At 34.0% G+C, this 141466-nt stretch overlaps 13 protein-coding genes, 1 long non-coding RNA gene and 2 other non-coding genes across 33 annotated transcripts; 7 read left to right on the forward strand and 9 right to left on the reverse strand.

Annotated features, from left to right (window-relative positions):
* The first annotated feature begins 2287 nt into the window (after positions 1-2287).
* On the forward strand, positions 2288-4178 carry LOC144564375 (GDSL esterase/lipase At1g71250-like). The gene is made up of 5 exons (XM_078313978.1): positions 2288-2573; positions 2684-2811; positions 3050-3295; positions 3373-3628; positions 3797-4178. Exons 1-5 carry the CDS (start codon positions 2303-2305, stop codon positions 4015-4017), a joined length of 1122 nt encoding a protein of 373 aa, XP_078170104.1. The 5' UTR covers positions 2288-2302; the 3' UTR covers positions 4018-4178.
* A 3185-nt stretch (positions 4179-7363) lies between these two features.
* Positions 7364-15373, reverse strand: LOC144564003 (alpha/beta-Hydrolases superfamily protein). Of its 8 annotated transcripts, none has more exons than XM_078313474.1 (15): positions 15134-15373; positions 14947-14984; positions 14617-14690; positions 14033-14140; positions 13482-13555; positions 12796-12867; positions 12681-12709; positions 12157-12231; positions 11823-11873; positions 11178-11237; positions 10566-10648; positions 9716-9863; positions 9061-9111; positions 8615-8719; positions 7364-7732 (listed from the first exon to the last, which is right to left on the reverse strand). In XM_078313474.1, the coding sequence occupies exons 1-15, from the start codon at positions 15135-15137 to the stop codon at positions 7574-7576; spliced, it is 1131 nt and encodes a 376-aa protein (XP_078169600.1). In that variant the 5' UTR covers positions 15138-15373; the 3' UTR covers positions 7364-7573. The 8 variants fall into 8 exon arrangements, with proteins under 8 accessions (XP_078169600.1, XP_078169599.1, XP_078169601.1 ...); XM_078313473.1 differs by having other exon boundaries at positions 14033-14149; XM_078313475.1 differs by having other exon boundaries at positions 12157-12207; positions 14033-14149; positions 15134-15372.
* Positions 15374-19794: 4421 nt separating this feature from the next.
* On the forward strand, positions 19795-21009 carry LOC144564006 (uncharacterized). The gene is made up of 3 exons (XR_013514526.1): positions 19795-19932; positions 20397-20443; positions 20836-21009. It is a non-coding gene; the product is annotated as an uncharacterized LOC144564006 (long non-coding RNA).
* Positions 21010-24818: 3809 nt separating this feature from the next.
* On the forward strand, positions 24819-30415 carry SR45 (arginine/serine-rich 45). Its single transcript, XM_078313470.1, has 12 exons — positions 24819-25121; positions 25364-25468; positions 26084-26172; positions 26520-26566; positions 26679-26759; positions 27127-27289; positions 27639-27891; positions 28633-28692; positions 28815-28934; positions 29329-29395; positions 29514-29551; positions 29993-30415. Exons 1-12 carry the CDS (start codon positions 24919-24921, stop codon positions 30051-30053), a joined length of 1287 nt encoding a protein of 428 aa, XP_078169596.1. The 5' UTR covers positions 24819-24918; the 3' UTR covers positions 30054-30415.
* A 404-nt stretch (positions 30416-30819) lies between these two features.
* On the reverse strand, positions 30820-42450 carry LOC144563998 (phosphatidylserine decarboxylase proenzyme 2-like). Of its 2 annotated transcripts, none has more exons than XM_078313467.1 (21): positions 42178-42450; positions 40566-40645; positions 39732-39756; positions 39551-39610; positions 39007-39075; positions 38721-38813; positions 37979-38029; positions 37785-37868; positions 37606-37697; positions 36795-36950; positions 36328-36412; positions 35751-35862; positions 34810-34910; positions 34432-34479; positions 33796-33942; positions 33326-33421; positions 32785-32859; positions 32589-32681; positions 31892-31978; positions 31539-31589; positions 30820-31114 (listed from the first exon to the last, which is right to left on the reverse strand). In XM_078313467.1, exons 1-21 carry the CDS (start codon positions 42352-42354, stop codon positions 30962-30964), a joined length of 1935 nt encoding a protein of 644 aa, XP_078169593.1. In that variant the 5' UTR covers positions 42355-42450; the 3' UTR covers positions 30820-30961. The 2 variants fall into 2 exon arrangements, with proteins under 2 accessions (XP_078169593.1, XP_078169594.1); XM_078313468.1 differs by having other exon boundaries at positions 40566-40662; positions 42178-42421.
* A 2315-nt stretch (positions 42451-44765) lies between these two features.
* Positions 44766-48733, reverse strand: LOC144563996 (cation/H(+) antiporter 15-like). The gene is made up of 5 exons (XM_078313465.1): positions 48293-48733; positions 47480-47965; positions 46831-47346; positions 45474-46384; positions 44766-45374 (listed from the first exon to the last, which is right to left on the reverse strand). Exons 1-5 carry the CDS (start codon positions 48545-48547, stop codon positions 44978-44980), a joined length of 2565 nt encoding a protein of 854 aa, XP_078169591.1. The 5' UTR covers positions 48548-48733; the 3' UTR covers positions 44766-44977.
* A 12787-nt stretch (positions 48734-61520) lies between these two features.
* Positions 61521-66620, forward strand: LOC144563997 (uncharacterized). Its single transcript, XM_078313466.1, has 4 exons — positions 61521-63084; positions 63652-63863; positions 64053-64276; positions 65211-66620. Exons 1-4 carry the CDS (start codon positions 61809-61811, stop codon positions 66028-66030), a joined length of 2532 nt encoding a protein of 843 aa, XP_078169592.1. The 5' UTR covers positions 61521-61808; the 3' UTR covers positions 66031-66620.
* A 3619-nt stretch (positions 66621-70239) lies between these two features.
* Positions 70240-78521, reverse strand: LOC144563987 (glucose-inhibited division family A protein). Of its 2 annotated transcripts, XM_078313453.1 has the most exons (13): positions 78250-78521; positions 77797-77957; positions 77453-77544; positions 76954-77067; positions 76178-76508; positions 75436-75615; positions 74948-75028; positions 74582-74800; positions 74084-74226; positions 73617-73783; positions 72001-72218; positions 71514-71606; positions 70240-70634 (listed from the first exon to the last, which is right to left on the reverse strand). In XM_078313453.1, exons 1-13 carry the CDS (start codon positions 78422-78424, stop codon positions 70431-70433), a joined length of 2178 nt encoding a protein of 725 aa, XP_078169579.1. In that variant the 5' UTR covers positions 78425-78521; the 3' UTR covers positions 70240-70430. The 2 variants fall into 2 exon arrangements, with proteins under 2 accessions (XP_078169579.1, XP_078169580.1); XM_078313454.1 differs by lacking the exon at positions 78250-78521 and having other exon boundaries at positions 77453-77531; positions 77797-77936.
* A 4318-nt stretch (positions 78522-82839) lies between these two features.
* LOC144564004 (isocitrate dehydrogenase [NAD] catalytic subunit 5, mitochondrial) lies at positions 82840-89387 on the forward strand. Of its 6 annotated transcripts, XM_078313483.1 has the most exons (9): positions 82870-83002; positions 83750-83818; positions 84015-84214; positions 85380-85700; positions 85970-86131; positions 86715-86789; positions 86985-87094; positions 88675-88747; positions 89040-89387. In XM_078313483.1, the coding sequence occupies exons 3-9, from the start codon at positions 84041-84043 to the stop codon at positions 89229-89231; spliced, it is 1107 nt and encodes a 368-aa protein (XP_078169609.1). In that variant the 5' UTR covers positions 82870-83002; positions 83750-83818; positions 84015-84040; the 3' UTR covers positions 89232-89387. The 6 variants fall into 6 exon arrangements, with proteins under 6 accessions (XP_078169608.1, XP_078169610.1, XP_078169609.1 ...); XM_078313482.1 differs by lacking the exon at positions 83750-83818 and having other exon boundaries at positions 82840-83002; XM_078313484.1 differs by lacking the exon at positions 83750-83818 and having other exon boundaries at positions 82869-82986; positions 84001-84214.
* On the reverse strand, positions 85711-96900 carry LOC144564001 (E3 ubiquitin-protein ligase RGLG3-like). Of its 3 annotated transcripts, none has more exons than XR_013514525.1 (12): positions 96412-96743; positions 95569-95653; positions 94914-95054; positions 94291-94404; positions 93580-93674; positions 93343-93419; positions 93044-93149; positions 92542-92669; positions 92098-92239; positions 91696-91752; positions 90617-90863; positions 85711-85722 (listed from the first exon to the last, which is right to left on the reverse strand). XR_013514525.1 is itself a non-coding variant. In XM_078313472.1 (12 exons), the coding sequence occupies exons 2-12, from the start codon at positions 96523-96525 to the stop codon at positions 90780-90782; spliced, it is 1143 nt and encodes a 380-aa protein (XP_078169598.1). In that variant the 5' UTR covers positions 96526-96673; positions 96799-96900; the 3' UTR covers positions 90394-90779. The 3 variants fall into 3 exon arrangements, 2 of the variants coding, with proteins under 2 accessions (XP_078169598.1, XP_078169597.1); XM_078313472.1 differs by lacking the exon at positions 85711-85722 and adding an exon at positions 96799-96900 and having other exon boundaries at positions 90394-90863; positions 96412-96673; XM_078313471.1 differs by lacking the exon at positions 85711-85722 and adding an exon at positions 96799-96882 and having other exon boundaries at positions 90394-90863; positions 96412-96667.
* Positions 96901-99199: 2299 nt separating this feature from the next.
* On the reverse strand, positions 99200-102520 carry LOC144563999 (alpha 1,4-glycosyltransferase family protein). The gene is made up of 5 exons (XM_078313469.1): positions 101228-102520; positions 101000-101149; positions 100475-100612; positions 100211-100390; positions 99200-99877 (listed from the first exon to the last, which is right to left on the reverse strand). Exons 1-5 carry the CDS (start codon positions 102361-102363, stop codon positions 99691-99693), a joined length of 1791 nt encoding a protein of 596 aa, XP_078169595.1. The 5' UTR covers positions 102364-102520; the 3' UTR covers positions 99200-99690.
* Positions 102521-104408: 1888 nt separating this feature from the next.
* On the reverse strand, positions 104409-105961 carry LOC144564242 (pre-mRNA-splicing factor SLU7-like). Its single transcript, XM_078313823.1, has 4 exons — positions 105869-105961; positions 105537-105640; positions 104771-104839; positions 104409-104597 (listed from the first exon to the last, which is right to left on the reverse strand). Exons 1-4 carry the CDS (start codon positions 105903-105905, stop codon positions 104520-104522), a joined length of 288 nt encoding a protein of 95 aa, XP_078169949.1. The 5' UTR covers positions 105906-105961; the 3' UTR covers positions 104409-104519.
* Positions 105962-107213: 1252 nt separating this feature from the next.
* On the forward strand, positions 107214-112365 carry LOC144564202 (uncharacterized). 2 transcript variants are annotated; one of them, XM_078313762.1, is made up of 8 exons: positions 107214-107524; positions 107810-108179; positions 108694-108850; positions 109076-109120; positions 109358-109514; positions 110044-110429; positions 110603-110785; positions 112052-112365. In XM_078313762.1, the coding sequence occupies exons 1-8, from the start codon at positions 107219-107221 to the stop codon at positions 112185-112187; spliced, it is 1740 nt and encodes a 579-aa protein (XP_078169888.1). In that variant the 5' UTR covers positions 107214-107218; the 3' UTR covers positions 112188-112365. The 2 variants fall into 2 exon arrangements, with proteins under 2 accessions (XP_078169888.1, XP_078169889.1); XM_078313763.1 differs by having other exon boundaries at positions 107215-107524; positions 107810-108101.
* Positions 112366-114397: 2032 nt separating this feature from the next.
* TRNAR-UCU (transfer RNA arginine (anticodon UCU)) lies at positions 114398-114470 on the reverse strand. The gene has a single exon. It is a non-coding gene; the product is annotated as a tRNA-Arg (tRNA).
* A 6879-nt stretch (positions 114471-121349) lies between these two features.
* Positions 121350-121422, reverse strand: TRNAR-UCU (transfer RNA arginine (anticodon UCU)). Its single transcript has one exon. It is a non-coding gene; the product is annotated as a tRNA-Arg (tRNA).
* A 6468-nt stretch (positions 121423-127890) lies between these two features.
* LOC144563792 (protein SIEVE ELEMENT OCCLUSION B-like) lies at positions 127891-132007 on the forward strand. Its single transcript, XM_078313251.1, has 6 exons — positions 127891-128252; positions 128917-129027; positions 129131-129555; positions 129821-129930; positions 130368-130990; positions 131162-132007. The coding sequence occupies exons 1-6, from the start codon at positions 127974-127976 to the stop codon at positions 131792-131794; spliced, it is 2181 nt and encodes a 726-aa protein (XP_078169377.1). The 5' UTR covers positions 127891-127973; the 3' UTR covers positions 131795-132007.
* Positions 132008-141466: the final 9459 nt, after the last annotated feature.

Raw genomic sequence — 141466 nt, forward strand, 5'->3', positions numbered from 1 at the left:
TGACGTGGCTTAATAGAAATTTTAAAATTAATTTCAGAGATGTGAGAGTTAGAAACTTTAGAGATCTTAATTTCTAGAAAATAGTTAACAGTTATTTAGAAACTCAATTGAGTTGCTGAGATCTTATAATTATTCAACGGAGGTTTTTTTATCCGTCGTTGATTATTTTAACTTGTAAAATTATAAATTAAGCGTATTTATACTTAAAATTTGTAATACTTTTGTACTTAATAAAAATTAATTGTGTTCAAATTTTTTAATATAAGTATTGATGCTCGAATTCAAAATTAATAACATTGACAATTAACCAAAAAATACAAAATTTAAACTTAATTTAATATGCAACTATTATCATTTCGCTAATTTATGGGCATCAAAGTCTGTGTTGATGATGAATATGTTCCATATTGGCGATAAAAAAAAAAAAACCATTTCCGTACAATGCAACCCCATATATAGAATTGCACGTTTTATTTTTTTTTATGCAGATTTTAACAGCGTATCTTTTATTTTGCGCAGCGAAGTGTAGTACAATCTGATTTTTTTTTTCTTCTTAATTCAGCACTATTTAAGCCAAAATGACGTTGTTCAAATCCACATTATGTCTGTTTTAATAATTTAATATTTTCTAACACTTACATTGTATTTCTATGGCCAATTATATTATTACGAAATACAGTTCGTATTAGACTAATTCCTTTTATCTGCATCAGCATGCGCATAAAAATACGCTGTCAGTTTATCTTTGTTAATGGAAATGTCGTTTTTAAGCTTTCAGTCATAAATTTTTTTTTGGCAAATATATTAAATCTGGAGAACATCATAATCAAGAAAATTCGCTCTAACTGTCGCTAAAAAAGAAAAGAAAAAAGTGCAGTTCTACTTTCTTCACGCCTTTCAAATGTGATAAATTCCAAATAAATACCCATGTTTTTTATAATCTTAAGTTCTTAATCCTCATTTTTTTAATTTTTTTATTTCTCTATAATGTTGAAACTACTATTTATTTATTTTCCCTGATTTGTGCAGAAAAAAGAGGGAGAGGCAATTCGGATCATTTTCTGGAGGAAATCGCCAAGTAGCACCTGCTGGCCCTGCTCATAAAATGTCAGAAGTCTATGCTATGGTTTTTATTTAATTTTATTTTGTAGAGGATCATAAATATTTCTTTCTTCTTCTTCATTTTTTTAGTTGTTGTTGCAGCAACCTAACTTTTGCTGTGGTCTTCATGATGCTTTGAGATTTGCAATGGTACACATGATTTCCAAATGAATGTAATTTTTGCCCCCTGCAGCTTGCTTTCTGACAGCTAAATTGGATAAATGCCAATGAACTTTTTCAAATAATTATGTGTATATAATCTTGCAAAGTGAGGAATGTCTATTATAAAAACTTACAATATTTAATATACAAGACCTACATATCAAATAAAATCATACAAATGAGATCTATCTACCTATTTTTTTTTTTTTTATATAAAGTTAAGAATCAAACCTTTTAACTTTAAATATTCATAAAAAAAGTCAATCATATTTCGAACAAGCAACCTCTTAATATTACTTTAGCCACAACCTCGGTAAACAAAATTGCAAATTTTGAGCTTATTTTCACGAGGAGCGTGAAAAACAGTATATATATAATAAGTATCTACGTCAATGACCATTGATAAAGGCTTATTTTCCTGAGGAGCGTCAGTTTTACATGGGAAGAGGGGTACTTTCATATGGAGGATACTTTGGGAAGCTATGAATGTTTCTCTTATTCTCTTTTTGAGGGAGGCTCAACTATATGGCGGTAATGAATTTGAAATGATTTAATTTTTTTTGTAAGAATATAAAAGTTCTCAAACTACAGTTGTTCTACATTACATATAACGGATTTGTGAATAATTAATGTCTACGAGCCGAAAATTAGTTCGCAAACAATAAATGACGACTTTCTACTTGTAAAAAATTGTAATTTCAAATTCTCTTCTTTTATTTCTTGTTGTTATATTATCAAATAAAAAGGTGATCATGTGCAGCAGCAGCAATGAAACCGAGAATCCGGTAAAACAAAACGAAACTTTATATCATGTTTCATATGAAATGCACAAGAACGTTACCAGAAAACGCCAATTGAATTGATGAAGGGAAGCCCTTTGACAAGCCTCTCAAAAAACAAGAGCAATTTCTGAAGCTCTCTTTGACCTTATCACATTCCAATCATGATCCATACATGAACTCTGTGACAGGCTATGTGCTATATATATATACAGAACAAGTCATATTACAGTAAAGCGCTCTAACAGCAAAAAATCAAGATGAGGCGAAAAATCACTCGAAACCAGTGTGGCGGCGGCAACGTGACACTTATACCGGTAATGTTAGGTTACCTGTGTCTAACAAATGGAGCTGTACTTGCCTCACCACAAATCCCAGCAATATTTGCATTTGGAGACTCCCTGATTGACAATGGAAATAATAACGGGTTGAATTCGCTTGCTAAGTCAAATTACTACCCGTATGGGATTGATTTCTACCAAGGCGCCACCGGCAGATTCTGCAATGGCAAAACTGTTGTTGATGCCCTGTGTATGCTCCCTCCCTTTCTTGTCCTTTTCACATGGCTTACCTCAATGATTGAACAGTGCTTTTATTTAATTTAATTAAAAAAAATTACAGTCCCTATGGTTTCCTTTTAGGTGATTTACTTGAGCTACCATACATACCAGCATACATAACAACTGGTCTGAATGGAACAAGGCTACTTGGTGGAGTTAACCATGCCTCTGCTGCTGGTGGCATCCTTGATGAGACTGGCCAACACCTTGTAGTCTCTCTCTCTCTCACACACACACGCACACACACACGAAAACTATTCTCGGAAACAAATGTACATACAAACTTGGACTTAAATTAATTAACAAGACATTTTAATACATAATTACTGTCTTTATGATGAAACTTTGTTCCTAGTGTAATATATAAATATATTCCTGCTGACGAACGATTAACCGATGCCCTTAATTGATGTCTGTGTATGTATATTTTTTTATGATAATTAACAGGGTGACAGGTACAGCCTGAACCAACAGGTGCTAAACTTCGAGAGCAACCTTGACAGCATAAGGGCAGTGCTGGGCACGGGGAGGAGCTACGACCAGTTCCTAGCAAGATCAATTGCAGTGATGGTGTTTGGAAGCAATGACTACATCAATAACTATCTCTTGCCTTCTCTGTACAATTCAGGCTACACCTACACACCCGAGCAATTTGCCAACCTGTTGCTTAATCACTACACCAGACAGATACTAGTAAGCATCCGAGCAAAATTCACCATTTAATTTAATAGTAGTAATTTAAGTACACATGATATATTATTTTGTCACAGGCATTGTACAGCGTAGGCCTAAGGAAGTTCTTGCTGGCTGGGGTGGGCCCCTTGGGTTGCATACCTAACCAAAGGGCCTCAGGTGCTGCTCCGCGAGACCGATGTGTTGACCAGGTAAATGGGATGGTAAGGTTCTTCAATGAAGGGCTCAGATCGCTCGTTCAACAACTAAACACCGACCACCCCGGTGCCATTTTTGTCTATGGCAACACATATGCTGCTGTAGGAGACATCCTAAACAATCCTGCGACTTATGGTACATCGATCACCGTTAAATTCTACCTTGAATTTCTTGCATTAACGCAGAAGAAAAGATAAAAGAAAAATGCTGCGACTGATTCAGTGAATTAAACACATATCTAAATTCTAAGGTTGATTTGGATCAATAATAATACAAAGAGGGTTTTTATTTTTATTTTTATAGGGTTTAATGTGCTGGACCGTGGTTGCTGTGGGATCGGGCAGAATCAGGGGCAGTTCACATGTTTACCGCTTTCGGACCCGTGCCCCAACAGGACCGACTATGTGTTCTGGGATGCTTTCCACCCGACTGAGTCAGTCAATTTGATCTTAGCTCAGAGAGCCTACACCGGGAACCAGACTGACGTCTATCCAATAAATGTCCAGCAACTTGCTCAACTTTAGTATATAGGTTCCATTTTGGTACCTGATTACATCAACCAGTTGTTTCTTTCTTTTCTTGGGACATGGTACTTGTAGGTTTTATAACGAATGGAGGTTCTATATGATGAATCATGTGCCTTCTATATTCTATAAAATGGTAAAACTGTTACATCGGATGAGTAATGTTGCCAGTAAGTCGTGTTTAAGAAAAAAAGTAGTTTCTTTTCCTCAAGTCAAGTAGAACTATAACATCATTTCAGTTTTCACAGGGCCATTGTGATTTTTTAAAATTGCTGAAATTGGGAGCAAATTGCATTGCTTTGCAAATATCACAAAAGATGTTTCATGTATAGATCATCATGTCCATCAGCATGTTCAATAAAATTGCTGAAATTGGGAGCAAATTGCATTGCTTTGCATTTATCATAATAATCACGGTTCTTTCATATTCTATTAATGACTCGATGGTTGAGTATTCTGGCTATTGCTACATAAGAAAAAAGAATAAAATATCTAAGTTAAATTACGAACAAAAATAAATATAACAACTTTTTTTATTCAGAAACAAAATTATAGAGATTAATAGAGGTACATAATCAATATAGAGAACAACCCAGAATTACAAATTGTGGGTGATCGAGGCGATAATAATCACATTTTTATAAAATTATGAATAAGAATGTCCATTTGCTTCCATTACATTAAATAAGCGAGACATGTGCAACTCGTTAAAAAAATGTTAAAGAGGAATGATGCAAGAACATTGAAGATTAAAAAAAAAATTAAAAGAATAAACTTATGAGGCTAATTTAACACATTAATGAACATACCTGGTTAGAGGGTTGATTCCTGATGTTACTTTTTTTCTCCATATATAATATTGAATAATAATGTATTTTAAACGACAAGAATGGTTATTTTGTTATTTTGTTTTTTATTCTTTTTAATTTGGTAATATGGGGCTACAATTAAGATATTTTACGTATTATATATAATACAAAACCAATAAAAATTTAATCCAGAATAAACGGAGTATGTGAGCACTGCATGTATGTGGAGGATATTGGGGCACCACTTCATAACTAAATCTATGCACGGGAACTGAGAGCACAATACTAACAGTATATGTGTATTAGTAAATAAAATACTATATATATATATATATACATATGTATGAAATTGAATTGAAATTATAATAATAGAAATTAATTTAAGTTAATTTCAAAAGCACTGTGTGAGGTCTATGACATGGAATTAAGAACAATGTTCATTGATTCCATATATTTTTTTGTGTGTTTAATTTATCTCTGATATTTTAAAATGATTTAAAATTATTCAAAATTTATTTATTAGTAAATAATATTTTCACTATTTTTAAAGTACTCTTTCCATTGTTGTCATTCTTTCTAGCATGATTACACTTTTGGTAAATAATACTTCCTTTTTTACTTAGTTTAAAATAAGGGTCCAAGATTGATACTAAGTTAGATCATATTTTATAATCATAATTTTCGTTATTTACTCACATCTTTTATTTCTATAAAATAACAAAAATGTGACCAAAACATGCATCTCAAATGATTGTTCTCCTTGCAAAATAATGAAAAATAATATTGTTTTTACCAAATGTACAACTGTGATACCATTTTCATTTAACTTTAATTAGCTTTATTAATTATTAATCACATGTTAGTGTCTGTGAACATATTTAATCAGTATCATAAATTATCGAGATAAAGAGTAATTAATTTTGATTGCTTTTAGCGTTCAAAAATTAATTTTTATTAATATCATATATAATTCACATGTTAGTGTAATTAATTTTGATTAGTATCTTATTTAATTAGTATCATATTTAATTCACATGTTAGTGTAATTAATTTTGATTGCTTATAGCGTTCAAAAATTGAAAAAGACATTCTTAGACATAGAGTCAGTGTTGTAAAAAACCCGCCTTAATCGGCCGTTTAGTCTGTGACAAACTGCTAAGAATATTTTGCGGATTTTACCGATTATTCCCAAATATTTCTATTTATTCATAATTATTTCAGTTTATTCTCGTTTAATCGGTCGTTTATTACCGTTTAGGCTATTTTTTGTGATTACAAGACCCCTAGGCTTTTTAGTCGGTTATTGATTAGGTCATGGTCTGTTATATATTGTGTTGTTTAGTCTATTAAATCGGCCGATTTGTTCGATTAATCAGTTACATGCTTTGACTTGTCTTATTGGACTTTTTCTAAATGACAGTTTCATAAAAAAATTATCAATTAACAAGCAAACTAATACGTATATTTAATAAGTTTTATATGAGTTAAACTAATAATTTGTAATTAATTATGAGTATATACACATAACTTCAATTAAAACACAAAATTATCAACAAAATTTATCAATTAATGAGTTGCATACCTTGGTGGTATTCTGTACGTTCGACGAGCGCATACTGTTTAGTGTTGTAAAAAAACGTTTGTTTAGACCGATTAGTCGTCGGCGGTGATCAAACTTTCATAGATTTTCCTGACTAATCGATCAATTATTTCTGATTAATCACTTGGCGGTACTCTTCCCATAATCTCATCCGACAAGTGCATACCGTTATTTACATCACTAACATGACATAGACATCTCATTCATTTTTAAGATGGATGAGCGGATATGATTTTTTTTAATAATTTCATTAAAATAAATCTTTTAATGCATCTCTAAAATTGCCACTTAAGACTGGGATTTGAAATTAGAATGAAATTCATGTATTTTTTTTTAGATTTTACAATTACAAGATACTTCTGACAGTGGACTGTGCAATATGGCACTGTTTATGCTAGTAAAGCAGTTAAAAGAAAGAAAAAAAAAAAGTGTCTCCCTAATGCAAACAAGTATTCACATCAAATGCATATTCTATGGCATTGTAATTTTTTTTTTTTTTTTTTTTTTGTCTTTGGAAACTTGGAATTGTATCGAATATTCAGTCAATTGCGAAAAGTCGTTTTCCCTTCCAATTGTGAATAATCGGTAAACATGCTCGTCAAGCAGTTCCCATAAACCGTCCAAAAACGGAAAAATAATTTGTCTCCTCTTTCTTGCGTTTGATTTACAACATTTGCACTTTAGTTACAACTTACAACCTAAGTTTCAGATTTGTTTTTTTTTTCTTTTTTTCGTGAGAAACTTGACAGAGGCTGGCTTCCTAAAACTTATATCTGTGAGCCGGGCTTGACTATTTTTCTTTGGACCTGCCAAAATCATTCAAGTGATATGATAATTAAAAATCAGTGTAAATGTACTAACAGGATTGGTCAAAATCAGGTGGAGTTCAAGTTAATGGGTTTCGGGTTTCTTGGTTTGCATCTAAATCTAAATGTGGTTCTATGGAAAAATAAATGAGCACCAGATAACTGGGGGTTTGACTACAAACCCTATTTTCTTTACATCCCTTCAGAAGCAATCTGCTTTAAATAAGCTCATGAATGCATCAGCTTCTTATATACTTCCAGATTTCCCCACAATAATGTCCAACATCCAAGCTTTTGATCCAATGCACGCTAATTATTTAACATTTTATTTATTTTCCCAATTAATATCTCCAGTTATTTATCTCTGCTCCTGTCTTGTTTCTTATAATATCTGCCACGTATCGGGCGACCCATACTGACCCAGCCATGGTGCAAGAGAAGCTGTGAGTCCAGCCTTCTCTCTCAACAGATAAGTCAATACCTGGTATACGCCTTGAAATCTGAAAAAGAAAATTATTAGCATAAGAGTTCTTGTTTATAATAATATATTTATCGATGTTTGATCAAGCCCCATAAATTTGCGAATACAAGCTTATATGTTTATGATTTGGATCACAATACCAGTTTATACATTGTACATACTTCTTGTTTATAATAATAATTTTCTTGATGTATGCTCAGGCCCCGTAAAATTTGCAAATACAAGCCTATATGTTTATGATTTGGATCACAACACCAGTTTATACAGTGTATACACTGCATTTAGGCAGTATATGCAGGTGTACTGTATGATTCAGGGTACATGCTCAGTTGAAGAAGATTACCCAGAAAAAGGAAATTTAAAGAAACAAAAGACTCAGATAAGAATATTAAATAAATAAACAAATAAATAAAATGAAAGCTAGAACAACGAGGAAGAAAGTTTTCATAGTTCCAGCTGATGTAGGTACTAGGTACTTCAAATTTCTAAGGAGTTATTAAGCAATAACGGATTTCAAATTATTCAGTGCACCCTTCAGAAAATTAAATGGTCAATTTTACTTTCCATATTTCCAAATATCAAATTTACTCCAAATTTCAGAACCTATTAGATCAACTATTCCATTTGCAACTTATAATAATTAATTAATGACCCTGCTCCCAATGTGTTGAGCAAAAAATAACCTACCTCCAAAATACTTCACCAGAAGAAATTTGAACCCTACAAGACCCTTCCTATTTTGTTTACAATTAGAGCTAACAGATGTCAAAATAAAAAATAAAAAAAGATGTTAAAATAAAAATGGAAGTAAGAACTCCACAGAAACCTATAAGACTTATATTTTTGCTTTTGGCTTTACTATGTCTTATGTTTTGTGCATAGAAAAAGTTGAAATATGTACCTCCTCAAAATGGGTTAGTGGGCCCCAGTGATCATCATCACCAAACAAAAATGCTATTTGATCCTTCTTCTGTCTCATGAACAGCCAATCAGGTTCTTCCGAAAGCTAATAAATGGATATAAAACACAGAAAATATATGTTGAGATATAGAAAGTGTGCATAATGTATCTGATCTGAATTTGATCCAAATAATAGTAAAAAGACAGGAAAATAGCATACGAGCCCCAAAGTATACCAAAATTCCAGGAATACAAGATAATGTTTCTAAAGGCTCAAAAAGATTAATTTCCACTTTTTCACTATTGTTTCAAACTTTCAATAAACTATTTTTCAGTTTTTCTCACCTCACTCATCCTTGGTTGCTCGTTTTACTCTTTTCTTCATAATGCAGAAGTACCCCAATTTATAGATACATAAGACTATAATTACAAAATATATTATCTAACCTCTCTGAACTCTGTCATTGCCATGTATAGGACATTGCGCATGGTATGATACTGCATTATAGGAGAAAGAAACTTTTAGAAAGAAGATCAATCGGTAGGGAATCGGATAAAAAGGAATTATGCATAAATCTGGCAGAGGCCAAAATCAGAAAAAGTGTACAATCTGTAGATAGAAAATTCCTAGGAAAAATGTTTTATAACAGGAACCTAGTGAGGATTCAACTCCAGACTCCTGCTCTAATAGCTTATAAGTAATAAACAGATAATTTCATCATTTTATTTACTAAGCTCCAAGCACAAAGACCATCAGTCGTTTAAATTTCCTTTTAATGATGGGTGATTGTCCAAACTGACAAATACATAGAGGGGAGTGTTAAGCATATAAAAGAGTTCATTTACAAACTGGCCAAATATTTTTGTTAACACAAAAATGAATCTCTCTTTTGCAACTAATACTCTACAACTGACAAGTGTTATTTACAACAAATTCAAAAACAATAGCGTTAATTGCAAATAAGAGACTGGGTAACATTTGCAATAAGAAAAGTATTTTGGTCCAATTATGGTGTAAATGACATAACTCCTTTATTTATCACCTTGAGCATTTACATGAAAATATCAGTTATAAGCACATTCAAAAGTCAAATATAGTTACCCGTAATAGATGAGTGCACGTTGCATCAATAGCCGTGAAGGACCACGAGGGGCCAAGAAGCCTTTTCACTATTCTCTCTAATATATGGGTTGGAAGTGATCCAATCAATGATACTAAAAGACTTACAGCTCGACTTAGGATAGAGTACCTACAGAATATTTTTTTTAAGGAGCACGCAAACTACGCATCATGGAGTTTTGTTTTATTTATTTATTTACTTTTGGTGGGGAGACCAGAATTTGTTTATTAAAGTATTTTACTGGTGTAGTCAAATCAAATTATTTCATAACAAAGCCCCCACCTATGAGGGAACTACAAAAAAATCCTATATTTTTGGAGAATTGATTCGGTCTATTTTGTCAGTTTTTGAAAAAGCTTGTTGAATAAGTATAATGATGTGCCAACATTAATCTATATTAAAATAGGTTGAATGTGATAGAATATTTGATGACCAATAGAGATTAGGTGAAGTATACTAATCTTTATACTCTTTATTGTAGATTCCTCTATCCAAAGCTTGTTAAAGGTTCGTACAGACATTTAATCCAATTATGACCAAGAAAAAAAAAGCATTTAGCAATTCAAGTGTTTATTCATTGGCAATTCACAATTAAGGGTTAATCCAAGAATAATTAAAATTAACTGCACAGCTAATGATTGGTTAATTAAGGTTCAAGTGCAGAATCCATTTCTTATTTTAACTTGAAATGGATTTCTTATTTTATTTTGCTCCATTGGGTGACTGCTTCCATCCTGGAATATATTTCAGTAACATGGCTATATTTGCATCATTCTCCAGATTTATTCCTCAATTGAAACAAAGAAGAACAGGTATAGACTTTAAGACTACCTTGCAACCATCCCAATTGTTGATTGTGTCGAGGAGTTCTTATTTAAAGTGAGGAAGGGATAAAGCCCTACATAAACTTTGACCTGTACATTCAAATTTCAATAATTAGACCATGATAAAAGCAATTCAAACTTAAGAGTTAGGACTAGATCGTGTAACTTAAAAAACAAAGTCACAACAAAAAAGAGAAACACAAAACATATGCATACTAATGACGCAATAGCCCCTTTCCTCCCAAAGTTTCTAATATTTAAAATCAAGCTCGAAAAAGTATTCAATGCTCCAATCATCACAAGATGAGGGCCATAAGTTCTAAATGACAAGCAGTGGAATGTACAGAAAGTCCTGATAACTTTAGTCTTCTCCAATTATAGAATTCCAATTCACGTCATGGCTAGTATTCACATCTTAAAAAAAAAAAATTATCCATTCTCTTCAGCCTTGAGAATTTTACATATCTAAATTCTTCCAACTGTAGAATTGACAGCTTGGCCCACAAAAAAAATACAAATATTTTATTCATCAACAGAAATAAATCATTCCTTGCTTACTTCTAATGTTTTTGAAAAATAATATCTAAAAGGAAGGGGGCGTAGTCTACTTATTACTGACCTTTTGTTGCACTCTTTTGAAAATTTCGAGGCCAATGTACGCACCAATGGAATGTCCAATCTATGAAAGACAACAAAAATTCTTAATAGGAAGTTTGCACTTCGATGAATTTGCTTGGGATAACAAAAATCAGGAATTGAAGTAATCCTGGCTCCATCTTGACAATCAAATCAAGATCTGTTTCTTGAAAATCATACGGCCTGATCTGCCCAAATAATTATGGTATGGGTAACATAGGCCATGGGATCTCAAGCATTTCTTTCTTGATCTCCTCTACCCAGTCTCTTTACACATTTAACATGCCAATCCTTACTAACAACATGGTAATTGTATGAAATAGAGTTAAGGTCCTGCAGCTAACCAATAATGATGTATTGTTGAAATAAGAATTGGTTAGTATTAATAATACAGGGTGGTGTCATTAGATACGATGCATTTGAGTTAAGGGCAGCTCCTGGACAGCATGAATCATGTAACACGATAATTGAAGCTTCAATTATGCAAGTGAGGAAAAGGCTTTACTTGGTAAATGTTAATTATAGTATGCTAACCAAATGATGCTTGCACAGAATCATAAATGAAACCTATTAATGCACACAGATACCTAGGATGTATGAAAAGATTCACAAGGCAATAGGAATATACCAGCACTATAGGAATTTCACTAGTCCTCATCTCTTGTTCAATGAAATCAACCTACATTGTCACAATAAATCCATATATGTTGAAAATATCCATATAAATAAAGAGGACAGTGCACCTACCAATAGGTAAAAATTAAACTAGAAGAAGACAACAAAAATTGTTACTGGAGTTAATTTAATACTAATAATTATATTTGTCATGAACCACAGTGTTTGGGCCTTAATGCATTATAGTATACTTTTGAGGAATGGAGGGTTGTTTTTTAAAATATGGAAGAAGAACAATATACTGCATCTTTTACAAAAGGCACACAAAAAGGTGATTGTAAACATACCTTATGGTCAATTTGTTCCTGTAAGGAAAAAAGCCTCCCATTTGCCACTGCCTGCACATTGAATTCCAAACAAAACTGTTACACAAAAGAACAACAACAAACAAAAATTATGTGCCCCTACGAAATCTTCGAATACAATATATAGCCCTAAGTAAAAAGGAAAATATTGCCTTCAACAATCTTCTGTAAGGCTTTAGGAGTATTCCTACCATTCCCCTCCGTTCTCTTTACAAAAAGAGAGGCAGGGAAGGAAGAGAAATGGTCTAGCTCTAGGGCTTGATACTTCCCCTCTTAGTTTTTCTCATCATCTCATGACTAGTTCCTTTTTTTAATCCTTCCTGTGAAAGGACTGGATTTTGGTATCCCTATCCAAACTTAACTTCCAAGTAAAAGTATGGGCACCATTTGTTATTTAAAAGACTGCAGTTCTCAGCTAATTTCGATATTACAATTCTTCTAAGAAAATAATAAAATTTAACTGCAAGAAATAAAGCGAAGCCCCACATTAGGTGCATAGTTCTCACCTTACGACCTTGTGCGGTATGCCCAATTACTGAAAAACAGATGCAAGTGTAAATAGCAACATACCCGAAGTACTAAAAGAATGTAAAAAGAAACAAAATCTGGCACTATTCTTGCCTGTTACAGATGCATTCCCTCCAAGGTTCTCGTACAGGGCTTCAATAAAGTCGCTATAATATGAAACAATACCTGAAAACCAGATACATATTGCATTTAAAAAAACATCACGTTACTATTGAGATATGAATTCCCCCCTTGCAAATATGAAATATCTCACATTATCCAATGTACAACGTGATTTCTTCAGTAGTACCCAAACTACCCTCCTCTCATTTATGCAGGGATAAAGAGAGTAGTACTGTTAACATCTCTAAAACTAACGAGGGTACTTGGGGGCTTGGGGGTTCAACAGATAAAGCTTCAGGTTGCAGGGGTTCGTGATTTTCTCTATGTAAATGCACTGAAAAATTATAGGTCCTTGAAAAGTCCAAATTCATAAGAGCATTCTTTAAAATAAAATAAAAAATGTTCCTTCTTTGGATAGCATCAGACATCATAGGATGAAGTATTTTAAATTGGCAATTGTGCATAAATGCAATTGCTAGATAAGTAATCATGCTGTGACATATTTGCTCAAAAACTAGGCACTTTCTAAGGTGTGTCATTTGAATGCATCATAAGGGTGCCATTAATTAATTTAAGAGAGATTGCTCACACAATTATCAATTTGGAGTTTCTTTACGAGTAAAACATATGGATCTGTGAAGCGTTGATGTGTAAAAGAGCATAAATAAGAACCAAACCTGGATTTCCTGGGATAAAAAGTACATGCATCAAAGGTTTCTTAGACAAAATCTCCAGTAAATCAACCGAAAAGCTGCATTCATGATAGTCATATTATTAAACACACCAACAAGTTGCATAAATTGATTTGTAATAAGAAGCAATGATTGAAGACCAGATTATGTCAGTCACTTACAGTCCCTAGTATGGTTTCATATCTTTCTTTTACTTTGACCCCTTATTTTAACCGACTTACATATTTTTTATCTTTTCTCTTGTCTTGCTAGTTTTTTTAAGGTCAGATGGTGGCATCCCATTTTCTTCTTTCTTAGCTTAGTTGGTGCTCCATTGTGCAAAATAGAGAGCTAATCATTGCCTCATTAAATAAGCTGAGTTTAGAACTCGTTATGGGCTGAGTTAGAATTCTACCTGGTGATACTACAAATTTGCAATTCTCGCTCAAGAAAAGAGTATGAAAATATTGCATTTGATAACTTCAGTCATAAGGGTCCAGTAAATATTTTAATGAGGTTTAACAGCTTCAACTAAGTAAATTTATCATAGCTCTAACCTGGAGATAAGGCATCTACGATTAACACACTGAATTCGCTGGAAAGATTCTGTATCAACCTTCTCCATCAAATGAGTGTTTCTCTCCTTGGTATAATCGACTCTAGTTCTGCACAAACTGAAAACTTGTTGTCAATTACGGATACAGTTGGAAATTATTGATTTAAATATGAGTCTGGTTAAGATTTTGAGAGCTGTGACCTGACAAGAGCTGGTATAGGTACCTCTATTCTAAAGCTGTGTTCAAATAAATATAAATAGTCCAAACTAGCTCATATTTTTCCACTAGAAGTTGGAAAACAGAACAAAAGCTAATATTTGGGCAAAATCCAGTATCTGCAGGAGTACAAATAATAAATTGAGAAAATATGGGACCATGCCATGAACCTTACAGGGAATCCTTTCGGATAGCATATGATTTTCTCAAAGAAAATTCAGGGACCATATCATGCTTTCTCGGTTTGTACATTAATGCTGCCATGATTTATCATAATTCTTCATTTTACAAAACTAATATTAACCAGACAGTTAAAATATGACAACTGATGCCATGAAATCCAGAAAAAATTACTAAATTCATATTACGCATGTCGGATAATGCTTCTCCAGTAATGCCCTCTAAATATTTTTCTATCTACTAGAGAAGCTCGAGCCACGGGCTAATTGAAAATTGTTAGATAGCAGGTGAACTATTGATAAGTGTCTCTCTAAACAACATCAAACTCTGAGATATATGAGAACTAAAACCATGAAATCCAGAAAAATAATTAATTAAAATCCTTTAGCCACTCTGAATAGCTATAGGATAAATTTAAAAATGGTTATATTTAGCAGATTAACTAATCATAAGTCGTCCACAAGATCATCACTTCCCGTAAAATTATAAGTCGGGTATTCACAATTTCAACAAATTACCTGAGTTCTCCAAACCTCTAATACCAATCCAGAAGCAACTGAAACATACCCAAAAAAATGCAATCTAAGAACAAAAGTAAAATTCATACAAGTATTCAAGAGTAGAGAGATAATCCTTTCAATGTGATTTACTATGTTGAATTTGAATCGCTGCCGAGAAGAAAAGTGATTTCGGATCTATACTTACTCATTTGCTGCTCGAGCCTCCGAAGAATTAGAGACGACAGTCGACAGAGACGGGGAAGATACTGAACCGAGATTCTTCCAATTCGTAGAACGAGATCAAAGACAGCTTTGGCGAAATACTGCGAGGATCGAACGGATAAGATACCATCACGATTCGTGTCTATCGAAACCTCATTAATATTCAACGGCGAGGGTGCGCGTTGTAAACTTCACAAAATTACTCCATTTATTTCCCTCCAACGGATTCCTAGTTCCTACTGTGGCAATGTCGCTGTGAGTGCGTATCCTCTGAGATATCTCAAAGTTTTGCGTGACCGACGTGTACGGTGTCTATTCGGAATTCGTATCCTCTGAGATATCTCAAACTTTGCGTGACTTTATGGAAAATCTCAACCGTTTAACTACGGTCTGCACATATCTCAAAGCACACATACTACTGACCCCTACATCACCCGGAATAGGCACCGGACACGTCGGTCACGCAAAAGTTGAGATATCTCAGAGAATTCGTACTCGAGCGGAACTTCCGAAGCTTGATAGTTGATCCACATCCTCTCCAGGCTTCCAGCGCTTGCTGCACACGCTCTGAGATCGTGCGGCTTATATCCTCGCTAGTGGATAGCGCAGAACGTATTTGAACGGTCAAAGTTTGAGATATCTCAGAGGATGCGAATTCTGTCGCTGTCGAGCGGAACTTACGAAGCTTGATAGTTAATCCACATCCTCTCCAGCGCTTGCTGCAAGCTCTGAGATCGTGCAGCTTATATTCTCGGGGGATAATAACGCGAACTCAACGTAAGTAGAACCAATGTTATCGGAACCGAATTGAATATCGACCTGATAAAATTCTGAGTTGACGGTTCACTGATCATATCGATAAATCAACTGGTTTAACTGCTAATTTTTTCGTAAGACATGATCATTATTGTCTTTTTCCTGAACGTATATTGCGCACATGATAATTTTAACTATTGCTTCCATGTGTAATAAAACAATCAGTACAATTTGCTAAAGAAAAATAATTTTCCCCTACTGTAATAAAAACACTAAGGGCAGAACTGTTCGGCCTCCAATTGAGAATGGGCATGAGCACAGGAATTGAACTGAAAAATACTGTTTTCATAGAAAAAAAAAATTCAGTTCAACTGAATTTTTTTTTCCCACAGGAACAGTAACGCGGCCGAATAGGACCTAAGTGAAACAACTTAAAACCTGTACAATTGAAAAAAAACATTACTTTTATCTACTGCAATAAAAATACAAAGGAAAATAGCTTGAAACCTGTACAATTTTTTTTTCTCTCTTTTTTTTTGGAGAAAAGCTTGTAGGCAACTTGTCATTTAAATGGAGTACAAGATTACATGTCTTGTTTAACCCGAAAAAATAAATGAAAATCTAGTGCTGAAAAAGTAAGAACTACCCTGCTAGTAAGAAAGCTCCAATAGGACCAATACAATAAAAGTAAATACCATAAAACACTAAAAACCTAATATCATTAAAGGTTAAATCATGTTTGTGTGGGGGAGCCATTTACTGATAAAGAAATCCCAATACATGAAAACATAAAACTAAGGACTTGGCTACGGTGCTATGGGTTGCATAGAGGCCTCCCATGCTACGGCTCAATATTTAACTTTTCAAAATCCAAACGGTCGATCCGAACCGTTCATCTTGTTCTTCATATTAATATGTGTTTGGAGATCAAATTTTACATTTTTTGAAATTTTTTTACTATTTTTTAGATTTATTGAAAATCGTTGTTTTTCAGACAAATCTGGACCATAAAAAACAGCGATATTCAATAAATCTAAAAAAATAGTAAAAAATTTCCAAAAAATGTAAAATTTGATCTCCAAGCACATATTAATACGGAGAACAAGATGAACGGTTCGGATCGACCGTTAGGATTTTGAAAAGTCAAATATTGAGCCGTAGCATGGGAGGCCTCTATGCAACCCATAGCATATTAGCCAAATCCTAAAACTAATTAAACTGCTAATTTTCAGCTACATGAATATTACACGCCTTCGTCTTTCAGTATATTAATTGTGTACATCTTTAGAAGATTGAGTAATTTAACTGCGTATGTCAATTTATGAGTTGAGTTGAGTCTTCACTAGAGTAGTTATTATGACAGTTATAGCTGCGACAGTGACTTGTATGAAACTAGTAGTGTAGCTATTTGATTTGAGCCTAATTCACATTGGTTTTACGTCAAGTGTGCTCTCTAACCACAAATCAATTATGATCAAAACGCTCTTTAGCTCGGGCATTTCATCAAACACCTTAAATGCATGAATCTATTCAATACAATTAACTCAAAACTTCCATAAAATTGCTTAAAGTACTTGATCTTAGTAGTTGAAATGAGAGATTTCAAACAAACTACTACTGGAGGAGATTTGAAGTCGTTACTAGTAAAGAAAAGACAAGAAATCGAATGAGAATGAGATTTGAGAAACAAATATGTTTTGAACCGGAATTTTTGTCGTTTTGATTCAACAAAATTTTAATAAAAACTGATTGGTTGAACCGGATTTGACAGGTTCAATAACTTAGACGATCCTTTAGAAGAATTGAACCTGATAGGGGTTCGGATCCCCTTTTTTTTATCAAACCAACCGGTCCGGTCCAATTCTGATAATAATGATAAATGAATTATTTGAGTTTGGTTCGACGAGGTTAAAAATTCGTAATTCGGAAATAATTTACAAAAGTTTCGTTAAATCACGATTTATTCGATCAAAGTTCAATAATCCGAATAATTCAATCTTTGATTCCCATCACTAAAAAACCAATCTTATGACTATGTAACCAATTAGCAGGGATAACACCATTTGACAGTCAATAAATCGACCATTTTATTTAGAATTTGTATTAGCGTAAAATTAGAGCTGCAAAGAGTAGAGCTTGGATTTTCGCGCCGCAAATTTCCTCGGTCCCGTCCATCTCCTTCTTCCCATCTCTCCGCCAACAAGCCTCCTCAATCCCGTCCTCGCTTCCCACTCCCCCTTGGAGGGAGAAAGGGATCCGCACTGATAACCCTCTCCTCTTCCTCCTCTTCTTCTCTACCTTCTCCATTCCATCCTCCGCCCTCTTTCACTCTCGTCCATCCCGCTTTCTCTTCAAAAAATTCTAGCCGCTAGCAAGCGCTACTCGTTCCTGCCCCTTACCCCGGCACCTATCCGTCGAGAGAAGAGAAAGTTGACGATAATAGTCATAGTTGTCATCTCTCTTGTCTATCGGCACATTCTCTTCCTTCACCATTGTTGGGAGAACTAAGGACAATTGGCAACAATAGCCCTAGTCGTCGGCTCTCATCTCTCTTTGCACTCCCACCACCGCGGCACCCTGCCTTCTCCACCCGCAACCCAAATAGAAAAAAAAAAAAAAAAAAAAAAAAATGTCTCATTTCCTTTGGTCGCTAGCCAGCCAATACTGAAGGTTATCGGTGTCTACCACTAAAGGATATGGTTTTGTTTCTTTTGTTGTTTTAATTATTTGTGTTGTTAGATGTTGATCAATGTTTAGACGTGGATGATGTTTTGAATGTAGAACGATAGATGTATTTTACGTTTTAATTAATAAAAATTATATTTGACAGCGACTGTCAATATTTCAAACAAAAAGAGTATAGCTTGAGCAGGCTTGCTTAAGTCTAAGTTAATTTAGTTCTGAGTTTAACTTAGTTAGAATTAAAAATCAATCAAGTTATCGAGTTGAGAGTTCAGACCAATTTAAATTCGTATTGATCGCTGAAGGTCTACACAAGCTCAATTATGAAAACTATTTTATATTTATTTCTGCATCATTGGTTCACTGCTATTAAATATTAGAATATCAAAATAATTAGACAGATTATACTGAATTGGATGAAAACAACTTTGTGGAAATTCTGTATGATGTGTGTTATAATTAAAGTTCGTAAGCAGCTCGTGCGGCTTGCTAGCAATCTCAATATGTTTGCTAACAATCTCAACATGTTTGCTTGTATTTTAAATTTTTTGTATATGGGATTTTCTGTGTAGTTTAGAATACAATATTACAAACATTGTAAATTTATTTCCAATAGCACCATAAAATTTTTATATGATTGATCTCCATTTACATTTGATCTTTACAGTCAGAAAGTCTGACTTCGCTCCTAAATTAGTACTAACCTTCTAACATATGCAAATTAGTCAAACTTGATGCAAACATGTCGCTGGAATGCTTTTAAATCATTTTAGCTGTAATTAATTAATAATTATTGAACACTTTATTTTTTTTAAATAATGCAGAAATAAATATAAAATAGTTTTCATAAGTGAAGTAACAAGAATATTAAAGATAAAAAAAAAATCGATGCTTAAGTTAAAAGCACCAATATAATTATTCTAACTTCATTTCGAATTACAGTTAGTACATTAAAGCGCCTTAAAGCACTTAAATGATCACTAAAACAGTTGTGGAACGCCAATATATTTCTTCTTTTAATTCTTCTGTTCACCTTTGGATTGAAATTTGATGGATAACGCTCATTGTCCCGTGTGGGTCCAAACAGGTGCCCTTTTGTGGTTCCAAATGTTCCCAGCCTGATCCTGAACATAAAACTCGTATAAAAACCATAGCTATAATTAATTTTAAATTACCTTCTCCCTCCGTTTTTTTTTTCTTCTTTTTCTGGAAATAAAAATGGCAACTGCTGCCTCTTACGGATTTCTCACGACAAATAATAATCGCTCTTTTCCATCGCAAATTATATCTATGAAATCAAGGCTCTCCACTCCTCCCAGAACTGCTCGTGCATCTCTCAAAACAGTAACAATTATCACGGATTTTTCACATATTTTATCTCTTTATTTGTGTTACACCTAATTTAATTTAGTCGGAAACTGAATTCAAAAATTTCAATTACCTTAAATTTGAAAATCGAACGTGTAATATTTTCAAACTATTTATGTTTTTGTGAGGCAACTGATATTGCATATGTAGTATATGTGTCTTCTTTTTCTAACCATTAGTTTTATTTTTCTTCTAAGGCTGCCGCGGGTTGTAAAACATGTCGTGGCAAAGGCGCGATCGAATGCCCGGGATGCAAGGTACCCTCACCTATCATCACAAACTAAACTAATGAAAAAATAATTTATAGTTGTTATTGATTTCAAGGGGAAAAATTGAACAAATATTGCAAAACATATACCTATTTAAAAGTAATTACTGAAATTTAAGCAAATTGCTCATATTATTGGATTTATTTTATTTGAATCCATCTCCTCGTGTAGGGAACTGGAAGGAATAAAAAGAACGGAAACATATTTGAAAGATGGAAGTAAGTAATTTCTTTTTTACATCTTTAAAAACCATTTTTACATCCATATTTGTGTTTGAGAACTGGATTAGTTCTTGCTATATTTTATATTTTATTTACAATTCTAGCAGTGCATTTATTAAATATCTTGAATAATATTGTTCAAACTTATACAAAATTATAAATCATCAATTTAACCGTAGAAAATTTATATTTATTTGGTTGTTCTTCAACAATTAATAGTGAAAATTTAATACTAAATTGGAAGTTACCTGATGGAAACACTAAATTGACTTTCAGATCTGTTCAAGTTTGGGGAATATGCCCTGTTTAAATAATACAGAACACATTTATAATTTTACTTTTACATTGAAAAAATATCATTCATGTTGTTTATATATATATATATATAGGTGTTTTGATTGCCAAGGCTTTGGTCTAAAAAGTTGTCCCACCTGCGGCAAAGGAGGATTAACACCGGAGCAAAGAGGCGAGAGGTAATTCATTCTCCTCAGTTCATCAACAGTGGAGTTACAAAATTCAAAATTTTAGAGGACTTGAATAAGTTACCAGTGTAATTTTCTTTTTCTTTTATAAAACATAAAGGATAAAATTGTAAATTTTAATTTATAGAGATGGTTTAACCACTCCTAACTAATGTCTAGTTCCATCCTCGAGTTCAAGCCATTGTTTTCTTTGTTATTTATAAAATGAATTGCATGACCGTATTTTATTAGTTTGAACCGTCGGATTTAAAATAAATAGACGGTTCAATTTATTCTTGTCGTGATAAATCTGATCCTAAATAATGTCAATAGATTAATTTGATATGTTCATTTTAGATCATACACTAGAACAAAGAGGTGAGAGATAATTATCCTTAGTTCATCTAGAGTGGAATTACAAATACTGTAATTTTATTTTATAAGAGAAGTTAGAAGATACAAACACTTATAAAGTTACAAAATATAAATGATAAATCTGTAAATTTTAAATTTACAGAGGCGGCTTAACCAACCTCCAACTAATGCCTAGATTCATCTTTGAGTTCAAGCCATTGTTTTCTTTGTTATTTTTGAATTGAATTGCGGGATCGCGATTTTTAAGTTTCAACTATTCAGTTTAAAATACAATGACGGTATAAAATACATGAGTTCAACCCTAAACCCTAAACCCTCTCATTCACACAGAGGAATGATCTCCATGCTCTCTGCATCCACTCCTTGACAGCATGCCCTATTTCTTCCTTGAAATTTCCTGTCCAATATAATATTGAATCAAGGAGCAAATTAGAAAAATTAAATATCTATTAGAAGACACTTAATTGTTCTCCAGTAAAACAAATATCATTGTGATGTTTTCAAAGTGACCAACACACATACGCAATTGTAATAAGAGTAGCATGTTTGATTATGTTTTGGTAAACTACGAGTAAATCAGAAAATTATCAAAGGATCCCCATGTTGAAAAGTAATTTTAAAATTGTCCCATATAAAACCATATTTTTTCTAACAAACTGACAAGATACAAATAAGTGATCAACATTCTTTTGAAGCCCACAAAAACTTTTAGTTAAATTTTTATTATATCTACTAGCCACATAAAAATCCGAATTTTGGAGGGAATCAGTAATTGCCACCAAACTTGATGTTTATCATTTAATATCCCTCTAAAATTTAAAAAGAGATATAGAAATTTGACAGAAAATTTATGCGATGTAGTCTATCTCCATGCTACCTGATCTTTAACATGAGTAAAGGTTGTTATACTAGTGCACCACTAATTGCTACAAAAATTGAAAATAAATGTAATTAGAAGTAAATAGATGAGTTTAGAGAAATTTGGCACGCAGGTGTTAATGGAGTTCGGCAAAACAAAGGCCTACGTCTCCGGAGCTTCGCAACCTCTTGTGGGTGCGCTTTTCTATTACCCAATACGAAAGGATTATAACTTATGAACCGTTGAGCCCTTACACACCAAGCGGGAAGTCACACGGCCAACTAGATATGAGAGCCGGCGAGCTCTTACAACCAAGGAAAGTCACACGAACAACTCAAAGAGATGAGAACAAGGTCTTAATATTTAGAAACTCAAGAGAAACACTTAATATACCACTCTAACCTAATCTAGATCAAGATTAGTGAAGTGAGTTTGAGGTTGTTTGAGGAATTTTGAAGTTTTAAGCTCTCACAACAATGGAGTGACTAAAGCTCTCAGAAAATCATTTTTTAGAAGATTATGGTCGGCTAAGATGCTTTGGGAAGAAAGCCCAAAACCCTATTTATAGAAACAACTCAAAAATAAGCTAATTGAGCTAAAACATTACCAACGTTTTAGTTCAAAATGGGATTTAGGATTTCAATTTTCTGACAGCTCAGCTAATCGATCAAAACATTACCAACGATTGTATAACGTTTCTATAACGTTTTGCACTGTAAAATCTTGATAAAAAAAACATAAATTTCTGAAACTCAGATTTAATTAAAACGTTACAACGTTTGTCAAACGTTACAATGCTGATTTAATTAAATCGTTGTAACTATTGACAAACGTTACAACGTTTGTAACTTGAATTTTGAATTTGATACAGCTGTACTTAACGTTCTGACATTCTTAAAATGTTACAACATTTCAAGTTGATTATGTACAGTTGTGCTTTAGCAGTTCTGACAATCCTAAAACGTTACAATGTTTATAAAAACGTTATAACGTTTTAAGTTGTTTCTGAGTTTGCTCAATCTATTGCTTCAGCATTTCTAACAGGCCTAAAACGTTACCAGCGTTTGATCACTGTTTAAACAGCCTCAAACTTACTTTAGCAAGCTTCTGATTTTACAATTTGTATTCTTGATAAATGTTTTCATGATTTATTCAGTCCAAGTATTCCATAATGCAATTTCATTTGACTTGAACCTACATATATTTCAAAAATAGAAGAAATCGTAAAATTCAATAATTGTATGTTTTTGCAAATTATTCAAATAGACGAAAAATATTATTGCTCGAACAACAAAGGTTGTATGACTAACGAGCTAAAGATTTCGGACCATTTTCTAAGTAGCAAACCATCTAAATATCTAGCACAACTAAGAGCAACACCTTGGGACCTAATTATATTATATTGTTTACAGATTGCAAACAAATGAAGGTAATTAGAAGTCAAACAACAGTTATCACCTCGAATATAAGTCAAAAAAATAAATTGCTTTTACTACCAGCTTGGTAAAAAACACTCACCTGACCAATAGGTTCTAATTTATGAATTTCCTTCTATAAGGGAGAGAATCTCATAGACCGTGAATGGTTGTAATATCCGATTCAAATTTATTGTCATTAGGTAGATTTTTTTTGAAATATTATTTTTTTTAGACACGTCTACTTCTTGTGCACAAATTATTTCTAAATTATATGTTCCCTTGACCCACTAAGGGGATCATTACTTTTTAAATTTGTAGTTTTTGTATCCAATAATGATTCGGGAGAGGTGAGATTCTCCGGCGCTTGATATAGTATTTTTTATCCTAGTTTGTGAATTGCATCAAGTAAAACAATACTATTAAAGTATTAATTTCTTTAATCATCACCATCTTAGCAATACCTTTTCATTTATTTAATAAGCTCTCCAAAAATATAATTCATGAAATTTGAAAGAGTACAAGCATAAAAGAATACATGTACGGATGTACCAAATTCCTATCAGTGCATTGGAAGTCCACATGGTAGTGTTCGACACATTCTCTTTAAAGCTCCTTAAGAGACTAAGGAGTCTTAAACTTGCTGAATACTATTCCTTTGCAAAGTTTAAAATCACTTTCTTAAAGCTTATTTTGCTTATTTTTTAAGTTTGTCTCAATTTTTAAGCCACCAATCTATGTGACTTAAGCAATTGAGTCTTTTTAAAAAAAAATTAAATACTCACTTTCTTAAATTGCTCTTGCTAAACACTTTTTCCTCAGTGAATTTTAAAATTTAAGCTTACCTAACTTGCCAAACACCCTCCAGAATCACTAAACCTCAGTGCCTGAGATCCCCTCAAGTAATCCAAATATGAATTTAGATTGGGACCGTCCGTGCTTTGACACAAACATTAAAGTAAATCTGTGCATTCCACTTCGGACCGGATAGGCCCCGATTCTGCTCGGACGGTCCGGATCTAAAATCAATTTTTGAGTTACTTTGAGGGATTCGGACCCCACATTCAGACCCAAACCAAATCTGACACGAGTCAGCATCTTCTGCATTAATGCACCGTTTGAGTTTAGATATTAACCGTCCGATCAGAATTAGGGACAATCCGGAACATGTCTGTAATGCAAGGGTTTCTGTTGATTTAAATCGGACGGTCCTTATATAAACACAAAATATGAGTTAACTCAGTGTGCACGAATTTATCCGGGACCCCAGCCCGATTCATCGCTCTTCTAGGGTTTGTATTGGGAGGCCATCCCAAAACCAAAAACCCCGCTCCTCTGCTTTCTCGCTTTTTCCGAAAGAAGATGCCGAAGCCAGGTAAAAGAGGTCGCCGGAGTGTCACGCCGTCTGGGTCTTCGTCGCGCTCCTCCTCCCGCTCTCGCTCTAGGTCGCGTTCGTTTTCCCGCTCCGACTCGGGCTCCAGGTCTCGTTCTAGGTCCTACTCTTCTTCCTCTTCTTCAAGGAGTGCCAGCTCGCGCAGTCGTTCGCCTCCTCCCCAACGAAGAAGGTATCTTACTTCTCCTCCCCTATCTCTCCCGCCAACTCCCCTTGTTGTTTTATTTTGCTTTATCGTAGTTGGTTCGAAGTTCTCGTTTGAGATTTCAGGTAAAATGACTTCAGTTTTGCTTAAAGTGCAAGAACATTACAGCTTAACTGGGCTTAGCCTTTCAGCTTGATGAAACCTGCCTTTCCAAATTCCTAGTTTATTTCCATAGGCTTCTCTGAAATCAGAATTTTTTGAATGTGCAGCCCGAATAGGAGAAGAGGCCGTTCACCGCCACCTAAAAGAGCTTCTCCTGCCAAGAAAGTGAGCTCTAAGTCCCCAGCACCAAAGAAAGCTTCTTCGCCTACAAGGTGCTTATGTTCACAAGGATTGGCCTACAAATTTGTTTTCTACTCACAAATAAATGTGATATAGTTTAGGGCCTGTAGGTACTACTAAGGGTAAATAAGTTTGGTTATCGAAATCGGCATAAACTGTGATGAAACATGCATAGCTGCTTATACATTTACTCTCTGGCTGTGGCAAAATTATCCTTATCATGAAAAGATGGTTAGAAGGCACAAAAATTTGACTTTTGAGCTTCCAACTGCAATTAAGATGTCAAGCTGATTAGCAAACTTGAAATAAGCAAAAATTAGAAGGGACAAAAATCAGTACCTTTTTACCTGGTACTGCTGCATGTCCTGTCCTGATATGTATGTTAGAGGTGCCAATTAGCAAACTTGAAATAAGAAAAAAGTGGAAGGGCGACAAAAATTGATCAGTACCTTTCCACCTTTGTACTACTGCACGTCCTTATATGTTATGGTATGTATGTTAGAGATTTTCTCTGGTAGTATGCAGGTAATATGCGAATGCTAAAAAAGTCACCTGCACTTGGATTGATGCCATTTTACTCGATGCAAGTAATTTGCTAGAACTAGTGATAGTTAATGGTAACATTTGGTTGAAAATTTTGATTTCAGGAAACCATCTCCTATCCCCGAGTCGGTTGTCCTCCACATCGATCATCTCTCTAGGAATATTAATGAGGCTCATCTTAAAGAGATATTCGGTAACTTCTAAGCAAAATTCCCCTTTCAAAGGACCGATTCTTTCTTTGGTGTTGACAGCTTTTGCTTTACATAAATTTTGTTATTCGCAGTATGAATGTATTTATATGAAGAAAAAGATGAGCAGCCAAAGTTAATGCTGTTAGGTTCATACATATTTTTGTAGTTTCACATTAGCTTTGGTGAAACCATGGATAAGCATTACAGGCTTTTTACCACAGTAATTTGGGGCTTTTGCATTTCACACAGATATAGTTGATGATGTTGGATTGTTTCAGAAGGAAGACTGTTATCTGTAATGTTGGTTGTTTGGAACATTTATTTAAGTGGTTTCGTCTCTATTTTTTAGGTAACTATGGTGAAATAGTAAATGTGGAACTGTCGATGGACCGTCTTGTAAGTCAACTCTTCTTTTCTTATGTTTCTGTCCATTATAAGAGATATATCTTATATTCTCCGTCAGAAGGTAGTTGTTGTTTACTAATTTCCTTTTGTTTACTAATTTTAGGTTAATCTTCCTCGTGGATATGGATATGTTGAGTTCAAGAGCAGAACTGATGCAGAGAAGGCTCTTCTTTATATGGATGGGGTAATAAACCCCCCTTTGGTTCATCTATTCTGTGACTTGTTTTTATGAGTTTCTCATGTTTTACCTTGGTGCACTGTGGTCCAGGGGAAGTTCTATTAATCAGGGCCGTAAAACTAGCATTTGTAAATTCATTTCTAATGCTCTGCATTATCGCGTACATTTAAATTTATTATGTTGTCTTTTGTCTTTTTGGGATCCCTCCTATGTCTCCTCCATTGCTGCTACTAGTTCCATTTAAATTACCCAATCTACCTGGACATTCAGAAATATTCGGTCAAGCTGCCAGTGGATAGTTTTTGATCAAACCTGTTTATCTTTGTTGATGACACTTATTATTAATTTCTTGTCTTATATTTAATATTTTCAGGGTCAAATTGATGGAAATGTTGTCAAGGTGAAGTTCACACTTATGCCACGCCAGAAGGCTCCTAGCTCACCGGCAAGACCAGTTCCACTGAAAAAAGATGCTCCACAAAGTGAGAAAGCTATTATTGTTGCTGACAAGGAGGCTCCACCGCGTACAAAGGATCGTAAGTTTTTTTGTCAAGCATTTAATTTTTATCATACTATTTTGTAATGTGTAAAAAAAACTATGATGGTATTTTCAGTTACAATGCTATATTTAGTTTCTAGTCTGATAAGAAATTGAAGAGGGGGGGGGGGGGGGTTGTAAAAGTGACTTCCTAAAAATGAGCAAATAAACAAGTTGTGATCAACATGCTGTATGAATTTTTTTTTCCAGTAAAGTAGACCTGTAAGAATGAACTGAAATAAGAGATAAATTTCTTGATACCTATTATCTTATAAGAAGAATTTCGGTATATTGAATGCTGCAAAGATACCTTGTTTACACAGTTCATTTTACTCTGAAAACTGTAGCATCTCCTCGTAGAAAAGCGCCGTCGCCACCCCCACGTAAACGGTCTCCTCCTGCAAACAAGAGAGCTGACTCACCTCCGTTGCTCCCTTCACCAAAACGTCCGGCAAACTCGCCGCCTCCCCGTCGCCGTCCTGACTCACCCCCAGCAAAACGTGGGGTTGGATCCCCACTGCCACCTCGTCGGAGGCCTCCATCTCCTCTCAGAAGACGCTCCCCTTCCCCTCCACCTCGGCGTAATAGGTCACCTATACGGTGAGTACACTCTTGATTCATGTGTTTCTATCATTCTTCTAGTCGGTTCTGGTTCCAGCGACTGTTATATACTTTTAACTACAGTTACTTCGTTTGTTTGGCCCTAGTTGAGTTGTGTACACATGTAGATTCAGTTCAATGGATCCTCAACTAAGGGTGTCAATTGTGATCTGAGCCGACCAGTGGTTAATGTGTTGGTATGGATGCAAATTTTCTTGACCCTAGTGGCCTGTTTGCTATTATTTAATTTTTTTTGGCGGTACTTCAATCTGATGAGCTTTTATATCCAGGAAAAAATAGCCTATGCCCCTGTAAATTTGAACTGGATATATAGAGTGCAGGCCCAAGGCACATGACCATCTCTTCTAGGATAAACATTTTGCTATTATTTAATGTTTAACATATTGATATATGTTTCCTATCTAGATGGATCATTTTGGCTAGACCTATGGCCCGTCTCGGTTGGGTGGTCTGACAGTTCCTGACCAGCAACGGGTCGGGTCACGTGCAGCTCATTTAAATATATAATTTAAAATTTTCTGACACGCACCTGACCCAGACATTGATGCCTGTAATCCTTTTGTTCATTCATGAATTCCATGATTGGTTGCTAGCAGTTGGTACTGTCTTTTTGTTGGATGAAGTAACTTCGCTAAGATTGACCTCATAAGAAATGCATTGGTTAATTTAAGATCTGTTAATGATTTGACTAATAATTCTGTGCTATATGTTTCTTTTCAGTCTTTCACCTAGAAGAGGTCGTGGCAGCCCAATTCGGAGACGTTCTCCACCTAGGAGACGGTGAGTCTCCACATTTTTTTTTGAAGTTTTGCAATTTCCAAGCCATGGCAAACCATTGATCTGCTTAGGCTCTACATGTAAAATCCTTTTTTTTGTTTTCCTTTTGTGGGGAACTCGGAAAGATCACCACCACCCAGGCGATTGAGAAGTCCTCCTAGAAGGTCACCTCCACCACGCCGCCGCAGCCGTTCCCCTCTCCGTCGTCCCCTCCATTCCCGTTCACGATCTATCTCCCCTCGGAGGTAAAACCTTCTCATCTTATTTTTGTTAGTTAAGCAAGATGGTGGTAGGCTGCTGATGGTGGCTATATTTGTAAAATATTGAAAGAGTCTTGCAGCATGTACTAATATTTAATTAAGCCTGCTTTGACTAGCATGGCAATGTTAGGCTTGCACTAACCCATCAGGATTCTATTGCCATATTTGGTACCTGTTTATAGTTACCGTGAACTTTATCCAAAATTTAAAATACCCAAGAGCCAATGTGTTGCAGGCTATTCCTACTAGTCATCTTGTATCTGAGCTGTATTGTTTTGGCTATGTGATCTGATACTCTGAACAAGTGCCCTGGGAAGTGTTTAATTTGTTCTCTGCTTTACTTTTTGTTCTTGAACGTTTTTATCAATTTGCTTGATAGGGGGAGGGGTCCACCACCAAGGCGTGGAAGGTCTATTTCGTCTTCTCCATCTCCCAGCCCTCGCAAGGTCTCTCTCTGTTCCTCTCTGTCAATAATTATTATTGTTATTTTCATTTTTGTAACTTTGATTATTTCAGAGTGCTATTGCTAAACTATGTTTTGTTTGACCTTTTCCTCTTTCTTAGGGGCCTCGGAGAGTGTCTAGAAGCCGCAGCCCTAGAAGGTAGAAATAACTCTTACTTGTTGCTCGTCTGTTTATGTCATAACACTGATGCATCATCTGTTGGCACATTTTATTTGAAAGTACCATAATATGTGCAATGAGTCCTACTCTTTTTTTTCAAATTATAGAACTAAGAAATCTCTTTTATATTAAGTGATTGCTAATGTTGGAGGAGTTAGACTTGTTATTGGTGTTCCAAATCATATATATTTGATGTTGTTTGAAGTGAAAGGTTGCAATTATGGCTAGTCAAAAGGCCTAAAGAAAATTGTAGATTGCAACTAAACCTTAGTTTGAGGTTAATGGGCAGTGAATGTGTTATTATGGTTCTTGAGTGTTGGTGCTTTGTTATATAATTCTCAATTATTGGTTATACATTTGTTTTGAATTTCTGAATTATTTGTTATTATGGTTCTCTTAATATGTTAACTAATTCTGTAGGCCACCTAGAGGAAGAAGCACCAGCAGTAGCAGCCGCTCCCCTTCCCCAAAACGCAAGTAAAGTAGTTCCATCTCTTTAACTTGTTGGTTTTTATCAGGTAAGGTCTCTCTTTCTCTGTGCTGTTGTATGTTTTGTGTTTGTGGTAGTCCCCCCCCCCAACCACCACCACCACACTCTATCACTGCTCCCTCTCTCTCTCTCTCTACTGTTTGTGTGTCTTTGAAGGATCTTCTGAGATGGAGAAGTCTGATGCTGTTATTGTTGTTGCATAGTTTAGAGAGCATTATTAGGATAGCCTTTTGTAACCTTCAGGAGATTTTATTTGGAAACATGAGATGACAGCTCCTAGAATATTTGTTTTCCATTTTATAGTGGAACGTGTTCTCAGCACCTTTTATTTATTATGCTTTTGTATACTAAAATCTTATTGTTGGGATGATTTAGTTGGTTATTATGTTTATTATATCTGATTTTTGCTTTACTGCTTTTGTCGCTTCTAGAAAAATATCCTCATTTTTAAATGTTACAAGCAAACAGGATTTGATATGTTACCATTTGATTTAGGTCAAACATTGCATCGCATCAAAATTTTCAATAACAATTACGAGTCAGGGACATGAGTCTGGATTATCTTCTGTACTGATTACTATATTTTCAATAGCAGACAAAATTATAACTTAAAAGAAAGGAGAACTGGGTTTCCTCATTTTTGTGTAGAAACTCTGTCCTCCTACAGATTATCCCGCAGGGTTCCATTGTAAGATGCTTGGTTTGGTAGGTGGTAATTTTACATTACTTCTATTGGCATTGTTGTTAGAGCTGATAACAGCACTAAAATAGACAAATTAAAGAAGGCACACATCAGGAATAATTTCCCATGTCATAAAACGTGGTACCCACTTAAAAGTGGTTCTCAGAAATAATAAATTCATGACCCCCAAATAATTTACAGGAGCATGTACTTTGACTCATCCTGTAAGTGTACATTTACCCAAATCTAATCCCCTTCTTTCATGGGCAGAGACCCGTTTGGAGATGCCTAATGACGTGCCCATGGAAACTAGGGTTTCCAATGATCTATTGCTGTTTGCAAGAAGGTCATCATCTATTTGTATCCCATCCTACGAATGATTAAAAAAAATGAACGTCAAGGAAGAAAATTAATTGTTCTTAAATTGGCTTTGTTCACAATTTTAAAGCTTTCCTTTTCATTAGTAACATCAAAGGAATTTCATCTGTACACCTGTGAGCACCACAAAAGGATTTCGTTCCTCCCCAAAAAACCTCAAAAGAGGAAAAACATATCTTTTTCTGTTTATGACCGTACCAAAATGAAATAAGCAAATTAAATGGGGATTTATTTACCGACATGAGAAAAAGAATGAATTCATTTCTTCACAAAGAATATTTCCTTGAAGATGTAAATTCTATGTACATCATTAGGCTTGATGTGTTGTTGGAAAATCTCCAGTCCATTGATCACAGTTGTCAATTTAAACCAAGGTGCTAACATATTTGAATGAAAGGTATTGATAATGCACAAACCTTTTCGAATACGCATATCACAGTGCTTCCTCCAAAGGCAAAGTATCCAAACTGTATTAGAAGGGATTAGTGAAGGCAATAAATTGAATAATCATGTGCTACATGTATCTTCCAAATAAATACACATGCAAAGCAGAAATTTTCGTGTTTACACATAAATAAAACCTAGTCCCAGCACACCATACCAATTGATGAATTTATTGAATTTGATCTATTAAAATTAAAATTATTTTAAATAATAAAACAGCCATGCTCATAAACATGAGAGACATCTATGTGGTATATACTTAGATGAATTCAAGGATATAAATGTCAAAATGCTAATAATGAATTGATGGCTAAAAAGAGATAACCTCATCTCCTTTGTTAACATAGTCTCCCTTCTCTTTTAAGAAGGTGATGCTCCCAACCATTGTAGCCCCAATTGCTACAAATGCAACCTAGGAAATTTAATTTAAAAACAAAACAAAACAGCAGCATTACAAGATAAATTGATAAACAACAAAAGATACTTTCATTTTGAAAATTAGTCCGAAAAATAAGCAACAATCATGGGTACCATTTAAATGACATGTAGGTACTGGTAAACACAAAATAGTATCAGATCTGGGTACTATTTTTGAGTTTAACCATGTACTGGGGGCTGGCACATAAGATTAACACAGCAGGAAAATGAAACCTTAACCATGTCCAGGCCAAACTCAATAAACCTGCTGATGGTTCAGGTCATGACCCCACCTGGTTGACTGTCACCTTCCCACTGAAAAATCCGAGACATTAGACCAATTGCTTTAGCTTTTTATTTTTTTGTAAAAATAGGGATTCTAAATTTCTTTTTAATCTACACTGGTCAGGATGCCCTGTGACCTGTATGGTTGGTCCATTTGAACCCACTGGCTAGGCACAGAGGGTGCACCCTATAAGGAAAGCATTATAATGATGCGAAATGAAAAATGACCTAACTAATTGCCACCCCTAATCTTGATTTACCTCTATTATGCAACTATGCCACAGTAATCTATGGGAGAGGGGTTAAGAGGGAGAGATAACCTTTCCAAATTCTTGGGTTGAAATAATGGATACAACTCTTTTGTTCTCTGTGAATACATTACAGTATTTACTATTCACAGCAATTGGGTTCACCTAATAAGAACAAAATATAAGTTCAAATGCATAGACAAGAGTGAGAGCAGAGAAAGAGAGAACTAACATAATATCCAGACAGAGAGAGAAAAAGAAAGATTACAGTGAACAAGTATCCTGGAATATCTACAAAGCTTTCTACAGTACCAGAAACAGGCACATGAAACCGGTGATAATCCTAAAAATTAAAGGAAAAGAAATAAAAAATGTATTAAGGGAGATGGTTATAGTTGCCGAGATAAACAACACGAAATTACCTGAAGTGCAGCATTATAAATTCGATAATACCTTTTGTCTACACTACCTTTTTAATGTACTATGATGTATTTTCTAATCCAGTTAGTAACTAGGAATAAGGAAAAATGAAAAAAAGAAAAAAAGAAAAAAAGAAAAGAAGCAATCATACAGAATATGATCAAATTATTTATCTTGTTCTCAAAAGTTTTGCCTGCAAAATTCCTTGGCTACTTCAAATACCTCTCCTAACAACAATTACAATTTAATTACTGCTACAGCCTTAATACAGTTAATCTGTTTTCTCATAGTTCTTTTAACGGGTTTGGATCTCTTGGGACCCTCATTGCAGATTTTTCTTTCAACTAAAGGAAACATTATAATGAAAAATGTAAAACTGTAAAACGGACCTGAGGTGCCAGTCGGAATATAACCAAAGTGCCGTTACTCAAGGAATCAGTGCATGACTCTGGCCCCAAGAGACCTGCTATAGAAAACTTGCGACCCTGGAAAGAACAAAATAAGATACAATATAATGAAAACTTAAATTGCTTAAACGGTCTGTAAAGTCTCAACTATTGTCCGACTTGATTGCTAGGGTCTCAGAATTCCCATTTAGGTACCCCAATATTGCTAGACAAGAGAATAAAAACCAGTAAAATATCCATCTACCATTTGAAGTTCACCTGTACAATACCAGTTAAATTTTGAATGACAGCAGTAATACAGATGTCCAGTTTCACTTATATATTGAAGAATGGTAGCTATTAGAGACAAATGTAAAATTTCACGCGAGCATTGAACAACTATTGAAGTACCTTGGTTTTTTATTGAACACAAAAAACATCATGAACAGCCTTTTTTCTTTAAAACACCTAACCTTAATCCAAAGCCTGGTGCTATCACTGGCAGAATCAAATGCCATAAGACGACTGTCAGCAACACAAACTGCCACATCATTTCTTTCTGAACAAGAGATAGGTCGGGCACCACTTTTAAGCTCTCTCACAAAAAAATCATTGAATGTCTGACCACCACAAGTTAAAATTCACTAAATTAGAAAGGAGGAATTCATATGTAAACCTGCAAAACTTTACTACGTAAATTAAAATCATGGAAAAGTACGAAATAAACCATCATTTTTACACCAAGGAAACAGGAATTATATCCTTTGCACTCCTTGGTTCCAAATAGCCCAAGAAAGATACTAAAACCACCTCCTACTAAGCACACAGTTCTCTATCCACAAGCAAAAAAGAGAAAAAGGGGGTAGTTTGGTCTTCTATCTAAGAAGTTGCAAAAAGATATTACACTAAATGAAAAAAAATATAGTAGGTTTGGTATTTCCAATTTATTGTGGGGGGAAACTGGATTCATAATCAAATATTGGCAAATTGCAAACCAGATTTCGGTATTCCATATCACTGAAGTTTTGCAATTTAGTCCATTAACAAATCTTAACTTTTATATACCCATTCAGATTAAGAAAAATGAGAAAGAAATGCAAAATCCATACCTTGAAGTGCTCAATAGGATATTTAACTTCATCCATGTTTATTTGACCCTGCATTTAAGTAAGGAAAATTATAAGATGAGCTGACGAAACAGAATAAAAAGAATGAAATGCTAGAGAATTTCTTATCGCCCGTTTAAAACAAAGACCAAACAATACAAAATGGTACAACCAATCCAACAATAGTAAGGAGAAATCAGATTTTCCCCATTTTTTAAGGTTTTATTCTGTCTACCCAAATGTTCTCCTTTTATTTTTTTTATCGCACCAAATGTGCTGGAAACGAAGGAGACAGGTACCCAAGACAAACTGAAAGGTAGTGCAATTCTTGCTTTAAATCAGTTCTCTCTAATAAAAAGGAGAAAGAGCATAAAAGTTTGCCTTGAACATTTCAATGAATTTGGGAATATCTTTAGCTGACTCAGGCAAATTCATCTGTTTCCCTTGCTTCTCTGAGAGGTTTTGGAGAAGTCTTTTCACACCTAATAGAAGAATATCACAAAGAATGTCACTGAGAGGTTCTACTACTGGAATTGTAACTGTCCGATAAGAGCCTAAATTTTAGCAAGAACCAGTTGATATGTCTATATTTCTGTTAAGCGTTTCTTTGCCATTACTTGATTGATGCTATTTGAGAACTCACTTTCATATTTAAAACCTAGGGGGTGTCAATGGAGCAGATTCGGAATGGATAGTGCTAACTGCTAACAATATCCATATCTTCATCTCATCAAGTATATATAGATACGAATACGAACATTAGACGGATATCACAATTCAAAACCAAATCCGCATTAAATGGATACAGGTACAGATTGGGTGATTGGCGCATATGGTTTCGAAACGATAATTAACGAATACTTTTGCTAATTTGCAAGTACAACAAAAAGTAAGCATTTTAAAATAAAAATTAATAACAAACATGCATATATTAATTGATTTTTTTTATAGTAAAAAATATACAATATGCAAGTATTTCAACAAAAAGGAAAATAAAAGAATCTGAATTTGAGATGCTGATATATATACAGATAATCCGGATATCCAGATCTTAAGGGACTATAAATTATCAGTCTCTCTCATTTTATGCAGAAATGGATACGGATACAAATAGTGTATTTACGAATATAGATAGGTTTTCTACGGATAATTATGCGGATAAGGATATTATCCTTAATGTTTACAATCATCACCAATAAGTTGAAAGCTCCAATTTCATATGATATCATACTGCTGCTGGATATTTAATAACTAGAATTTAGGATTAAAATATTAAACAGACCCTAAAATTTGTTGAAAGAAAAGACAGATAGAGGTTGAACCTGAATCAATAAGAGTAAGACCAACTCTATTTTGGTATATAGCTCTCATGGACAGTACTATCTTTCCATCAATTGTTTCTTCCACAAGCCTCTTTGTCTTTCTATCAAACACCTATCGCACAAAATAAAGCCAAGATGCAATGTATATATTAGAAATTTGGCTATTGCATAATGGTGCCAATGCCAACCAAAATGGTACCAGACAAGCATGACAGTAATGCTAGAATTTTCATTTTTTTTCTTTTTTCTTTTCTTTCTTTTCTTTTCTTTTGTTGGGGGGTGGGGGTGGTTCTGTTGTCATAGATTATTTAAGATCAGAAACAGCACCAACTGGCCTACGCTAAGCTCAGGAAGATGCATATAAGACTAGGATATGCCTTGAACTCTCAGAATGATAAAGAACTTAGAAAATTAGAATAACACTATTTATTAAAACTCAGATCCTATCTTGCTTATATTTAAATGGTGACAAATATCTTCATTTGAGCCGCTTATCTAGTGGCGGCCCACAACAGTACTGCATAGGTATGAATTTGAAAATGCATGAAAACCGTAATTAAAGGAGCACGAGACACACAAGTATATGAGAGGCACTTGATCCAGAGTTCAAACCAACATCATAACTAGAGACATGGGCCCACTCACTGAGTTTAAACATCCATCTGCAAATGGAAATACCAAGCTCAGGGTTTAGAAGTTAGATATTACAATTTAATGTTAAAGAGAAAATGATACTAAAGATAAATACCCAGAAATAAGTTCTCATCTAAGATCTAAAATCATTGATGAATTCCACAATATTCATACTATGTTCAATTGGAATTCATATACATATTTAGTGTTTGCTTGAAGTTGCCAATCCAAGTCCACTTTACAATAAATTAGGCCAAATTGAGGAAATGGAAATAAACAATGAATCTACATCAGGCAGGGCTAATATTCCAAACTTGACTGCATAAATGGTGTCTAGATGATGTCAAAGGGAAAACAAAGCAGGGCTAATTTTCCAGTGCAATTAATAAGCAAATTATATACAAAAAATACCCATAGGAAGCTTGTTTTTCAGTTAGGAACCCTCCAGTCATGATCTGATTGCCGGTGCCTTCATCAAAACATAGAGTCATGTGGATGATGTCATTCATGTTGTCATATTTGCCCAGATCCTCACCGCAAACAGGACAGTTGTTAATAAGAGTTTCTCTGCAAATCATAAATTTTATTTATTAAATACCTCTCAAAGTACAAGGGACAACATCATGCATGCGTGTGAAACTTTCCAAGGATCACGAAGCCAAAAGAGAAAAATAATGGATATCCCCAGAAACATTAAGAATGTCTTTTGACCCTTTGATTTATAAGCTTCTTTACACCGGAAAGGTCAACATGGTATTTGATTGAAAAAACTGATGGTACTAGGGCTTTGCCGAAGGCATATGCAACTTTTCTAGTGTCCTTAAGAATGCTACTAATCAGTAGCTTTTGTATTAGGGCTCAATGGAATTAAAAGTATGTGTTCAGCAAGAGTGGAATTGGGAATAAGAAACAGACGGCTTCTTTCCATCTTATTCTACTAGTGTTCGGCAAGAGTGGAATAGACCCAATTCCATATGGTAGGAATATCTCTTCTTGCAACCTATCATTTCTGTATACATAGATATTCCATCTGGCTGGAATAGAGGCGCGGCGTGGCGGGCGGGGGGGGTTAAGTTTTAGTTGCAAAATTTTCCGACCATTCCACCTTTTCTATTCCATCATGAATACTCTTTATTCCACTCTTGCTAAAAACTACCAAAGAGTAAAAAAACACAAATGGTACAGGTCAACAAAAAATGATATGCGGGAAAGCAATGAGTACTCCTGTTGTTGTTGGGCTAGAAGTACGGCAAGCTCATCTATATCTACAGTTCCATCGCTATTTTTGTCTGCCTGCTTGAATAAGTCCTCTATCTAACGAAAGAGAGATTTACATATATTATAACCTGCAAAATGTCTGACTGTTCAATTTCTGATGTAGAGCAAAGAAGGGTTACTAACCTTTGCTTTGGTTAACTGTCTACAGAAAGCATTCATCAATTCCGAAAATTCAGATAAAGAGAGCTGCCCATCTCCATTTTTGTCCTATACCAACACTATTCATTTTCAATCTTTTGAGCAACACATGATAAAATAGAAAAGGAGAAACATAAAATGAAATGAAAATTTAGTGAGCCATGGAGTAAGAAAGATACCGCTACGGAAAGCACACGCTGTGCAAAACCTCTCTGTATATCAATTGGATCCTGCACCAAAATTTGCATATCAAAACTATAATTCTTTTTTCCAGCTTTGGGGAGGGAGAGAGAGAGACTATATCCCGTTGTCAAGTTTTTCAAAAAAGAGAGGGAGACTATATCGTCCTCAGGCATGTCAATGACACTTTGGATTCAATTTAAAACCTCACCAGACATGGACAAACTCAACTAGGTGGTTAATGTAACATGTGGGCTATCCGATCATAATTAGATGGTTTGTCTTCAGAGAGAAAAATAATTAATCATCCCTTAAAAGTTCAAGGTGTAATGTTAATTTTGATTGGGCAGTCCAGATAAAAAAAATGGCAGCAGATGTGGACTCATAATTAATATATGAGCAACTTTGTATATGTAATTTCATAAGTAGAAGTGATCCATTAAGACAGACTTCTTCTTCTTCAAAGCCTTTATTCCCAAACAAGTTGGGTAGGCTAGAAATGAAACCCGACCGGAATCAGTGACACAGGACTTCCCAGGAGGTCACCCATACTAGTATTACTCCTGCCCAATTCGTGAGGGTTCTATTTCCATAAAGAGGCTGTTTTTTTTACTGCTGGCTCGCCAAGCCTATCACAAACCCTCCTCCTTTTTCCTGGTTTGGGATAGGCTGTGTAGAAACCACACAGGCGGAGATGCCATATCCAGACCTGACCCAACACATTGACATCTGTAATTGTACCTCAATGAAACAGCGAATGGAAATGGTGCCAACACTTGTGGTTGATGAAGAAGGATCAAACAACTGGAACTGATCTATATTGTCTTCTGACTCCTGCCATTAGAACAATGTTACATTAGTTTCTTTATTATGATTTCCCCATACTTCTAGCATTGTATTTTATTCACATGTCAAGATATTTATGGCAAAACCAATGTCATAATCTGGAAGCTGGTGAAACTAGGGTGAAGTAGGCAAAAAATGAGGTAAGTATTAGTTCCAATCAACAAAGGAAACAAAAGCTAACCTGGCTAAGTATTTCAGTGAGATTTAGCTCGCAATATCCAACTAGATTGTTCTTTGAAAATTTGTTCGTCTGAGAACAAAAAGCAAGTGCAGAACTAAGGATAGAACGATATCCAATTGCTTAAATTACAAAGAATTAATGAAAAATTATATGCGAATTTAACAAGAAAAATGCCCAACAAACACTAGTTAGACCGAAATTAAAAAAATTCATACAGCCAAATCCTAAGGCAGACCAAAAAGAAAGAAGACAAATTGAAATAAATTATTTAAAAAGCATACAAAATAAATAACGAAAACAACTTTCTGACTGGTAATGACTGAAATTGCATCCAGTTCATACCAGTAAAGGTACAAGGGAACTGAATAATTCAGTTCTGTAATTGCCAGTTTTAATTATTATCTCAACAGAATAAAATATTACCTTAAATGCCGAGATGTGCATAGTTCATACTGGTAATAGTACGATGGAACAAAAATGGTTTGCTACTGTGATTCTAAGTTTAAGCTAGGTAATAATTATCTTGACACAGTACAAATAGTACCTCAAATACAGAAATGCGTGCAATGGTGGGCCCATTTGCTTCCAATACAACCTTCTGTTCCTATGAGATAGCAACAAACAAAAGGACTAACTAAGGAAAAGGAAAGGAAAACTTCGATGTCTACCCCCCCCTCCCCCAACAACACACACATAATAATAAAAATAAAAAATAAAATACTCACTGATCTCCAGACTGGCTTCTCTGTTCTGTATCCAAGTCATGGTGCAATAAAGAAAATAAAAGAGAAGACAGAAATCAGATACACTGAGAAAATAATAAATACAGCATGGAGATGAAATATACAAGCCAAGATGGTATACGCTTAAATAAGCATGAGTCAATAGAATAACTCAACACCTACGTTCATAGGTACTATACTGCTAAATGTTTAAGTACCAAATGAGACCTTAAATAACCTCAAGTAACCAGTCATATCAAATTAAACAATTATTCAACAAAAAGAAACATAAAAGGTACAGGGACCAAGTGGCCGTGACAACAGTTTGGCTGGTTTGCTACAGTACCAACAGAAACTTTAAGGGCCAGCGTATCCTATAAGATCAATCTAGATCATGCTTGTGATCATAAAATCAACAAAGCTTACAGATAACATCTAACTTATGTTTGTTACATATGCATAAATTTATCCGTGCTAAATCAAATAGATAAAACATATATTATGCGTAAATTTTTGCTAGAATGGATATACAGCGCATTTGTAAATATGTCTTGATGTTTTTAATCAGTGTAGGCCACATCTGTGATCATAAAATCACCAAACTGACAAATAACCTCTAGCATATGTCTTTTACATCTGCATAAATATATTCATACTAAATTAATCAGATACGACTATCATTCTGCATAAAATTTTGCTAGAATATTTACAGTTCCAATTTACATGATCTGGAGCTTTTGTACAGTTCAGCATTTGTCTAATATATTGTGGTGCCATATGAACCAAAATTATGCCAAAATATGGTACAAGAACCCCTGATGAAAGGATAAACTCAACTGATCTGAAGTCTCTGTCCGATAAGTCCTTTCTCCCAGAGATAAACAAGCCAACCACTTATCCTTGAACTTCATCTCAGCCTAAACAAGAGAAGATTCTGGAAGAGTAAATTAATTATGTGCTAATCCATATATAAATTCACTTGTGGTCTAGCAAGAATGGAAAATATCAATTATATGCAGAAGTAGTAGTATATATGCTGATTGGCAAGAAGATTCTCGATAATAGAAATACTTGACTCTTTGGAGGTACTGAGTCTGATATTGCACCGGCATGGTATCTAGAATTTGAAAAGGTTTAATATGTAAATCAGAACTTTGCATGTTCATTCTAAGAAAAGGAAGTAGCAGGTCTAGCCTTTAATGGAAACCAGTACACAGGTGTAGCAAAGGTACTGTAGCTTAGTAAATCAAGAGCACAGAGAAATATAACAGTCCATTAAGCTATGTTGGGACTACAAACCATAGGAGGAAGAATGGTAAACATGAAAAGCAGCTTAGAATGATACAGATGCAAAAGTAATCAAGAAAATTAAGCATTGTGCAAGGGTAATTCAGAAGGTCCTTGTTTAACGTAGTGAACCAAAAAAAAAAAAAATAGAATGTGCGAAAAAGAAAATAACAAAAACTAAGTAACCACAGTCGTTGTGCAAATGCACAATTTTACTAGGATATGCATGCAAAGATGCCCAGTGAAGCACAGTTACTAAAAAAGGATAGGAGCTTAGTTTAACCTCTGCAATGTAATACCGGGCAAAACCGCACAGGGGTATAAAAATCACAAGGTAATGACACCACACCCTCCTAAATATTATAGTTGTGAGTCTTGTGACAATTACCCCTCCAAACTTTAATTCTTGCCAATAATATGACCGGATTTTAAATTTGTGATGAGCACCTGCTGTTTAATGACGAAAATAACCCAGCAATATTTATCTTTATTGAAGCCTTTTTGTTCATTTATAAATTTTTCTATTTAAATTAGGAGTACTAAATATTCATTTCTATTTTTATATTAAAATAAAACAATTACAACAATATTTTGTTGGCTTTTAAAAATAATATTTTCTAAAAGAATAATTTTTGTCATACCAAATGCAATAAAAAAAAAAAATTGTACATATATTATGCATTTGTTGCTCTTAAATTTATTTTCAATAAAACTATCTATTGTGCCTGAAAAATCAAAATTAAGAAAACATATAAACTACTAAAAATATATAGATATGTGCGTCCAAGGATATTTTGTATTTGTCATCTTAAAGCTAACGTGGATTAAATGAAATTAAATGTCAGGGATGAGGGACTCTATATTACAAATTGAAAGTTGAAGGAGTAATTGTCAAAACTAAAATTTTAGAAGGGCCGTTATCATAATTCGAAAATTCAGGAGGCTGCGTGGTCCCCAGAATTGTAACCACAGTTTACAATGTAACTTTTGCAAAAGCATCCACAGAACATATGATATGGTATATACTTATTCTAGAGAATGGGAATCCCAACAGAAAATGAGAAAAAGAAAATAAAAGCTCTTTTTAAAGGATATACGAGGGACAAAAGTTCATTTTTAGAAATTATAGGAATTTAGCAAGAGCAAGTGTAGACAGCGATACCCCAATAATTTCTATACGGGCGATACCAGAGAATTCTTCCACGACCAGGTTTTTTATGCTCCCAGATCCTGATCCATGGAACGGGTGGCGGAGCCTACGCTTGAAGCGGGTGCGGCGGGACGGTGGAGGAGGCGCATCTCCGCCACCGGTGCCTCTCTTTGAACTGGCATGACCCATTGGAAAGATGTGATGTCAGTGTTGCTTTCCCAGACACAAGGGGAAACTCTTTTTCCCTCGAAAAAAAGTAGAAACTCTTTTGTTGATTGAACAAAAGTTAAGAATTTTTGTTTGTTTAGACAAGGCTCGCGGGGAAAGGTTTGGAGGAAAGAGATGTGAAGCTGTGGGTGCGCTCGGCGTGCCTGGTAGTGGAACAAGTTGAATGTTAAAAAGCTACATGATTTTCCATATCTTTAATTTCGCTATTTTTTACAAGAAAAAAGAGAGAGAGAGAGAGAGTTAGGTTTAGGTGAATAATTAAAAGTCAATGATCAGACGCTTTCTTTGTTAGACCGGAAATAATTATTTTTTTCGTGATCATGACAGCATTACTTTAGATGAAATCTATTTTGCATTACTTTAGACTTCGTCGTAATTCAGTCTTTAGGTTTAATCCAACACCAAGTCTACTCAGAGAAGTATTCTAACCTCCCTGTTATCGTTTTATTTGTAGTTTCTTATGTAGCGATTCTCCAATACGTGGGACCCATGCCTTTTAAAAAGTGTAGTGCTGAAAAGCTCGTATTCATTCATATAATAATACTTACTTTAGTGGCTCGCTTGGTGGCTTGCTTTAGGACTTGTGTTACAGAAAGCTCAGCATTTAAAAATGGACATCTTATCTGAAGACTAGTCTCCTTCAGATTTGACGCTGAGCTCAACTCCACATCAGATTTTGCGTTATAATTTTATTCAAAATTACCATTCAATCTAACTCGATATAAAATGTACGAGACTACTTTAACATTAACATTTGTGTCAAAACCAATCTGATAGTAATTTTGAATTACTTTTTGATGATATGAACTCCCTGGATACGACCGTACAGCTTTATACGCCGAAAGTTTTAGAAAATTGACTCCACGGCACTAAAAGGCTAAATCGTCTGGTTGAACAAAACATTTGATTCTACCATTCTACCTTCCCCCATTTTTTTTTTTTTTTAGAGAATTAACCGTAAACCCCACACACTTACACCTTCTCCCCATTTTCTCCGGTCACATTTACCACAACGTTCGAAATTCGTATCACCTGAGGTAACAAAATATTTCTTTTTGGATCTGGAACGTTCAATCAGAATTCCACAACTATTAAAGTAGCTCCACCTCAACTGGATTGGTCCGGATGCCGATCGGATGGCCATGATCTAAACATATATTGTGTTACCTCAGAGGAATTGGATTCGCGTGCGAGACACTCTTTCAGTCTTTCTGGTTCTACCGTGTGCGCAAGCCGAATTTTGTATTAATAGAAAATAAATAAATAAAATATCGAAAAAGGGGATGGCTTTTGAGTTTTATCTATATATAGGTAGATCGGGATGATTTATCCCGTCTAGCTACAGTGTTCTGGACGGGATAAACCATTCCGTCCAGATTAGTGCTCTACTAATTTTGCTCAGCAAAAAAAAAAACTTTGGACGGAATAGATTATTCTGTCTGGTACTGTAGTTTTTTTTTTTTTTTTTTTTGGTTTTTGATTTCATCTTAGATAATGAAAAAAAATAAAAAAAAAAATACTACAGTACCGGACGGGATAATCTATCCCGTCCAAGATTTTTTTTTTTCTGCTAAGCGAAATTAGCAACTAATCTGGTCGGATAAATTAAAGAAAGCCAGACGGGATAATTGGTCACATCCGTTGGACGGAAAAATTCGTCCCGATCTACTTATATATATATCGATAAAATCCAAAAGTCATTCCTTTTTTGATATTTTATTTATTTATTTTCTATTAATAAAAAATTCGGTGTGCCCAGGCGCAGCGCCACGGTGGAGTCTTTTTGAAAGATCGGTTGCGGCAATATCTATTGCCTCCTTTTGCGTGTTTCCTCTTTAAACCCATTACCCAGGGAAAAGAAACTCGCTACATGATATCTCACAAAATTCATTCCGCAGAAGAAATTTGGAAAATTTGGTTAAAATTCCTAATGTGTGGAGAAATGGAGATCGTCCGTTTGTAATTAGTTTTTCTCTGTTGAATGATTGGAGCAGTCAGCAGTGTATAGAGAGAGATATGAATACAAACGGTTAATTAGTAGCCTAATTAGTTTCATGATTTATTGGACCAGTTAGGCGATGGTAAATTAATTAGTAGAGAAGATTATTAATTGTAGTTACAACTTACAAGACCGACGCCGACGCCAACGCTCTCCACATTAATATTGGACCATTAATTAATTGCCAAATAGGAAAATTATTTGTTTAATTAGCAGGCTGGACTTTACTCAGATACAATTAATACCAAAAATCCAAAACACAAATGAAAATGAAAATTGGCAACTCTGGTTAATTACTTGCTTATTTTAATTCCAACAGTTTTTAAACGCCGTATATACCATCTAAAATACTTATTTGTGTCTAGGTCTCTCACCCTCTCAACACAATCTAACCAAAATCAGCAAATAAAAAAAATTTGGAACTACTTAATTAATGATCTCATCTGTATGAGACTCTTTAATTAACAAACTGATCATGTTGTTAACACTAGATGTGATGATCACAATCCTAGCTAATCATTAACTCCCTATAGCACGCTGAGGCTCATGGTACCAGACCACGGGACCGGCCTCGTACCATTTATTTTATCGGCTAATGCCGAAAGCTGCTGGCACAGTTCTCTGATTCTCCATCCCTACAGACATCCTCTGGTTAGGCGAATTATTAGCAGTGGAGTGTCTGTGCGTCTGATGAGTGGCCGGGCTAGCAACCGACGCTTCTGTAACATATTGTTGTACCACTAGCACAGACACCGTTTTCGTGAAATCAGATGAGGCCAAGACGTCGCCAATCGGCCCAAGCTCGGGGCAGTCAGCCCAATCCCGCAACCCGGCAGTTAGTGGGTTTCCAGAAATATTCTCGTGCCCCCTTCCTACAACGTAAAGCTGGTGCAAACTCTCCATTTGGCGAATTGCTGCCATGATCTCCTCGGCATTGTTCACCACTTTCTCGACGTACGTGATGAAACTATTTCCTTCGCTCCTGGTTTAGAAAATTAAATAGTTGAACAATTAACCAGATAATCAAAGAAAATAATGATCACTATTCACTCACTCTTATTACGTTAGCTGAAAAGGTTACCTGGCACGGAATTCCTTTAGGCATTTTTCATCAAGGCTACGGTCGTTGTAGTTCTCACCAGTGACTATAGTAATCATGCTGGGAGAACTTTTTGCACTTGCATTGGGGGATCGTTGTTGGTCTTCAGGCCGAAGGAAGCGAACAATGGTGAGGGAGACTGACGGATTCTCCACCATGCGGGCGGCAAAAGCAAGGGCTTCACGGTCATCTGGACCACCGAAGAATAGTAAAGCAGTATTTTGACCGGTGGATAGTCGAGATGCAGAGGCAGAAATCCCTCGGTCAACAAGCACCGCAACCGAGCACGGGGCCGAGGAGAGGATCTTCTCATTTAGTTGTCGAATAGCAGGATTCATCGGCTGAAGACCACCATCTACTGTCTGTTGCTTGTGAAAAGGAAGCACAATTATCGTTGCGTGCTTGTCCTCTGCAATTAAACAAATGTCTTCATGCATGGTCGAATAGGGAGAGATAGTTGTCAAGGGATGTATGGACACCCCTCCCGCGTGTTGCTCATAGTTATCAAATGCCGAGAAGATGTTGGGAGATGATGACATGGACCTATTCCGCTGGTGGTGAGCGGAATTGGAGGCTGTAGAATTGTGTACGACTAGCATGTTTGAGGCGCGGCCTGTTAGTTCAATCAAATGAAGTGCATAGACAAAGATCGGTGAGCGCTTGGTGGGATTGGCGAGGTCGATGAGGGAGATGATGGATGGAACATTGCGGGGCCCATGGATGCATGCGAGCAGACGGAACTCCCCGTCAGGTTTTGACAATTCCAAATTTCTGCGCTTGTAGCCAACCAGGCGGCGGGCCGGCCGGTGCAAAGTGGTAACAACTGGGATCACCATTGCTGTCATAGCCACTGATATCAGTACCATTACAGCAAATGACTGATCATCCAAGACCTGTCAAGTAGCTTAAAATTAATTTAGTAAAAAAATTATACAAAAATAATTACGGAAATTTAGCAAATATAATCCTATATGTACTTCCCTTATTTGTACTTCCTTTATGCCCAAATTTAATGTGTCAGGGAGAAAATATAGTTTCAATGTAACGCCATGAAACAGGTTGTTAAGTTAATTCCGATAAAACTAAACGGAATAAGTCAGATTCATATGAGAAACATGAGACCAGAAAAAAGACAAGATCGATCACCCGTACTAGCAAACTCAGTGCATCGTTAAGTACAATAGCCACAGATTAATTAAGTTGATTTTATTCAATCAGAAACATTATATAACTTAAATAATTAGTTCCTTTTCATTTCGTTTTATATTACTTGTTTTAATATATAAAATCGAATGAACTAATTAAAGCAAGCCAGAAATCAGATGTCCTATCTAGCTACCTGCTTGTCACGGCCAATGTTGAGCACGATGATATCGACAAGTCCCCTAGTGTTCATCAAGAACCCAAGAGCAAGCCCCTCGCGAAACGGGATGGCATAAAAAGCAGCCACAATCATGGTCCCAACAATCTTCCCTATGCTAGCAAGCACAAACACAAGTACAAGCAATACGACTGTGGCGGGTTTTTTTATCGTGGAGATATTTGTGCGGAGGCCGCTAATGGCGAAAAAGAGCGGCAGGAACAGTCCAGTGACAAAATCCTCCAACTTATCTACCAAAGCTGAAGCTAGAGGGCCACTATTTGGTATTGCCAAACCATAGACAAATGCACCAAAAACCGAATGGATTCCTATGGCATCCGTTACCGCTCCAGCAAGCATGACCCCGGTAAGGATGAGGCAGACTTGGTAGTCACTAATACTTTCTCCATCGGGTATCCGACGGCTAACCTTCCACATGAGTGGTCGTACCAGGAAGAAGATCAAGAGCACAAAGGCCACACCAGAGAGTAGAACCTATATATAGTACCCAAGAGATTTATATATATTAATTATATATTAGATAACAGTAAGAAAAACTAGACCGTAGCGAGCTCTCACAGATGATATACAAATTTTAATTACATGTGCATGATGCGTACGTACATACCCAAAGAGAGGCGAGCACACTTTTACTCGTCTCGCAGATGGTAAGGGTGAGTGCAAGCAATATCCAGGCGCACATGTCATTAACGATGCCAGACGACAAGGCCATCCTGCCAAGGTCTGAATTAACTAACTTGATCTCTGCCAAAATGCGTGCAAGAACAGGAAAGGCGGTGACAGATAGCGAGACGGCCATGAAGAGCAAGCACGAGGACTGGTGCACATTTATGGAGATCTGGTGCCTAAATATGGAGGAGGCGACTGTGCCAATTAAGAAAGGCAGCATCATACCAGCCGCAGCTATGACCAGCGCCTTCTTGCCGCTCCGGCGGATAACGGCTACGTCCATTTCTACACCAACTAGGAATAAGAAGTATAAGAGGCCTAGGTGGGCCACTGTTTCCAGTGTTAGCAGGCTACGCCGGGGGAAGACACCGTCTGCCCAGTGCTTGATACGCCCCATCATTGATGGCCCCAGTATGATTCCGGCCTAGCAAATTCAACAATTTTAATTGTTGGTCAGGTAGTTGTAATGAAACTACGTACATGCATGCTCACATTAATTTAATCTACAAAAATAATTATTTAATAAACGAAGCTGCTTGATGAAGACTTCTGTCTGGCAGAAAGATTTACTTTTTCAAGAAAAAGTTAATTAGAAATTATGTGCACCAAAATTTCGCCTTTAATTATTTTCTTCTTTTTAATTCTTTCTTTGTTTCCTATTGTTTTTCCTCTTAATTATGTACTCCTATCTACAAACTTATTTATTGTATGAACAAAGAAAAATTGAAGAAGATAAGCATAAATATTGTACGGTAATCTCCGCAACCACCCGGGGCTGTCGAAATGGCTTGAGTAGAAAAACAAGTATACGCGTGACGACCACGATGACTGATATCTGAATGATGAACAATGGAAGCGAGAAATTGAGCGGGCTAAGACCTTGCCATATCCCGTTCGAGCTTATCATCATAGGGGAATAGCATATCACACCCTTTCCATTGGGATTACGTGTGAAATTTAGCGATGTTCCGGTGTTGTTTTTAACAATTGGGTGTCTTGTTGCCATTGTTAATTGTTCTAGCTTCCTTCCTTTTGGTTTAGATATATCCTCTCTTCTTCTTTTTTTCTACAGCTTTGCCATATCCAGAATAATTGAATGGATGTAAAGGTTATTTTGTAAATTAGATGCACACTTAACTGGAAAAACAGTGAAAAAGAAGAGAAGAAGTGCTTGGTTTAAAATTATTGCATCTTGGGCATTGTCTAAGAATAGCTACTGTTAAGGTAGTTTTGAGTTGTCAAACTTTTTATCCAAATAGCCCCGTCTTTTGAATTTTAAACCGACCACTAGTGTGTTGGTGTTGCACCATGGCACACACTCACCCACTTGCACAGATTAGGGACAGAGCAAAAGTTATTACAACATCAAAAGTTGTAGATCTGAATATACTTGTGCACGGATAAATCTAGTCTAGTTTGTTTGAAGTGGCAGGTATAGAGGCCCTCAATTAGGCCCACTGAGCGGGCTGAGTTTGGGCCTATTTTGGGCCTACTTTTAGGATTAAAAAGAAAAAACATCCGATTGTTTTGTTATGAAATTTAGTCCCCCACTCCCCATCCACAACTCTAAGTGGTCAACGGGACAAGTCAACCCTATATACAATTAAAAACAAAAAAGAAAAAAAAAAACATGTATAAGTTTCGAACAAGTGCAAATCTATACAGATTTGAATTGTAAAGTCAAAAAAATAGATGGCATTAACAAAAGTAACAACCCTCGTATCATAATAATGCAACGATGTGCAAGTTTACCTTCATGCAGTGCATCAAATTATTGACAGAGTAAGTTTACCTTCATGCAGTGCATCAAAAATTATATGTAAAATTTGATTTGCAAGCACATTTTAATATAAATTTTTTGAAAATCAACAGTGTAATTCGATGTCACTAAAAAAGATGTAATTGAATAATATAAAATGCTTCTTGAAATTAAAAAAATGATAATAGCACAAGTAGTAGTCTGGTAACGCAGCCAACCGCTCTCTTTGCTTACGTCTGATATCCGAATCATGCTTTGGTGTTGAAATTAGGATAATAATTAATTCATGGCGTCATAGGGGAATATAAGTTGCAACTTATTATTTAAACCATTTACAAACAACCAGCATCTTTTTCCGGGATTCTACTTAAAAAAAAGAAAAACATAATAAAGAAATCAACCTGTTTTAAAATGCACCCTTTTTGTACGGATGATAAGGGTTACCCTCTAAAATAAATGGAAGACATATTTTTTTACAACAAGTATACTGTACTGTAAAATAATACTTAAATTTATAATTCTTTATGTATAAAAAAAATGTGCCCTTTATGTCTGTGACGAGCTAAGAATTAATTGGTGGAGTCCAATTTAATAAGTGTAGTTGTTGGGACAGGGATAATTCAAATAAGGTTGTTTTCATTTGTTTGAGTGAGGCTATGGTACCATGAAAATAAATAGAGGAGGGTTCAAATGTCTCCACCATGCTTTCATTTTTTAAAACTTTAATAACTCAAAATTTAAAATTTAAAATTTAAAAGTCAAAATAAAACCGTTAGATGTGATCTATGTTATTTTTTTCTATGTACTCATAAAAAATATTCACATTTCAATTTTGTTTTTATGTGAATCAATACGTTCAAAAATCAACGTCTAGAAATCAACCATATTATTGCGTTTTTTACAAGCTCTTGATGACAATCAAAATAAAATTGAAATGTCATAATTTTTTACACGTGCATAAATAAAACGATGTAGATCATATCCAACGGTTTTATTTTGACTTTGAAGTTTTAAATCTTAAATTATTAAAGTTTTAAAAAATGGAGGCATAGTGGAGACACAAAAAAAGGAGGCATTTGAACCCTCAAATAAATATGATGTTATTCCAAAGGTATCAAAGGACCCTGTTATTCTGATTTCAGCCGTTGATCTTTATTGAGATTCGGACGATATGTATGACCCTGAAAATCAAACCATTTAGTTTGGAAGTCCTAATAGTCGATCCAAACCATTTAATAGCTTACTTATATTTCTGGATAATATGTCGATTTTTAATCCAAAACCAATAAATTAACTTAAAAAAATAAAATCAAAATTACGAATAAAGTTGGAAGGCTTAACTTCGATGGATCTGTATCTTAAATAAATAAAAAAAACCGATAAATTAATAAATCTGTTTTTAAACCGATCTAGTTGCATTATTGGTCTTTTAATGAACTGAATCACGACATTAATTGTCCGAATCCAATTTTTAAGTCGGGTCCGAATTTTATAACAATTGTACTTTTAAAGTACCTCATATTTTAAAAAATTCAAATTGTCGGGTCAAACAAACCCTAGTTGATATTCAGAAAACATACAGCTTTTAAACTCGTAATAAAAAATCAAAAAATCAAATAGTATTAATTAGCTGTTGTATGTATGAAATCTAGAATTGCCAACAGATCTAAGACATCATAATAGTGAGTGTCAATGTGTAGTCAGATTGATCACTACCTAAATCATTTTATCTTTTTAAGTGTGCTAAGTGTCATCATCATTTTTTTTTTTTTTTTTTTTTTTTTTTAAACTTTTGACTGGTCCCTAATCCTAGTTGGTGCGTCTCACAATGTCTGTTTATTAGGGTGCAAACGGATCCAAAACGGATTATATAGTGGTCAAATTATATTTGTATTTGTTTTTAGTTTTTATTATAAATTTCCCTATTTTTTGTGTCTTTATCGTGTCTTTATTTTTAAAAAATTTAATAGTTCAAAATGTAAAACTTAAAAGTTAAAATAAAACCGTTCAATGTGATCTGTGTTATTTTCTTTATGTGCTCATAAAAAAATTATCGTATTTTAATTTTATTTTTATGTGAATCAATAAGTTGAAAAATCAACATCACTAAATTACCCACATTAGTACATTTTTTATAGGCTCTTGATGACAACCAAAGTAAAGTTGTAATGACATAATTTTTTACACGTACATAGATAAAATGATGGAGATCATATTTAACGGTTTTATTCTAACTCTTAAGTTTTAGATTTTGAATTATTAAAACTTTTAAAAATGAAGGCATGATGAAAGCACAAAAAATGAAGACATTTGAATCCTCCTTCAGTACAAATAAGGGTTATATATTAAATAAATTATGAATATGGATGCGGATATTAAGCATATATGAATACGATTAGGGATACAATTTTGATGGCTAATTTGGATATTGTAATAAAATTAACATATCATTAACAAGTTATTTCTAATTTGAAATGGACATTTTGATAACTACGGTGAATAACATATATATATTTTTTTTATGTTAAACTTGTTATTTCTAATTTGACACTCTATATTTACAAAGTCCAAACAGTCGATCCAAACCGTTCAACTGAATGGATATGTTAAAATGTACTTGCATATCAAATTTTACATTTTTCTGAATTTTTTTTTACTATTTATCAAGATGGGTACAAAAATTCAACAATCTGAATGTAGGAACTTTGTTAAATACTTAATAAATAGTAAAAAAAATTCCAAAAAATATAAAATTTGATCTGCAAGCACATTTTAACATATTCATTATGTTGAAAGGTTTGAATCGACTATTTGAAATTTGAAATTTTTGAAAATAGAGAGTGTAATTCGGTGTCACCGAAAAAGAGTGTAATTGGATCTCTCTTCTTATAAAATACACACATATATATATGATTCTCTTAAATATATATATATATATATATATATAGAGAGAGAGAGAGAGAGAGAGAGAGATGGGCTATGGTGCATTGCAATGCATGAAGGGGTTTGTGCATTGGACCATAAATCTAAAATTAAAAATTCAAATGGCCAATCCAAACCGTTCATCTTGTTCTCCATATTAATATGTGCTTGGAGACAAAATTTTACATTTTTCTGATTTTTTTTACTATTTATTAAGTATTTTACAAAATTGTTCATCCAACGGTGGCTGCTGATTTTACTGTTTTGTTAAGCCACCGTTGGATCAACAATTTTGTAAAATACTTAATAAATAGTAAAACAAATCAGAAAAATGTAAAATTTGGTCTCCAAGCACATATTAATATGGAGAAGAAGATGAACGGTTTGGATCGGTCATTTGGATTTTGAATTTTAGATTTATAGTCCAATGCACAAAACCCTCCATGCATTGCAATGCACCATAGCTCATCTCTCTCTCTCTATATATATATATATGGTAACAAAAATTACTCATTGACTTGGTGGGTATAACTCCAAAATCTATTGAATTGGTTTCAAACTATTGAAACAGATCTACTGCAGGAATGATGTGTGAATAGTTTGAATTTGTCATTTGAAGTCAATCTGTAAGCATAATGCATGCTGGCTTTACTCTAAATGATCATAGTTTTAATTACGTATACCAAACAATACATAATAATCTCTCTAAACATACATGATTCTAAAACAAATAGATATAAAAAACATTAAAACATACGGATACATAATTATCCGTATTCATATTTGTATTTACATAAATTATATTTTTAGTTATATACGTAACCACACTATTTATATCCGAATATCGGTGAATATCTAAATCTATAAAAATTCAAATACGATTTATTAGTAAAAAAAAATGTGTATAAAAACGGATAATATCCGATCCACTTGCATCCTTGCTGTTTATTCAACTTTTTTTTTTTTTTTGAAACTCTGACAGTGGCTATCAGATTTAAATTATTCAATTAAGGAGGATCAATTGATCATCATATTGAATTGTTGACTTAAAAATTTACTTAGTTTTGAATGTTACACCTTGTTTGGATGGATTTTCCTATCGAATATTCATACTCGTTGACTTAAAAATTTACTCGGTTTTGAATGTTACCCCTTGTTTGAATGGAGAGTAGAGAAAATATAATTTTTGAATGTTACTCGGTTTTGAATGTTGCACCTTGTTTAACTTCTTTATGTTTGAATAATTAATGATATAATATAATTTTTTTATTTCTTATTTGATTAATTAAAATTTAGAAGATTAATAAAAAATTTGATGGCTGTTGTAGATTTATGACAAACAAATTTTAATGAGAATTATACAGTTAAGATATAGGGTTTGACACTTGTATCATTTTTTTTCTAAAAATATTTATAATAAAATTTCTTTCCATCTATTACACCTCAAATCGGAAAAGAAATTGATTCTATTAATTATAATCATGCAATGTTAAATATTTCACGTCTGACCAAATTTTATCAACCAAACACAATTCGAGAGAAATTTTTCTTTCCTTTTCATTCCGTCCCTTCCTCTACTCTCCATTCAAACAAGGTGTTAGTTGGCCATAAAATTCAGAAGGCGGATTCAAGCGAGTAATTTTTTTTTTTGAAAACTTGGTAGTAGCTAGCAAGGTTTGTGAGGGGGAATCGAACTCTCGACCTTTGGGTATAACAACTCTAGGACATTTTCCTAGCCAATTGTGCTACCTCCCCTTTCTCGGATTCAAGCGAGTAATTAATGACTCAAATTGCTTCTGATTATTGCTCGGATAAAATTAATATTGAAATAACGGTTGCAGTTTTTTAACGAAGTGGGACTGGTTTCACGGGTATCAAATCAAATTTAGTTTCGTATTTTAAAATTTTAAAATTGTCCATGCAAATCGGACATACAAAATAGTCCACACGATGCGAATTGGATAACTCTAACATAAATTAGACCGAATTTGATCCAATACCCATTGGACTGCCCTTGATTTCTCTTTTAACTTATCAGAGGTATCATTTTGGTTAATTGAATCATTCGCGCTTCCAACCATATTGGATCGCCATTTGACGGATATACTAGTATTATGTACGTAGTTCTCCTGATTCGCCAACGGCTGAGATTGAAAGATGAATTTTTGAATTGAATATCAACCCTCCAATAACATAATTTGTCTTCTTTTGACTAAATACATCTATTTTATGTGTAGAAGTCTAAATTTAGTTAAAATAATACTCGCCACACAAACTGTTACATAATTTATCACATTAAATTTGAATAAATTCCTAGCGATCTGTTTCCTTATTACTCTTTAAATTATTTCCTTATTTCTCTAAGAGAGTTGTTTCCTTATTTTTTCCTTACAACTATCTTCAATTATTGCAGTTAAATTATTTTCTTATTTCTTCATTTGTCAAACCAGTATGAAATTATTTCCTGTGATGGATTGTAGTTAACAACAACAACAACAACAACAACAAAAAAAGAACCCTCTGCCATCCAAAGTTTAGGTCCCATTACATATGTCTAAATTGAGCCGATCTTCACTATTATTTTTTACCACAACACATCTGGTTCATCTGTACAATCTCCACCACCACCTTGAGTTATACCGAGACTACATTTAATTTATTTTTAATTGTTAAAGCAATAAATATTTTACAAGCTGGGTTTAGAACCATAGACGATGAACTAAATATGCACAAATAAGTACATAGTAGTCAGACTCTTACAATAAATTATTTACTAATTGGTAAACAATTGTATAATTTATTTGATCCCATGAATGAAAACAATATACTATCATTTCCTAAGCCGTGATGTCCATTTAAGCAAATAATATTAGCAATTTCATTGAAAATAGAATAAATTATTCCCTTAAGTGCAATTTTAACGTATTTCATTTAATAAAGAGGGTTCTAAAATAAGGACTAAACGGGTATAGCAAGAAACATTTCTCTCAACACTCAAAATTATAAATTAGACTTCCAGAATAGAATGATACTTAAAAAAATGTTGTGTTAATAGAAAGAATGGTACTAAAAAAATATTGTGTTAATAAAAAATATTTTGGGTCTTCAGGTTGATAATTTGGGAAGGTAAATTAGTTGCTTGAGCGCCACTCTTGTATGGGTAGTTATACTGACACAAGAAATTTTTATATTAACCCAACATCTAAAATAAATTAAATGTATGAACAATATTGACCTTCTTTTTATATCCTTTCAACGATTATTTTCCGTAATGTAATAAATATTGTGATAATTAATTAATGATTTTATTTTCATAATTACCCTATACTCTTTTCTGAGTTATTCATATTTGATTTTTTTTTTCCGATTTTCATAATGCAATTAGTATTGCGCATCATAAAAAACAAATTAGGAAATAAAATTGATTTTACTTGAATGAATTCTCAATCATTTTAAGCTATGTATTAAAACTCATAAAAATATAACTACATAATTTACAAAATAGAATACACATCGATTCAAGAAATTTGATAATATGATTCACACGCTTTAATCAATAATACCATCGAAATCAAATATATTGTTTAATTTGTACATTTTTCTCTTATTTTGGTACTTATAATATATATAATCTATATGTCTATTTTAACTAAAATTGTTAGTACAAAATTTTAGTTAAGTTTTCATATTTAATTTACATTTATTAATTGCATACTTGGAAAAACAATATCCTAACCAGCAGGAAGAAAACTTGAAAAAAAAAAAACTTCTTAATTTGAAGTTTGATAATCATGATAATTCTTTTTTTTGTTCGTGAAATAATTTATTAATTTTATTAACATAATTCAGGTATTTTTTTTATTTATTAATTTATTTCTCCTTACGACTATTTTTAATTATTGCAATTAAATTATTTATTTATTTTTCCATTTCCTTCGTTTTTTTTTTCTTCTTTCTTTATAGTTTCGACAATGAAAATGAAAACAACATATCTTTCTGGATTTTGTTTAGGACTATTGTATCTTTGTGAATAGATGAATAACAAATCTCGTGTTGATAGAAACAATAATATCTTTCTGAACTTGAGAGAATTAAAAAAAATCATGTTATATTTAATCCCCTTTTTCATTTGTTGTTGTTTCTTTTATTATTATTTATTATTTGAATTTTTTTCATCTGTCTTTTATTTTCATTTATATATATATATATATATATACAGAGGAGGGTTCAAATGCACCCAAATTTTTGTGCACCCAAATACACCCTATCTTTCATATCCTTTATCTCTGTTTTCAAAGTCAAAACAGTCAATCCGAACCGTTAGATGCGATATATATATTAAGATGTGCTTGGAGACCAAATTTTACATTTTTTGGATTTTTTTTACTATTTATTAAGCCACTTTGAAAATCGCTGATCCAATGGTCCAGAAAATGTAAAATCAGCGATTTTCAAAGTGGCTTAATAAATAGTAAAAAAATTCCAAAAAATGTAAAATTTGGTCTCCAAGAACATCTTAATATATATATCGCATCTAACGGTTCGGATTGACTGTTTTGACTTTGAAAACAGAGATAAAGAATATGAAAAATAGGGTGTATTTGGATGCATTTGAACCCTCCTCTATATATATATATATTGTGAATGTCAAACAAAAAAGTCTCTTCTTATTCTATTCAATCTTATAATATGTTCCTGGTGCAACGCAAGGACACGATACTAATTTAAGTTATTCAATTAAGGAATATCAATTAATCAGCATATTGAATCGTTATGGATTGGGATAAGATTTTCCTATCGAATATTCATACTTGTTGACTTAAAAATTTACTCGGTTTTGAATGTTACACCTTGTTTGGATGGAGAGTAGAGGAAATATAATTTTTGAATGTTACTCGCTTTTGAATGTTGCACCTTGTTTGAATGTTACACTTTGTTTAACTTCTTTATGTTTGAATTATTAATGATATAATATATTTTTTTTTCTTATTTCCTATTTGATTAATTAAAATTTAGAAGATTAATAAAAAATTTGATGATTGTTGTAGATTTATGACAAACAAATTTGAATGAGAATTATACAGCTAAGATATAGGGTTGGACACTTGTATCATTTTTTTAAAAAAATGTTTACAATAAAATTTCTTTCCATCTATTACATCTCAAATCGGAAAGGAAATCAACTCTATTAATTATAATATAAATTTTAAAATTGTCCATGCAAATCGGACATACAAAATAATCCACACAATGCAAATTGGATAACTCTAACATAAATTAGAGCGAATTTGATCCAATACCCATTGAACTGCCCTTGATTTCTCTTTTAACTTATCAGAGGTATCATTTTGGTTAATTGAATCATTCGCGCTTCCAACCATATTGGATCGCCATTTGACGGATCCTTATCGGGTTTAGGGTTTACTGACTTGCTTCCCAAGTCAATTAATAACTAATTTACAAGGTTGTCAAATGTTATTTTTTTTTTAAATTGATTCCTTTACATTTTTTTTTCATCAGTTGCAAATGTTATTTTTAAAATATGTTATCTAAAAGTTCAATCCTATCTCGATGCGAGATCCATATTTTGTTACCATCGGTTGTGTCATTATCAAAATTTCATCACGAGAAAAAAAAAAATCAAACAAAAAGGATAGAACAAATATTTGTTTTTCTGCATCTGTTGAAATTAAAAGATTCATGTTAAGAAATCTGATATTTTATTCCTGACAACAATAAGAAAATTTTTACATGCATGACCCTGAAAAATTTAGAACTATTAGCGAGTTTGTCTTTGTAATTGTTTTCTTCGGTAATAAATGGATTTACTTTACCTAAAGTCTTAATTTTTGAAAAAGAAATTAACAAAATTACTAGCATTTAAAAGTTTGTGAGTACTGCATGAAATTATTTGCTAGAGTATACGAAATAGCCGATTTTTTTTTTTTACCATTTTTAAGGACGCAACTCGACTTCAATTATGGGGATAACTCAAAATTATATAACGCAAGATAGTATTGTTTCTTTACTATTTGCTTTCTTTTACATTACAATAAGAGTCTGAGATTTTTCTTTTAAACATAATTTTCCTTGAATTTAAATTATATAAAAAAATTTCAATAATCTCTTCTATAATTCCATACACAAATCATTTTTATCACAATTTATTTGTTTTTACAAAAAAATAAAAATCTAATAAACTATCTTGTATGAAAATAAAATATTAAAATTGACCTTTATCTAAAAGTTACAATAAACAACAATTTAAAAAATTTGTAAATAGTCAGATAAATAAAAAAACAAACTCCAATTTCAAAGGAAAAATATATTACGTTATTCACATCAATTTAAATTTCACCTTTATGATTTTGATTTTTTTTTCTCTGAACAAAACCTCTTAATCACTTTTTTTCTCTCTCCAATATTTTTTTTTTCCAGTAACAGTCAATTATACCTTCTAAAATGGTTAAATGGTTAAGGTGACCTCACCAAAATGCTTAATGAAGACAATATTGTAATAGGCACGGTTTCTTTCCTTTTTTTTAGTTTTTTTTTTCTTTCTGTTTTACTATTGGAAAATGTAGCAAATGAAAAAAAAAAATACCATCCTATATTCAAACCCTTTAATTATTTTGTATTATTATAGGAATGGCAAATACATATAAAATAAAAAATTTAGTTTAATTTTTATATACTTGATAAAAAAAAATTGAAAATGTTGGGGGTGGCTTAACCACTCCTTAATTAATAAGCATACCTTAGAGCATCTCCAATGGAGCAATTAAGTTTAATTGCTAAACAAATACAATTGACAAGTTTATTTTATGAATATAAAAAATTAATATGCACTGCATCCTGGACAGGGATGCATATTAAGAGAGATTTAATCTGCGTAGATTTAAAAGCAGTGATGATTTGAGGACCGGTGCACATTAAATCTGCGTCCCTAGTAATTTTCATTATTATTATTTTTATAAAACTTATTAATTGTGCTTATCTCCATTCTATTATTAAACACGTTGGGTGTCCGATCCGCCAACGGCTATGATTGAAAGGTGAAACTTTAGATTTAATCTCAGCCCTTCAATTACATAATTTGTCTTCTTTTGATTAAATGCATATGTTTTATGTATAGAAGTCTAAATTTAGTTAAGAACATACCCACCACATGTACTGCCACACGATACGTTACAATTAAAATTGAACAAATTCTGAAATTTAGCGATATATTTATCTGTTTCCTTATTTCTTTGTTTCCATATTTCTTCTCTTCAATTGAGAAGACTCCACCTTCCATTTTCTTATTTATTTGTTTCCTTACCTCTTCTTCGTTTCTCTTTCTTTGTTTCTATACATATTGGTGTGGGCAATTTAGAATATATTTCCAAAATAAAATATATCAATGTGTGTGTGTGTGTGTGTGTGTGTATTCTATAAATTGGAAACAAAGAAGAATATAAATTGGAATGTGTGCGTGAATATATATTTCTCTTATAATATGTGTGTATGTATATATCCTATACATACACACGATAACACTTTTTATTTATGTTTTTTGATATCATATTATATATTGATATTAAATTGTTGTATGATATTTAATATTATATTCGAATCGAGATATTATTTGATACCATTGATACTTAAAAATAAAGAATCATCATATCATCAAATTGTTATAAGAGGTCATGATTAAAGTTAATTAAAAATATATAATCATATAAATTTTCTATTAACATGTGTTTTAATTTTTGAATAGTTATTAGTTTTATTAATATATTTGTTTTTTATGATATGTCCCGTTGCAACGCACAGGTATGATACTAGTTTATTTAGAAGATGGTAGAGAAAAAAAAATTCGGACAAAATTGAAGTTGTAAGAACATTGCCTCTGATTCATCAAAATTTATCTTCAAAACAAGCTGAATTACAATTAAGATCTGCTCTTTCTTTCCATTTATTTAGAAAAAGAGAGAGAGAGAGAAATGCAATGTGAACACTTCATTGAAGAGAAATTCAATGCATAGTAAAAATATCTTCTTCTTTTTTTCTATTTTTATTTAAGAAATAAACGTGGGAGCGTGATACTTGCAATCCTTGTGAAAATATTTCTCATACTTTTTGTAATAGGTATAAAATATAATTTGATATTTGATAATTTTATATTGAGATATTTGACATTGCCATGTCTACGATAATTTATATATCTTTTTTATAAAACTTCTTCCTATTTTGACCGTTTTCCTAAATTAAATTATATATACAATATAAAAATCCTTTTTTAGAGAAACTTTGAGCCATTTAAGGCTATACAAAAAATGAAAAAATAGTATGAAAAGGGTTGCCATATAAGTGTTGCTGTCAACAAAGTAAAAAAAAAAAAATCTCAAATTAGAAGCAGTAAATAACTAAAATAATTAACCACTGTATTTCCAAATTCCAGAAGAGTGGGCCCCGCAGCGGTTTCACTCTGTCCGAACTGAAAAACTTAACAAACCTTTGTTTACCTACGGACGATGGAGAGAGAAAGAGACTGTTATATTCAAATGACATATGTGCCCCTACAACTGTTACTCAGAAGCTTTTCGTTATACTAAAACCTTCAATGGTAGATTTGTAAATTACACGTTTCTCGATGGTATTTTACTTTTTTTTTTTTTTTCCTCCAAATATTGGAAGAACCCGCCACGTCGGACTGAAAAGGCCATTTGCATTTCTTGAGAATCAAAGTTACACCAGGTGTTGTTCCCCTAACTTCCCATTAACCAATCTGTTTGCCTAGAAAGCTGGAACCCACTCCTCAGAACTAGAACGCGGTGTACAGTGTACGGTGTAGTACAGGTGCGGACAAATACTTTCACCGCTGCGCGCTCTCCGCGTGAGATCAGTCTGGCGTATTATTTAAATATAAATTCATAAAAGGAAATAATACAGAGTATCCCCTACTTGTCAAATTTGCTTAGAAAAAAACCCACCCCTTAAAGAACAATATTTAAATCTTAAAATGGTAACTGGACGCTTATATTTTTAATAAATTAGTATTATTAGTATTATGTTTGTTAAATAAATGTAATAATATATTTCGTCCATTAGTCATTTGACTAATTTTAAAGTTCTAAATTCGGATTATAAAAAAATATTACATGAAGTATATCTATTTTGATACAAGAACTAAAAATAAAGATGCTTTATGGGTATATCTGTAAATGTATAAAAAAAATAGAACGAAAGGTACTTCAATTTAAAATAGAATTTAAAATGGGAACTCTCTATATCTGGTCTTCGTCCAGCTCGCGCCATTCCATTAATTTCCTTCCCATCACCTTCCAAAAATGCCAACAATTTCAAAATAAGGCACTTCCAAAATTTGAAGAAATTATCGCGCAATCAAACAAAACCTTAAATTTCCGTGTTTCTCTTCCTCTCCTACCATAAACGTTACATAAACCATTTCTGAACCCACGTCTCAACAGTTTAAAAACCGAAAAAGTTTTAAGACAAAAACCCAAAATTAGAACCATGTCTCCACCGAAAGCAAAATTAACTATTAGAACATAGAAACCTCCTTGGACCTCAATGGCTGGCCATGGGATGCGGTAGCTCTTCTCACAGAATTGTTGGATTCAGTTCCCGCTCGAAACGGAACCCGATAACAGAATCAAACCCAGACCCAAACCCGAATCCAGTGTACCTGTGTCGCGACCGTGCCGAACTGATTCGCTCCGCCTGTGACCGCCGGTACGACGCCGCCGCCGCCCACGTGACATACTTCCGTTCGCTCTCCGCTCTGGGAGAGTCGCTTCGGCAGTTCGCAGCCGGCGAACTGTCCACGTCAGCTCCAGGTTCGCCCGTCTTGACCCTCCCGATTTCTTCTAAAGGGAAATCAAAGGCTGGTTCGGATTTGGGCTCGGATTCTGATTCGGATTCCTCGACCGTTACGCCTCTCTCTCATGCTCTCTCGTTTGAAGATGACGAGGAGAAGTTGAACACGAATACTTCAACAGTTACGCCATTGACGCACGATCTCTCAGTTGAAGAAAAACGAAAAGAGCAAGAACCTCAATCTAATAGTTCAAGGAAATTGGAGGAAGATTCTGGACCACCTCCTAAGAGCAATAACATGGCAGCATCTAATGGAATGCCATCTCCGACAAACATTTATCAACCGTACGACTATGACTATCCATATGGGTATGGGGATAGATACGGGTATGGATATGGGTACGAAACTACGAACTCAAACCCGAATTTTGATGACCGACCTGGTCCAAGCAAACCAGCGACCCCATCCATGCCGGTTCAAGAGAGCTCTGCTTGGGAATTCTTTGACCCTTTTTCCAATTATGATGAATTCATGGAGAGGTATGGGAATTTGAACTCAAATTCAAATTCTTATCTTAGCAGCCCTGACTTGACCAGAGTAAGGAAGCAAGAAGGCATCCCTGATTTGGAGGATGAGATTAACTTTGAAGAAAAACAAAAGGAAATAAAAATAGAAAATGAAAAACAAAGGGAAATAGAAACAGAAACAGAAAAACAAAAAGAAAATGAAAAGGAAAAGGAAAAGGAAAAAGAAAAAGATGGAAAAGATAATGGTATATTGGATCCCCCTATCAGTGTCACCATGGAAAATGTAAGTATCAGTGCTGATGGGTCAGTTGGGAAGAGTAAGGATGAAAAATCCACAAGAACACAAGATTCTGACAATGGACCTGACATGTTAGTGGCTGTTGAAATTAGAGATTTGGGGCAGGTAATGGAGGAGATTAAAGAGCAGTTTGATTCTGTAGCAGATTGTGCAAAAGAGGTGGCCGATAAGCTCGAGGTCAGTAAGGTGCAACATCGCTCGGGCGCTCTTGGAGGTATGTTCATTGGATCTAGCTTTTCTCTTGTCCATTTTATTTCTCTTTTCTAATTTAATTTGATAACTTTTGTGTCCATTTTTAGCACCATTCTTGACTCCACTGGTACCACCATCCAGTTGCAACAATTTGAAATGAACTGGGCCAATACAAAAAAAAAATGGCAAAATAAAATGGCATGTATATTCTGGGAAGCACATTATTCAGTTTCTATTTGTAGAATCATTAGCCGGTGTGGTATCAGTACTGACCATACTTGGGTGTAATAAAAATGTCTACCAGAAGATGAGAAAGAATCATATCCTTTTCTTATGACTGCTATTGTAAGTCCAAAAAATTATCTCTTTTGTGAAATTTGCCCAAATGCCCTAAACTTGTGAAGTAATTGGGAAAATGTTTCTCCCCTCTCAATGATTCGAAGATCATTTTTATTTATTAAGAAAGAGAGACCTCTGTGCAATTTGTATATATATGTGTGTGTGTGTTTTTTTAGCATTTATCTTTTTTCCTTTACATTATTACAATTAATGGTACCAATGACAATATTTCTTGTAAATGTTGGTGCAGCCATTTCTTCTAGGATCTTGGACCCTCTTCCCATATTGCCCAGCTCTTGTCTTCCTCACAAGCATCTATCCAGGGGCAAAACTGGAAAAGCAAGTGGGAATTCTATTGCAGGCACTGCCAATGGTGACATTAACGGTTTGACCCCTCTGAGCCTTTCTCTGACTTTGGATAAATTATACGTGTGGGAGAAGAGATTATACAAGGAAGTCAAGGTAGCTTTTTGTCTTTTTCCCTCCTTAATGGAAACTTTCACTAGTAACCCTAGAAATCTTAAGTTCTCATATACAGCCCCATAAAATGAGAATATAATCTCATGTACCCTCTGAAACATAGTTATTATGTATATACCATCTTTCAAACTCTTTCAAAAAAATTGAGATAGATTTAGGTTGTTATTCTAGGATGAAGAGAAGCTTCGAGCTGAATATGAGAAAAAGTATCGAAGGCTCAAGTACTTGGATGATCACGGTGCAGAACATAATGTAATCAAAACAACCAACGATGCAATCACAAGCCTGAGCAATAGGATCAGCATAGTAATGAGGTCAGCTGATACAATCTCAAGTCGGATACACCACATACGGGACGAAGAGCTACAGCCCCAGCTCATACAACTTGTGCAAAGGTATGTTTATTTTCAAATTTTTTCTCTTTTTTATCAATTAAATTGTGAGCACATATGCACCTGGGAGTATAAGATTTGTTATCCTAACAACCAGAAACTTTTGCGTGATCTATATCTCTCAACAAGTTTGTAATATTTTTTAAGAAAATAGAATAGAGGTTATCTTTCCACAGTTTCATTACTGTCGAGGTGCTTTTTGCAAACTTTTTTGTACTTTTCTTACCAATTATTTTGCATGGATGATGAGCAGTTTAAGTAGTTATAAATTATTATTTTTACCGCGAGGTCAAATGAATAGTACCATTTTAATTTCTACATGGATTGCAATCTGGAATAAACCTAATATTGACATTAAATCATACAGATATGCTCATTTAAGCAAGTAACCAACTGGTATCCTAAAATACATTACATCTCAGTGTCAGTTTGGTAGATTAAATATTAAATTGAATTGTTGGCTCTTGATACCTATAATTGTCTGGTAGTATTAAAAAAGTCTTTGATTGGATAGGCTAAGTACACCTCATCACTTTACGCCAAGGATCAACTTTGGAATAGATTAGCTTTCTATCAGAACCTCTTTGATTATGAAATACAAATTTCACTTGTACCCATAAAAAACTCAAAACTTCAGCCATGCTACTGCAAAGCAATAATTCCCATTTTATATACCACAAAAACATATGAAGCCCTATAATCACAGAACATATCATACATTTGCTTTTATTTCTTTTTTTAATGAAAAGAAGTATATTGGATCTACTGCTCTTTGGACAATGAAAATAATCTAAGTTTGGATTATTTTACCTCATAAATTAGATATGATGGGTATATACATGTAAATTTTTAAGGTACATAAAAAATTATATAATCTGAGATAAAATAAACCATCAATTGACTTGCTTTATTATTTTTTTTCCCTTTCCTGTATCAGCTTGATGAGAATGTGGAAATCCATTTTTGATTGCCACAACAAGCAGCTAAAAGCCATAAAGGGCCTAAACACCCGCAACATAAAGCCCCGAATTCGATCTGATGCAAAGCAGGTGGCAAGGTTCACCTTACGACTGGAGAAAGAAATTTCCAGATGGCACCACCATCTAGAAGATTGGATTGGGACTCAAAAGTCCTTTATCGAGGCCCTTAATGGGTATCTGATCCGGTGGATCCGTAATGAACCTGACCCTTTAGAAGAGACCGTTGATGGTGTGCCTCCTTTTTCTCCAGCAAGAATTGGGGCTCCATCTTCTTTTGTTATCTCAAATGACTGGTACCACGGGGTGAAAAAAGTTTCTGAAACAAAACTTTTGGATTGCATTGCCAATTTCAAAAGTCTAGTGAGACAATATAGGAAGCTGCAAGAGGATGAAAGCCGGTACCGCACGAAAGCAGAGTATCTCTCGATGATCTATGATAAGAGGTTGGTGAAGAGTTTTCAAGAAGACACAGGAGTCAGAATTGGGATTGCAAATTCAGAAATTGTTTCTTTAAATGGAAAAGAAAAACTGGAGAGTACAGAAACAGGTAACCATGTGCATGACCACGACCACGACCGCCATGTGACACAACTAGAGGCATTGGAGAGGAGAAGAGATGAAGAAAGAGAAAAACAAATGGTGGCTTTAGAAAAACTGAATAAAATGGGATCAGTTGTTTTGATAACTGGATTGGTCCCGATTTTTGAGGAGTTTGATAATTTCGTGTCAAATTATTTGAAGTCTTATGAGACTGTTAGAATGCCAGTTCAAGGTTAAAGCTTCCAATCAATTGGTTGTTGGGGGTGATACAGTAGTAACTAACACACAAATTTTTGTTTATTAATTTCTATCATTATTTCAAGGGTCATGTCCCTTATTTACTGGAGCATTTGAGAATTGTCTCATTTTTTATGGGTCTATATGATCTTTCAATGTTTAGCAAGGGTGGCATGAATGAGGTCATTTCTTTTAGATTGGTTGGTGGATATAAAATGAAAGGGTCTAGTTGCATTAGTTGATATGGATATTAATTTTTAGTTCCTAATTTAGTGATTCTTTGGGAGGAAGCAGAGGGACGGTGCATTGGTTAGTACAATAGTCAATAAAATTGTCAAGGATGTCTAATAGATTTGAAGCTAAATATTCTAAAAAAAAAACTTGATTAGCACTTTTTTGTGTAAATAATGAATTTTGATTTATTAAATTTTATGTTTGAATCCTCCTTTTGCTTATTGCCCTGGACTGAGGCACTTTTGCATTTTTTATTATTTTTTTTAGAGTATTTTGCCATTTTGTTAGAATGGTATAGCTGCTGTATATTTTTCTGAAAATAAGTATAATTTTGGAAGAAGTTTGGTTGATATGTAGTTGCTTAACATCCAATTAACTATCACATCTAATTCTATGACTCTAGAAGTGGAAGTGTTGCTATCACCTGTGACTATGGGGCATGACAACAAAGAAATACAAGTGTCATCTTTTGCCGAATTTTTTATTAATATCCAAATTTTATATTAAATTTTAAAAAATATCCGAATCGGTTGATTTTGTCGAAATCTATCCATTCCGAAAAAATTCGATGTCTATGTTGTACCAATATAAAATTTAATAAAAAATTTGGTTCATTTTTTTTTAAAAATTTAATATAAAATTTGGATATTAATAAAAAATTCGGCAACCGTGTGTGCATATCCTCTATGTTTGGAAATGTTCACATGGAACCCTGTAAAACAACAAAATATTACGAAGAACTCTATAAACAAAGAAATATACGGTTCTCAACTCCACACACTCACACAGAGAGCATCTATATATTAAAATATTTACAAAGAAATATACGGTTCTCAACTCCACACACTCAACGCTAGTTTTTTTTTTTTTAAGATCAGCGGCAAAGACTGCCACCGACAATTATATTAATAAAAAGATCAAAGTTTATGTACACAGTTTAGAAGGTAAAAAAATTCAAGTCTCCCTGTACAGAGCATCCTATTCGATGTCTATGTCTATCTCATTTTAATCTAACTTGCACCAATCGATGCCAGTAGACGGAGGCGGATTTAGAATTCTTGTTGGGAGAAGTATAAAAATAACTAATCGGATTTAAATAGTTAATTGAGTTCAAATTTATTAGCTAATTGGATATTAGAAAAAAAAATGTTCTAGTTTCTAATTTCTAATACTCTTGACTTCTAATTAGGGGTGCAAACGGGTCGGATATTACCCGTCCGAATCCGGATCCGTATCCGAATTTTTGCGGATTCGAATATTTGGATACGGATAGTTGTGGATTCGGATACGGATACGGATTTTTTTATGCGGATTCGGATATGGATACGGGTTGGGTTTCGGAATCGGATACAGATACGGATACGGATAATTATCCGGATCCGGATATTTTAATTTTTCGGATATCCGGATAGGAATATGCTAGCATGATATGCATAGCATAGAACCCCTCCATGCAACAGCTTGGATTTTGAGTTTTCAAAATCCTAATGATCGATCCGAACCGTTCATCTTGTTCTCCATATTAATATGTATTTGAAGACCAAATTTTACATTTTTTGGAATTTTTTTTTACTATTTCTTTAGATTTATTGAAAATCGCTGTTTTCAGCAAATCTGGACCATAAAAAAACAGCGATTTTCAATAAATCTAAAGAAATAGTAAAAAAACTATGTTTTAATTTGAAAAAAATAATCCCCTTGCATCCCTGATATCTTGTTTCTTTTATTATTCTTCCTTTTTGCTATAATAACACAAAAAACTATGTTTTAATTTGAAAAATAAAAAGGTATGAAGGATGTTAAGATCGATGTTTCACTACCATCTCTTGACATCCTAATATTCTTTCATTTTATTTCAATAATTAAAATATATGAAATATATATATATATATATATGGAGAGTTAGGCTGGGGTGCTATGGATAGCATAGTGGCCTCTATGCTACGGCTCAATATTCGAGTTTTCAAAATCCAAACGGTCGATCCGAACCGTTCATATTATTCTCCATATTAATATCTGCTTGGAGACCAAATTTTACATTTTTCTGAATTTTTTTACTATTTATTAAGTATTTTACAAAATTGTTGATCCAACGGTGGCTGCACAAAACAGTAAAACCGTTGGATTAGCGATTTTCAAAGTGGCTTAATAAATAGTAAAAAAATTCAGAAAATTATAAAATTTGGTCTCCAAGTAGATATTAATATGGAGAATAAGATGAACGATTCGGATCGACCGTTTGGATTTTGAAAACTCGAATATTGAGCCGTAGCATAGAGGCCACTATGCTATCCATAGCACCCCAGCCTAACTCTATATATGGACACATTCTGTTTTGTCCTTCTTCTTTTTTTACTACCAGGTTATCATATAAGAACATATAAACAAATATATAAGCACATGTAAACAAAAAAAATATTTATAAAAGTGACAATTCAATTTTATATTCTAAAAGGAATATAAAAGAGATAATTGAGGAGGTTGATGTTTAACCTTTTTTTTTTTTAAACAGCTCTCATCTAGCAGATATTTTTTAATGAAATTTGGACAAGTAGAGCCACCACTTGCCTTTATTCTTAACTATATCGGTTCAGGTAGTTACAGTTCTACATTTTTATGTATATTTTTTTTTTCAAAACAATCTATAATTGAATATATCCTATTGGATAAGAATTTTCTTAATTCAAGTCCTTTATAAGCATATCTTACTACATTTTTATTGTTTTTTTTTTCTTTTCTTTTTTTCTATCTGATTGGATTTCTGTTCTTGTCAAATTCTATCCCTCTATTATAAACTTCTAGCTCTCCTGCTACAAAAAAAATATTTTTTATGATAAAAACATAAAAACAGCTAAAAGAACGGTTTATACACACAGAAAAAGGTAACTTGGTAAATTACAGTGTAAAGGGGTGTTTGTTTTATTGAACAATATTGACATTTTCAAAATATGTCACAAATTAATTCCAAATGACTTTGAGCAATAGTCCTCTATGATGGATATATATATTTAGCCTCTGACTTGATATGTTTTTTTAGATTTGATTATTTCACAATTTTATTTTATGAAAGAGAACACCTACCAAGAAAACTTCTAACATTCTAAGAAAAACACATACAATTCTTCCATTATTAAGAGTTGACATGTGAAAGAACTTGGAATTCTTCTCGAATTACTAGGTTGTGAAGGGGTCATGATATTAACCCTAATTTTTTTTGTTGACACAACGTGATCAAAATATTTTAATAATATATATAGACAATTGTACTTTTTATTAATTATTTTCTTTAAAATCTTTTTAAATATTGTAATATATAGACAGTTGTACCTTTTTATTAATGTTTTTCTTTTAAAAAGTTTTTTTTTCTCTCGTATATTATCCTAGAATTTCTTTTCTTAAAAGTTTTATTTAACAAATATGTTATTTTTGTTAAAAAAAATCTCATGTACATTATTATATTTTTTTTTTCTTCAAAATTAGTTTAGAATAAAGCCACTCAACTATTTATTCATAAGGAATTTCCCTATCCTGATTTTGAACATGCGACCTCACACACAGAAGGACGTTGCCTTTGCCACCAAACCAAAGCTAGTTCTCTAAAAATTAGGTTTACAAAATGAATCAATATTTCATCATATTCGTACATGTTTTTAGTTTTTTTTTTTAAAAGATGAAGTGTGTTAAACATATACTTGGATTGTTCTTTCTTGTTGCCAAGAGGCAAAAATTGGCACAAGTGTAATGGCCCTTAATAGCACTGATCAATTAGCATCGCTTTTGACGACTCTTAACGTAGGTCTCGATCAGGATTTGTTTGGTAGAACCGTAGAAGCAAATCAAATTATTAAATCAAGCAAGTGGGTTTTTGAAAAGTGTGCTATTTGTAGAAGAGCAAACCATTTGGCATGGCAACAACCCAAAAATTGAAATCCAAGTGGCATTTAAGTATTTCAAAAGCTACAAATATATTTCCTATAACGACAAATAGAAAGTATTATTTTGAAAACAAAAAATGAGGTTTTTTGGTATATTTTTTCTTATTATATAAACACAATGCAATGAAAAAATAACTAAAAAAAAAAAGGAATTTCCTTGTACTATAATGAGAAAACATTCAAAATTTTATAGTAACAAGGTCAGCAATTAAGAAACTAATAAAAACTATTCTAAATAGCAGTAGTCTGCACAGCAGAATCAGTTGGCAGGGAGTTAGCCGTTTGATTGTCTGTGGCAGCGGACAGGAGTAGCTCTTGCTGTGCCCTGTGATTTGCTTTTCTCCTATTTGATTCCACCCAAATTAGTAGAGCAGTTATATCAGCTGGGCTGACACCTCCAATCCGCCTGGCTTGACCTAATGTTTGTGGCCTTACCTACACGAAACATTATACAAAATAAGCTACAGAAAAAAACTAGACAGATCTCATGTTTACCTTGTTTAATTTCAGTTTCTCAGTAGTTGCAGTTAGCCCAAACTGACCTATCAAACCTTATTTTTAACCAACTCTGAGTCAAATGAACCCAAGAGTGTGCATTACACCTCAATTTATGGTCAATTATGCAATAACACAAACGAGCCAAGCAAAATTTTAAGATTGAAAGAACATTATAAAACAAACAGCTAGAGGGTTGGGTCAGATATGTTTCAACAGATCGCAAACTGTTCGAATTTTGCAAGAACAAAAATTGTTGCTTATTTGGATATAATTTACATCTTCAAGTCTTCCCTTTGGGTAACTTCTATGCAGACCTTTTGTGTTGACTTGACCAGTCGACCCAAACCCGAACCTTACCTATTGAGTCAAACCCATCGGGTTTGGTTGGGTTCGGGTCAGAACCCAATACAAATGCCATAAAAAAGATAACACCCGGTACTTATAACACCAGAACACAAGTGAAGACTTAGCACCGCATGAATAATACATACAAATCAATCTCAGAAAAAAAAAGAATAAAACAATATAACAGAATAATAATATATAATTGTACATTTGACATGTCAGACCCAACAGCCAGCCAGTAATCCTTCCATTTAAAATCTCCAATTTGCTCGATGGTTAAGCTTTCGGATTTATCTAATAGAGTACTTCGACCTGCTATTGCACAACCTAACTAATTTTTACTTATCAAACTCAGAACTACAGAATCTAGGCTTAATTTATCTTTTTGACCAGACTAATGTGAGAAGTGGACAAATCAAAAGACTGAAGAATGTCACATTTGTATGTGTATGAGAGAGAGAGGAGATGTACCTTGGAGAGCTTCTCACGTGCTTCATGACATAAAGTAGTCATCGAGTAATAATCTAAATCCTCTGGTAGCTTCTTATGCTCCTGATTTATAATCTGCATCAAGAAAGATGAAATATAACCAGATAAAACAATAAGGAAAAGACGAAGGAATATGTTTAAAATATAGCCTTGCATTAATTCAGTGCTCCATCAATCATCTCTCAATTGTGCATTTAAAAAAATTATCCTCAATTCAGACATCTCTGTGGGGTCTCTTTAGTCTTTTGTAATCACTAAAATTTATCCCCAAACCTCAAACTTCAATCCACACTAATTGCTTCCAATATATTGTGCATTTTTGCTAAACAAATAACATAATCAGGAAAAAAGAATGCAAAAGTGAAAACTACTATTTACTGTGATCATCTTAAAAAAGGCACCCCATGAGCATAGTGTTTAACAGGAATAAATAATCTACTCATGATATATATTCATTACAAATGAGCACCTGTTGTAGTTGGTTTTGTTGACGGATGATGAATCCCTCGTACTTTATGTCAATCTCCACGCAATCCTTCTCAGAGCTAGATAATTTATCATTTCCAAAACCATGCTTGTCTAGAAGCTTATATTGCACATGTGGTTTCTTGAGGATGTTTTCTAGTGTGGTGTGGTCTCTGACTGGCTGGCCACAAACAGCAGTGATTTCAGCAGCAAACTCACCACCTACATAAAGAATATTTATAAAAATACAAATAATCATATAACACTGTTGAAGTTAGAACCTTTATCATTTCAGAATGAAAAAAGTAAATAGAATACTGTGCCACTGATATGATTTCTCGCTAAAATTGCAGTTGTTCAGTAATAATGTCCCTCATTAACACAACCCCTACAGAAAACCCCCGCCATAACAAAAAAAATTGATACTAAAAATGCGGATAGATCAAGTCCAATTCAGCAGGAATTTTACTTTCTTTGGTTCATTGGGAAAAGAAATATCCAAATTCTCACATATTCAAGGAAAACTGTAGATGCATGAACCATATTAAAAAAGTTACTGATGTGATAATGATCACAAAAAACTTTTTGACTTTGAAAGTGTAATCCACTAGTATAAAATCCTAATAATTGTTTTGCATTTGGTTGCTGAAATTTCCATTTTCATACCTGTAAAATTTTTAAAATTGTCAAGTTTTCTTGTAAAACAATAAAAGGAACATAATGGGTAAAAACTGTGCAGCGTTGCAAAAGATATATCATATCATAAGCAAAATAATAAGATTGTTTTAAACAAACAAATTATTGATGAATAACAATGCAAAAACCGAAAATTAAATAAATCATGATATCATAAACTGCATCTAGGATCAAATAGGCAGAAATCCAGGAAAAGTAAAACCAACAGATTATGCATAGAATGGTATTGATGTACAAAAATATTGTACACAGATGATGTATTCACCGAACTACAATTAAAAACGTATTTCACAATGCTGGATTAAACAGCATACTTTTAAAGGTGTTAAAGCAGGAATATGTAAAAGCATAAAAGTACACTACTATTATGCATTCCACCAAACCAACAGACTATTTACAATAGAATACTAATGCATGACACTGTATACTGTATACATTTACAATTATGCATAACAACATATGAGAACCACAATATATTGATCAACTGGCATTACATGTAGAAAAGCTATTCTAGTTGAAATTCCACACGCGAACTGGTTCATCACATTTTTATAACTAAGCTCCAAGAAATAATGTGACGTTAAATAACATTTCTCTATCAACACTATGTTAATAACCTACCAAAACACTGAACAAAATTCAAAAAGATCCAAAAAAATCCATAATGGTGATTATAATTTTCCAAATGATAAGTTATCAGGCCAGGTATATTACCAATACCATTGATACCAAATCCAAGAAACAACATGAAGTTACCACAATGGTACCAGACCATAGAAAAAAAACACTAATCAAATCTGCACAGAATGAAATCCAAGATGCTCATCCTTGGTCGATAATTTAGCATGTAGGGTTCCACGACCTAAATGCTTAACACTTTACACTCACTGATTAAACAGTAATTAAAGGTGGTGAGGTTTAAACCTGAAATCCTGGCAATTTTGAGGCGCTCTTTCTCTTCCTTGATACGTGATTGCTTGGACTGGTATAGATCCCACCGTCTGTCATCAATCAACCCAATCTCACGTCCAAGAGGAGTCAGCCTACTATCAGCATTGTCTGCCCGAAGTAGCAATCGGTGCTCTGACCGGCTGTGAAATCAGGGCATGAAGCAAAAAGTTCTAGATGTGTGTAGCAAAATTGAAAGTGTCAATGGATATTGGTCCCGCAACATAGGCATTGTGTGCAATTAATCTCAATCTGGTAGACTACTAGTGAAGTGTTGGTGTAATCAGAAACCCACTGAGACCGTTAGATTGAGCTTTTCTTACAAGTAGCCTTGAGAAACTTCTCACAACAAAGATAAGAAATGCACTACTTGTTTGAGATGTCTAAATTTATACACTTCCTTCAAACCAAAGAAAATGCAACTAATAATAGGTCTTTACTACCTGGTAAGCATGCGGTATGGCTCTCTAAGGTCTTTTGTTACAAGATCATCAATTAGAGTTCCTATGTAGCTACTTTCTCTCTCTAGAACTATCAGTGGCTTCCCTTCCGAATGCCTAGCACCATTAATTCCAGAAATAATACCCTAAATTTTTGACATAAAAAATATCATAAAAAATTGAAGCAAACTCATAAATATGTGTCATATGTATAAGTAGTCAACCGGAATTAAAAGCAAGCCAAGTCTGAGTTGAACTAAATACCAACTTGAATGCAATTTGCATGAGCTCAAAAGTTTGCAGAGACAAAGGAATCTTAGCTTTCAATTCCACAATTAGGACATACATAATCTAGGATTATCTGATGTAACTCGATAAAATTAAACCGTCAATTGATACTAACCTTTTCTGACCCAAGATACATATCCAACTGGATTGACCTGAACTTCAAAAGACTTAAAACAACCTAAAACACACAAGAGCACACCAAGAGAGAAGGACCTGAGCAGCAGCCTCTTCATAGCCGGTGGTCCCGTTGATCTGGCCAGAGAAGAACAAGCCCTCAATTTTCTTGGTCATGAGAGATCTGGAGCACTGGAATGCTGGTAAATAATCATATTCCACAGCATATGCCGGTCGCAACATCACACAATTCTCCAGTCCGGGCAGCGTCCTAAGTAGTGATAGCTGTAGCCTTTCTGGTAATCCTGTTGAAAACCCCTAATTCGAACCAAATTTGTTCAGAAAGAGCAAAAAAGTCTGCAATTGTTAACTCACAACCAACCTGACTCGATTTAAAAACATGTGGCATCAAGCCAAAAATTAAAAAACAAAACAAAACAAAAGCTTAAGGGAAAATGTTTATACCTGGACATAAAGATCAGGAACAGTTCGGCCCTCAGGTTCAAGAAATATCTGATGTGATTCCTTATCTTGAAATCTCACTATCTGGTATACACAAACAGAAAAGGATAAATATTTCCTCTACCATTCAAAACTCCAAAAGTATTATACTTCAAATCACCAAGCAACACATGGGAAGCACAGTACCACTAGAAGAACAACATAAGTTCTCTTCTCCATTTTGTTTAAAAGAGATCCTAACTAACTTTCTTAACTTCATCTACAGAAATGGAAGGGAGAACGAAGAAATAGCTTGAGAATTTTTTTGAAGAAAATGGGAAAGAAGCAATTTTGGAATCATACTATTATATTAGAGCATCATACAATGTCTTATTCTGTGGAGGTGCATACGATATTCTGAGGTTTATGAGCACTTCCAACATATTTCCAATAGTAAGAAAAAAGGCTTTAATTCAAAGTTTCAAGTCCAAGGTAGAAGTTGAAGAAGGTACCTTATCTTCAATGGAAGGGCAGTATCTTGGTCCCTTGGCCTCGATCCAACCACCATAAGTTGGGGTTTCGTCCAAGTTATCTCTAATGAGCTTGTGAGTTTCACTAGTGGTGCGAGTAAGGTAACAACACATCTGCTCTCTTTCTATGTGGCAATCTGGATCAAAGCTGAACCAGCTTACCTTTCAGAAAAATGAAAAAGTAAACAACAAAACATGTTAATAGTTAAAATATAATTTCTTAATAATTTTACAAAGCAGACAGGAATACCATATGGATGGAAACCTGAGAAGGAATAATATCCTCTATACCCCTTGCCCAAGCTGCCCCTTTCCTCACCACTTATTAAATGGAGGGCGTGTACGGACTTTTCCTTCTTCTTTTTTTGGCTAATTTTTCAGAGAACATATTTCTCTTTAGAAAGAACTAGGCATGATAATTTTCCCCAGAATAAGTCAGACTAAACACTTACCGAATAATGAATCATATTTGTACCTCTTTGTTAGTGCTTCTCACTTGTCTTTGTATCTTTATTTTACGAATTCAATATCTTCTTTATTGAATTTTTTTTAAGCAGTATCTTATTTGTTGATTATATATGCCATCTGTCTTTTTCATGGGTTAAACAAATAGCCAGATATTACAAAGGCACAGAGAATAAATGCATGAGGCAGTAAACAGTAAATTGTACCATTACTATATAATTACATTATCCGCCAGACAAAACAGAATATGCATCAATACCTCTTCATCACCATATTGTGGCTCGAGTCCCGATACGTCAACGGACCGAAAATCAACCCTGGCCGGCGTACCAGTCTTCAATCGATCAGTCTCAAACCCAAGAGACTGCAGATTCTCAGTGAGGCCATGAGAAGCGGATTCACCAGCCCGACCAGCAGGCATTGAAGTTCTTCCCACCCAAATCTTACCACTCATAAAGGTGCCGGTGGTGAGAACTACCGAAGGGGCGAAAAAGTCCATCCCAAAAAAGGTTCTTACACCTTGGATGTCATCATTTTTTCCCATCAAGACTTCCGTTACCATTGCCTCTCTTATGAATAGATTTGGGTTGCTGAAAGAGAGATGAAGAGATTATTACAATACTGATGTTGGGTATAATTTATTCAGCAGGATATGCACGGAACAGCATCAAATGGGTAAGTGAATGTGCATATAATGTGTGCATATTTCTTGTGAAACATGTGATAATTTCATTTTAATATCCAAATTATATTTGAATTTGAATTCGTATTTGTTTAATATCTGATCTGTATATGTATTTGTATCCGAGACTATATATCTGTATACAACAACAAAAAAGGATATGGATACTGTTTGATCATTCTCCGTCTATATCCAGTTTGTTTACAACAATAACAAGGGTAAATATGAAATAGGCCTTTTATATAAAATAAAAGACAAAAACTAAGCCATCACCTACCACTTAAGTTTGGTAAAATATGTTTTTAAATCGAAAGATAAATTAGAAAAAATAAAAGTAAATAGAAATTGAAAACCTTTCCACTACTTTCTTCATCTCCATAGCATACTCCCTCTTGTCAGTCTGAGCTCTTAATGCTCTGACAGCTGGGCCTTTCGAAAGGTTCAAAACACGCTTTTGCAAGTAACACCTAAAATTTAGTTACACAATAAGTACAAGTATCAGATAAGTTATTGTTGCAGTTAACACACATCCTGGGAAGCAAGAATTACAATATCTCATGCAAATCAGTAACATTTCCTAAATCCTTCTCCTTTTGTTGTGATTTGTGTTAGCTCGGAGAAAGACAGTAAATTTCATGGTTTATTATAAAAATAAAGGGGCTGATTGAGCAAAACTGGGATGAGTATTTTTTTCAAGCAAGATGGAGTATTTTTGTATTACCCTAGTTTTCCGGTCATACATGAGATACATTTTGATTTGCGAGTATGGATGTGGCATTTTGTGGTTTTGTAAGGGCACAAAACAAACTTCTAATTTCAAGAAAACAAGAATCCAATTTTCATCATTTTTACCTGTCAGCCATTTTCCCTATTTCACCACCCAGGGCATCAACCTCGTGTACCAGCTGAGATTTGGCAGGCCCACCAACAGCTGGATTGCAAGGCTGTTTAGTACAAAATACTTAAGATCAACAACATACAAAATGAAAAGGCAAATTGGCTTTGTTGTTCCTGATAGCATAAAAAGAAATAAGAAAAAAAAAAAAATTCATGAAAGAGGTACCGATGTAGCTAGCATTATCTAAAGTCCAGGCAAAAATATAGGATTAACCTTTCAAGGAGGTGTTGTCAACTGTTAGGAGTTTTGGAAAGGAGAGGTCACAACTCAACCTTTAAAAATGTTATAATAGAAGTACCTGCCATGCAATTCGGTCAAGGTTTAGAGTGAGGAGGAGGGTACGAGCACCGAGTCGTGCTGATGCAAGTGCAGCCTCACATCCAGCATGGCCCCCACCTACTACTATCACATCATACCTCTCTTCATCCTTTTCTCCTATTTTTCCTATCCCATATTTACCTATACAGTGCAATGCTGTTTTATCAATGTTGCTACTGACATAGAAGCACCAATTAAGCAGTAAAATAACTTTATTTAAACAAAAACAATCATGCCAAGGCCGAAAGAACTCGTGAAATGGATTCTGTACCGGTACCGACTGAATACCAATATATGGTACTGTATCCTTGGTTTTCAACTAAAATTGTTTGTGCAACTGTTGATTTTTTATGGTCGTTCCCTTAATAAGATGTGTTTGGATAGAAACATAGTAGAAAGGAAGTTTGTGAGTTGCTAAAAATAAACACCGTACCATTTGGAGCGACATTTGAAACGGTTCTGAGCCTGCCACAAGGTCTCCTCGGATTGTAATAGAGAAAGGAGAGAGTTCTACTTCTGTAAGAAGTACGAATAGCTTGGATTGGAGAAAACAAAAACGAAGGAGAGGTGAAGAGAGAAGAAAGAAGGCGAGGAGTGGCGCTCGCCATTAGAGAGGAACAGTGGGGAGACTGGAGAGGGTGGGGCGAAAGAGATGATATCTCCTTTTTGGCAGATGCTTGCCCGCTGCTTTCATCACATCATCCGTGACCGTTGATTCTTTTTTAATGATCTAACGGCTGAGAATTCTCTGCACTGTCACTAATTCTTGGTTATGTAATTATGGTGCTTTAAATCATTCAATAAATAGTCAAATTTTATCGTATATCATCCTTAAAAAGTCAATTCTAGGTAATACAAAAAATATTATGATCCTTCTAGTACATTTAATTTATAAAAAGTTGTATCTATTTTGAGAATTTTTTTTCATAACAAACATTAAATAACTTAAAATTTTTATTTTTTTTCAAAAATAGATAAAACTTTTTAGAAATTAAATGTACTAGAAGGATCACAATATTTTCTATATTTACTTAGAAGTGACTTTTGAACGAATCCAAGCATTTTTATTTTTTTTCCAATAACACTGAGGCCTAAATTATATACATATTCGATCTAATTTTTATCACGAAATAATATCAAATATCTTGTATTTTGAATATAAAGTGAATATAATACACCTGGGATCAAGTTACTACGTTTGTTCTCTCTCTCTCACCCTTGGTGCATGTCCATTTCCAAGAAAATACACACTTAGCGTAAAATTCTGCAGCCAATGAAAGCTTTTCTAGGAGGGAGAAGGAGGAGATTTGAGCGAGAAGTCGGCAAGATTGAGAGTTTTGATCCAAGAAAGAGTGTAATCATTTCTTTATTTCATTTCTTCTTATTTTTGCCAATTTTTGTAATGGATCTCTCCATGAGGGAGTAGATCTCTTTCTAGAGGTCTAGGTTAATGCATGAACTTGTTTAATTCTATTTTATTTGGATATTTGTTTTTGTTATGATTGTTTTATGGGATTTGATGTTAATTTCTGCGATTTATCATTTGTGTTAATTACATAATTAGTACTTGAATTGTAGTTATCCCGTTTTGGATTCGAAAGAACCAAAATTGACTAGGATCAATAGGATAGTACCAAATTATGAATGCAAATACCCTAGGTTTGGATTAGGATCTAACCAATTTGTAATCTAAGCCGGAACTACAAAAATTAAGGTTAGGAACTTGGTGAAGGACCTAACCGTGAAGCCAAACCCTAATTAGGACATCTCAAATCGAATCGGGTATTGGTAAGATGGATTTAATCGTGAAGTACCAATATTTGAGGAGATGAGAGACTAACAAGAGCTTATGGTCTATGTAGCTAGGGTGAAAGACCTAATCGTGAAGTCCGAATTACTTAGACACGTTATTAATTCATGAAAGTGACACTCAATGACATATTAGGTTAGAAACCTCATCAAATCATACATGAACTTAAACAAATACCGAATAGATAGAATTAGCAAGGAATTGTAGACCAAATACCCCTAAATCTCCTTTACTTGAAAGCAAGCCAATTTTTCTTTCCTTTGTTTACTTTAATTGTTTAAATTCCTCTCTCTCGGGTATTCAACCCAAAACTTAGGAATTGTTAGAACAACCCCCCCCCCCCCCCACTTTACTTTTATTTTATGAAATTAATTGACAAAGTATAAAAGTAAAGTGGGGGGGGGGGGGGGTTGTTCTAACAATTCCTAAGTTTTGGGTTGAATAAAAGTAAAGTGCGGCCGTATCGCAAACCGTGCGTCCGCACTGGGCATTTTTCTTAATTTTTTTTCATTTTCTACAAATTAAAACCAAACAAACGCAGTAACTTGATCCCAGGTGTATTATATTCACTTTATATTCAAAATACAAGATAGTTGATATTATTTCGTGATAAAAATTAGATCGAATGTGTATATAATTTAGGCCTATCTAACACATAAAGAAATATATTAATTTTTTTTACAGTCGCAAAAAATCCAGTATGAAAAATGTTGATCCGGATTATTTGTAGCAGTCTTTCTAATAAATCAAATTATATAGTATTCCATCTATTTTCAAAGAAATACATTAAATATTTCTAATATTTCAATAAAAAATAAATAAATTATACATATTTCTATTTAAATAAAACAATATGAAAAATGAAAAAAAAATTTAACTTTAAAAAAATTTTGCGGTTTTTTTTAACACGCAATTTTTTTTACTGTTTTGGAATTTCAAAACTGCAATTTTTTTTGCAGTTTTAGATTGAATTACTCTATAATATATTTTGAAAAAAATAGAAAAATCTGGATAGTTTCTGAAATTTCATATTTTTTTAATATTAATAAAAAATTCGGGGGAGGGAAGGACGAGAGAGGAATTTGTATTATACTTGCATAACGGTAAAACTTAAAAGGGTCATACGTGAACACTGAACACTGAACACTTTAGGTCTTGTTTGGCCGCGTTACTGTTTTCGTGGGGAAAAAAAATTCAGTTCAACTGAATTTTTTTTTTTCCGACGGAAACAGTGAAAAGCAGTTCAAATTTTCACTTTTTCTATGCCCACACCCATTCCCATTGGTGCGCCGAACATGACCTAAGGAGGGATATTTAATATTGAAAATTTAGAAGGTTAGTTAGCAGAGTTGTTGTAAAATTTAGGGTAAATTTCGCTGGAGGTCACTAAACTTTGTTATTTGTCACGAATTGGTCACTCAACTTTGATTTGTCCCTTTTGAGTCACTCAACTTTGTTATTTGTCCCAATCAAGTCACTCAACGTTTTCCATCCAAATTTTTAACGGAATATTCCTATTCCGTCTAAAAAATTAACGGAATATACCCATTCCTTCCAAAATTTTAACGGAATTAGCATATTCCATCCAAAAAACTAACGGAATTAGCATATTCCGTTAAAAATTTGGATGGAAAACGTTGAGTGACTTGATTGGAACAAATAACAAAGTTGAGTGACTCAAAAGGGACAAATCAAAGTTGAGTGACCAATTCGTGACAAATAACAAAGTTTAGTGACCTCCAGCGAAATTTACCCTAAAATTTAGTTCAAAGGTGTTGTTTGTAAAATCCCATCAACTTTTGTGCCGAAAAAAAAAACAAATAAGCACAAAACATTACAATTTTTTTCTTCGATGAATTGAAAGCAGCGATGAAACTTATTTTTTATGCTAGTTTCGCGTGTCACGTTCTTCGAGTCATATATTGTTCTTCACATAATTTATTTTCACGAATGATATATAAAAACATAATCCTTTCCTGTCAAAGGCTATTCAGGCGAACCTTGTTCGTGGTATGAATAGTTATGGTGATAATTAAATTACCAACCAATTAATTTGTCCTTATTATTAAGGCAAAAATTGATGCTTGCTCTCTAAAATTTTAAAATTACATATTTAAAGTATTCTTCCTCCAAAATTGTAAGATTATAGAGGTTCAAATGTCTTTATTGTTTGTATCTTTATTATGCTTCTATTTTTTTAATTTTTTTTAATAACAAAACTTCTTAAATTTATATGTCAACTGTCAAAATAAAATTGTCAGATGCAATCTATGTTATTTTGTTTACAAGTACATAAAAAATGATGACTTTTCGATTTTAAATTTATATGAATCAATAAGTTGAAAAATTAGTATTCAAAATGTATCTACATCAATGTATTTTTGCAAGCTCTTGATATTAATAAAAAAAAATTGAAATATCTTACGTGTGCACAGAGAAAATAATATTTAACACATATTTAATGGTTTTAATTTAATATTTAATTTAAAACTTTAAATTATTATAGTTTTAAAATTAAAAAACATGATGAAGACAAAATAAATAGAGGCATTTGAACCTTTCTCTTATTTTATTGCACGAGTGATTTATTTGAGACAAAAATGTGATTAAAGGATTGCATAATTTTGTTTAACGTGTATAACTTGATTTATATGACGCAATGGATATAATAACTCGTAAATTTATCTCAAAAAATAAATATTTGTAGTATCTTGAAACGAAACAATATTTCCAGCTTTAAACTTCTCACTTAAAAGATATATTTTCAGTTTTTTCATTCTTTTTTTTTTGTCAAAGCTGCGAAATTATAAGTAAAATTCGAACTCTTAATTTTTAAATAATTATAATTCTAGATCTTTTCTGCTAACAGACTGTACAATCATCACTTTGTTTTTCACTCTCAATAAATTCATTTCACATGTAATACGATTTTACACTTGTAATTTTACACGCGTAAGAATGAGTAAAGTTTCCTACGCGGGCGGAGTCCGATTCGTTTTAATGGGTCCTTCTGTCAGAGAGAACATGAGTAATTTCCAGAAGAAAGTAAAATTTTCCTCAATTCGCAACCTCTGACTCTGAGATATCTTAAACTTTGAGTGCTTTTCTGGAATATCTCAACCGTTTAAATACGTCCTGCACGTATCCTAAAGCACAAATAATACTGCCCCCTGCGCTATCCGCGAATAGGCACCGTACACGTAAGTCACGCAAAAGTTGAGATATCTCAGCGGATACGCACTCATTAATCCTAGTGTACCATGCAAGGTCTTCTTCGGCTTCCCTCTCTCTTACCGGCCGCTCCTCTGCCACCACCCCCACCAAAAAAAAAAGGCGGAGGTCAAAGGTAGCCTTGTTTGCGTCCTTCTCTCTCAAGGTACAATCTCTCTCCGATCAAATTAGCGAGAGTCGATTCCTGTTGCAATTTCTTTTCGTTCGTGTCTCGTAATTAGAAGATTCGTTTCGCTTTACTTTCCAAATCACTCGTGGCATCCCTAAATTTTCCAATCATCACATGTAAAACTGCATTTGCTTGAATCCTGGAGCACTTTATTTCATCAAGTAGGTGGATACTACCCTTCCTGTACTCTCTTCTCCTTTAAACAAAGGCCATAGGCCTTGAGTACAGCAAATGAAAGTTGTATCACATCCAGTCTCTGGAGTTCATTACTAAGATCCAAAATCAAGCTATATTTTATGCTGTAATCTTATGTAGTTTTCCAGTATCAGGGATTGCAGCAGAGTCTCACTAAATTTGTCAGGTGGTTTTCCAATAAATATTGCTTCCATGAATTCATACACATTTAGTAGACTAAGTAGGATAGGTGTTGTATAAATATATTATGCCGTGCTCTCTCTCTCTCTCTCATATAGTGTGGGCATAAATTAAGCTAGAAAAAAAAGCTAGTTTATAGGCCAATATATTATTAGTATATACCAAAAGCAAGATGACATACTAATATTAGATCTGTAAACATGGACAAAGCAACCTAACAACAGATCTTTTCTCAATTCTTTCTGAAAGTCCAACTCATACTTAATATCAAACAACTTGATCTTGAATAGGAATCTACTTGTTAAAGTTTTTTTTTTCAAGTCCAAATTGGTATTTTCTTCTTCTCAGACAGAAAATAAAAGGTTCTTATCTCATCAGCAACTATTTTGTCCAAAGCAGGGCACATCCTTAATACCGGTATGTAACAGCCAAACTTTCTTTCATGATCATTGGGATATTCTAGGGGTATGTATGAAATTTTTTTGGCTATTCCACCGCTTTCTGAATTTCCAAAGAGTACAAACGAATTTGTTCATGAATAGTAAGAACTATTCAGAGACTTCTCTTTGTGTCGGTCCCTGATCACTACCTGATGTGAGCAATTTTATTTCAGGATAATCAGTAATTTGGATCAAATCCATGGCACTACTGAAACTTCTTAGAGGGAAGGCAGCAGGCCAGCTGACAAACCGAGGCTTTGCTCCCTTCACACAGTCATTCTTCTCGACATGTGACTCACCAAGTGTACCAATTAAAGCTACCCTTTTTCCTGGTGATGGGATCGGGCCTGAGATTGCTGAATCGGTCAAACAGGTACTCTCTCCTGCCGTGCATATATACCTGTGTTTGGATGGAGAATAAATTTGTTTATTATCTTTTTAGTTACTCTTGGGAGCCCATCAAAGTGAGTTTTTCCCGGTCCATTTTAAAAGATGGACCAAAAGAACATTGACCTATGTTCTATTTGGTTCTTCACTTTCCTCTACATTCAAACCAAGAGTATGAAGGGCCTGTGCAATTGAGATTGAGTTGAGGATTAGTTCTTAATTAAGCATCAACTATACCCTGTTGACAGTTGATAAACCCTGAATTTGCATTCAAGAGTCACCTTTGTTGTCAATTTCCATTCAACATTAATTCGTCTAAAGAAACTATCTGGCACTAAACTGGATCAGCACCACAGCATGTCTGATACTCTCAATTGTGTAGTTGGTGATTAGTTAAGTTTAATCATACAATTAAGCCTCCGTTTGACCACCTTTAGCCTCAATTGACTTTTCATTGTGCAAGTAGTCAACTGTCCTCAATTAAATCAAAATTTGCCTCAATTTGTGAACTTGGTATTTCAGTCAGTATGGCAGCATGATATCCATTCCGTTAAATTTAAAACTGAGGTCATTTGATCCTTCATTGCCAATTAAAGCATTAGATTAACCAAGCTTGGCTTTGATCATTGAAAATAAAGCCTTGAGCTAGTTTCCACCACCCTCATGTAGCTGTGGCAAAATTTTGGATTAAACGAGGCTTAATAGCACAATAGCATTCTTAGCAAAACTGGATTTGTCCGGGGGTTTAATTGAATAACAGCAAAACAGTGTTCTAACGTTAATTTGAATCATCTTTTTCAATGAAAACCTCAAGCAAGCACATTACATAATGTGAAACAAAAGGGGAAAAAAACTGCACTGTTGCCGCATCAGCCTTGCATATAATGTGTCCTTTCTGCTTTGGTGCTTTCAGGGGTCATGATCAATCTGATGCAAGTGTTTGGTAGATGGCATGGTATGAACCTGAAACTTGTTGATTCGGTTAAAAGGAAAATAAAAGCAAAAAATTAGACCTAGTTTGCATTGTGGTCAGCTATATCATTTTGCTCTTTATATGGGAAATAGGTGAAGATATGTCTGTTTACATGCCCTACTCAGGTTGATCGATTCCAATTTTTAACAGCAAATTTTCCTATGCTTTCACTTTTTAGGTTTTCAATGCAGCTAATGTAAAAATCGAGTGGGAAGAGCACTATGTTGGTACAGAAGTGGACCCAAGGACCCAGAGCTTTCTCACATGGGAGAGCCTTGAGTCAGTACGGAAGAACAAAGTGGGCTTAAAGGGGCCCATGGCAACCCCAATTGGAAAGGGCCATAGGTCTTTGAATTTAACACTGAGAAAAGAGTTGGGTCTGTATGCAAATGTGCGACCTTGCAACAGCTTACCGGGCTACAAAACCCGGTACGATGATGTGAACCTTGTCACCATTCGTGAAAATACAGAAGGAGAATACAGTGGTCTTGAGCATCAGGTACTGATCTATTTTCTTTGTACTTGTTCCTTTCCTTTTCTCCTTTTATTGAGGAAATGTAGTACTAGTAGTACTGCATTAATTAAAATACGACTAGGATTCTTTCTTGAAAGAAAAAATAAAATAATGGACAGAATGGACAGTTAATAAAGACAGCTATTTTAAAATTTTCAACTGGTATGGAGGGGACCTATATGTCATTTAACCGGAAAAAGAGAAAACTTGCTCTTGTATCCCATGAAATTATAAAATTGTAACTTGAATATCAGGTGGTCAGAGGGGTTGTGGAGAGCTTAAAGATAATCACACGCCAAGCAAGTTTGAGGGTGGCAGAGTATGCTTTCCACTATGCAAAGGCGAATGGCCGTCAGAGAGTGTCAGCTATCCACAAGGCCAATATCATGCGCAAGACTGATGGTCTCTTCCTCAAGGTATCAACTTTCAACTCCCAATTGGGTCGATTGATCTGGTTTTGTTTTATGATTCTTATATGCTGATGGTCAGGCTTGGGCTGTGGTTCTAACTAGCCGATATATTTTCCGTAACAAATATGAATGATAAGAAGAAATCCAATATGCATAAAAAAACAATCCTAATTGGACAGTTTGGCAAGCCTACCTAACCAGACCTGACAGTATCACGATTTGGGCTTGGATCAGTATTTCTTGACCTGCTAGCAGGTGACTGGATCCTACCACTTGAAAATTTGAAATAAAATATGCTAACCTGTCTGACTGCCAGCTTGTGCTATAGTACTTGAGGTAATATTAAGCTTTCCAAGAAGTCAGTATATAATACTAGCTTGTTTTCAGTTTTTTAATATAGCCAAGGTTGGACTTCTGCCATTTTTCACATTTTGAAGGAATGATTATTGTCTAAGCAGAAAGCTGGCACATTTGCATTATAGTTTTTTGCTCAGCAAGCTTTTTAGTAAATTTTCAGAATAGATGTTGTAGGACCAGACGAACAAATGTTATTCTGTCTTATTAATTGAGTTCTTTACTCCATGTTTAGTGTTGCCGAGAGGTGGCCGAGAAGTACCCAGATATAGAATACGAAGAGGTTATCATTGACAATTGTTGCATGATGGTATGATTTTAAATTTGATTTGTAGTATTTTTCTTGTTTGAAAAGTCCAATATAGCTTTTAGATTTGGAAATTTATTTATAAGAGTTAATATTTGCATGGAACCTACATGCAATTCCTAATTCTTATGTGTGATACCTTTTTGCTACATTAATTTATTTTGTGGACTCAATTGAAAATATCCCTTTCTTATACAGCTGGTGAAGAACCCTTCATTATTTGATGTATTGGTGATGCCAAACTTGTATGGTGACATCATCAGTGACCTTTGTGCTGGACTAATTGGTGGTTTGGGTTTGACTCCTAGGTAATATAGTACTCTTTCTCATAAAATGACTACATTTAGCTATGACAGCTATTTAGTTTTAGACTTTTAGGTGTATTGGACTATGCAATTTAGGAGACTGAATCCAATGTAGCCTCATTGGAAAGGGAAATTTTACAAAGTGCTCTTCTTTTTCAAAACATAGAACAAAATACCCTCCTCCTAAAATTCTTAATAAAATACCCTTGTGGACCCCACTTGTTCCCTCTCTTCCCCTCCCTCTCACTCCTTCCTATTTACTCTCATTTATTCTTTGCTTAAGTAAAATATTCAATTGTGATTTCATTCCCGTTTTGAATAATTTTTACTTTTTGTGTGTACAAGTAATTTAAAATAAAAAATTTAAGTGTGAAATTTTATTTGTTAAAATCAGAAAGTATAATATTTCCAACATATGGGTCTTTTAAAAAAATATTATATTATAAGACATGGTATTAATTTATTTCATAAAAAAAAGTATCTAACATATAAATGTTTTTAACATATGCATATTATATAATAGTTTATTCGGTATAAAATTTCATATTATTAGTTTTCACAACTATAAGAATTTTATCACATCACATGTTAAGAACAATTTAGTGAGGTACTTGTACTTCAATAAAATATACTAATTATGTATTTGATATATCTTAAGAAATTAAGAAATAAATAACCAATGCAAGAAATATTGAGTTCGAATACTATAGAAATGAGTGGTGTAGATGGTTTGGGATACATTTTGTATACCTTCAAAGTGCATATATGGTCTGATTAATTACCAGATTCAACAAAGTTTAGTTTTTAAATTTTCACCATGATGTATTTACTGGCGAGTCGTATTACTTGCATCGTAAGTTGTAACTGATTCAAAGCTGTTGGCATTATTTCTTGCCATTGGTTATTTATTTCTTAATTTCTTAAGATTATATCATATACATAATTAGTATATTTTTATTGAAGCATTAGTATCTTACTAAATTGTTCTTAACATGTGATGTGATAAAATTCTTATAATTGTGAAAATCAGGAATATGAAATTTTATACGGAATAAACTAGATAAAATACGTATGTTAAAATTATTTATATGTTAGTTAAAAAGATTTTATAAAATAAGTTAATACCATGTCTTATAATAATTTTTTAAAAGACCCATATGTTGGAAATATTATACATTTACACTAATATTATACTTTCTAATTTTAACAAATAAAATTTCACACTTAATTTTTTTATTCTAAATCATTTATACACACAAAAAGTAAAATTTATTCAAAACGGAAATGAAATCACAATTGTATATTTTACTTAAGCAAAGAATAAATGAGAGTAAATAGGAAGGGAAAGAGAGGAAACAAGTGGGGTCCACAAGGACATTTTGTTAAGAATTTTAGGAGAATATTTTGTTCTATGTTTTGAAAAAGAATGACACTTTGTAAAATTTCCCCATTGGAAAAAGGCAAATGGAACATGAATTTTGTTCTTAATAGTTCCTGCAATAAAATCCTGAAATCGTAGATTTTGAGTAACTAAATTGCATGTAAAATATTTCCTAATTTATATTAGTATTGGAGTTTTGTAGTTGCAACATAGGCGAGGGAGGTATCTGCCTTGCTGAGGCAGTGCATGGATCAGCTCCAGACATTGCTGGGAAGGTTAGTTCACTAATACTGAAAATGAGACTAATGCTTTTCTAATCACTACTTGAAAAGAAAAAATAAAAGTGGGGTCAGTCATTGGAAATATCATCTACATGTTATCAATTTATTTTCTACCTGGCCCATCAGTCAATTATGAGGGTAAGAAATAGTGGGGGTAGTTTTGGTCATCTCTTTGAATGGGTTATGAAAGTACTGGAGATATTTCCCAGATAATAAAGGTGATATCATGATTTTTGAAATTTTCGGACTGCAATGAACTTTTTTTCTCCCCTTTTGACATTGTCAGAATCTTGCCAATCCGACAGCTCTCCTCCTGAGTGCAGTTATGATGCTTCGGCATCTAAATCTCAACGACCAAGCCGAACAAATTCACAATGCTATTCTGACCACCATATCTGAGGGAAAATATCGTACGGCTGACCTAGGTGGTACCTCTTCCACCTCAGACTTCACCAAAGCTGTTTGTGATAACCTCTGAGTTCTAATTTTTCAATTTTGGGTGTTTGCCTTAATTTGATATCATAAAATGGTGAAAGGTCTAACTTATAACAAGACCCAATTTTGATATTGGGTTTTTGATTTTTAACTAAAATAATCAGCAGTGTTTATTTGGCAGCTGGCAGATTTATTGATTCTAATTTTTTTCCCGCTTGTATATTGGCCCACAGCCTATTCTCCTTTGTAATTTCGGGGCTATTCAATTAAGTAGAACTACGGTGTTCTTAAGCTCACCCTAAGCTTTTTTGACGAGCTTTACTCCAGAGCTTATCGTGATGTATTTACAATTTACATGCAAATAGTTAAAAAAAGATAAAGAATAAATACATTAAAATTAACTTATAAATCTTTTTTTTAACTCTTGACAGTCTATTGAATTAATATGAAATTTTATATATTGTGTGAATACATTACCTTGTACAAGTAGATTGGTCTTAATAGTTTAGATTCATAATTTAAAGTCATTCCAATATACTTTGGAGTTCTCATCAAATGGCTTGGTGAGTTCAAGAAAATCCTAGTTCTACTCCTATTTGAGAATTTTATAAAGAACCGAACTCCATAATATTGCAGTAAAACCCATTTACCAAGCATGATGAACTCTTTGATGTTAGTGTAATTTGATACGAAGATCCAAATCGCGTTGATAACCGAAGCAGTGTTTGAGGTTTTTCAAACTCGTCATAGCGTGATTCTCATCGACGTACCCTCAAAATATAACATAAGAATTACTAGTTTACTACCGTTACATCGTTTGCGGTAGATATACATATGTGAGACTGAGACGATACAAATAGAAGTTATTCCCGAAGAAAAAAATATTTCTTCAAATCTTTTTAATCAATATTTTTGAACAGAGGAATAAATATTCATATCTTTAAACTAGTAATTGGACAAAATATGCAAAATTTAAAAGGAAAATTTTTTCTGTGAAAAGTAAACAGTTCTTGCCAAAAACATTCGCATCTCCCCATGGCTAGATATATATACCCAACAAATTTTATATAAGTTTCTATGAAAGAAAAAAAATTGCTTTCATTTTGAGAGCGAATTGAAGACCCAATCTCTATAAATGGAGATGCGAAATGTTAACAGAATAATAAACTATTTTTAACTCGAGAAAAATAATACAAATACAGATCTAACTTCTAAGCAACTTCATTCATTATTATGAAACAATTAGGTCACAAATAAATTTTCACTACAAATTCACTGAGAAAGTTGTTGCTGATCTTCAGGCGTCAATTCAACATGTACCCTTGCAACGACCTCAAAAATATTGCACATACCTCGCAGAACAGGAACTCTCATAGATACCCCAAACACAAAATATAATAGTTATGCACCTGACTGCCCAATTTCTACAAAATGCAGAGATTTGGGTTTCTCTATTTAGAAAAAGAAATCGGTAGAGGTTCATATGGCATATTTTCCATGCTATTTAAAGTATGAATGAGACATTTCTGTTCAATGGGGATTTGCAACAATTTTGATGTTTCACAGAGGGCCAATAAATTCTTCATTCCTTTCATGTATATAATCTGACACGCAACGTTATTTGTGCACGGCATATTGGGCATGTAGGTAGAGTTGAACCGCAATCTTTGCATGTCTTTCAACAAACAAAAAAACAAGACATTAAGAGTTCAGAGATCCAAGTATCAACAGTTAATCATAAATTGATTTAAGAAAAATTATAGTAATAAAAGCAACAAAACTACGAAGGTTATTGTAGAAAAGGCCTGTGTTCATTACTTGCATGTAACTTTACTTTGTTTAGAGATAAAACATTACTACAAGTAATGACGTAACTTTTGCATCTTTTTAAAGCACAGGCCATTTTGCAAATGAAGATTTTGGGGTGGGAGACCTTAATACAGTTCCATGTTAAAGCAGTTACTTTTGAGTGAGTCTATGGTACTATGCATATCACGGGTTGTTACCGTGCTATGGCTCTATATTCGAGTTTTCAAATCCTAACGGTCGATCCGAACCGTTCATCTTGTTCTCCATATTAATATGTGTTTGGAGACCAAATTTTACATTTTTGAAATTTTTTTACTATTTTTTTAGATATTTAGAAAATCACTTGATCTGAAAATTCTGGACCATCCAAAAACAGTGATTTTCAATAAATCTAAAGAAATAGTAAAAAATTTTCAAAAAATATAAAATTTGGTCTCCAAACACATATTAATATGGAGAACAAGATGAACGGTTCGGATCGACCGTTAGGATTTGAAAACTCGAATATAGAGCCGTAGCACGGTGCCAAATCGTAATATGCATAGTACCATAGACTCACTCTGTTACTTTTTGTAAGTCCCACAGTAAAAAATGATGTAAGCCAAGGATTAAACGGACACATGGTTTAATTAATTGGTACCATATTGGTGAGTATAGCCAGGGAGATGAAAAGTGTTTAATTAAGAGAAGAAATGTACCAAATGACCACACTGAAAAGCCATATCCTTTGGATTTGTCAGACATATGGGGCACACCTGCACACAAAAAGGATAAAGTAAAACAAAATCAATTTAAAACAGCTCTCAAAAGTCTAATGCGTTATATGAAAGAAATTTATTCTTTCACTAAATGCTTTTGTTGACATTATATGCACACTCCATCCAATCTTGTAGTTATGAAGATGACGGGTATAAATTGAATTTAACTCAGACCAAACAACCCTCCCAAAAGAAAAAGGAAACAGAAAGATATTATAGTAACTATTAAACATGGATTAATCAGTATCTATCAATCAAAAACTGAAATTTTATTTAATACTCGAACTTTGTAATGGTTAATTTAGCCTGCTAGATACCAAAAGAAAAAGAGCATTAAATCACCTGTTCACTTGAGGCACTATCATCAGTTGACTTCCCTGTAGTTGTTCTTGTTGGAGGTGAGTTTGTAGCATTGTCAAGTTCAACGACTGCTTTTGGTGGAGGTAGAATGTCTATTGCACCTATCCTATCCCTGCCGCGTTGTCTGTTTCAAAATTGAACAGTATCACTATATAACATGGTCTCAACTAAATGAATTCCTTGCGGTACATACATAAACTGTTGGAGGATGTTTACAAATTTGCTCCTGAATTAAGGGTGGAAGCAACTTTATATACATAACATTCGAAAAGAGTAACCTGACAACCATACTCATAGCTAAATAAAATTTAAAATTTTCATAGTACCAAGATAAAAGGAATATATTCGAATTGTTGCTGTCAAATTAGGTTATCTACGAATTACCCCTATAGATTACCATTTATGAACTAAAAGCAAGCAAATTACTCTGGGGGATAGAGTTTTTGGGTGGCTGTGTATTGGAGAGGAATTTCCATAAGAGCAGCAAGTGCGAATGCTGCCTCCTTCTTTGACATCTCTGTTTGAGATTTCATTATGTCTGTGAAGTTCACAAACTGCACCAGAAACAATAATTTCAATCAAGAACAACAACAATAAGTTGGACCTTAGTACACCCCATGGAAAACATTGAAGTACAAAAATGTTCCTGATGAGATTCTTAATGCACATATGCATACTCCTCAAAAGCCACTGAAAATTTCACCTGTGCCCCGGAAATCAACATTCTATATTTCTACACCACCCTTCATTTTCTTCAAAAAAATTTGGATAGACAAATATAAGTCTGGCTACTTCTTACACGAAACATGGAATCTTATCTAAAGGTACACAAGATGTTTATCTTCCCAGGGTTGTAAGAAAAACTGCCTGGTTAATTATAGGCAGTTGCATAAAATATTTCTAAAAAAAAAGTATTCTAATGTTACACCTGGAAGTTATCAAAAGCTCTTTCAGGGATACAGTCATCAAAGTGTTGCATGGAGTCCCATGGCCCGTCACCGATTCCAACCATCACAATTGAAAGGGGATAATGACTGAATTGTAAATACCAAATTTAAAAATAAATAAGAAAGTTCTCAAAAACATGGTATAGAATTTTAAAACTTTCCAAAATACAGGCCCAAGCCCCTGTAGTGCCAATGAAGAAATGCCGCTTACACCGTACCAGCACCAGCACCAGCACCAGTATAAATAATGAGTAGTTAACAAATTCAATTTCAGTTTTACCTGGCAGTGACAATGGCATCGATGGTTGCTTCTTCTTGCGGGCTTAACTTTCCATCAGGTACATGCGTTCTTGTCACCTACATTACGCGTATCAGTTTGGATTCAGGGTCAGTAATGGTATTATACTGAATTTGGTTAATTTTTTTGGTGCAAACGAACATGAATTTGTACTCAAACACTAACTCTTGGCATAAACAACATTATTGTTGATGCCAAAAATGTAAGTTCTTTTATCACCTGACCGTCAGCAATGATGACAAGAACATGGTACTGCCAGCTACTTTCAACAATGGATATAGCCGCATTTATAACAGGAGCAAAGGAGGTTGGGCCTACACAGATTGCAGATAATGAATAAATACAAGATTTCAGAGAAGGAAAAAAGCTAGAAGATATGCATTTGTCAGCATCAAATAGCTAATCTTTTTTATTAGCAAAGAAAAAAAAATAAAGAGCCATGTTGAGGCCAAATTGAGTGCTAATTAAGCCAAATTATACAAGTAAGAGTTTCGGAGGATTCATTAATCAATGAGATTAATTTTGTACTTAAAGCTCAATTGGGATTAATTGAGACAAGCTACATAGGAATATGATGAGGGGTAAGGTTCATATTCCTTAAAAACAAAAAAGGAGGTAACTTGAGAAAAGAAATGATATATTGAGTGTCTCCTAACTCAGACGGTTTGATTATGGCAAATTGGTACTCTTCTGTATTTCAATACGGAAATAAATTGTCTCCTTAAATGCAATGAAGGTCAATTGGTCCAAAACATAACTAAATTGAGGTTTAATTGTGCATAAGGGAAATAAGCCAACTTGAGGAAACAATGACCACAGAAGTACCTGTCAAAATCATAATTATTCCACATCGAGAGAAATTACAATTTTAAATTAATATATAAATAATAAAAAAAATTCATATACCCAAGACAAAGAAAAGAAGAAAACCTGAAAGATTAAGCTGTGGCACCATAAATCTGTATCTGGAGAGAACCTCCTCAAAACCACGGCAAGGCCGCTGATCAGCGAAAAAGCTAAACACTGAGTGGTCATGTGTGGTTGCTGTTAAGGCAGAAAAACTACCCATTTTAATGAAAAAGGGACATGTACATCACTATGCTCAACAAATATTCAAATACCATGCATAGCTTATATAACAAAGAGTGACAAGAACAACAGAAGAATTTAGAAAAATGTGCTCCGATCAATAGGTCAGGTACCAACACACCTCAGCTGAATATGTAACAGCTGAGACAATATTCAACCTGCCCCAAGGATATGCTGATATGTGCTTTCAGACTAGAGAAAAAAACCAACTCGTTATAAAACTGACCCAAGAACATTGAAAAGTCAAGCAACCCAAAACTACAAAATAAACATCACTTATTTCAATTATTTGGGAGGAGGAATAACTTTGATATTTATTATTTCTATAATTCATAATTATTGAATTATCACTAAAGATTACTTTGACTATTTTTTAGTTTTCCATTATGTTTGTGAAACTGAAGCATGAGCACACAAAAACAATGAATTAGAAGCAACATGAGATAAAAGAAAAATAATTCTACCATCACCAAAACCAAAGCACGGTATTAAATTATCTTCATCAAACGGAGATAAGGTACGCCCAATTATAGATATGGCTTGCTCGTATGGGTTTTGAGTTGTACCAATTGCATGAAGAGATCTCCTACCAAAAGAGTGCCTACCTGCATTGTAAAGAAAAGGGGGGTTTCAGCAAAGAGCCGTGGAAGAATACAAAAGATTATCACCATGCATTAGTGTACAGCCTATTTGTACGAAGGACTGTGATTTCAGCCAGTACATGGTTGCTAATCTTTTCTTATGGAGCTTTCCCAAACTAATTGATGCTTAAGTATTACTTGAGATCTCAGGTCTGGCCATAATTTTTTTCATAAAAAAGTAACCAATCAGAGATCAAAAGGAAGGTTACAGGGGGGAGGTATTAAACAGGTGAAACTTAAGATGCACAAAAAGGTGCAGATAGGTGTATTCCAGGGAAGGAAAAAAAATCAAAGTTCAATATTAAATTTAAATTTGGATGTAATCAAGGGTACAATCCAAAAGAAAAATTAAATTTGGACTTCAATTGCTTTATGAGGACATTGTTCTTTGATCCTACTTGTTTTTATTTTAAATTTTCATTGAGTGTGTATGTGTTTACTATGTTATTGCTATTATTAGTTTTGGTTGGGAGACTACCTGTCCATTCATTGCTTTTGGTGAAGTCAATGCCAAGTATTAAATTAGATGACTCAAGGCCAGATTCTCTCAGCGAAGCAACTACCTGGAAGATTGAAAAATAACTATATATACTTTGCACGCCTAACTAACATAACAAGGGATGCCAGGATAATATGTCACATGCTATGCTCCCAAACAAATCTGGATTATTTTGAGCACTCAACTACACCAACTGAAGCCCCAACAAAACTAATACCTCAAACCCGACCTAAGAAGTCCAGATCTGGCTACAAATAACTTGTATGGGATTTCTTTCATATTAACTTTGAATGGGAACCTCAACATGATGAGGACGCAAAATGACCCTCTTGAAACTGGAACCTGACCAACTTAACAGTCTACCAGATTGGTACCACTTCAATTTTTTACTTCAAAAAGGCTCTTAAGTTCGTAAAAATTAGTATATAATTAATGGGACAAAAAGTTGTTTTTCTTCCAATACAATGTTGGCAGGTATATTATATTGACAACATCAAGCCGGTAGTGCTACTATTTATCTTATTGCATGCCCCAGCCATTTCTGCAACTGTGCCCACAACTTACCAATTTAGCTCTTTCAATAGTGCAATAAATCAAAACCTGATTTGTAAATTAATCAGTCTCAATCAAGACTAATCATCCTCAAAGTTAGCCAGTATTAGCTGAAAAGACTGAAACTAAGGATTTTACACCAACAAATCAACAGAGAAAACAATAACACAGCAGTGAATGATTTTCAGACAAATAATGCAATCAATTACTGCAATGATTATACATCTGTACCAGACCAAACTAAGAGAGCGCCAAAATTAGAAATTTAACCTCGTGGACAGAGCTGAAATTGTCAGGTATTGCATTTCGTGAGTGATGCGCATGCTGCTTTGAGCTTTTGGAAGGAGCTTCATGCCAGTGCTTGCGCGATTTGCTCTGCCACATTTGTTCCTTGTAAAGCTTCTTGTAATTCAACTATTCAAACGCTCAAATCTATTGAGCCTTCTTCGTATTCTCTACGAATTGACGATCAAAAACCCGGCTTTCTTGTAAAAATTGCACCTCCAGTACGAATCTCTCGTACTTCCTGGCTCTAATTAGCCTCTAGTAAGTCCCCTTACACAGTTTCTATAGTTTATCTAAAATAAAATTCTCTCTTTCTAGATTAATTTATAACTACCAATAGGAAAAGAAGAAACAGGAGCACGAATAATTTACCTTGATTTTGAAATTTGGAAGAAGACGGAGAAGGTAGAGTCTCCTTTAACTTGTGAAGAGAGCGATTTATGAACTTTTCCGAGCGTTCCGTGTAAGACTAACAAAACCTTCTTCGGGCTTCTCTCCAAAAGAAAACAAAACCACGGTCGTATCTCGTGTTGTTCATTGACTCGATGGATGGTAGGGCCCTGCAATTCAATCATGACCGTTAGATCTAAAATGGATGGCGAAGTTTGAACAGAGATTACAAATTCGGGGTTCAATTTATCTGAACCATTCGTAAGAAACGGTCAGGGCCGTCTGATTTGATAGGACGGTCACAATTGGATAGCTGATCTCTGAGAAGATCACTGAGATAAGGACAGCAGATGACGAGTGCGTATCCTCTGAGATATCTCAACTTTTGCGTGACCGACGTGTCCGGTGTCTATTCGGGGGTGATGTAGGGGGTCGGTCATGTGGGCTTTGAGATTCGTGCAGAACGTCTTTAAACGGTTAGGATTTTCCATAAAGTCACGCAAAGTTTGAGATATCTCAGAGGATACGAATTCAGCGGATGACGCAGTAAGAACGGGGCGGCGTCAGATGGGTATCTGATCAAAATCGGTCCGATTCCCACTATATGCCGTCCGATTGGTGTTAAGGTTCTCTCTCATTTGATCCGCACGAATTTAAATGAGAGAGAACCTTAACACTAACCGTCCGATTGGTAGCGCATTATTTAAAGAAAATCGGACGGCTTATATGATGGATAGGACCAATTTTGGTCCGAGGCATATTGGACTCCCCCTTATCTGGATCAGCTTGGAGCGGAGTACGTACTCAATATTTTAATGAAGTCGGTTGAGAGCGTGATATTACCTCCAGGCTCCAGGCCTCCAGTTGTATCGATATGTTGGACCGTACAAAACGATCGAAACGTTTGTTTATGATCTTACGGTCAAAATACTTATCCTCATTTCTACAAACATAAATAACAAGTCTTTTTTTTTTTTAAATCCAAAAATAACAAGTCGACGGCGCATTTCGACTACTGACATTGAAAATGAATAATAATAAAATAAGTCGACTTTTTTCGTATTAATATTCAGTCTATTCGGCTAATATTCGACTAGTGTAGTAATTTACTGAACTCCTCTCGCCCAGTATAGTAATATTTGGTCTATTCAACTGAATATTCGGTCGAATATTCTTATTCAGTTGCAATCCGAATAAAATATATATATTCGGTCCGAATATGCGGTTTAGAGTATATTAACAGTGATAAAAATATCAGTTTATAGTATATTAACAGTAGTTTATACCGCATATTACCGGTTTGAAGTTATATTAGCATATTACCGGTTTGGAGTTATATTACCAGTTTAGAGTATATTAATAGTGATTTATAACACATATTACCAGTTTAGACCACCTGCCAAAAACCAACTTTTCTAACTCCAGGAGGAATCGAACCAAGGTCCTCTGGACTAAATAGCACGCCTCTTGACCACTAGGCTAATTCACGTTTGTAACTAGAAATTAGTAACTATTTTATTTATTATATAGTTAGGCTATTGTATTTATCCATAATTTTTTTTATTTAATATTATACTTGGACTCCAATATTATATTTATTGTATAAAAGTGTTTTAATAATATAATTAAAATAATAAAAAAAAATATATATATATAATAGGCGTATCGTATCTTTGATTTTTAAAAATTTCCGTATCGCGGTATCCGTATCGTATCCGATACGATACCCGTATCCGTATCCATGCAACATAGGTGACAAATCTATGCAACTGAGATTTACATCGAAGCATGCTTCAGAATTACTACTGGAGAACATATTATAGAGCGGAATAAAATTTATGTAACATGTTGCTTTGCAAGTACATATATAAGTATATAACTAATAGATTAGAACATGCCTTTTTGTTTTTATTATTTTTCCATTGGCAAGCTGACAATATAAGTCATGTTTCTCCTGCTCTGCAAGCTGCAACAGTAAAATATACATAGCCCCAATTTTTTCCTTTTTCCTTTTCTATTATTGTAATAGTTGCCCCCGTTTTTTTTTTTCAAAAGGCTTTTTGCCATCATATTCGTATATGCACATATATATGATCAGAAACAACAATAAGCACAAAGTCTTGTCATTGTAAGGGGCAAGAACAATCGCCGAATTACTGCATTGAGACCTATCTTTAATGGTTGGTTTAGTTACATGTACTTTTGGAATAGGTATGAATTACAAAAAAGATCATATACATATATAAAGATATACATCTATAGCTTGCTGATGCGCTTCCTAAGAGCTAGGTCGGCATCCTCGGCGTGCTCCGGCACCGGCAAGTTCGTCAAGCAAGTCATCTTTGATACATGCACACCTCATTAACAATTAACTTAGAGATAACAAATATCAACGCAAGAAATAAATATCATGGAAACTTGTACAATCCAAGCAAAAATGCGCAGAATTTTCACTTGATATAAATCACAAAACTATAAATCTATGACCAGTATACAGCATACAAAATCCCAAGGCCCTTTCTCTACATTTTCGATAAAGAATGATATACAATATGTCAGAACATTTCTACTCGCAAACTATGGCTCTGTATAAGTATTTTTTTTACCATAAAGCTTCCATTTTGAAACTTCATCTCCAACCTCCCCCTCCCCCACCCCCTCTTTTGTAATTATTTACAGTAAGAAGCATCAGGTGGCCAATTATAGTATTCTCAAATCCCAGGTAGGGCTTGCTTTGGCGATAGGTGTAAAGTCCGGAAAGAAAACAAGAACAAAATGATGGTGGCGATTTGATAAAAGCCCCCTTTTGTAATTCTAAGCAACTAATAACCCCTCTAATCCAACTAGGGCTTCAATTATTCATGAAAGGAAAATCTATATTACATCTAGGCAACGGAGGCAGAAGTGATTAAGAATTCTTTCTACAAGGCTCTTCGGCTCTGGTACAAGCGAAGAAGTGATGCCATTCCACAAATGGAAAGCAATGGACTCCTCCATTATTCTCTTAAACAGGATATCTTGCTCTACCATATCTGCCTCGTCTGACGGTTCAGCAAAGTAACTACAAACAATTGTTTCACATAATGCGTTAGTAATTAAAGTTTCTTCATTCCTATGGAAAACTACAAGTTGCACAAGCAAAAAAGAAAAACAAAAATTCTGTTTGCATAAAATGCATCACATTTCCATTTGAATATTAAAAAAAAGTGTTCCACATGTGAATGAAAAAAAAAATCATTATGCAAAAAATAGTCAATAAAATAGAGTTCTCCTGACATTAAAGCGAAAGAGGTGTTTTATGACCCTACAAATTTACATGATAAAAAGGTATATGGACTTGAGAAGAATAAGTACCATTAGAGGCACTAAAGGCATTGAAATACAAAAGGAGTACCTTGTGATGTTTGAAGAACTTATCGGGTAGAATTGAAAAGAAGGAAGTATCTTCACATGTAATTGGTTGTTTCTTTTAATCTTATTAATCACTCTAGTCAAGAGATCAGCACCGTTCCACCTTAGACGGGAATCATCATATGTTGAGTAGAATTCTTTTAGGCACTCCATCACAAAATCACTAAAACAAGCACAAATTCAAAGTTACAAATGGATGTATGATGCAAAATACTGGTATTAATTAAGTATTTAGAATTTTCAGTACCTATTCTTTTCAAATGCCATCACTGCACCACTAAAGGTGGAGTTTCCTTCGATTTGACCTAACATGCCTATAGAATTTTGAACTGAACTTAAAGATTTAAAGACAATGACATCTGAATCAAGATAGATACCACCATACCTGTACAAAACAATTGAAATAATTAATTCGAGTTGTTTTATGTATATGTCGGAAGAACCCAACTTCTAACTACAAAATATAGTAAAAAGTATATATACCACTAATTAATATCGTGATATTTTATTACAGCATCATTCCCCATTTAAATTACAAAATATTTTACATCATCTTCTTTTCATCCTTTTTTTTTTGGTGGGTGGGGGGTTACCCATTGGGTATTTTCAAGAGATCGGAAAAGAAGCATTTCATTGATATCTCTTAAGTTTCCAAGGGGCATGTAAGATATTTATATATCAAGCACGAGTGATGCTTAGCAGGTGTGAAAATCAAATGTGATATTGTTCCCAAGTCCCGACTGCTGCTTTTTTTTTTAAGAAAAATACTAACTTGTACAAGGCTGCGAGGCGAATAAGCTCACTATAGTGTAGTGGATAATACTTGGTTTTTCTCCAGTCAAACCAAACTGATGCAAATACATGTGTGGGTGTACCCTCCAAAAGCTCATCGAGATTCGGAACAGCAACTGCCACCTTGTACCTGTACAATGTTCACTTAGTCATAAATAAACATCTTAAAAAGTAAAAAAAAAAGAAGAAGAGCATTTTTGCAAATTACCCATCCTTGACAAAATCCTTGAAAAACTCCAGTTCCATAGTTTCTGAAAAGACTACTACACATGCATGATGGTGATGCATTAGTAAACTCTCTAAGCCCCTTTGGTGCCTCACACCATAGGTCCATTGGGGACTATTCCATACCATCAAAACCCTAATCTCGCACTTGTTCTCTTCCCCAAAGAACTTCTGCATGAACTCAGTAAAGCCCAGGTATGGGTCTATACCCTGGAAGTACCCCCATCTCCTCACCCCATTTCTCTTCACAGACTTCTTCTCCTGTTCCTTTTCATTTTTCTTTTCTTTCTCTTCCACATGTAACTCTCTCCTCTCAGAGGCTTTCTCTCCGTTACCAACAAATGGGATGCTCTCCATTTCCCTGAGAAGCACTCTCTGGACCAAGCGATCGCCCCGGGTCAGACCCGTCAGGCCTGATGCATCCGGATCCTGTAACAGTGGATGGTTTTTTGGATTCAACAAGTCCAGATTCGACTGAAGCATTCGATTCCTTCTCAAAAAATCACCTTTGCCTTCTAACCACTTGGCCCATCCCTCTCTGATAGGCGATTCACCCTTATGAGGCTTAATCAGCAATGCATCTTCAATTTTTGTGATGGAGCTGAGCATGGCACGTATATCCTCATCGATCGGATAATCATCAGAGGAAAACACAACTCGAACTCGGTGGGAGCCGGAATCAGCACCGGAATTGGAGACTGAAGCAAAATACAGATCAGAATCAGAAAGGGAATCGGAATTGGAATCAGGATCGGTAGTGCGAGAGCCGAAAGGGAGGCGCGCTACACCAAGGATGTGGTCCCAGACGAGTGCTGCCTTGGATTTGGATTGTTCCGTGGAATCGGGATCGGATTCGACGATGTCGAGGTCGTCGATGAGGTCGAGAGAGAGGTTGGGAGTTGAGGAGGCGCGACGGGATTCGGGTTCGGGTTCAGGTTTGGAATCGTGTTGGGTGGTAGTGGGGAGCGAGGGGGGAGAGAAGGGGGAGGAGGAGAGGCGAGAGTGGAGCACAAAGAGGGAGAGGAGGAGGAGGAGGACGGCGGCGATGGCGCAGAGCTGAGGGGGACCCACCGCGGCGCGGCGCCGCGTGGGCTGGTGCGGATGGGAGCGCGGTAGCATTGAAGTGCGGGGGCTAGTGAGAGAACGAAGACGAGGTGCCGAGGTGGTGGTTGGTTAACTGGTTACGTTTTTGTGGAAGTTGAGATGGCTACCTCCATCACCGTTGTGTTTGGTGGCGGGTAAGGTGGCAAAAAGTGACCCGACCAAGGACCTTCGGAAGTCTGACTCGAATCAGATCTTTTTTTTATTTTTTTTTATTTTAGAAACGAGCAGACGGAAAACGAGCTGATATTTGTTAGGTCACCTACTCACCTTAGTTAAACTTACACCCTTAGCATTGTTTTATAACTTGTTCAAACTAGGGATGGCAAAAAAGCCCAGTTGGCCCGGAGGCCCGTTAATATCCGCCCGGCCCGCTCTTTACCCGGTCGGCCCGACACAGTGACGGGCCAGGGCAGGCCTGGGCTTCACTCTAAGCCCACGGGCAGCCCGTTGGGCTTATATGTTAATACAAGTATATTGAATTAGGGTTTTAGTATATTGAATTAGAGCGATTGTTTTTTGTGTAATTGTGTTGAATTATGAAAAACTATGTTGTTTGTTATGTTAATTTACATCTCGTTTTTGTGTTGCTATTTTAGACTTATTGTGTAATTCTGCCAGTCTTTCTCTTTTTATTTTGATTTGTTACTTGTTAGCATCATTTCTTTGAGTAATTGATTATTTGTGTAATTGTTGCGGCTCTGCCTTAGTTGTCTCTAATTTTCTCGTCGTAAAAATTATATTTACAGTTATACTTGTATTTGATATTAATGCATAGTGCGACAACCAACAGGCTATAATTTATGGAAAAGAAAATAAAAAGCTGGAGAAATTCAGCCTCAAAAAATGAATTGGGCATGGCCGGGCCGGGCCGGATAAGGCAGCCCATGGGCACAGGCAGGCAGGCACGGGCAGGCCTGGGCCTGGAGAAAAAGCCTATGGGCAGGCCGGGCCTAGATTTTCAAGCCCGTCAGACTGGGCCAGGCAGGCGGGCCATTAATTTTTTACGGGCAAGTCAGGCCTGGGCTTGACAAAATACCCGTGGGCTAGGCCCATTGCCATCCCTAGTTCAAACAAAAGCTTCAAAAACCCTGCCATATCCAAAACATCAGCATATCAGCTGGAAAGAAACGGGCAAGTTCAAACATTTTAACTACGGACAACAAACATATAAACCACACACAATGAGGACCGAGGTAACTTATATCAAAAACAAAATGCGTCTCTTGACATCTTCTCTTCTGATTTGCAATGTTCTTCATGAAGCTGGATTGTATAATCTCCATCTGGTAATTATCAAGATGCAAACTGTCCAATGGAATTTCATCCAGGTTAGTATGTAGCCGTACAGTTGTGAATTCAGGTTAGTAAGTAGCTGTGGAGCTGTGGATTCATGTACTTATATTTATCATAGTGAACTTTACAGACGAAATAACTATGAAATAAGTTAATTTGTCGTAACTCAAGTGCAGAATAAGAAGTTACTTTTCTCTCTTAACAGCCAAACATGAATTTTACTCCTTAATTCTCTTTTTCTCTCTGTTTTATCATTTACATCTCTTACTTAACAGCCAAACATTAACTTACTCCTTAATTCTCTATATTTTATCATTTACATTGCCCAGGTAACATGAAACGAGCAACTAAGAATAAACAAAGAAAGAACGAATGCAGCTTGAAGGATTTACATTTTAATCTGAAAACCCCAATCACTTGCGAAAAAATAGCTAATATAAGCTTAGCCAAATTCACAAAGAGGGTTTATAAGCCTAAAAGAAAATTCATCATCTTCCAATAAAGGAGACCATTCACATAATAAATTATTTTAGTACGTCCCTCTTTTCTTTTTTGACAACTTTCGACTTCATAATATTTTTCTTTTTTGCCAAACTCAAAAATCTATAAGCTTGCAATACAAGCAGTCAGGCACTTGCCTCATGGTAGGTAGACGGAAATCAATGGTTTGAATACTTACGGCCTCATGGACCATCTTGATGAAGCTTATGCTTGTATTAATTTTGATTAAGGAAGAAACAATAAATCAATAAACACAGAGATGAGACAAATAGAAGTCGACTACAACTGTACACCACGTTTGAAATTTTAATTACCATAGCTAACAAGCTAACAGTTATATCATAACAATGTCTCAAGTACTAGCCTTTCACTGAAATCTAGTTCAAGAAATCTTTCATTGGATCATCATGGTGAACCTTCTTCATTCTATAGGCCTCCATATCCTCAGCAGTCACCTGTGCACAAGAGTAATCCTTGTTGAATTATGATATTACAATAACATTTACATCATTAGTGTAGTTTAGGAAATTTGTATATATTTGGTTCAGCAGTGGTATTCAGTACTAACAATTAAACTAGTTTGGATCATGGGAAAACAAGCAGGAAGACCCTTAGAGAAAACAAATACCTGATCATTCCACTTCACGTTGTATTTTCTCTTCCTTTCATCTTTCTCTTCCTTCCTCCTCTGATCCTCCTGCCAAATTCAATTTCAAAATTAAAATATGCTCTATTGTATGCAGAACAAAACAAATAAATATTTGAATGAATAAAACTACACTATCCAAGTACACAAGAGAAGTAAACAAATCCATATCAGACATTTATCCACATCAGATATGCATCCAATACAAATTCGCACAAGACATGCATCTCGATTAAATATTTTGCATTGCAAATTTAAACAACACAGCTGACTGACACATGTATCTATTCATATCAGGGCACAAAAGATTGCCTCAAGCAGCCTCCTATGGCCTTTATATATGTATCAGGACTCCCGTCTCCACCTATTAAAATTAATGTGGGACTAAAATCCAGAAACTCCAAACTTATCACCATCGTGAGTTCCATTAGCGAAGTTACACAGTTGGTCCTCAACTATCCTATCATTCAGCCATTACTTTACATGTCCAATATAAAATTACAAAATTTAATAATCACTTCAATAGCATGTGAGCATCCTTATATTTTAAACTAGTAATTGTTTTCTCACCAGTACTGTTTGCTATGTACATAAATTAACGTATCATATCTTAAGATTTTGGGAAAAAAACACATATTGCTTGAATTCATCATATCGTATCAGATATAATGCTTGTATCTCTGGTTCATGCAGCATAGGAATAAAATAATAGACTACAAATATTAAGTTCCATTTCAATACATCATACCTTCTTTAGAGCGTCCGCAAGCAATTTCTCATCAAGAACGAGATCCTCTGGCACATCAGTTCCCCATGTTGCCATTTTCTTCTCTTCCTGCTGTACTGGTTGCTCTGTTCAAATAGAGCACCAAAGTCTCAAGTTAATTGTTGCGCGCCATATTGTTCCAGACTAAAAGCATTCAGGTACAGAGAACGTTCTTGTTTTGGTTGTTCTTTAGTTAACTTGAGGTCATAAGGTCAGAGAACCATGGACAGTTACAATGACCAATAACAAACACACCGAATCAAAATTCTAGTACTAAAAGATGATCAGAGTAAAATATTAAGATAGGGCATTACCATCAGAGGCCTCCTTGCGTGCAATATTAGCCATCATGAGGTCATTGACAGCCTCAGCAGCTTCAATACCAGCTGAACCAGTACAGTAACTGTTGCAAAAGAACAAACAACATCATACCACCTGTCTATGCTTAGCTACGCCCCAAAATCAAATATGACCAATGCTCTTAATTAACCACCTGTCTATGCTTAGCTACGCCCCACTATTCAAAAGAACAAACAACATCATACCGTAGAGCTCTAGGTAACAGTCACTAGTCAATCACTTATTATTTTCTAACACAAAATTTAGCCTACTATATAGCAATTCCTAATATCTATATTAAAGAACATTATTGTTCTTCACCAGTCAGCCACTACAATTGTAAAGCTCCACTTATCCAATATATCACAAGAGACATGATTAGTAAGATTTATGTTTCTTATTGTTTTAGGTTGAATATTATGTTTTCACAATATTCAACATACCACATTGAATACTATTATAAAGCAGTTCTATCATGAACTTAAGTGCGAAATCAACGATACGTTGAATAGAATGTCAGTGCTAAAGTGGTCGATCTTGACTTTTGCCTACTCAAAACCAAATTTGCTTGACAAATTGGCATTGTACAAATGATTTTCGCATTGATTTCGCACTGAATACCATTTTAACAGTTTCTATTTTTTGTTTTGCTAATTAAATCTGAAAAATATATAAAAATGTATTTAATTTAATATAGAAATGATACATATATCTTTTTTTTCTATTAATATTTGATCATATAACACGAAAACAAAATATAAATATATATTAACAGTGTCTTGACATTGATCACATACGAAAATAATACAGATTTTGTACTAGACTAGCTTTTTGATTTGTACACGAGTAAACACACACGTTGTTGTTTTTTAATAATATTTTTAAATGATGCGGTTTAATATTGTTTGAAATGCAAGAGAAGAGATAATGTTCATCAAGTTGATGTTGTTTCTTATTTATGCAAACAGTATAAGATACTTTAACTCTCTTTTTGTATAAATTTATAGTTTAAAAAATAATTATTAAATAGTTGAGCAGAAAAAATCGAAAACTTTGCATCTAACTGAACCGTATAATCAATGAGAGAGAAAAAAAATCGAATCAAGTAACCAGCCGGGCCAACCTGCATCGCAAAAACAGGCCTACTGAGTCGAGTTCGAAGCCCGAGCCTGACGAACCGAACCGAACAGGCCTACTGGCTCGAGTGCGTAACCTCAGAAATAGCGCAGGGGGCAGTATTAATTGAGCTCTAGGATTCGTGCATAACGTATTTTAACGGGCGAGATCTTCTAAAGAGTCGCGCAAAATATGAGATATCTGAGAGGATGCGAATTCCCATTTCTAGCGCTACAAAAAGCGGGAAACAAATTGGGACGAAAAAAATTCCGCTCAGATGCCAGAATTCCAAAAGCCGATGCAGTTGCTGTTCAAATAAAACCCCAATCCAGTTCCAGTTCCGCCTCTGCCACGCTCACACTGTGAAAAAGAAAAGGAAATCGGGGAAAATGTCGATCATGGAACTGAAGCCGAGGAACGACGAGCCGGATGAGGAAACGCTCTTGCGGCTGATCGAGAAAAGGGAAAAGAACCTCAAGCGGTGTAACGAGAAGATCCTGTATTACACATCTCAGGTCGATTTTATAACGAAACTGGATTTTCACCTGTTTATCTTTTGTTTTTCAGTGGAATATCTCTTGTTTACAGCCTATATGCTGTCAATATTTCTGGCGTAACGTGTACACTGTCTAACTGGTTGTTTTGCTTAGTTCTGTAAAGATAAAAAAAAAGGAAACAGGTCACAGGTGACAGTTTGTCACATTTTTTCAAACCACAAAAGAAAAAGTGGATTTTGAGTTTTTTTTTGGTTTTTATACTCTCTCGTGCATGCAAGTAATCTGAAGTGATATGTGTATCAGATGAAGTGTGAGTCAAGCGAATTGAATAAACTAAAGGTGATGCTGGAAGCTGTTCGGTCCAAAGAACAATCGGCCAAATCTGCATCAATTCCACTTCTCAAAAAACGGAAATTAGAGTCCAGTTCCACAGGGTCAGAGTCAAGTTCCATGGAGTCCGAGTCGAATTTTTCTCTCAAAGAAACAAAATCAGAGCCAAGTAAAAAACCTCAGCTATTTATCCCAGCTATGCTTGTGGCGAAATCTAAACCAATATCAGTTTCAAATCATGATGCTTCACATCAAATGGGAATGGGTAGTCAACCAATGCTTGTGGGAAAATCTGAATCAATACCAGTTTCAAATCATGATACTTCACATCAGATGGGAATAGGTAGTCAACCAATCTTTTTGGGCATCAATTAGAATTTTATTTCAATGTCGCCTTTTGGGATTTTTAACAAACATCTTGTGTGCAACTGATATATGGATCCCAAGACCTGACTCCAGCCCAATGTAATCCCCCCTAGTGGAGTGCACTTGGATGAACTGAATTAATTAAATGACCAAGGCCAATAATTGCATCATTACTCTCGTTACCTGCTTCCTCTTTTGACAATATATCCTAGTCAAAAGTTCAGTTGCCTTCGACTTTCACTTTGTTTCTGTTTCTGTTGTTGTTATAATAAAATAATATATGAATTTTTGACCCCAGGAGTTAATTGCCAGTATTGTTATTAGTTTTAGCTCTCTAACCAGGCAACTACCCTTGTTATGCACTGTTAATTTTAGCCTTGTACTTCATCTTTTTTTTTTAAAATATATTGGGGATAATATTATACACACTAGCCGCACAACTACTTCTGGAGTTGATTACTGACAAATTTGTAATCTTTATAATTTTCCAGAAAAAGCTAGACAACTTGATATGGTGCAGAGTGTTGGCACTACTGCAAAAGTTGCTAATTTGAATTTCAACTTGACAAATCTAATACATAGCCAGCACAAGAAAAAGCTGAGGTGTCTTGAGCTATGTCCTACTGATGATACAGTGTTTGCTTCCAGGTAAGCTCTGAAAATAGATATCCATGAAAGGCACCAAGTAGCATGAGCTTTTTAATTATATGATCTTACAGTTATGTCATATGTAAATTTACAAAAAATATACTAGGTTCTGGTTGGAACAAGCACCGGTAAAATGATTACAAATTGTTTATTTTCCTCATGTTTGTTCAGTTTAGTTCAACTAGGGTTTTCTTTGTTGCTGCTAATTATTTCATGGTTTTATAGTGGACTGGATGGAGCAGTTAGCCTATGGGAAGTCCAGAACAAAGGGTAATATATATATATTTTTTTTATAAACAAGTAAAATCTTTTAGTTGCATTTTAATTATTACGTTGTTCATATTTGCAAAGAAAAAAAATATAAGAACAATACTTACAATAGCAGCTGTTTCCTTCCGACAGGAACCTAGTTTCGGCCATTGCCAACATTCTATCCTTCTTCTTCTTCTTTTGACTACAAACCGGGGCATCATTTTTGCTCAGTTTTTTTTTAATTGTAAAATGCAGAAACTCTGCGAAATTTCTGGGCAGTATGGATTGTCTATCACCAAATCAAAGGAGATGGCCTGAAGACATTGCCTGGCATCCTGATGGCCAGCGAATATTTGCTGTGCACAGTGCTGAGGCCGGTGATTCCCAAGTTTCATCTTTTAGCCTTACACAGGTAAAAGCGCACATATTCTTTTTCTTTTCTTTTTTCAAATCCTTATTTAAAAAAAAAAAAAACTGTTTCTGCAACTAGCACCTGATATTTCTAGATTTTTTTTTTTCTAGTTAGACTGCAGCACTACTGGATTGATAGAATCAGAATGTAAGATTGGTGCATTCTGTAAGTGTGCAAGTGTAATATATTTGTTGGCAGTTTGCCAACCGTAAAAAAAAAAAGTGTGCAAGTGTAGACAATTCTGTAATGCATCTTTTCTAATAAGCCCAAAATTAACTATAAATGAAGTAAAAAAGAATGAGCTGATTTAGGATCTTGGATTGGACAAGCAAGGTGCTATTTTTGGGATAGTTATCACAGATATGCGAGATATTGGTTTTAAGTTGACCAAAAGCTTATTCTGTACATATTTCCATTCCTATAATACCAAATGTAAGCTATTTTCTACTGTCCCATATAAGTCCTCACCAGAATCGTACTTGGTTGGTAGAACATGAGAAGTTGGTTTAATAAAGAATTGACCTTGCAGCTTGGACACAAAAAGACGGCCTTCTTCCTAGAAAATAAGGCACATGAGAAGGGCACAATAAACCGAATAAGTTTCATGCCATGGAGGGGGCAATCGTCCTGTTTTGTGACTAGCGGCAGTGATCATGCAGTGGTTCTTTGGAAAGAAGGTGAGAAGGATGGGTGTTGGGGCCAGAAGCTTCTGCACAGGAATCATCACACAAGTGCTGTCATGGCTGCCTTTGGACTGCAGTACAAAGAGGCTGTGCTCTCAGTTGGTATGGACAGGCGAGTAGTGTTGTTTGACATTGTGGCGGGAAGTATCGATTTCAAGTTTCAATTAGACTCCAAATGCTTGAATGCTCTCCCAAGTCCTTCCAACTCCAACTTGTATTTGGTCCAGATTGGGTATGTTTATTTAGCTAAGTTGCAGCTTGTGGTTGCTTTTCCGTTAGATGCTACATGTTAGAAAAAAAAGAAATTGAGGTGTTAGTTGTGGATAAGAATCATATGATACATATTTGTGTAATTTGGAAAAAGAAAACTTATATTTGACTAAAGCACCAAGTCTTTACATGCAGATCACCAGGGAAGCAGCTGCGGTTGTTTGACATACGGGAAAAGCCAGAGGAACTACATGTGTTTGGTTGGGACCAAGGCCAGAGTGAGCCTCAGTCGGCTCTCATCAACTCAGCATGGTCTCCTGATGGCTGGCATATCTCTTCTGGCTCCAATGATCCCTTGATCCATATATTTGATATAAGGTACTATCTTCTTCTTCTTTCTTTCTTTCTTTTGGCATCATATTTGCAACTTGTACTCAGTTCTGGCTCTTTCGCATATCTTGTCCTTCTGTCTCAGACAGGTCAAATAAAAATGATGAAACTGCCCTTGCCCTTTCCATATTAATCAACTAAATCACTTGGCACTCAGTAAATGCAAAGCATAATTTAAACTTTAAAGTAAGTTGGTTTTAGTCAAATTTGGTTTTCAGAAGTACAGAGACATCATCAGGTGTTGGGGAAAAATATTTAACGCTTACAGATTCACATTGCCTACATTTCCCATTGTTGCGCTAGTTTAGTGTTATTTACAAATGACCCAAAGATTCTTCAGCTAAATTTCCAATACAAGGAATATTTCTTTTTGGCAAATGTTGTACCATGTTGAAAGATTTTAGAATGGTCGGGATCCCTTCACAATGAATATTATGACAATTTCGACAATACATTTCTATATTATTGAAAAAAAATAAAAATATAAAAAGATTTGTAGATATGTGGTTGGATTTATGGATTGGTTGCGTATCAAATATCATGCAATTTTAGTGTCATTTGGTATTCCATTAAATATAAACTGTTGCAAGTTTTAAGTTATTTGATCAACAATAAACTTGTATCAAATTTCATCATTTTTTATGTGCTTCATATAAATATAGTATAGATCACATTTTTATGTTTCAGATTTTAAAATTACAAATTATTTTTGCTATTATCAAAATTGTCAAGGGGTCCCCCACCATATCCGAGTAGAATTACCATTTGCATAAAATAAAAGTATGCTAATTTATTAAACTGCCGACCAACTTCAAATAGGTGCATACTTGGCAAAAAGATTGAAAAAAAAAACACTCAATTGTCTAAACAGCTTGCTTTTACTAATAGGTTCCGGCCCTGATGGTAAGTCGGTAACCGTCTTGCATTGTGTATTGAATGCTTTGATAATTTGTTAGCAGGTGTGCATGTATGTCTGTTTCAAGATTTAATTACGTTCTTGCTCTATTTAGGTTCTAGGATTATGATTTGGCCAAATCTTACCATTAGTGAGCATCTTAACAGAATGATTATCATAACAGTCAGATCTATGGTGGTACCGATATGAAAGGCTAAATTTGCAATATGTGCCAAAAAATCATTGTCAAATAAAAAGTGACAGTTTGTCACTTTAAACAATTCTATTCATGTTAATGCTAGATCCAAGCTTGCTGTACATTAGGCAAACATTAATTATAATATGCAATTGGATTTCAGGTACAGTGGTCAGCAGCCATCCGAATCCCTGAAGGCTCACTCTAAGCGAGTATTCAAGGCAGTGTGGCATTCTTCACTGCCCCTTCTCATCTCCATCTCATCTGATCAGCACATTGGCATGCATAGATACCTGTGAGGGGGCTTTTGGGTTTTGGAGAATGTCATCTTTTGTAAAAATGTACTGGTATATTTTATTGGTACAGTTGAGTTGAGGATGTGCTAAACAATGTCCTTAAATTAGGCAGTTTTGGACACCATTTTAGTCAAGCATGAGCCAATTTGTCGGATCTTAATCAAATCCAGGAACTACGGAGCTATATCGTCTTAGCCAGTATGTTATGAGACAAAATGTCCATTCTGAACTAGGTTCGACTCGAGTCCAGAGGTAATGTATATCATTAAATTAGTGATTTACCCTCACCAAGTCAATTATATTGATAGCCATGAGCTAATCTGCAACATTAATTAATACTTTCATCCGCACTTAGTGACATAAAATTAACTATATTGACAGCCATGTTTCTGTGTGTAATTTTAATTGACACGTTGAGTCAGGTTGGAATCGGATCAGACCGGATTGGAACTATTATGTTGGTTCCGTATCATTAAATAATCCATTATTCCATTTTATTAAAACTATATATGATTTCAAGCAATTTAGCACTATTATGTTTGATCCAGAGTCGAGAGTAATCAATACGAATTATCATTATATTTGTACAACTATATACATTCTCTCAGGCAAATTGGTCATTTTGTTGTTTTTCTCCTTCAACATACATGCTCCCAGGCAAATTAGTACTGCTATCTCGGATTCAGACCGGAGAATTTATTTTTGTGCTTATCGTTTTAGATTGCAAGCAAAAGATCGTGATGACAAGGGTCAGGCAGTCAGGCTTGTAAATTTTAAGTTCGAAAATTGTAATTTGTAAGATGGAGGGGTCATGATACTAACACAGTTAATGTTTTTATTAACACATATTCAAATATTTTACTTTTATGAACAAATTTGTCCCTACTTAACTTTAACTGCCATATGTACTTTCTTTATATTAACAATCTTTGCTTATTTATTTTATTTTCAAAACTAAGACGTATAATGAAATTTTTTTTATTGGAAATGTTTTTTTTTTTTCAAATTTGAAAAGTATAGCTACAAAAATTTATCAAACAATAATTTCTGACATAAATAATATTATTTTTTTAGTAGTTTTAGTCAACTTTGTTGAATTTGCAACATCAAATATGTCATTCTTTACATCACATGTCAATTTTTTTTACTGTTACTTATTATGCATTAGATGGTTTATACAAATTTTATATTGATGAGATTTGAAAAGAATAAACTACATTCATAATGTATTATCATAGAAACAAAAAGACACTAAAAACTATATTAATTGAAAATAAACATGAAAGGAAGCAAAACATTATACGTTCAAAGATTTGTTTGATAGAATGATTTTTCTCTCTATAAAGAATGTGTTTCTAATTTTATTATTTCTATTCTTTGTAAAGAAAATGTATCAGGTGAAAATTCCAATTATGAAAATAATATTAATTTTTAAAAAATAGTAATTAATATGAAGAAAGAAACATTCGTATATGATATTAATAATTTGTCAGAAGTAAGATTAAAAAATAAATAAATTACATAATAACAGAATATATGATTAAAAAGCAATGGATAGTTTTCGAAAAATAATCTAAACATAAATGCTATGAGGTAATATAAAAATTACATCAAATCAATATAAATATGTTATGCGAAAAATAATTAATATTTTATCTTAACATAAATTAATAAATAAAAGAGTCCATCTCTCGACTTCTCAACATTATTTTAAAACATAAAAAAAAACTCCATTGCAATAAAAATCTTATGTTTTTATTGCAGTATGTTTTTCAGTTGGTGTTAATTTTAATTTGTCTATGCTTTAATAATGTAGTAAGAACAAACTAATTATGTTGAATTTGTTAAATAAAGTGGTAATATAGTCAAATTTATTTTATACTTCTTACTCTAAATATCTACAATTAAAAGAAGATGAAAGTACATATTTAATTAAAGATAAAATTAATGATTGTACATTCAAAGATACGTGGTTTATTTTTTATTTTTTGTTGTTATAGTTCTTTCAAATTAAATAAAAATTTAATAATAAAGAATATCTATATTTTGTACTAGAAGATTGTATACCTCCGGAAAACAAGATGGAGGGGTTCCTGACTCAGTCTTTATTAGAAAGTTGAGATCTTATTGTAAAAAAATATTTCTTTATTAAAACATCCGTTAGTTGGAAATTTTCCGTCCACGAGAAAACACAACAGAATGAGCAAAAAAGACACGCCCAGTGGGACTCGAACCCACAATCGCTTGATTAGAAGTCAAGCGCCTTATCCATTAGGCCATGGGCGCTGTTATGATACTTCACTTCCAGTAATATATATGTCTAGATTCATATGTTTTTTTTTCTTTTTTTTTCTCTTTTTTTTCTCGTGTTTTAACTTCCAGTAACATATATTTGTAAATTTCGTGTGCCATAGTTGATAGTCACAAGTTCAACATTTGTTTTGTTGGCATCGAAATTTACGACCAAACTTGTAAAGTTTTCTAAGCTCGATTCAAATTACATCAAACTTAAAGTACGGTTATATATGTAAATGATAAATACATGTCTATAAATCTACTTCTTTATTTATGATGAAATTTGACATTTCTATTTAAACATGGTTTTTGTTTTGTTTGTTGCCAATATACCCTTAGTTAATTTATTTTTCACATGTTTACCCTGATATCACAACTACTTATTAAGAATTATGTATGACTACTTAATGTTGATTTCTTTATTTGTTTTAAATTAATTAAATTTTGTTGAGAGGAACATTTTTTGTTAAAATATTTTCTACCAAATACTCGCAGCATCATGTTGTTTGTTTACGTTTAAATTTATGTCTTTTATTTTAATTTTATAATTAAAAAATGATGTAAACTTAGTCCTCCAAGTAAAATGCATTTTTTTTTAGTAATAATTGGAGGTCAAGCCACCTAACTATTTAATATTTACAAGAAATTTCTTCATTTAAATTTTGAACATGCGATCTTCCACACGGAGGGAGAGCAAAATGTTTTTTTTTTAATTCAATCATAAAACGATTTCCTTTTTATTGTTTCATACATATATTCAACAAATTTAATCATTTTTTTTGTGTTGGATGTTTAATTCATCCTATAGCTTCTTTGTTTAAAACTAAAAAAATAGCAGAAATTGCTCTGTTTCCAATTAAAATATTTCTCCTTAATTAATTAGAGAAACTTCATATTTTAATTGTATGACCAAATAGTGAATTGATTAAGTAGCAGCAGATAGACAGGATAATTCTCTCTCATGCATGCACTTTGTATATACTAATAATATTCTGTATCTATTATCTATTTATCTACATATAATATATAACTAGTATCAGACCCGTGCGTTGCAACGGAAATATATTGTAAGATTGAACATTAAAATTGAACAAAGAGGCGAATATTAAATAATATTAAAAGAAACAACAACATATGACCGCTTTAGTTCAATAACCTTCTATGAATGTCATTTCCTACAGATCCTGACGAAAATAATAATATAAGTTTGTTTCCTTGAAAAATGTATATCAATTAGTGATAGTGCAAACAAACATACATTTTTTTAAACCCTGATGTTATTAGAATAGTTGCATAAGAATTAAACGACTAAATAAAAAGATGAGTGGATATAAAGAGGTGAGGAGGCAGAGATTTCAGGTGCATGAGAGACGCGCCTCATCAAAAGATTTGCTTATTTTATATTAAATTTGAAATAGATATGAATAGAAATAAATCCGGTGTTTATCATTTATCACATTGAAATATTATTTATTCATAACAATTATCAAATTAAAGTATCAATAATCCGTTTATAATATTTTATATGAACTTATGTGTGTTGTGTGAAGAAATCAGAGGAAATAATTAATACAAGGAAATAAAATTTTAACGTTGGCATTTTTTCCTAAATAAAATTAGATGCAACAAAATTAATGATTCAGAGAATCAAATAAAAATAGAAATAAAGATGGCCACTTCAATAATTTAGGAAATAAAAATCATTTACGATTTTATTTCTCAATTTTTTAAAAGCAATATAATTTTCAATAAAATGCGTTACCAAAATAGTTATAATCTTTATTATATTATAAACAAAATTGTAAGTATAGATAATTATAAATTAATTTTTCGGAATGTTAAGTGATAATCTAAGTGATAAATAAGTTAATAATCTAAGTGCCAATCTATGAATCAATAATAAATTATGTATTATTTTGGTTTAGACATTTCCTCGAACACAAAAAAATATTAATATATACATTGTTTAATAACGTTAAGCAAAATATAGTTTTTCAACCAAATAATAAGAGATAATAAGAGGGACACAAAGAATTAAGAATTATTAAGTTAATTTGAAAAAATAAGCTCTTGATTCTTGATTTTCTCTGGACCTGTGTAGAAACAAAATTGAAAAATATGAAAATAAAATGGGGTGATCTGTATGGCACAAAATTTTTAATATATAAATTTCCATTCTGCCGTTAGATGATCTTAATATATAAATTTTCTAATAGATGATATGTATAGAAACAAAAGAGAAGGAAAGTAAGAAATAAGGAAAAAAAATAAATACATTTATTTTTGGTGTTTGTTCAATTTTAATTGTAACGTATCGTGTGTCATTTCGTATGGCGAGTATGTTTTTAACTAAATTTAGACTTCTACATATTATTCATATGTATTTAATCAAAAGAAGATGAATAATGTGATCGGAGGGTTGAGATTAAATTCGAAATTTTATCTTTCAATCGTAGCTGTTAGCAGATCGGACACCCAACGTGCTTAATAATGGAATGAAGATATATCGAATCAAATTGAGTTGCATGTTTGAAAGAAAAATTCTGTCCTCAATTAAAAAAAGAAGAAGATCAGAATACAAGTAATTACGAAAAGAAATAGCATGATTGGAATATAGGTGGACTCAACTCGAGTAATTTTAAAAAGGAAAAAAAAATCAGATGGAGTGAGGCGGCCATTTTTATTAATACCAAAAAAAAGCCGATTTTTTTATATATATCCAAAACTTCAATCAAATTACAAAAAATAACCGATGCACCGTTGAAATTCGATTTTTACCCAATCCGGTTATCCAATAACCGGATTTTATAGAAATGTCCGGTTAACCACTCCCCGGACTCAAAATGCACAAATCCGGTTAATGGTTAACCGGATTTGTGCATTTTGCCTTTTTTTTTTTTTTTTTTTTTTTTTTTTGAATACAGAAATTGTTTATTTTTTTTATTTTTTGTATTAAAATATTAGAAATATTGAATATATTTCTTTGAAAACAGATATAATACAATATAATTTGATTTATTAGAAAGACTGCAACAAATAACCCGGATCAATATTTTTCAGATCCGATTTTTCGCGGCTGTAAGAAAAATTAATATATTTCTTTATGTGTTATTGGAAAAAAATAAAAATAATTAGATTCCGAGTTATTGATCCCGGTTCAAAAGTCACTTCTAAGTAATTCAGAAAATATTGTGACCTTTCTAGTACATTTAATTAATAAAAAGTTGTATCTATTCTTGAAAAAAATCAAAAACTTTAATTTATTTAATTATTGTTTTTCAAAAAGAATTCTCAAAATAGATACAACTTTTTATTAATTAAATGTACTAGAAATGTCACAATATTTTCTGGATTACCTAGAAGTGACTTTTGAACCGGGATCAATAACTCGGAATCTAATTATTTTTATTTTTTTCCAATAACACATAAAGAAATATATTAATTTTTCTTACAGCCGCAAAAAATTGGATCTGAAAAATATTGATCCGGGTTATTTGTTGCAGTCTTTCTAATAAATCAAATTATATTGTATTATATCTGTTTTCAAAGAAATATATTCAATATTTCTAATATTTTAATACAAAAAATACAAAATTTCTGTTTTCAAAAAAAAAAAAAAAAAAAAAAAAAAAAAAAAAGGCAAAATGCACAAATCCGGTTAACCATTAACCGGATTTGTGCATTTTGAGTCCGGGGAGTGGTTAACCGGACATTTCTATAAATTCCGGTTATTGGATAACCGGATTGGGTAAAAATCGAATTTCAACGGTGCATCGGTTATTTTTTGTAATTTTTTGTAATTTGATTGAAGTTTTGGATATATATAAAAAAATCGGAAAAAAAAGCCTTTTACAAATCTGTCTCCAGTTTCGTTTTTTTTTTAAAACTACCCAAAATGCCAGGTCCACCATCCTAGCAGACCGCCCAGGCCAGGGGCAGTCGATTGGGGACCTGATTGCCCATAGGCCGGGCGGTCTTCTATTTTTTATTTTTAGAAATTTTAATATTTTAATTTAAATAATTTTGTGAAGTTTTAGTATTCTTGTTTTAGTGTTGAAGGATTTCATGATGCGACAAGGCAATAAATTCAAAAATTTTAATATTCTTACAAGCATCTACGAATCTACTTTATTATGCTAATTTTATTCTAACAATTCATGTGCAAAAATAATTATCTACTCATTCATTCATCACAAATCTATCTAATAAAGGTGATTTGGATATACCTCTACCAAATGTCAATTTGGTAAATAGAGAGAAATCGAATTCTCTTCTAGGTCTCTTAGATACATTTGTTTGTCGAAACGGCCTCCTAGTGTTCACCTTGAACTAAACAAGGATTGGAAAGACCTTACTAGAGATCTTAATCTAATCTAAGCTTAGAACCTAGTTAATAACCCTTTTTGTTCTTCTACTAATTCTTCATTAGAGAAATCAATAATATGAGAGGAAGAGGGATGGTGGCTAAGAGAGAGAGGAAGAGGAGGAAATAAATTTTCAGAAAATTGCTTGCTTGCCTACTTACATGAATGCCTTCTCTACCTTTTCTTATATACAAATATACTAGGGTTTCCATTGTGCAACCTTCCTAATATAATTATCCTTATTAAAAGAGTCAACCCTAGCCGCTGCTACAGTACCAGCCTCAACTCATATTAGTTTTGGGTTTTAATAAACTTATGTTATAACAATGTTCTGCACATTATTATATTTATGTGTCATGTATATTATATTATATAATATGCACCATATTATACCAAATAATATATATATGCACACTTCTCATAAATTTATATTCGTTCTAAGCAGTCATGATATTTATCTATCATATGTATATTATTTCATGTCATATGAAACAATATACATTATATAAATAAAATATCCTTCTTATTTTTCGTTCAGTTGGTGTGACCTATATGGAGGATCTGTGTTATGTTGGCAATGACATAAAATATTTTATTACCATAAACTATAAGCGGTATTCTAGCTATACATTATAGTTACCAAAATAACATAGATGTAAAGTATCATTTTACAATACATGATCCTTTAAAGTAATGTTACAAATAACATTACTTGTGTCTATTCCTTGTCATATGATATTATAAATAATATACAAAGTCGGACTGTGTCATCTTTGTATTATATTCGTTTCTTGGTCTCTTAAGTAAATTATAAATATATAACTGCTCTTCAGTTATATTGCATGCATTATAATTCTACTTTACCAAGGAGCCCATAAAATATCATCACTCATTTTAAATGAGGGGCAATGATACTATTGACATATAACTTTCTCCCGCACAAGTTATATACAATGAACTAATATTTTTATCACCACTTATGATAAGCAGTTTTTAATACTAATTACATTGTATACTTCTCATGTGAAAAAGAAATACATCTCATATCTTAGAATTCTGAGACACAATGAAAATATTAATGACACTAACATAACCCATATAATATTTTCATTCGTTAGGTCTGTTCAATATATGAAACCTTTCATATACTCATATTATTAAACGATAAGCATTTATCAACATTTATAGAACTACAATGTATTTTAATCAACATGACAAACTTATCATGGTATATTAGTGTTTCATGCTAATAACCAAGTTTGTGAACAATTTAGAGATTTATGTTTGTCATCATATAGAGTTCTATGGTTCAAGACCAAGAGCATCTTCTTGAACACTTTTATAGATAAACATAAATTTCATGGAACAAAATGCATGTAGCATCCAATTCATAAACATAACATGTAAAAGTGATCAACATAAGATAACGTTTAGAACACATATCTAACAAGTGTGTATGCCAAAAAATAAGACATTTGATATATTTATGAGTGAGATGTCGTAACTCTTTATAACTTTGATCTGATTTGTCAGTTTCAAATGGTGTATGTTGACAATAATCAAATAATCCATTATTCTCTACAGAAAAAAGGTTGACATCATTGAGACAATCTAACTATATGTCCTTGTGTATATTTGAATAAAATAAATTATTAAGAATCAAAGCCAAATCCTTAATTAGTGTTATATTTAGACTTGTGATATACAACTGACAAATCAGATCAAAGTTATAAAGAGTTACGACATCTCACTCATAAATATATTAAATGTCTTATTTTTTGGCATACACCATAAACAAGAAAACTAAAAATTCACAAAATTATTTAAATGAAAATATTAAGATCTCTATAAAAAATAAAAAAAATAGAAGACCGTCCGGCCTATGGGCGATCAAGTCCCCAGTCGACCGCTCCTGGCTCGGGCGGTCTGCTAGGATGGTGGGCCGCTCGTGGGCCTGATGTTTTGGGTAGTTTAAAAAAAAATCGAAATTAGGGGCATATTTGTAAAAAGTAAAATTTTCCCTAATAAAAATGGCCGGGAGTGAGGCATATGTAATATGCATATTATGGATCAACTATGAATATATATATATCTATATTTTCAAAACAAAAAAACAAGCAATTTGATCCATTAAACATAATTTTCATATCAAAATACACTTGTCGAAAAAAAATTACCTTTTTGTAGAATTTATTACTATTTTTTTAGATAGATAAAAAAATGTTGTTTTGGATGATTCAAAATTTTGAAATCAAGTGAATTTCTACCTATCTAAAAAATATTAAATTTGGTATACACATACATTTTCATTGAAATATCATATTGAACGGTTCAAATTGATTGTGTGAACATTACAAACAAATAGAAATATAAATCCATGATACGGGTTAATAGGCATATATATTACCGTAGCCTCGCTTAATGAGATGATTAATTGTTAAAATATAACCGTACTGAGCGGCAAAAGGATTCATTGTTAGACGTCAATAAAATAAAAATGAAAAAACACGCCCGGTGGGACTCGAACCCACAATCCCCTGATTAGAAGTCAGATGCCTTATCCATTAGGCCACGGGCGCTTATTCGTTTTCCCGCTTTCACTTTATCTATTTATAATATACATTATTAGTGACTAGCAACTCCAGAAACGTACTTATAATATACAAATGCTAACTGTTTATTGCATTTGAATCATGTTGACCATATATATATACACACACTCGCGCTACAGCAAATAATTAATTGCCTTGCTCTCTATTGGATGGAATGCCTACAAATAAAGCGCCACCTTAATAATTATTTTGAAAATCTAATTAGATGTTAACTATCTTATTTGCTCATCACCTTTTCACTCTTTAATCTGTTAATCATAATTAATCACATGTTAACTGAAAAATTGTATTTGTCAACATACAAATGTTACGAAATCTACATAAATCTAAATAAATCAGAAATTTAATTTAAGAATAACCATTACAGATTACGCATGCAGTTTTAATTGGCAGATAGACAAATATATATATATTAACCGAGTGAAAAATAGGTGGATGAAGAAGACAGATGAATTATGAAAATTGAGAATGGAGTAAGTTCAATGGTTAACTTGTTTTATCTATCTATCTATCTATCTCTCTCTCTCTCTCTCTATCTATCTATACCTTCTTTTATTTCTAAAACCCTGTTTGTTGTTAACTTGTTTTGGATGCCTATTTTGCCTAAAAAATAAGAAGCCTGCACTATTTACAGAGCATGAATCACGTTGACAATTTCCAATAATTTAAGAAAATAATCGTGAAGCGAAAGGATTGGATTACGCCTTATCTAAATCGATCTCCATCAAACTTTGGCATTTTTCATTATATTTCTTCAATATTAACCGTTAACGTGTCTTTATTTATAAGCGTACAGACATTGTCCCTTTCTTCTTTATTACCCAAAAAATGGCAAAAATCAAAGAAACAAAAAAGGTCCTTGTTAATAAACAAACAGGTTTTGTTGTTGCCGCGCGCATTTCTTTGCTCTCCATTTCTTTTTCAATTACCTCAATTACCGTGTGTTTTCAGTGACATGGGCAAGAATTGAGTTGGGAGTGGATAATTATTTTTTATTTTCTTTTCAATTTGAAGCTCTTAGGCGAGGCAAAAATATTAACAATTTTAATTTCATCAAAATATTAAAGTACAAATTCAAAAACTACAAATTACATCATGCATTAGGAAATTTGGATTTCATAAGATTGACAAAAAAAAAATGTCCAGAGTAGAGCAACAACCTAATACACATGAGTTCATAAAAAAAATTCAAAATCCAGAGGAAAGGGCTGTAATTAGGGGTGTAAACGGAGTCGGATTATCCGATGGATATCTGCTTCGAATCCGTTTATAATCTGAATCCGAATTAAACGGATTCGGATACTTCCGGATAATTATCAAATATCCACAGAATATCCGGATTCGAATACGGATAGTAAGTTTTAAACAGAGCAGATATCCGATACCAGTTAAATCCATCCGCAAACCGCTCAGACTTCGGACCCACTAAGCAGAAGTTCAGACCCGCTAAGCAGAATTGAAACCCCTCAACGCTAAAATAATTAGCCTTGCTGGGATTCAAACCTTGTCCTCCAAGGTCAAGACTTTGTGATGAAGTATCAAACCACTACACCACTTTATCTTTTGTTACCATTTTTTTTATTTTGTATATATAATATATCAATAGATCATCTCTCATCTCTTCAACATTATAATTAATATTTATATTTAATTTTTTTTATTAATATTTATATTTTAAAAGTTCATAACCTCAATTATCCGACAATTATTTGTTTTGTATTCATATTCGAATTTGTATCCATAAATTATCCGTTTTGTATCTGTATCCGTTTTAAGTGAATTTGGTTTTTCATTTTGACATCCGTTTACTATCCGTATCCGTATTCGTATCCGCTCATTCAAATGTGGATATGGATATGGTTTTACCAATATCCGCTCCGTTTTCACCCCCTAGCTGTAATATATGACTAAGGGCTGTTTTCCAAAAATTACCTCATGAGTCACTTTCTTGAGTTTACACCAATAGCAACATTTTTTTAGGTAGCAACACACGTGTATAGACCATTCCGAAATATTATGGTATATATAGATTTACAATTTCGAAATTAATTGAAAGCTAATAATGCATAACAAGACAATCTGACAATCTGACAATCCGATATCTAGCCAAGTACATGTGTGTCATGTGCAGGACAAACATAAAATCTGTTAGTCACCTATTCAACGACTGGCCTAGCTACCACGATAGTAATTCATAGATTGGTGGCCACAAAATTCACTCAGAGACTGTAAAAAATATTCAGTCTCAATGCAATCTGAAGGAGAGCAGTATATCCTACTCATGATCACTCAGTTCATACTATAGCGCTATATACTGGTGGATTTAAAAGGGATCTCAGGAGATTTATAAATTAGTTTTCAAGTACATTTTTATACAAAGAGCACGCTTAACGACTCAGATTGACGATTTAACCTTTCAATAACTAACAATCTTAAGAATTTTTTTCCTTTCTCTTCTCCTTATTTTTGTTTCTGTGAATGAAGCACCGGTGGCATATCTCTATCACAAGCACGTAACACGAACCACAATTTGTGAAGGAAATTGAATCACCAATTGTCAACACATCATAGCATGTCCATTAATTCCAGATATTAAAAATGGTGCCACAAAATTTAGTGGTGCCTATAGAATCGGCTGTAGAGGCATCATACTTCACGTGTAAGATTATTTAGAAACATTGTGTAGTACATTATAAAATATCAGAATTTTAGTCCAATTTTAACGGCTACAATGATATCATTCAGTCTGTTGGTTTAATTTTTTTTTTTTTGAAAAGTAGTGATATGATCACTGATTTCATAGAAATTAAGTATACTTGATTTTGTACCTAAAATAGATACCAAAATCAAATACGATAAGTCTTACAGCAGTTCAACATCAAAAGACATAAAAGCATACAAGTATAAAACAATATCATATCAAAAGCTAATCTCTCAACAAAATGAATACTAAGCAAGCGAAAGCTCAAAAATCAGTCATATCCTAGAAAACTAGTCATCTAATAAATCCTCATCCGTCAACTCGACTCCAGACATTTGACCTGGGGGGCTGCCAGCTCCAAGAGCCTGAGTTGACTCCTCTTCCTCCTCCAATATCTGATCTGGGAGGTCCTTAACATCACATGAAAGCATTAGACTTAATTTCAAGCATGAATTTTCAGATTTAGACTTACACCAAAAAGTAGCTAAAGAAATTATCTTAAACCCTAATGATTTAGTGGAAATGAGAGTAGCATTATCATTAAAAATAACTTTATTTCTTTCTAACCATACATTCCATAAGATAGCACCCCTTCACAATTCTACAAGTAATCTATCATTTAAGGGAATAGAAGTATCAAGTAACCACAAATCATCTAAAGAATTACATTCAAAGGTGAATGAATTGTATGTTGCAATCTAATTCCAGATCAATCGTACATAAGAACAATGTATAAATAAATGGTCAGTACCCTCATGTTGGTCACAAAATGCACAAGTAAGATCTCCTGGCCAACCTTTGTTTGCCAAAGAAAGATTTTGATTTTTAAAGGGATGTGAGATTTCCAAATTGTATCATATTCAGAATTTGGGATACCACTATACTCTAACCATTTATAAAAAGAATGAACAGTGAAGTGATTATCCCGTGACCATCTCCATATCAATCTATCTTCCAAATGAGAAGACAAAGTAAAATGTTGGAACTTGTGATGCAAGGCAATTAATTCGGTCCTATATATATACCAGTTATTTGCTTTTGAAAAGATAAACTTAAATGAGAATTAGAAAATGCTCCTGCTACATAAATAAACCTATAAGTAACAATAAAAAAAGAGTTTGGAAATTGATGTTTTAAGGCATGCTCACTACACCATCTATCTAACAAAAAAGAAGTTATATTTTCATTTCCAATATCTTTATTTAAGCCTAAATTGATAACTACATGATCCTTTAAGACTGATCTCCAAAATGAAGAACAAAGAGAAGGAGAAGTTCTAGTGCCATATTTACTAAGTAAAATATTTTTCCATCTACTAGAAACCGATACCACCATTTAGCTAGAAGGACCTTATTCATAAGCTTAAGGTCTAAAACCCCCAAGCCTCATTGATCTTTACTTTTGCACACAATTCACCAAGTGACTAAGGAGTATTTTCTTCTAGTAGAGTTACCCCCATGCCATAAAAATTTACGTCTAATTTTATCTATTATATGTCTAATTTTCACAGGTAATCTATAAATTGATAACCAATATAAATGAATAGTAGAAAGTACAGAATTTAGAAGTGTTACTCTACCCTCCAAAGATAATAAAGTGCCTTTCCAACCTTGAAATCTTTTTTTAATTTTATTAATTAAAATTTGTCAATCGATATCAGTGAGAGATTTGTTATTAATAGGAACGCCTAAGTAAGTGAGAGGTAAAGTGGAAACCTTACACCCTAAAATTGAAGCTAGTTCATCACTTTTAGTACCTAATAGGTTAAGAGGATACATCTCACTTTTATCGTAATTAATTTTCAAACCAGATACATTCTCAAATGCCACTAATAGCCATTTGATATGTGTCAGAACTGCTTTATCAGCCCTAAGAAAAAGAAGAGTATTGTCTGCAAAATGTAAATTCATAACATTTCCTAAATTTGAAAAGTTTCTCAAACCATCTACAAAACCTCCTCTATTAGCTTGTTGAAGAATTTTGTTTAAAGCATCAGTTACTAGAATGAAAATGAAAGGGAATAGGAGATCTCCCCCGCGACAAGAAAAATATGGACCTAAAGTACTATTTAAATTTAAACATGTTTTACTACCTTCTAAAATCAATTTGATCCAAGTAATAAATCTTTGACCAAAACCCCTAACATTTAATATTTCAAGTAAGAAATCCCAATTAACATGGTCAAATGCCTTTTCAAAGTCAAGTTTGAAAAGAACATCTTTTGTTTTTTTAATTTTCACTTGATAAAGAACCTCATGTGCACATACAACATTATCCAAAATTAATTTATCTTTAATGTAAGCTGTTTGAGAAGAATCTATTAAATAATTCATAACTAAAGCTAATCTATCAACTAATAATTTTGTGATAAGCTTAAAACTACAATTTATGAGACTTATAGTAGGTCTAAAGTTCCTAACTGTAATAGCATCCTTCTTTTTAGGAAAAACAGATGGAAGAAAGGTTAAATTTGGAAACATCCAAATTATTATTGTAAAATGCAGTGAATATCCTAAGTAGATCTTCTTTAATAATATCCCAAAATGACTGATAAAATTGAAAAGACATACCATTAGGCTCAGGAGCCTTAGAGAGATTACATGCAAAAACTATCATTTTAATTTCATCTAACGAGAAAGGTGCTTGTAAAATAAGACATTGATCAGCAGATAAGTTTTCAGATGACAGAGTGTAGCCGAAATGATAGATCGATACGGCTTGAGAATGGATCAAATTGGATTTAAAACATACAAAAAATTACTTTAATGCGAATCGCAGAAGCAAGAAATGAGAGGACCTGAGAGTATCCGAAATGGATTGTACAAGATCTCAAACCTCCCACGTTTTGGACACTGCGGGATGAAGAACGTGTTTAAACATGTTTTTGAGAATCGTTTAGGTGCAAATAAAAGTTAAAGTTTAACTTAATTGTTTTATTGTCAAAAAATTGGGTGTAAATAAAAATTAATCTATAGAGTAATTTGAAATTATTTAAAAAACTTAAGCACCAAAATTAATTTTCCATATATAATAAATTACCTGTGTATCATGAAAGATCAACACATGTTAATAACAAAACAATTTTGCAAGCAAAACGAAAAAAAAATGTCACTGTATTTCAGAAAGGTGAAATTTAAGTCAATAGTTTTACATTTGAACACAAAACATGAGTATATATAGAAAACGAAACTATCAATCCTACATGTTATACATAATTTTCATTATATAACGTAAAACTATAACGTTATCCGCACTATCAATCCTATAGTATTATGTATAACGTGTAGGATTGACAGTGAGGCTATGGTACTATGTACTATGTATAACATGTAGGATTGACAGTTAGAAATTTGAAAATGAAAATATTAAAAACAGTGAGGCTATGGAAATCATGTTGAATGGTTCGGATCGACCATTAGGATTTTGAAAATAAAAATATTGATTAGTAGTACGGACCAATCTGCATAGTACCATAGCCTCACTCTTTTAATCTTAAGCCAAGCTTAATTAAATTAGATTAATTTGCATAAATACCATTTTTATCTAGCATGAGATTTTCTTATCATATAGATTTTTCAAGATCTTCTATGTCAATATGTTCCATTTGATGTCGTCCTTTTCTGAATTCCAAACTTGGATGCAATCAACAACCATGGGAAACACATTTGTGAAGCCAGAGGCTATATATATGGCACCTAATACCAGCATCCCTCCACAGCAACACGCACTAGCTAACAGAAAAAAAAGAAAGAAAGAAGAGCACCTCCTCTTCCCACACTACCTGAATTCACCCAATTAAGTAACATTCATTCAACCAATGGCATCCTTTTCCTTGAGCACGGTTCCATCTAACTTGGTGCACCGTGCAACGGCAACTAAAGGTCACCCCCTCAAAAGTCGAATGGTTTGTAAGGCCATAATCGACAACCAGATCGGCATCAAGTCAGATGCATCCAACTCTGTCAGTGCAGTTTGGCGTAACTACACCGCCGAGACAAATGTACAGAGACAGGTTATCTCTGCTGACTACAATGGATCAGCATCCATCAGCCTTGATGTCGAGCCTCTTCTACAACTCGTTGAGGAAATCGTCAAGGTGAAATTGAATAAACTACATATTTTGAATTCACTGCTGCATGATTGTTATATTAATGTACTTACATGTACATAATAACATGAAAAGGGCTCCAGGAAAATTAAACAATATTTCGAATTCACGAAGAGTATAAAAATGTGCCTCTTGACTGTGTTAATTCCATGTGCATCTTTAAGATTGTGAAACTGTCTGATTATCAACATGCTCATTCTTCATCATATTAAGTATTGAATATTACAATCGACCAATTAATTGTCCTTAAAATATTGCACCTAAACATTTCCCCAGAGGTACAGTCTGCGCTCTGTTTTTATACAGATTTTCTACTGTCTAAGTAAAAATATTATCACAGTACTAAGTAAAAATATTGCGGCTTCATAGATATATAGTTATATTTTTCACAAAAAATATCGGACTTGAGTACTTGACAAATAATTATTTCCAAATTGGTGGAAAAAATAATACCTAGATACCAACAAAGTAGGTTGACTAATAATACATTTTCCTACGTGAAAACGGTCCTTTCAACATTTAATTTATTAATATGGTTTTACAAAAAACACTGATATTGTCACATCAATTACCAGAACATTTAGCTTTACACATCAAGAACCAATTCCTTGATTTACTTATATGTTAGTGATTATTGCTTCTGTGCTTTTAGGATAAGTCGGAATTGCAAAGAGCCTTCAAATTTGACTTTCAAGAACTCCAACAGAAAACAAGAACAATGATTCCTGGTCTGAGTCAACTCATCCACAAAATCACTTGCGAGGTGGTTATTACTTATTAATAAAAACAATGTTTCTTTATTAATTTTTTTAATTATTATCATTGTTTTTCATAGTTATTGTGATTGATAAAATGATTCGATGCAGATATCGTATGATTGCCCAGAAAAAGGTAGTGCCCATGAAAAGGCAAATTCACTACTGGCTTTACTCTCCAACTATTCACCAGATGCCAAGATAGTTCTTGTGCTCGCGGCCTTTGCGATACGCTACGGAGATTTTATGGTAACCGTGAATCAGTATACAAATAAAAGCGACAAATTTATCAACTCGTTGGTGCTTCTAAAGCAAGTCACTGGCACCCTCGAGAGTGAGAACACTCTGAAATCTCAGATAACAGTTATCAAGGACATCATTAACACTCTCCTTGGTGTTGTGTACTACATAATCGAACTCAAGGGTTTTCGTTCCTGGAACAACATTCTCTCTGAAATCAGAATTAATGAGATTACATATTGGATGATGAGAACTGTAATCCACTGTGGTTTTACCGTCAGCGACCTCTGCAGTGGGTAAGTTCTCAACAGTTCTAATTTTCAGTAGATATTCAAATTCAACTAGTACTATGCAGTAGTGTATAGGTATTATATATTTCATCTATTTGTAATGTTTATAAGTTTCATAAGTAGTTACAACCAATGCCTTCCTAAAAAAGCAAAATAAATAAATAAATAAATAATCTTTCATGATTATGCATTTTTACTTGTATTATATCTGTTAAATATTAAGATGGTAAGCTAACTATACAATACCCTTTTTTACTTTCCATAAACTCAGGTACACTTTAAGCCTCAATGAAAAGTCAGAACTGGCGATATCTACCCAGAAGATTAGATATTACTATGAGCAATTGTCTACTCGCATTACAATCTACCGCAAGCGTGAAGGTGTGTGTGCTCTAACAATAAACTTCTTATTGGAAACAAGTTTTCTTAAAATGCCAATTAACACAGTGGTTATTTGTTAACTTATTTCATGCAATATGGTTAGCCAACTTCCTCTTTTCATTTTTTACACCATGATGGATTAACCGTGTACATAATATATAGATATAGTTTGTATTTTGTTAGCAGGAGGATTTCCCAGAAATGGAAGGACAAGCATATAATTTGTCCTATGAGAAATTCTTCATTGGAGACCAGAAAACAATTTTTTTTTACAATCTGATGCAAATAAAATCCTCAATACTCTCCTCATTACACTTCGACTTGGCAATTGTATTGTCTTCAGAAAGATGCTGAAAGTGTAGTCTTAATGTTAACAGCATTTATACTTCATAACATGGCATATCTAATTCTGATTTTGGTGACTTCTATTTTCACAGAGGAAATTAGAGTAACAGCAAACTATCAAGAAATCTTAGGTTTCCTCCGATTTCCACCGACAAGCAACATAGAAATCCTTTACTATTTCATCAACTCCAGCATTGACAGCAATATCCTCTACAACCCTGGAACAAAGGTATCAACCACACTACGCTTCTTCCAGGACAGAAAAGTGCTGATCCTCTATTCTAGTTTTGCAACTGAGACCTTCCAAGAGGACCTGTCATTCCTGGAACAATTTTACAACAATACCCACACTAGATTCGGCTATGAAATTGTGTGGGTGCCCATTGTTGATCAGACGACTGTCATCGATGAGAAGAGGTACAATGCAATCATCTCCAAAATGCCATGGTACACACTAACATATGAGGCAGTATTGCAAGTGAATCGCGGCTTGGTTCACTTGCTTCAAAAGGATTGGGGATTCACCGGGAAGCCGATGTTAGTGGTGCTGGATGAGAGGGGACAAGTGGTGCGTCAAAACGCACTGCTCATGCTACATTTGTATGGTGAAGAAGCATTCCCTTTCACCCCGGAGCATGAGATCCAGCTTCTCACAAAGATCTCCAAGGGAATGCAATTCCTGCTTGTACAAATTGATGCAATAGTATCTCAATGGGTATGTACCGAACTATTTCATTCAGATAATTATATTTGTCAAGAGGTTGAAACTGCATTATCTCAATTGGTATGTTTCAGAAAAAGAAAAAAGAAAATAGATTACAATTTTCATAGCTATTATCTGTTTACGGAAATTGCACTAACATACCACATTTTAATATAATTTTAGATAAAGAGCAAGGATCAATATGTATGCCTGTATGGAGGGGATGATATCGAGTGGTGTAAGAGTATGGTTCAATTACTTACGACCGTTACAAAGGCAGCGAATATCAAGGTAGAGACAGCATATGTTGCAAGGAACACTCATCACAAGGAAACAGCGGAAGCGACACTGAGGGCTTTCAGAGAGACTAAACTGGGGCACAGTTTTGAGTACTCAAGCTCAACCGTGCTCTGGGAGCGTTTGCAGAAATATGTGATGCATTTCAGTACACACGATTTCAGCGATGTCTCAGAAGGGTTCCTCTCATGGGCATCCTCCTTACTTACCTTTGACAAAAGCGGTGATTCCTGGGTTGCTATCGGCAATGCCGACCATATTTTCGTCTTCAGAGGCAGCGTTTTCACCAGTGGCCTGAAAGTAATATCTTCGAAATTAGAGCAGTGGAAAAGTCAAGTCACCACTGTGAACTTCCTTCAAGTGCTCAGTGAATGGCTGAAAGATCACAAGAAAAAGCAGGAGAAACACTGCCATGAACTCGAGATTGTCGGCAATCCTGCATTGATCAAGGGAGGCATGCGCTGCCCGACTTGTGACGAACCAATGCAGGTGGCTACGCTGTACAAATGCTGCAAGTGATCCATGCATAAATATTCCATACATTGTACTCATGGCAAGAGAAAACTTATTTGATGGCGATATATATATATAATAAATCTTACTTGTACTAAAATCTTGTTACTTAGCTGCACTAGTGTAGTAGTGTGTGATCAATGAACTCCGTAATAATGAGTGAATATTACCATAAATATGTACCTGTTTTAATTGCTTTGGTGAACTAGACACTATTTAAATAAATATCATATACTCTTTTAATGAGCTCAATTAAACAATATATGCTTTGCTGATTCTAAATAATTTGGATATTAACCGAGGCAATTGTACTTGCAATTAATTTATAATTTCTCAAAGCCTATAAAGACAGAGACTTATCAGAATGGAAAAATAAGATCATTAATATTTGATCAGCATGCAAAAGACAGATACATTTCAAAATACAATAAAGTTCTAAAAAGGAAGAAATCCTAAAATCTAATTTGTTACCTGGAACGTAGCTCTGTTTAGGCTTGGATACTGGTAAACTGGTGAATTATAAACTTAATTTTCTATAATAAAGTTAAGTTTATTTAGAAATATTTCTATAATAGAGTTGAGTTTATTTAGATATATATATATATATATATATATATATATATATATAGAATAAGGCTATCATGTTTTGTAAATTGGAAGCGTCTAATAATACAATATATCACATAAAATATATCACTTAATCACAAAACATCCAGCAACTATTTGAAGTGGTCCCATGATGTTAGAAAAAGATTGCAACTTGCACAACATGACAAAATAAATGTACTTTCAAACTGTAAAATTGAATCAGCAGAACTGTAAAATTGAATCAGCAGAACTGTAAAATTGAATCTTGTATACAGTAGAATTTTCAATTGAATATTGTTCGGATGAGTAAGAAGCCTTTCTATCATCTTTTTCTTCCAGATTTTCACAAGATGAATACTGTAAAGTTACAATATGAATACTGTAAAATTACAAGATAAATACTGTAAAATTAACAAATCAATACTCTATATCGCCTTTCTATCATCTCTTTTCTCTAGATTTCCACAAGATGAATACTGTAAAATTAACAGGGCAATACTATAAAATTAACAGATCAATACTGTTGTTCGTACAATAATCATTTTCGTCTATTTGACTAATTTGTAAAAACATACAATTATTGAATTTTACGATTTCTTCTATTTTAATATTATGTAGGTCCAAGAAGAGTTGGAATTGAAGAATAATATGTTTGGACTGAAGAAATCATGAAGACTTTTATCAAGAACACAAATTGTAAAATCAAAAGTGGTAAAATAAGTTTGAGGCTGTTTTTACAGAAGTAAAACGTTGGTAACGTTTATAAAACGTTGGTAACGTTTATAAAACGTTGTAACGTTTTAATTCTGCCAAAAACACTGAAGTGAAAGCTTGATTAAAACTCAGAAATAACTTAAAACGTTATAACGTTTTTACAAAACGTTGTAACGTTTTAGGATTGACAAAACGGCTGAAGCACAGGTGTACAGAACAACTTAAACGTTGTAACGTTTGTGTAAAACGTTATAACGTTTAAGGATTGTCTGTATATACTAAAATTCAAATTGAAAACGTTATAACGTTTTCATAAAACGTTATAACGTTTTCATAAAACGTTTTAATTAAATCTGAGGTTCAAACAATTCATGTTTTTTGATCAAGATTTTACAGAACAAAACGTTATGTAACGTTTATAAAACGTTGTAACGTTTTTGAACTCTTTTGCTGAGCTGTCAGAAAACTAAAACCCTAAATCGCAATTTGAACTAAAACGTTGTAACGTTTTGGTTCAAACAGCTTATTTTTGAGCTGACACTATAAATAGATGAGTTAGGTTTTCTTCTCACCCATCTGAGCCGACCCTAATTAATTCAAAAGCGATTTTCTGAGAGCTTAGCCTACTCCATTGTTGTGAGAGCTTAAAACTTCAAACTCCCTCAAGCAACCTCAAACCTACTTCACTAATCTTGATATAGATTAGGTTAGAGTATCTATTGAGTGTTTCTCTTGTGTTTCTAGACAATCGAGACCTTGTTCTCATCTCTTTGAGTTGGCCGTTTGACTTCCCGCTTGGTGTGTAAGGGCTCAACGGTTCACAAGTTGTAATCCTTTCGTATTGGGTAATAGAAAGGCGCACCTCACAAGGTTGCGAAGCCCCGGAGACGTAGGCCTTTGTTTTGTCGAACTCCGTTATCACCCCGCATGTCAAATTTCTCTAAACTCATCTCTTTACTTTCAATTGTAATTTAATTTCAGTTTTTGAGCAATTAGAGGTGCCCCTAAGTGCAACAAAGTGGTATCAGAGCAAGTTACTCGAATTAAGACACACTTAATTGGAGATTAGATCAACTTGACAAATGGCACCCTATAGATCCGTGAAAGAACCCCTAATTTTTGGTACTACCACCAAAAATTTCATGCATTGGAAGAAAACCATGATTAATTACTTGAATATCCTTGAGGTGTGGTATGTGGTTGAAAAAGGGTATACATCAACATACACAAGTGTATCTACCGAGGGTTCAACCGATGCCAAAATTGAGACCGTCGATTCCAAACAAACCAAGAAAGACAATGACCTAGCAACTAATGTCATATTCAATTTGGTTAGTGAATCGGTAGCCTCACTCTTTGGTAGTGCATCAAGTGCGAAAGAAATGTGGGATGCTCTTGTAAACCGGTATGAAGGCAATACCCAAATCAAACGAACCAAAATAACCGGTTTAGAAGCAAAATTTGAAACCTTTAAGGTTGAAGATGGTGAAAGCATTGAGGATATGTATAATAGACTTATGCATATCCAAAATGAGTTTACCGAATTGGGAGAACCACTTTCTAACAATAAACTTGTAGGAAAGCTATTGAGGATGATGCTCATGAGGGATAGATGGTCCGGGTTGGTGAGTGCTCTAGAGGCAATCCAAGGCACGCACGACACATTCACACCGGATGACCTCTATGCTCATTTTAGGAGTTTTGAAGAAAAACTTTGACAATCCGGTGATTTGAAACAAAGCTCAAAATTCAAAACCGTAGCTTTTCCGGCACAAAATCGTAACTCTCCAAGCTCCTCAAACACCCGTCTTTCAAATGATCAATTTATCAACAAAATTGATCATGAAACATCCAAGGATGCCCTTCTCTTATCCAAGATGTTTCAAGGAATGCTTGACTTTGAAAGAAAATACAACAAGGAACGAGAAGAGAAGAACAAAAGGGTAATGTGTTTCGCTTGCCATAGAGAGGGGCATTCCATTCAAACATGCTTCAAGCTATTTCCACAATTGAAGAACACGGATGGTGAAGCACAACAAGATCGAAAACCAAGACAAAAGTATGATGGGTACAAGAAGAAGAAAGCCAAAGCTATGCAAGCTTTGTTCTCGGATAGTGAGACAGAACAATCCGATACGGAATCGGAGAATGAAGAGGAGATCAACCTTGCATTGATGGCAAGTGTAAATGAAGATCCCTCGAAAATTGACATAGATTCAATTATAGCTAGCAAGAACATCACCGATGAAACAACCATCAATTTTCTCATGGAGCTTGTTAAATCAAGGAATGCAAAGGAGGGAGATGATGGAGTCAACACCTCAACAAACTTCGCTAGTGAGGTACACTCAACACTTAGTCTTGATGGTTATGAGACCGAACTTGAATGTATAAATGAAAGTGGTGAAGAATATAGTGGTGAAATTGATATTGAAAATTGCATAATCACAAATGAGACCAACAATGACTTGTGTACCAATAGGTTAGACACCAATGATGCAAGCACTTTCAAAAATGAAATTCTAATGCACGATGATCATGAATCTAGGTTGAAATCACTCATTGATGAGTCCAATAGAACCTTGGTTAAGAAGGAAGATATTATTCAAAAATTAATTGCTAAAAATGACATGTTAGAACTTGAAAATAAAAAGTTAAAAGCATCACACTTAGGTGAAATAGGCATTTTAAAAGTTAAAGTTCAAACCTTAGAAACCAAAATTCGGGCATTGAGATCTCCTAGTGAATTATCAAAAGTCACTAGTCTAGATCCCTATTATGTGAGCAAGTTGATACATGATCAATCCTATTATAAAAATGATAGAGTTGGTCTTGGATTTGAGAAGGGTAAATCCTTACTTAAATCTAATCACATGCGAGGCCCTAAAGGAAAAGGGGAACATTCTCAAACTTCAAGTATTCCAAATGCCAAACTAAAGTTTAATTGTGAACAATATTCAACTTATCAATTTTTTACTAAAAAGGGTTTAACTCCTTTGAACAAGGAGTCATCAAAATTGAAGTCTTCTCATGTTTCAAATGCTAAACAAGATCAAAAGTCACCAAATTATGCATTTAGGTACAAGTACAATAAAAGAATTTCTAAGAACAAAAATGCTTCTAAAGATAGTGATAGGAACACTCTTAATCCAAAAGGGTCAAACAAAACATATTTCAAAGGACCCGATGGATGGTTTTATGAATTCAAAAATAAAGTTGCTTTACAAAACCAAACTCAAAGAAATAGTTTAGCTAGAGATGTTCCCCAACATCACAATAGAATTGATTCTAACAAAACCAAGAGTGTTGCATTTAAAGTTGCAAATGGGTCACAAGGTAGTAATAAGAGTAGTTTGCATGAAGTGAAGTATCAATCCATTCTCAAACAAGGTTCTACTACTCAAAAGCTATCAACTACAATGTGCAACTATTGTTGCAAACTTGGCCACACTTCCTTAGAATGTAGATTTAGGAATATAAACAACAAACATAATGTTGTTTGGGTTCCTAAAGCTATATTAGCTTAGGTTCACACTTAATCTCCCCTAAAAAGTATTATAATTGCCAAACATAAAGGGGGAGATTAAAAACAAGATATATGTTAGTTACTAACTCAACAATAACTAATATATACTTTGTAGGTGTGTTTGATTTCATCTCAAAAGGAAAGTGCTTGGATCATTGATAGTGGATGCTCACACCATATGACCGGTGACAAATCTAATTTCAAATTCTTAGAACCATATAATGGAGGTACGGTTACCTTTGGAAATAATCAAAGAAAGAGCTATATTATTGGTATAGGCTCAATTGGTAACCAACACTTGACCATATCTAATGTATATCTTGTTGATGGATTAGATTACAACTTACTTAGTGTGAGTAAGCTATGTGATTCGGGATACTATACCAAATTTGATACTAATGCTTGTCACATAGTTAGGTCCTCGGACGATGCTCTAATTTATTCGGGTAAACGAAAGAAAAATGTTTATTACTTGTATTTTACTCACTTTGATTCCGGTAAAACATGTCTAAGCGCCATATCAAATGGATCATGGTTATGGCATCGTAAATTATGTCATATTTCAATTGATACCATTAGGAAGTTAGTGAAATTAGATCTTGTGCGTGGTTTACCAACCCATAAACTAGAACTTGAAGGATTATGTGAGGCATGTGTTCAAGGTAAACAAACCAAAAGTAGCTTTAAATCCAAGGATATGGTGTCAACCGATCAACCTTTGCAATTATTACATATGGACTTATTTGGACCAATAAGTGTACCAAGTTTAGCAAAGAAGAAATATGCATATGTAATTGTAGATGACTATAGTCGCTTTACTTGGGTTTTGTTCCTACAACACAAGGATGAAGCAATTAGCAACTTCATTGAATTTTGCAAACGTGTTGAAAATGAAAAGGGGTCAAAAATCATTAGGATTAGAAGCGACCATGGGGGGGAATTTGAGAATGTAAAATTCGATCAACTTTGCTCTAAAAGGGGATATAAACATGAGTATTCGGCTCCTCGCACACCTCAACAAAATGGGGTAGTTGAGAGGAAGAATCGAACCTTAGTTGAGCTTGCCTGAACCATGCTAAATGAATACTCCTTACCCAAACACTTGTGGGCCGAGGCGGTAAATACGGCATGCTATGTGGTAAATCGCGTAAGCATAAGGACCATATTGAATAAAACACCATATGAGCTATGGAAATGGTACAAGCCTAAGATATCTCATTTTAGAGTATTTGGTTCAAAATGCTTTGTTCTTGATGAATCTCCCAAAATAACCAAATTTGATTCTAAATCAATTGAGGGAATGTTTGTAGGATACTCAAATTCAAGTAAAGCCTATAGAATTTACATTCCATCTCAAAGAATCGTAATTGAATCCGTGCATGTTAAATTTGATGAAAGTGCTAATCAAAAGGTCGAGAAAGGTATTGAAATTGTAGGTGTTGAAGTGCCAATTCTTGATCAAGATGAAGTTGAGACAAGAACCGACACAATTAAGAATCAACCCGAGCAAACTCAACCCGAAATTGATACAACCAACAATATTGAGACGAATCAAATAATTGAAGATGCAACCAATAAGGAGATGGATCCAATAGTTGAAGGAATGCAAACCGAAGAGATACAACCTCCAAGAATTGAGTACCAAATCCCCCAAGACCTAAGGGAAGTACCATCTCATCCTCTTTCTAATGTAATTGGTGATCCTAGGGAAAGGGTTAAAACAAGATCCAAATTAAATCAAATGATTGGTCATTGTGCATTTGTATCTCATATCGAACCTAAAAATTTCAAAGATGCAAATGTAGACCCTAGTTGGATTTGTGCCATGCAAGAAGAACTTGCTCAATTTGAAAGGAACAAAGTTTGGGAACTTGTACCTAAGCCAAATGATAGAATGATTATTGGAACCAAATGGGTCTTAAGAAATAAAAAGGATGAAGATGGGAATGTAATTCGTAACAAAGCTAGGTTGGTAGCTCAAGGGTACAAACAACAAGAGGGTATTGACTTTGAAGAAACCTTTGCACCCGTAGCTCGTCTTGAATCCATTAGAATGCTTTTAGCATATGCCTCAAACAAAAATTTCAAATTATTTCAAATGGATGTTAAAAGTGCATTTTTGAATGGATTCATAGATGAGGAGGTGTATGTTAATCAACCTCAAGGCTTTGTTGATTCAACATTTCCTAATCATGTGTATAGACTCACCAAAGCACTCTATGGACTCAAACAAGCCCCTAGGGCATGGTATGATAGATTAAGTTCCTTTCTAATTGACAATGAATTCATTAGAGGCAAAAATGATACAACTCTTTTCACTAAGAAAAGGAATAGATCACTATTGGTAGTGCAAATTTATGTAGATGACATAATTTTTGGTTCACCTAATGCGGCATTTGCCGAGGAATTTTCTTCTCTTATGAGTAGTGAATTCGAGATGAGCATGATGGGTGAATTGAATTTCTTCTTGGGACTCCAAATCAAGCAACTCATGGATGACATCTTCGTGAGTCAAACCAAGTATGCGAAGGAGTTGATCAAGAAGTTTGGGATGACCGAAAGCAATACAAGCAAAACTCCAATGGCTACGAATGCAAAACTTGACTCGGATCCAAATGGCACATCGGTGGACATCACTCAATACCGAGCTATGATAGGTAGCTTACTTTATTTAACCGCTAGTAGACCCGATATAATGTTTGCGGTATGTCTATGTGCTAGGTATCAAGCAAATCCCAAAGAATTGCACTTGAAAGCCGTTAAAAGAATTCTTAAATATGTCAATGGTAGTTTAAACTTGGGATTATGGTATGGCAAACAATCAGATTTAGACTTGATAGGATATGCCGATGCCGATTTTGCCAGGGATCGTATGGATAGAAAAAGCACAAGTGGTACATGCCAATTTCTTGGTGGTTCACTTGTATCTTGGTCGAGTCGCAAACAAACTTCGGTTGCCCTTTCCACAACGGAAGCCGAGTATGTAGCGGCCGGTAGTTGTTGCACACAAATTCTTTGGATGATCCAATCCCTAAATGATTATGAAATTCGCTTCCGCAATGTACCAATTATGTGTGACAATACTATTGCCATTATGATATCTAAAAATCCGGTCCTTCATTCTAGAACCAAGCACATAGAAATAAGGCATCACTTTATTAGGGATCACATTGAAAAAGGTGAAATAGAACTCATACATATCGACACCAAAGAACAAATTGCCGATATATTCACAAAACCATTGAATACTCAACAACACAATGAATTAAGGTTCAAATTAGGCATGCTTGAACTGAGAGATTAAGGCATACTGAAATTTTGTTTCAAATTAATTCGAACTAGTCAAAATAATTCATTTCATGTTAAACTTTACAGTACAAAACGTTATGTAACGTTTTATAAACGTTGTAACGTTTCATGCATTTTCTGAGCAAAAATTACAACTTTCAATATAAACGTTATAACGTTTTCTTAAAACGTTATAACGTTTTACAACTGATACTTACAAAAATTTCAGGGAAGATTCATACCTAAAACGTTATAACGGTTTTCATCCGTTACTTAGCCATTTTTAAGAACAGTTTTCCTATTTAAAACGTTATAACGTTTTCAGAAAACATTGTAATGATTTAATTAAATGTTTCAAATTCAAAATTTGCAAAATTGGTCATTCTGAGACAGAAGAAAACGTTACATAACATTTTGAAATCGTTTTAACGTTTTAGGTCAGTAATGCAGTAAATTCACAAAACATTGTAACGGTTTGGAAAACCGTTGTAACGATTTGGGCTGAAAAGGTGTTTAAGTGCAGATCCGACCCGTTTTCTTTTATTCTTCTTCTCCAAGCCGCCTCCTTCTCTTCTTTCTCTCTTTCTCTTCCTCTCTCCGCCTCTCTCTCTCTCTCCACCTATTCCTGCCAACATATCCTACGAAATCAAGAAATTCTTCTTGATTTCTCCTCTCCTCTCTTCTCTCTACCCAATTCCTCAATCAAAATCTCCATTCTCTCTCTCTTTCACCTCTTCTCCAAAACCCTAACCGAAACCCTACTTGCAAATTCGGCGATCCGACCGTTGGATTGACGATCCGAGATCATCACTGCACTTCTATCGCCTCATTCTTCTCAATTTGTCCATTGCTTCTTCAATCGGTAATCTCTCAAACTTCTCTCAATTTAATGGGTCCAAGAAAGCAAACGGGTGAAAAGGGCAAGAAAAGAGCCCGTATTGGGGATGGTTCTGGAGGAAGTAACACAGAACTAAACTTTGAAATAGACCAAGAGAATCGGTATCTCTTTCGGGATATAGAGGCATATGACAATTATATCGGTCAATTCCAAACCCGAAAACTGTGCAAATGCTACTATTTTGACAAAGCAACTGTTACTTTTAGCCCACAAGAGGATAACAAAATACTTGAATATCTGAACCATTGGAACTGGGAACCCCTAGTGAAACTTGATGAACCATTTGTGGAACTCACTACCCGTACCTTTTATGCCAATTTGACTTATACCGAAAGCCCATTTGTGATGACCTCATGGGTAGGCGGAAGAGAAATCTGCATGAACCTTACCAATGTTGCCCAATGGTTGGATCTCCAGAATGAAGGGGAAGAGAGCTATCTGTTGAGAAATTGGCCAAGGGGTGCCACTGAAATCGCCGACTCTTACAAGAAATGGTTCGACAGAAACAATGTGGGCGGTGCAGCTATTTATGCAACCCCTCTTCCATCCTTACACCGATTGTTATTTCTTTTTGTCAACAATATCCTAACCCCTAAGTCTCAAATCAAAACCAACATCGAGTACGGTGCCATGTATTATCTTCGCCATCTCATTCAATTGGATG

Source organism: Carex rostrata, chromosome 13 (genome assembly GCF_964058835.1).
Source record: "Carex rostrata chromosome 13, lpCarRost1.2, whole genome shotgun sequence".
Lineage (NCBI taxonomy): Eukaryota > Viridiplantae > Streptophyta > Magnoliopsida > Poales > Cyperaceae > Carex > Carex rostrata.

What these genes read in the sequence shown, in the direction of transcription:
- LOC144564375 (XM_078313978.1), top strand. Translation starts at nt 2,303, where the DNA reads ATGAGGCGAAAAATCACTCGAAACCAGTGTGGCGGCGGCAACGTGACA. An exon ending in ACTACACCAGACAGATACTA is followed by an intron (nt 3,296 to 3,372) that starts GTAAGCATCCGA and finishes ATTTTGTCACAG; the next exon opens with GCATTGTACAGCGTAGGCCT. An exon ending in AAACAATCCTGCGACTTATG is followed by an intron (nt 3,629 to 3,796) that starts GTACATCGATCA and finishes TTATTTTTATAG; the next exon opens with GGTTTAATGTGCTGGACCGT.
- LOC144564003 (XM_078313473.1), bottom strand. An exon ending in CGTAGATGCCTTATCTCCAG is followed by an intron (nt 13,556 to 14,032) that starts GTTAGAGCTATG and finishes TCATGAATGCAG; the next exon opens with CTTTTCGGTTGATTTACTGG. An exon ending in AGGGAATGCATCTGTAACAG is followed by an intron (nt 12,710 to 12,795) that starts GCAAGAATAGTG and finishes TCTGTTTTTCAG; the next exon opens with TAATTGGGCATACCGCACAA.
- SR45 (XM_078313470.1), top strand. Translation starts at nt 24,919, where the DNA reads ATGCCGAAGCCAGGTAAAAGAGGTCGCCGGAGTGTCACGCCGTCTGGG. An exon ending in CGTAATAGGTCACCTATACG is followed by an intron (nt 27,892 to 28,632) that starts GTGAGTACACTC and finishes GTTTCTTTTCAG; the next exon opens with TCTTTCACCTAGAAGAGGTC. An exon ending in CATCTCCCAGCCCTCGCAAG is followed by an intron (nt 29,396 to 29,513) that starts GTCTCTCTCTGT and finishes CCTCTTTCTTAG; the next exon opens with GGGCCTCGGAGAGTGTCTAG.
- LOC144563998 (XM_078313467.1), bottom strand. Translation starts at nt 42,354, where the DNA reads ATGGGTCATGCCAGTTCAAAGAGAGGCACCGGTGGCGGAGATGCGCCT. An exon ending in CAAGTGCCTCTCATATACTT is followed by an intron (nt 35,863 to 36,327) that starts GTGTGTCTCGTG and finishes TTTGTGCGATAG; the next exon opens with GTGTTTGATAGAAAGACAAA. An exon ending in AATTCATTGAAATGTTCAAG is followed by an intron (nt 34,480 to 34,809) that starts GCAAACTTTTAT and finishes ACTTAAATGCAG; the next exon opens with GGTCAAATAAACATGGATGA.
- LOC144563996 (XM_078313465.1), bottom strand. Translation starts at nt 48,547, where the DNA reads ATGGCAACAAGACACCCAATTGTTAAAAACAACACCGGAACATCGCTA. An exon ending in GGGTGGTTGCGGAGATTACC is followed by an intron (nt 47,966 to 48,292) that starts GTACAATATTTA and finishes TGAATTTGCTAG; the next exon opens with GCCGGAATCATACTGGGGCC. An exon ending in GTGTGCTCGCCTCTCTTTGG is followed by an intron (nt 47,347 to 47,479) that starts GTATGTACGTAC and finishes TACTATATATAG; the next exon opens with GTTCTACTCTCTGGTGTGGC.
- LOC144563997 (XM_078313466.1), top strand. Translation starts at nt 61,809, where the DNA reads ATGGGATGCGGTAGCTCTTCTCACAGAATTGTTGGATTCAGTTCCCGC. An exon ending in TCGCTCGGGCGCTCTTGGAG is followed by an intron (nt 63,085 to 63,651) that starts GTATGTTCATTG and finishes ATGTTGGTGCAG; the next exon opens with CCATTTCTTCTAGGATCTTG. An exon ending in CTCATACAACTTGTGCAAAG is followed by an intron (nt 64,277 to 65,210) that starts GTATGTTTATTT and finishes TTCCTGTATCAG; the next exon opens with CTTGATGAGAATGTGGAAAT.
- LOC144563987 (XM_078313453.1), bottom strand. Translation starts at nt 78,424, where the DNA reads ATGGCGAGCGCCACTCCTCGCCTTCTTTCTTCTCTCTTCACCTCTCCT. An exon ending in ATGAAGAAAGTAGTGGAAAG is followed by an intron (nt 76,509 to 76,953) that starts GTTTTCAATTTC and finishes TCTCTCTTTCAG; the next exon opens with CAACCCAAATCTATTCATAA. An exon ending in GCCCTTCCATTGAAGATAAG is followed by an intron (nt 75,029 to 75,435) that starts GTACCTTCTTCA and finishes TGTGTATACCAG; the next exon opens with ATAGTGAGATTTCAAGATAA.
- LOC144564004 (XM_078313482.1), top strand. Translation starts at nt 84,041, where the DNA reads ATGGCACTACTGAAACTTCTTAGAGGGAAGGCAGCAGGCCAGCTGACA. An exon ending in ACAGTGGTCTTGAGCATCAG is followed by an intron (nt 85,701 to 85,969) that starts GTACTGATCTAT and finishes CTTGAATATCAG; the next exon opens with GTGGTCAGAGGGGTTGTGGA. An exon ending in TTGACAATTGTTGCATGATG is followed by an intron (nt 86,790 to 86,984) that starts GTATGATTTTAA and finishes TTTCTTATACAG; the next exon opens with CTGGTGAAGAACCCTTCATT.
- LOC144564001 (XM_078313472.1), bottom strand. Translation starts at nt 96,525, where the DNA reads ATGTGGCAGAGCAAATCGCGCAAGCACTGGCATGAAGCTCCTTCCAAA. An exon ending in GTGCTTTGGTTTTGGTGATG is followed by an intron (nt 94,405 to 94,913) that starts GTAGAATTATTT and finishes CTGCCTTAACAG; the next exon opens with CAACCACACATGACCACTCA. An exon ending in TCATCATTGCTGACGGTCAG is followed by an intron (nt 93,420 to 93,579) that starts GTGATAAAAGAA and finishes CGCGTAATGTAG; the next exon opens with GTGACAAGAACGCATGTACC.
- LOC144563999 (XM_078313469.1), bottom strand. Translation starts at nt 102,363, where the DNA reads ATGCTACCGCGCTCCCATCCGCACCAGCCCACGCGGCGCCGCGCCGCG. An exon ending in AAGGATTTTGTCAAGGATGG is followed by an intron (nt 101,150 to 101,227) that starts GTAATTTGCAAA and finishes AACATTGTACAG; the next exon opens with GTACAAGGTGGCAGTTGCTG. An exon ending in CGCCTCGCAGCCTTGTACAA is followed by an intron (nt 100,613 to 100,999) that starts GTTAGTATTTTT and finishes TGTTTTGTACAG; the next exon opens with GTATGGTGGTATCTATCTTG.
- LOC144564242 (XM_078313823.1), bottom strand. Translation starts at nt 105,905, where the DNA reads ATGATGGCTAATATTGCACGCAAGGAGGCCTCTGATG. An exon ending in ACGCAAGGAGGCCTCTGATG is followed by an intron (nt 105,641 to 105,868) that starts GTAATGCCCTAT and finishes CTATTTGAACAG; the next exon opens with AGCAACCAGTACAGCAGGAA. An exon ending in ACGTGAAGTGGAATGATCAG is followed by an intron (nt 104,598 to 104,770) that starts GTATTTGTTTTC and finishes TCTTGTGCACAG; the next exon opens with GTGACTGCTGAGGATATGGA.
- LOC144564202 (XM_078313762.1), top strand. Translation starts at nt 107,219, where the DNA reads ATGCGAATTCCCATTTCTAGCGCTACAAAAAGCGGGAAACAAATTGGG. An exon ending in TCCTGTATTACACATCTCAG is followed by an intron (nt 107,525 to 107,809) that starts GTCGATTTTATA and finishes TATGTGTATCAG; the next exon opens with ATGAAGTGTGAGTCAAGCGA. An exon ending in CATCTTTTAGCCTTACACAG is followed by an intron (nt 109,515 to 110,043) that starts GTAAAAGCGCAC and finishes TTGACCTTGCAG; the next exon opens with CTTGGACACAAAAAGACGGC.
- LOC144563792 (XM_078313251.1), top strand. Translation starts at nt 127,974, where the DNA reads ATGGCATCCTTTTCCTTGAGCACGGTTCCATCTAACTTGGTGCACCGT. An exon ending in TCGTTGAGGAAATCGTCAAG is followed by an intron (nt 128,253 to 128,916) that starts GTGAAATTGAAT and finishes CTGTGCTTTTAG; the next exon opens with GATAAGTCGGAATTGCAAAG. An exon ending in ATGCAATAGTATCTCAATGG is followed by an intron (nt 130,991 to 131,161) that starts GTATGTACCGAA and finishes ATATAATTTTAG; the next exon opens with ATAAAGAGCAAGGATCAATA.